Below are 143689 nucleotides of genomic sequence, written 5' to 3' on the forward strand. Positions count from 1 at the left end.
CAGCCTTTGTGCCTTCCTTCTTGGATTCTGTATCCTTCGGGCCCAGCGCCCAGACCTGCCTTCACTGAGCATCCTTTGGGCTCAACCCCTGGGCTTCTGTGCCTTCCTGTCTTTCAGACTCACACTCATTGAGCTCCGTCCTGTCAGCCCTCGTTCTTTCAGTTGCCGAACCACAGAAGAACTTGTGCCAGCAGTGTTGACCCATCTGCCTCACACATGGGAAACAAGCCACCCAAAAAGTCCAAGCCCACCCACTCCTCAGGGATGCCTTCTCCTCACTCATCTCTGTACTAATATCTTCTAGGTAACAACTCAGATTGACTGCCTAACAGCTCTTTAGATCCCAAGATCTTACAGGACCTTTCTAACTTCTGCCAGCGGATGGGTAAATGGAAGGAGTTATAACATGCAGGTAGGCACGGTCTTCGCTAAAGGCAGGTCAGATGATCTAACTGCCATCTTCACTAAGAGCAACCACGTGACCACTGCCATTTTGTTTAAGGTTAGAAGAGATACTTCACCACCATCTTGACTAAGGGCAAGATAGAAAGGTCAAATGACCTAGTCGCTATCTTTACTAAGATTGCTCTTTGCCTAGTCTCTCACCTTTCACTTACATTTTTGTCTCTTAATTCCCTGTTACCCTGACTCTTGTGTGTGGCATGTTTGCACAGTGACATGCCTTTTGGCAGGGTTGGCCAGAGTACCCACTTCACACAGGGACCCCACCCACCTGTTCTACCTGCAGCAGATCTGCTTTTTTCTACCTGCAATAAATCTGCTTTATGACTTTTGATTTAATACATGTGTGTATACATGCATGTGATTTGGGTCTAACTTTGTAAGTGTAAATGTAACTTACATTTAACTCTGTGTGTGTGCATGCACATGTGCGTGTATGTGTGTGTGTGCACGTGTGTGTAGCTGTTATCTAAGAAAAATGCTTTAAATAGTCCTAATGAGCTCTGTTCATTGTATCTCCTTTTAGACTGGAAAACAAGTCTCAAGTACTTTAAATTGGCATGTACTTTTTAATGTACTTATAGATGATGATAAAATATATGATTAGGTCTGTTACAACATACTATATTTAACTCTGTGATTTAACTCTGCTTTAAAATATATTCTATATAGTGATAAAAAAAATTTTAAGGTTAAAAAGATCTATCTCAGATTAGCAAAAGCTAACTTAGAGATTTATGCCGCAGTCCTTCCTGTAAGTTGTTTACAAGAGTGACCTAAAAAGCAAAATTAAATTAAATCAGGTGTAAACTAAACTTAGATTATTCCTTCCCATATTCTGTGGCCTTCACTATTGTCAGGTTTTAATGGTAAACTTCTATTGCAAAAGGGAATTTTTCTTTACTTTTTTGTCCTTTGCAAGCACAAACCTGACCTGCTAAGTTAAAACCAGTTACAGTGAAGCTGGAGGACTCTGGGTAAAACATTTCCCCACAGCCTCTTGCCATGGATCCAGCTCTCCAGGCAGATCCTGTACTATTGTCATTGTAGTCATAACTCAGATGTACCCAATAGACAGCCCTCAAATCCTCAGAGAGCTAGAGAATATGGCATTTAAAATCTTTAATTGGAAAGGCTTTTTTTTTAAAAATATTTATTTTATTTCTTATGTATACAGTATTCTGTCTGTGTGTATGCCTGCACACCAGAAGAGGGCACCAGACCCCATTACAGATGGTTGTGAGCCACCATGTGGTTGCTGGGAATTGAACTCAGCACCTTTGGAAGAACAGGCAATGCTCTTAACCTCTGAGCCATCTCTCCAGCCCTGGGAATGCTTTTTGTAATAGAAAGATAGGTCAGCTCCTGGTACCACCTGTTTCCACCAAAGAAGATAGAAGGGAACAGAAGAACCTTCACCTGGAGCTTACTTCACAAGTGAAACACTAGCCACTGAGCAAAACTACCTTTCAACTCAACTGCTGCAAAGACCCTCTTCAGGCCATGGATGATGGGGCACTGGAAGCAAGTGCCTCATATTACTTAAGCAACAGGTAGGCTGGTCTTCCTGTAAGCTTCTAATCCATAGGATCTGGTGAAGCCTGACAGGCCCTAGCCCTCACAGAAGACTGATGTTGCTCTTAGTGATCATGGAGGACCCTGGGGAGTGAGTGTCCAAGCAGCCATCAAGTAAGTCTCTGTTTTTGTTTGGGTTGGTTTGGTTTGGTTTTTTGGGACAGCATTTCTTTGTAGCTTTAGAGCCTGTCCTGGAACTTGCTCTTGTAGACCAGGCTGGCCTCAAACTCACAGGGATTCGCCTACCTCTGCCCTCCTGAAGGCTAGGATTAAAGGTGTGCACCCCCACCACCCAGCAAGTCTCTGCCATTTTTAATCATTAACTCAGGTAAAATTTACCCTTCTCAAGATCTCTGATGCAGTTTAATAACTGATATCTTTGCCTGCGTAACAGCAGCAACCAAGGCTTCAACTGCGTTGACGTTCTCATTTCTCTGTGTAAAATTCAGGTCACAGGCCTACTAAGTCTAGACACGATTTACCTTGTTACCAGACTCAGAAAGAAAGAAACTCACAAAACAGATTTCAGTATAACTTCTTACATTCCTTTGTTTAAATAAAAGGTGATTTAAGATGCAAAGCCTAAGCTGTGAGGATCTGAGGATGTTTCAGGGTCTAAGAAGGTGTTTTAAGATGTGCAAATGCAAGTTATAAAGGTCCGAGGAAAAGGCTTAAGTGCTGATAATCGTCACATTAATCAATAAAATCCTAATTAGCTTTTAACCCAGCTCTGATAGAGTACTGAACACCACACTATACCAGAGTCATCATAGCCACAGACTCAAGATTTTAAATCCCATTTGGTTGTTTTCTAACTGTTGGACCTCAAAGATACTTTTCATTGTGCGAAAGACATCTGTCACAGTCATTTCTGGCATGAATATACTGCCGTTTCTACAATGTAAATTTCAATACAGACTATAAACAGTGGAAATGTTAATGTATCTAAAATGTATCTTTTTGCAAACTCAAAGAATTCTTCTAAGTACCAGGAAGTGGACTTGGATTAACCTCAAACAGGTCAGATGTATTCCTCCTCCGATTACCAGGACCTAAACGGCCTAAACCTTCCCACCTTTCCCTGGTCTTGACAAACACTGCTTCTAAGACTGGTGTTCTCCAAGGAGAGGATTTGGGATTGCCTGCATAGCTAAAAAACTGTCTCATTTTTGCTCATTTATCCCTCCCAGATCTGTCTAATGGCATTTGACAGTTTAAGATACTGTTAATTTATTGTTTCATCCATGACATTTAATAAAGTTTCCTGCTAAAATACAGACAGGTATGCCTCTTTAACAGGCTTCATAGTCCAGGATTAAGAGATTTCAGGTATATCTTCAGAGGTTCAGCTATGTAAATCTGTTCCAGTTCTCTTACAGGTTCCTAGAAAGTTCTACTGCTGTATCAAAACTCAGGACTGGTAAAAAAAAAAAAAAAACAAAAAACTAACAGTCTCCAGAGACTTTTGCTAACCCCAGCCAGTTTCAAGCATATTTTATAGGTCACTCCTGATGCCTGGGCCAAAACCAACCTACAAAGTGCTCCCCAGACAATGCAAAAGACCTGCACCAGCTCCTGGGACTTCACCATTGGTACCAACTCTTCTGGATCAAGGACACCTGCCAACTACAATCTGGTTTTATTTGCTGTTGTATCCCATTTCATAGGTCCATAATAACAATATTTTTCCTCCTAGCCACCTGCCTTCTCATCTCCCTCAAAAAGCAGCTGCCTGAGGACCCCAGGATGACAGCAAACCAGATGCACCCCCAGACACACCTCTCTCTGAGTGGGAGTGCACCAATTCCCAGCCCCCCCCCCTTCTCCCATGTTGCCTTATGCCCACAGGAAGTAGCTAGACTTGAGCCAATGCCCCTATATCCAAGGACTCTGGGAGTGAGACCCCCAGCCCTCTAACACCCCTATATGCAGAGTCTGGAATGTAATATTAACTTGGGAGCGTCCCCCCAGCCCCTGGGTATCGTTGTCTCTGGATGAGCAAACAGAGTCTAGTGACGAGAGAGGAACTCCCAGGGCCCCGGTAGAATAACTGTGAACAAGGAAATGTCAAGGAACTTATTTTCTCCGGGTAAATGTCCTGCACCAACCTGGTCCTGTTTGATTTAAAGCAGGAAGTGCAGATGACACACCCCCCCCCCCCCCACACACCCCATGAGAACTCATCCTCTCACTGTCTTGGCTGGAGGCCAGGAGGGGAGGCATGGGGTGGGGGCTGCTGGCTTGGCCTTCCCCACGGTGTTAGAACGGGCAGCTCGAGCAAGTCTAAATGAAAATCTGGTGAATTCCAGGCCTGGAGAAACAAACCAGATGCCAGCGAATGCTAGAAATGATTTAATACAAACTCCCTCACTCAAGAGAGGGAACCTGAGCTCAGTGAAAAGACCACTAGCTCCACAGCTGGGAGGAAAGTAAGGCCATGAGACTCCTGGGCACATGCGCGTGGGAGGGGGTAGAGGTGAGGGGGGAGAATGCAGGAGTAGAGGGAGTCAGGGGTCCCTAGCTCTGCATTTCGGCTACAGTCCTGTTTGCTTTGTGCCACATTTACACACCATCTGGTCTGTTATTATCCTGGTTTCCTTAATACTTGCATCAATTCTGTCTTTTATTCCTAAATAAATTAAGTTTGAAAGGCAACTGCCGTAAAGGGAAGGCAGGGATCATTCGCCTCCGCCGCAGGCAACTGCAGAACTAATGCTGTGGAAGGCAGTCAGCTGTGGGCAAGACACCTGTGGGGGCCGAGGGTGTCTCCGGTGGTTGAGGGCCTGCCCGGTGTGCTGGAGGCCTGGGCTTGCTGCCTCGCTGTATAACTTGGGTGCGGTGGTACACACCTGAATCCCTGAACTCAGTAGGTGGAGGCAGGAGAAATAGTGGCTTGAGGTTGTGCTCGGCTATGTAAGACCCTGACTTAAAGGAAAAAACAAACAAATAAACAAAAAAACCGAGATGCTCCCCACCACATGAAGAGATCGCACTCTCACTGCTAAGAGAGTTGTCCCGTTGAACAGAACTTGGGAACAGCTTTCAAAGGAGCCGGCAAGCTGATTAGGAAAAACAAAACAAAACAAACAAACAAAAAACTTCCATGTGAAAATTCCTAGAAGTTTAATCTGAGGCTCAGGAATCTTCCCTATGCCACTTGGCAGTGCTAGTATTGTGTTGTAGGACTCACCCATGATAAGCTTAATAGGAGCAGACCACCCAAAGGAAGTTCTTAACTTCCAACCATTATCACCTGCCAGTACAGGACCCAGTCATGATAAGCCTAATGGAGGCCTGAGTCTCAGTAGTTTTACCCTGAAGCAATACCTGGTTGCAGGAAGGACCACAAACTGAGATTAATCAGGCACCACCCAGGAACAGACCATCCAAAGAAAATTCCTAACGTTCCAACCATTGTAGATAGGATCACCTGCCAGCACACATTCACAAGGACACCCCTAGACAAATGTCAGCCAAGCAGGGGTCCTGAACCTCAGAAATCCCTCATCCCACCTTTACTACTATGAAAAGCTAACTCTAACTGAGCTCGGGGGCTCTCCAATCCTTCCAATACATTAGACACATGGAGAGTCTGAGTTTGCAAACTTGTATAGAATAAAGGCTCTTTGATTTTACATACAGGATTCGATCTCCTTGTTGGTTTTTGGGGAACTTTGCGGTTCTGTCATGGAAGTTGTCACGATCACTAAGTAAGGTGCATGTCCAGAAGCCCTTTGAGCAGCAGATAGCATAGAAGGCACTTAGCAGAATCAGGTATTATAATTATCATTGCTAAAACATAGTGAGCCAGCCAAGGTGGAACAGGACTGTATAATCCCTGCACTCAGGAGGCAGAGGCAGGAGGATGTCTACAAGTTCCGAGTTCCAAGCTAGCCAGGGATGCATAGCAAGGTTCTGCCAGATTAACTCACTGACAAACACATAAAACAGGCTGGGAGATGGCTCAGGGTTAAGAGTACTTGCTGCTCTTGCAGAGGACATAGGTTTGGTCTTGAACATCCAAGTTGAGTGGCTCAAAGCTGCCTGTAGCTACAACTGCAGAGAATCGGATGCCCTCTTCTGGTCCCTGCAGGCATCTATACTCGCCATATGCACGCACAAAGACACACACATATCATTTTTTTGTTTGTTTTTCCGAGATAGGGTTTCTCTGTGTAAGAGCCGTGGCTGCCCTGGAACTTGCTCTATAGATCAGGCTGGCCCTGAATTCAGAGATCCACCTGCCTTTGCCTCCAGAGTACTAAGATTAAACACGTGGGTCACCACAGCCCAGCATATAAACATAATTTTAAACAATGAATAAATACATTAATAAAATAAATAAATAAAAATTCCATCTCTACCACATTACCAAAAACAAGAAATAAATTAGGTCTGGTGGCATATAGCGAGTGGATGTGGTTGAGCTCCAGCGGAACTCTGCTCACACAAACAGCTGCCAGTCTGGCTTTGATTGGCAGGCTGTGGTTTTTGTGTAGTTGAGGAAAACAAAGCAAGCTGAATGCTGAGCAGATACTGTGAATAAAGTCCCCGTCCACGTGACTGATGATTGACAGGAACAGACCTCCTACAGCCAAAACCCAACCTTCTGAATTCAGTTCCGCACACCTGAAATACAGACTTTATCCTTAAAGCTGCAGTTTTGCTAGCTGCTGCCGTCTTAACCGACCCCATTATTGCCTGTGGGAACTGCTTCTGATGGAGGGAAGTTAGAAGATGGGTTGGGGGCTGGGGACCCGGCTCGGGAGCGGGGGGGGGTGTGTGGAGGGGGGGACAAAGTGCTTGTTGTGCAACTTGAGGACCTGCGTTTGATCTCCAAAATCCAACCAGAAAGCCAGCCTGGTGTTCCAAGTTTGTAATCACAGCACTGTGGAGGGGAAGACCATGGGATCCCAGAGGCTTGTTGGTCAGCCAGTCTAACCCAGTCAGTGAGCCCCAGGTCCCAGTGAAAGACCTGTCTCAAAACAAGTAGCCGGCTCCTGAGGACCAACACCCTACGCTATCCTTTGGCTTGTACACGTACACACAGACGCATGCACCTGCACACGTGCGTACACGGACACATGCCCATCTCTCACACGCAAAGATATGTTGAGAGAACAACTTGAGTTGTTATTTTCTCTCTGAAGATAAAGAAATGGCAGCTTAACCGAATGGCGTGAGTTGCTCAGTGTTAGGCAACCAGCAGCTCGACATCAGCCCTAGGAACAAAAGGCCCAGGGCCAGCTGCACGCCATCAGCAGCTTCCCTTTCCAGTTTCTAATTTCCATGATAAAGAAGGAGAGCGCTGGAAAGGGCCTCCGAGTGGAAAATGATGCTGACGGCTCAGGACTCGGTGCCAGCTCAAGAGGGAGAAGGACGGAGTCCTCAGAAGCCATAAAATAGAATGGGATGGGTAAAGAGCCACCTGCTCCTGTCATTACGGTACAGCCTCAGGGAGGGCCTGGCCTGCCTTTCTCTTCTCTGTACCTCAGTGTCCCCAAACGTAATCGGGCAAAGCAGCTGTTGGGCTCCTGCGCATGCCTCTTCAATACCTGCATCTTATTCGCTCCTCACAATGGGGTTGAAGTACTCTACCCACTGTAGGGATGAGCAAGGAAAGCATAGAAAGGTCGCTTCAATCCCTGAAGTGACGGAATTAGTCAGGAGTGAAGCTGGGATTGAATGAGAGTCTGAGGTTTATCCAATAAGAAAACAGCTCTCAAATGCTCTGTGTTCATGCCTCGGTGAGCTCTGAAATATGGATGCCCTGTGGTCTGCAGAGCTCTTGACCTGAGTTCCTTCATGGCTCTTCTTGTCTTCAGGAGGCAAAGAATTGAAACATGGAGAAGAACTTGGTGTGGGCACACTGGTGGGGATGCAGATGTCAGCCTTGGGTGTTATTCCTCGGGAGCTGGACATTTTTGTTCTTGTTGTTGTTTGGGTTCCACCCCCACCCCCATTCAGAAGATTGAACCCAGTCAAACGAATGCCAGCCAAGTACTCTGCCATTGAGCTACATCCTCCATCTGCGGCATCTCTCACGGCCCTAGACTTTGCCTATGTGGCAAGGCTGGCTGCTTTCCCCTCCCCAGAGCTGGGACTACAGTGCTTGCTAACTCTGGTATTTTTACGAGGGTTAGGAGGATCTGCTGTAGGATTATTTCCCTCTCTGAAGAGATGGAAACAACATCTCCCCCTTCCTCATAATGTCTTCATGACAGACGAAAGTTTGATTCCACCAAAATTCACCTGGAGGAACCAGTAAGTGTATTGGGCTTCTGTGGTAGTTTGAAGGAAAATGGCCCCCAAAGGGAGTGGCACTATTAGGTGGTGTGGCTTTGTTGGAGTAGGTGTGACTTGTTAGAGGAAGAGTGTCACTGTGAGAGTGGGCTTTGAGTTCTCCTATGCTCAAGCTACTCCTGGTGTCACAATTGATTTCCTGTTGCCTTCTGATCAAGATATAACCAGCACCGTGTCTGCTTACACTCTGCCATACTACCCCAATTAAATGTTTTCCTTGTAAGGGTTGCCATGGTCATGGTGTCTCTTCACAGCAATCGAACCCCTAACTAAGACAGCTTCCTTACAGAGGGTGGGTGAGGAATAGCCGACTGAAGCATGGGGGGGGGGGGGAGGCAAAGCCACAGTGCTGCAAAGTCCTTGCCTTAAGGAATGAGGACCTCCTCATGGCCACAAAGAAGGAGTTCCCTAGTTAAATGTCCCAACCTACATATTCTAGCTCCTTCCGGGACACCCTGTCCCAGGCTATTTGCAAATACAGCAAAGATGCACACAAATGGCTAGGAGGGGAATCTGAGGGTCCAGGTCTTTTCCTTCTATAGGGAATATCTAGTCCACAGGACTGACAGCAATGGGATCTTGCAAGGAGGCACTGGTGATCTCATGAAGATGGTGGTAGTTCTGCTCAGAGAAGTGTTCTACAAGCTGGAAGGCATCTGATCCTCACGCCTGCAACTGCGGGTACTTCACGGACTGTGCCTTCTCCCCAGCTCTGAAGAGCTCTAACAGGCTGGCAAAGGCACCAATTCCCATTGTGATTAATGCTCGGTGGCAGCGAGGCACCAGGCATTCGGTGCTTGAGGGTTTTCAGAAGGGGTCAATCTAATCACTGGGGCAGGCGGGGGCGGGGGGGGGGGGGGCAGGGAGCAACAGTGAAGGACAGGCAGTCCGGGTCCCTCCTCCCCTTAGACTGCAGGCACTAGAAGGAAAGGGAGATGGATTATAGAGTGCGCTGAGGAAATGGAGATAAATGACTTTAGATTCAACATGATAAGAAGAAAAGGGTTCCTTAGAGCCAGAAGAGACCAAAAGCTGTATCAGGAAATGGCTTGAAATCGCAGAACTTTGAGCTCAGGGCTAGAATCGCAGGTGGGTAATGTTGGCTGTCTTCCTTGTACATTTGGAGCACGCCAGGAGGATTCTGTGCTTCGGAATTCCCAGAATTCAACATCAAGGTCTTTCCTTTCTGAGTAAAGTCCACTCCTCTAAGAAAGCGGTTTAAAAAATAACCCTGAAAACCCGAGTTCCATCTCCAAGAGAATTGGTTCCAAAAAGCTGCCCTCTGCCTAGTGCGCGTAAGATCGTGTATGTGAACGCAAGGAACTGTGGGATCAGTCCAGTCCGCGTCAGCCGTAGACACAGAGGGTGCTGGGAAGGGGAGTCTCCATACAAACATGACAGAGAGAATCTGTAGGATGTGCTTTTCTTTTCTTTTTTTTCTCCTAAAGAAGGTACCACAGTGTGAGGCCTGCTTAAGAGTCACCCAGTAGTTAAAGAGTCCTGGTGGGGCGAAGTGCCCTCACCGCAGCCTTGACTGAGTCACGCTTCAGGTCAACCATGCTGGAAGGAATGGCAAGGTCATCCGAGCCAGAGTGGCAACAGGCAGAGCTGGGGGGTCAGGATATGGGGGTGCTGAGGCTGGCTTGGCCAGTGGGAGTCCATGACATCTGTGATACAATCTTCCAACCAAAAAGCTTTACTGAAATTAGATGCTCATGAAGGCATTCTGCAGCCGGCAAACCAAAAGCCGTTCTACACCGGTGTCACTGAGTGAGTCTTGCTGTGCCCAAGTGGGTAGCTAATAGCTAAGAGGCTCTTGATTGGAGAGCAGGTGCCCCAGCCACGATCTCTCTCTCCACATTCGCCTTTCCTTTCACTTTAATTCTCTCGATGATCAAGGCAGTTTTTAGCCTTTATTAGCCCCCCCTCAAATCTGGGGGTGGGAGTAGAAAAAGGTGAGCTAACAAGAAGGGATGATGGCTGGACAATGGCTGGACGATGACTCTCTTGGGCCGTGGGGAGTGGATCCAACTTTGCCAAGAGAGAGCCGGGGAAATCCAGTTCTCCAGAGGATCAGTCACAGTAAGAGGACATTTCTGTTCAGAGATGGCCTGTGGACTGGCTGCAAAGCGTGAGAAAACCAGTTGGGGGGGAGGTCACCTCTCAGAGCTTTGGGACTCTCTCCTCCTCGTTGTCCTTCTTTTGGAGACAGGGTTTCTCTGTGTAGCTCTGGTTGGTCTGGAACTTACTTTGTAGACCAGGCTAACCTGGAACTCAGAGATCCACCTGCCTCTGCCTCCCAAATGCTGGGATTAAAGGCGAGCGCTACTATTGCCTTATGGGACTCTCTCCTTTTTTTTTCCTGCCTGCCCCTGACTTCCTGGTACTGGGATTGCAGGAGCAGGCAACTATATGGGGGCCAGTCATAGACTCTTTTTTAAAAATTGTTTTTATTGAGCTATGCATTTTCCCCACTCCCCTTCCTTCCACCCCTCTCTCCATCCACCCTGTGCCTGCTTCCCATGCTCCTAATCTACTCACGAGATCTTGTCTTTTTCTCCTTCCTAGGCGATTCCATGCACATCTATCATAGGGTCCTCTTTGTTGTCTAGGTTTTCTGGAGTTGTGGATTGTAGGCTGGTTATCCTTTGCTTTATATCTAATATCCACTTATGAGTGAGTACATATTATATTTGTATTTCTGGATCTGGGATACCTCACTTAGTATAGTTTTTCTAGTTCCATCCATTTATCTGCCAATTCCAAGATGTCATTAATTTTTTTTACCACTGAGTAGTACTCCATTGTATAAATGTACGACATTTTCCGAATTCTTCAGTTAAGGGGCATCTAGGTTATTTCCAGGTTCTACCTATTATGAATAACGCTGCTATGAACATAGTTGAACAAATGGCTTTGTGGTATGATTGAGGATCCTTTGGGTATCTGCCCAAGAGTGGTATTGAGGGTCTTTTTGTTTTGTTTTGTTTTGATTTTTGTTTTTCAAGACAGGGTTTCTCTGTAGCTTTGGAACCTGTCCTGGAACTAGTTCTTGTAGACTAGGCTGGCCTCAAAGTCAGAGATCCATCTGCCTCTGCCTCCCTAGTGCTGGGATTAAAGGCGTGCGCCACCACCGCCTGGCAGTATTGTAGGTCTTGAGGAAGGTTGTTTCCTAATTTTCTAAAAAATCACCATACTGATTTCCAAAGTGGCTGTACAAGTTTGTACTCCCACCAGCAATGGAGGAGTGTTCCCCTTACTCCACATCTTCTCCAACATAAGTTGTCATCAGTGTTTTTGATCTTGGCCATTCTGACAAATGTAAGATGGTATCTCAGAGTTGTTTTTGATTTGCATTTCTCTGATAGCTAAGGATGTTGAACATTTTCTTAAGTGTCTTCCAGCCCTTTGAGATTCATCTGTTGAGAATTCTCTTTTTAGGTCTGTATCCCATTTTGGGACTTTCAGGATATCCCTGCTCAGGATAACCATAGAACTTTTGGTTATCTATCTATCTATCTATCTATCTATCTATCTATCTATCTATCTATCTTCTATCTATCTATCTTTCTATCTATCTATCTATCTATCTATCTATCTATCTATCTACTACCTATCTATCATCTATTTATGCGTATGTGCACCATATGTGTGCAGTGTCCACAAGGGCCAGAAGAGAGCATCAGATCCCCTGAAACAGAAGTTACAGGTGGTTGTAATATGCCCAGAGTGGGTGCTGGAACCAGCTGTGGTCTTCGGCAAATGCACCAGTGCTCCCAACCTACAGCCCATGACAAACTGCTGTTTAATGAGTCCACCAGGCCGAGTGCTTCAGTCTTCACAAACTTCCAAGGGAAAGGCTGAATTCATTTTATAGTAGGAAAATCAACAACTCGCAGAAGACAAGCGTGTGGTAAAGCCAGGCGGCATTTCACTTGTCCTTCCAGCCCACTCCACAGCCTGTGGTGCAGAGGACAGGAGAGGGGGCTGACGGCCTGGGCCTACAACTCCTCGTTTAGAGTTGCTTAATGGAAGTGAGTTTCATTTCTTTTGTTGAGATAATGGGAGAGTAGAACAGGCTTCAGCTCATTGATTTTTCAGGTGGATTAAATGAAATTAAGTTTGCAATGGGTTTCTGAGCCCATGGTGAAGGTTTTGGAATGTTTAGCAAATAGTCTTAAACTATATGCAAATTATGTACAAATGAACCCATGGCCCCCTTGAATTCTGCAGCCAGGAAAATGGTTCAGATAAGATCTAGTCTGGCAGGTGGCAGCAGCAGAGGTGGTGGTGATGGTGGTGGCAGTGGAGGTGGCTGTGGTGCAGCAGGCTCCTTTAATCCTTAATCCAAGCACTTAGGTGGCATAGGCAGGGGCGCATCTCTGTGGGTTCAAGGCCAACCTGGTCTACAGAGTAAGTTCCAGGACAGGCTCCATAGCTACACAGAGAAACCCTGTCTGGAAAAACAAAACAAAACAAAACAAAAAAAAAAAAAACCCAAAAAGACCTAGTAAGTGAAAGCTAAAACATCACTCCCTATATCAGGGCACTTGGATGCCTCCCAGAATGTTATCAGCGTCCCAGTCCCTTGATTAGCATTATATATGAGACACAGGTGTGTGGATCACCCTTTTCAAGCAGTCAAGTCTTGAGTCACAGGCAGCCCACAGTCCCACAGAAGTGGGACAACAGCTTGTCTGCTTGTTTTAAATTCCTAAGCCCAGAACATTTTTGCACCACGTTGTCATAAAGAACAAAGGCAGATGAGCTTCAGGAGAACTGGGGCTGCAGCTGTCTGCATGTATTTGCGCCTGTGCAAGCTAGGAGTCAGGGAAGACAGAGCGCGGAGACATTCCGGGGCATGAAGCCTTCAGGCCGGCGTCCTGCCTGTCTGTGCCCTCTGTAATTCTTGGGAATTTGTTTCCTGGATGTCAGCTTCACATGCTCACTCTAACTCCAGTTCTGGACTGTATTTTCCTGGAGCTGGCCAGATTCCCTCTTTCCCCAGGAGTTGGTCTCTGTCCGCACATTGTGGATTTGTTGAAATGGCCTCACCCTGGTACTTTCCCGGCAAAAAGCGTACTGGATATGGATTGCAGCTGATCTCCAGAAATCTGCACCCCCACCAAGCTCTTGGAGATGATAATAAACATACATCCGTACCCCAGCTGGGCCTGGCTGGTGGCTGTGCCACTGCCTGCTGTTTTCCACCAAGGATTGGGAACAGCTGACTGATTGCTAAGAGCCATGTGCCCCGTGTCCGATCAATGACACCACAGCAGCCTCTGCTGGCTGCCCCCAGAATTACAGGAAGTTTGGTTTGGGTTTTCTTTATTCCATTCGCTGTTGAGACTTGTGGATCAGACATAGTAGTTTGTTTGACATGCTGTGGCTTTATCAGGGAGAACAAAAGTCCTGGCTTTCATTAAGTCTATGCTTTGGCATGTGTGGGGCTGGAAGCCAGATACATATATGTGTCAACACGTGATGGATGGCTGGATCTATGGAAAAAGTGAAGTGGAAGTGAGGGATTCAGAGGGGAGGAGCGGAGTAATTTGTGTGTGTGTGTGTGCGCGCGCGCATGCGTGCGTGTGTGTCCATCCAGGGGATGTCATCAGGAATCCTTCACTACAACTCTCTGCTATATTCCCTTGAGGCATGGTCTTTCTCTGAACCCAGAACTAAAGCTAGTCTGGGAGCCATCGAGCCCAAGTCATCCTGCTATCTCTGCTTCCTACAGTGCTATGTTTGAGCCAGACCAAGCCCAGTTTCCTAAGTGGATGCTAAGGATCTAACTCAGGTCCTCGTGCTTGCCGCAGCCAGGGTTCTCACCACTGAGCCACCTGGACAGGCTGAAAGGTAGTGATTTTAAAAAGGTATCAGAGAAGTGTCACATGAGAAGGTGACTTCAGAGGTGGCAGGTGGGGATCCAAAGGCAGAAGAAACAGCAAAGAAACACTGAGCGTGTCTGGCTTGGTTTAGAGGAAACATTATCGGTGCATCTGGCATAAATCGAGCCAGTGGAGGGAGAAAAAGATGCTGTCAGAGAAGTGGTAGGGCAGGCTGTGCCAGGGAGTGGACCCTGCTATGGTTCCCAGTTCAGGACACCTGACAGAATACAGATGACCAGACCTTGTGTAGACCTAGCGAGTTAGACTAGGGGCAGTGGGGCAGAGCTGAAGTTCAAGAACTGCCAGTTAAGGGAGGTGCCAGAACTGTGGTTTTTATTTAAGGACCAGAAACCACCTAAGTTTCTAGGCAGGGGGAGGTGGTGACTTAACTTGCAGAAGCAGACACACCCATGCCAGCTTTTGATTGGTCTGAGATGATCTGGGCTCTGCAATTTCTACAACTCTCCTCGGGTTTCCAGTGTGTAGCCAGTGGTGAGGTCATGCTGACTTCTGGGTGGGGAGAGACTGATGGGGTCACGGGAAGGAGCAGGGAGCTGAGCTGGAAGACAGTGTTGTCAGATCGGAGAGCGCCGAGGTGGCTTGGTGGCAGCCGTGAGGAGACTAGGGTCTGAGGGGTTCTGGCTCTATTAGGAGACTGAAACAGACTTTCACAGCTGATCTGCCCAAGAGAGACAGGATTCTGAATGGCTCCTATGCTTACCCTGAGCTACTGGAAGGGCTTTTCCCACTCTGGAAGACAGAGGGATACAGGAGAGTCAGGAGTTTGATTTTAAATACGTTATGCTTGTAATGTTTTGTTTTGTTGAGACAGGGTCTCACTATGTGTAGAGGCCTGAAAATGTGAGTCTATTTCCCCATTGACCAAAGGTCAGAGAGTTGGAACTTACCTCTAGTTCCTTCAAGGTTATTACGCCCCTACCTCAAACAAAGGTCCCACCTAGCTGTTGAGCAGAGAGTTCTGCTCTCTCAAGGTGATTGGTACGTTCATTTCCTTGTATCATGTTAATGCAGTCTTTTGTCTTACTCCTACCTTTTGGGAGCAGGGGTATTTTAAGCAGTTGGAAATCAAACACGGGTGAATTACTCACTGGAATTCCCTCCCGATACTCTGCTCTATGTTTCTCTGTCTTATGATTTTCATGCCCATCTTCATATTCTTCACTATATTTCTAATCCCCACGCCCTTACCCTGGTGATCCGCCTGCCTCTGCCTCCCGAGAGATGGGACTAAAGGCGTGTGCCACCATGCCCCAGCCGAAATGCCCTGAGACACAACTGGAGATGTTGTCTGGGCCTCATTCAGGGAAGGTGACCAGGCTGGACTTGGCGGGAACCTTAGGTGACAGATGGTGTTAAATGACTTAAGGTCAGATGAGGTCAGCTAGGAGAGAAGAACAAACAAACAACAAACAGACTCCCCGTATTTCTGAGACAGCCCTTGGGGAACTCTACTATAGGAAGGGGGTAGTTGCCTCAGGGATCCAAGAGAAAACTGTTGTACAGAGAAGAGTGGATCACTGGTCAGAAGTTGATCAGCAAGACAGAGAACAGGCCACAGGGTTCAGTGGCACAGAAGCTCAGCCAACCACAGGGATATAAATGTTAGCCGAGGGATGACGCAAACGGCAGAGGCCCCTCTGGAGTGGGAGGAGGGAAACTGGAGATGAACAGTCATTGGAAAGTTAATTTTTTTTTTTAATATGAAAGAACCTAAGCTTTTCTCTTTGTTGAAAGAGGCTCTGATGCCGGGAAATGAGTTGGTATTTTAATAAGAACAAATGTTTATTAAGCATATTTTTATACTCGGCACTGCATTTAATGCTGCGCATGAATTATGTTCCTCTAAACACTTCTTTCTCTTCATAGAGCTCTGGAAAGTTATACTGCTGTCTGTAATTTACCGACAAAGGAGTCTGAGCTCTGGAGATCGAGTTTTCGTTCCTACAGACACAGAGAGATGGGAGAACAGAAGTCACCCTAGAGCCGAGGACGCCAACCGTGAGATCCCGCCCCCTACCCAAAGAGCCAGAGGCTGTAGTCCTTATGCCAGCCTGGAGACTTTGACAATGGCCCAGAAGGTGAAACGGATTAATTAAAAATGCTGCAGGATCCCCAGCGGCTGCAGTGGCAGAAACACTGCAGGTCCCCGAGTGGGGGCTGACAGTGGGCCCCAGAGGAGACAGTCCCAGGCAGGAACGGCACCAGGCCACACCGCAGGTCTCCTGAAGGCAGCTGGTCCCAGGCTGCGGGGAGTTGGAAAAGGAAGATCTGCCTGCCTCAGTGGACCAGGGGAGGGAATGGGCTTGGCTTGTCTCTTAAAGAGACAGAACAGATCGTTACAGAAGGAACACAATAGTAATCAACAATTAGTTAAAGCAATCATGATCATGGTATGTTGTACAGATCCCCGTGGCTCACACAAGCTTCCCAGGCTACCCTACTCTGCTGTGTTATCCTGGTACTGTGTAGCTGTGTGCAGGCCTGCTTACTACCCGCATCATCCTCTGTGCGCCCATACAGCACTGCAGGGGGCAGATGTTGAATCCTTAAAAAACATGTGGATGCTCAGACACCCTCCTCTACCCCTAACCACGAGTTGTTCCAGGCTGCAGGTCTTTCCAGAATTGCAGACACACTGCTGTGACAGTCTGTATCCTCAGTAGAAGCAAATGGAAATAGTATGTGTATTGAGTTGAATGGTATCCCCCAACTTGGAGGCTCAGCAAGTGACATTTAGAAACAAGGGCTTCACTAGTGTAAATGTGGATAAGGGCAGGCCATATTCCAAGGGCTGGTCCCTTTCCTCCCTCCTTCCCTCCCTCCCTCCCTCCCTCCCTCCCTCCCTCCCTCCCTCCCTCCCTCCCTCCCTCCCTTTCTCCCTCCCTCTCTTTTCTTTCTCCTTTTAATTTGAGTTGGGAACTTGCTCCTTATGTAGCCTAGGCTGATAGTCCTTCCTCTGTTGAGTGCTGGGGTCACCGGTACATGACATCACCTGGTTTTCTTTTTATGGGAAAGTGGAGACCCAAAAGGACAAGGCCGTGTGACAGTGGAGGCAGAATTTACAGTGATGCAGGTATAAGCTGGGACACACAGAGGCTGGCTGTCAAACATCGAATGCTCGGGAAAGCAAGAAGGATCCTTCCCTAGGCCACCTAGATACAGCCTGGCCTCGCCAAGGTCTGGATTTCATACGTCAGACTTCACATTTGTGAGAAAGGTACTGTATTGAGCCACCAAGTTTATGGTGATCTCCCCACCCCACCCACCCCTCACACAGGGTTTCTCTGTGTAGCCCTGGCTACTCTGGAGCTCCATCTGTAGACCAGGCTAGCCTCGAACTCAGAGAGCCTCTTGCCTCTGGGATTAAAATGTGCGCCACCACTGCTGTCAAGGGAATTAGCATCCCCACGAGCTGGCAGTAACCTAAGAAGGGTTTTGTGCCCCTCCACCCCCCAATGTGAGTTAGCAACACACTGGTTTGAGACCTCCATTAAATGTACACACCAAGTAGAGGCCTTGCTGGGTGGCTCTCTGGAGACGCTGTGGTTGGGAGCTGGAGAAGAAGGAGCCAATCCAAGGTCACACTGAAGTGGCCCAGGAGGTCACTGCGGGCCTTGCACCTGCTTTGGTTCCCAGTCCTCTTGGTCTCCGGGAGGTGATCAGCAAATGTTTGCTGAGTGAATAACAATCACAGTGCCAATGTTCAGCTTCTTTCCCAGAGCTCCTGGCTTGCAGGATAAAGGCCACCATGGCTTTGTTGAAGTCAGAACCACTTTCCTTCAGGTTAACACCTCCTGGCTGCAGTGATGTGACATTATACCATCAAAAATGTCCAGGCTTCTTGGAGGCGATGCCAGAGGACATTTCTAATGTCGAAGCTCTGTTGGTTTTCCTTTGCTGTAGAAAGATGGCTGGCAAGATAGCTCAGTGGGTAAAGGTGCTTTTTTATGTACCTTGCAACTTGATTTCCGTCCTAGGATACCACGGGGGAAGGAAAGAACGGACTTCTTTAATTTATCCTGTGACCTCCACATGCACACTGTGGCATGTGTACCCCTCACCCACCCAGTAACACCAAATAAATAATTTAAAAATTAAGCTGGTTGTGGTGGTGCACGACTTTGATTCCAGCACTTGGGAGTCAAAGCAAGAGGACATCTGTAGTAATAGGAGCGGTGGGGCTGCGTCCCTAGCACCCCGGCCGCCTGCTAGCTTATGCCCGAAATAACAACACACAAACTGTATTCATTTAAACATTGCTTGGCCCATTTCTATCTAGCCTCTTCTAGGCTAATTCTCACATATTAATTTAGCCCATTTCGGGCTGGTGAGATGGCTCAGTGGCTAAGAGCACTGACTGCTCTTCCGGAGGACCTGGGTTCAATTCCCAGCAACCACATGGCAGATCGCAGCTGTCTGTAACCCCTGTTCCAGAGAATCTGACATCGTTATATCAATGTGCACGAAATAAGGTTAAATAAAGTTAAAAAAATAATTTAGCCCATTTCTAATCATCTGTGTAGCACTGCTAGGTGCGCTTACCGGGAAGATTCTAGCCTACATCCATCCTGGGTCGGAGCTTCATCGCGTGTGCCTCAGAGAGCAGAGCTATCGCATCTGCCCGGGAGAGGGGAGCATGGCGTCTCTGAGCTCACTTCCTCTTCCTCCCAGCATTCTGTTCTGTTTACTCCTCCCACCTATGTTTTAACCTATCAGGGCCAAGCAGTTTCTTTATTGCTTAACCAATGAAATCAACAGATTGATGTATGACACTCTCACATCAGACATCTGTGGGTTCGAGGTCAGCCTGGTCCACGGAGCAAGTTCTAGGACAGCCAGGGCTATTACACATAGGAACCCTGTCTTGAAAAACAAAATAAAACAACAAAATGTTAAAAGAACAATGACTTTTAAAATAAAAAAGAACATTTGGACAGTCCTACTAAATGCATGATAATGCTCCTACGCCAGAGCTTAGGATTCGTCAACCCATGACTCTAATCGCTAGAGTGCTCCCTAGAACTCTGGTTGTACTAACCCACTGACTGTAATCGCTATAGTACTCCCTAGAGCTCATGATTATACCAACTCACGGACTGTAGTTACCATAGCACCACCTAGAACTTGTGATTGTACTAACCCACTTATGGCCTTGCCGTGCAATTGGCTGCTCTCTTTGGATACAAGCAATACAACCAATAGTTAGCATTTATCAAACAACTATGGGAAGCTACCTAGCCCTTAAAAGTACAATGTTTCATCATCAATTTTCACTATAAAAATTAATGATGCATCCTGAGGTATCAATGCCCCTCTACTGTTCAGAAAGGCAGTCACCAGGCACGGGAAAAGCTCCCTTTGGGGGCCCAGCAGTATCAGTGACATGCTGGTGTTGGGTGAACGTACAGTAGGATGTTTAATCAGGGTTCAAAAGTAAGAACTTACTTTATGGGCCAAGGATGTGTTTTACAGAAGTGCTTGTAAAAGCAAAAGGTAGAAACATCTAGAATACCCATCTATGGGAGCTGGTTAAAGAATGCCAGATAGCCACTCAGAAGAATGAAGTACAGGTATAAAAGATGTCTAAGATACAAGGTCTGGGGAGAATATACAGGAAGGGAGATGGGAAAGAAAGATGGGGTAAGCCAGGTGGTGCATGCCTTTTATCCCACACTCTGGAGGCAGAGGCAGACAGATCTCTGAGTTTGAGGTCAGCCTGGTTTACAGAGCGAGTTCCAGGGCAGCTGGGCCTATGGAGAGAACCCCTGTCTCAGAGAGAGAGAGAGAGAGAGAGAGAGAGAGAGAGAGAGAGAGAGAGAGAGAAAGAGAGATGGGGTAACATTTGTATAAAATAAAGACATATTTCAGGGGAATCTATGTTGAAAGAAAGGAAAGGACAGACAGGAAATTTCTGGGTGTGTAAAATGCTGTTACTATGTAAAGCATAAATGGGGAGCAGGTGGGAAATGAAGAATCGATTGTTTCTTCCTTAACCTGAAATTCTTCTGCACTTTTGATATGTGCTTGCGTTACACTGTTTTACAATTTAAACCCTTTTTAAAAATAATAAGAAAGGAGAGGGTATACGGCTCGTTATTAACACCACTGGAGTCTGGGAAGAGATCACAGAAAAGCTATGCAAGCTTATTTCCGTATGTGTGCTCTGACCTCATGGAAAGCTTGGCTTCTAGCAGAATTGATATGGATACGTGCTAACTCAAGATGTTTGGAATAGACCAGACATAGCAGCACGGACTGTGTTCAAAAGCTGTTAGAGGGCAGCCCGTCCAGGGCCCAAATGTTGGGCAGATGGAGGTGTAAGACACCTCCCAGCATGTTAGAACATGCCAAAGAGCACAAAGAAATGTTCTGTTCTGTGTAGCTTGAGTTCTTCATTTATAAGAGGTTTCTTCTCCTTCCTCCTCTTTCTTCTTCTTCTTCTTCTTCTTCTTCTTCTTCTTCTTCTTCTTCTTCTTCTTCTTCTTCTTCTTCTTCTTCTTCTTCTTCTTCTCCTTTTTGTTCTTTTTAGAGACATTAATTTCTTAATTATTTCTCCTGCTGCAGTGGTCTAATATATATATCATTAGTTCTTAAGCTAAGGATTACCAAAATATCTCTGATACTTGCTGTTGGTTCTCTCTGTGCCAAATGCGCAAACCCTTAACCTGGTGAGGTAGCACTCCCACAAACAGCCAATCTGATCTTCAGAGAAGTGACGGCATCTGCTCTTGGCCCTTGGCCAGTAGGTGGAGGAGCCTCCATTCTGCTTCCGGATGGCTAAAGTTGTACGCCTCGACATTCTGACAGGGTGTCACATAAAGGCCGTGCCAAGTGACTCTGGACCTCAGGAAGTCACGCTGAGTGCTTGTTCTTGCTTAAACAAACTTCTCCATAGTCTTGCAGTAGCTCAAACAGTGGTGACAAGGTCCCCACTAACTACAGGTCCTTCCTGAGACCTGTACTCCCCACACCTGAATGTGTACGGTTTGGTTTTTACCCTTTTCTAATTTCTGAGGGCCATTAGTTCCAGTCTGTGGTCAGTGGGCCAAGTGGGCCACATGGTGTCATTTACCTTCATCTACACAGGGGTACTGGTGACTGTGCTCTCCTCCTTCATGTTCTGAAGAGCCTAACCAGATCAGGTCAATCTCAGAGGGAAGACGCATCCCTAGCGATGGCTGGCAGAGGCATGGATCTGCTGTCTGGTGTTGGCCCATTGGGGAGCACTGTGAGGAGTCATGCTTGGCTGTTTGGTCATTCCACAGGCAGGGACACCCCAACCCATCCCTGATTCCTACCCTCAACTTGTAGGTATGAAGGTATGAATCAGCTGAATAACCATTTCATTTTCTGCAGAGTCCCTGATTGATGTGGGAGTGTCATATATCAATCTGTTGATTTCATTGGCTAAGCAATAAAGAAACTGCTAGGCCCATTGGATAGGCCACCCTTAGGTGGGAGGAGTAAACAGAACAAAACGCTGGGAGGAAGAGGAAGTGAGGTCAGACTCCGCAGCTCTCTTCTCGGGAGCAGACACTTCAGAGAGACGCCATGCTACCTGCTCCAGGGAAGACGCACGCTATGAAGCTCCGACCCAGGATGGACTTAGGCTAGAATCTTCCCGGTAAGCACACCTAGGGGTGCTACACAGATGATTAGAAATGGGCTAAATTAATATGTGAGAATTAGCCTAGAAGAGGCTAGATAGGAATGGGCCAGAGCAGTGTTTAAATGAATACAGTGTCTGTGTAATTATTTCGGGGCAAAAGCTAGCCGGGCAGGCGGCTGGGGTTTTGGGGACGCAGCCCCGCCGCACCCATATTACTACACCTGATGGCTTCTTTTTGGGACAGGGTTGCCTGTAGTTCAGACTAGCCTTGAATTCCCTGCACAGCTGAAGATGACCTTGAACTCCCAATCTTCCCGCCTCCATCTCCAAACTGGGATCACAAGCCTGTGCCGTCAAGTCTAGCTGATATGTGCTGGGACTGAACCAAGGGCCTTGTGCATGCTAATCAGGCTACCTCTGGTCCCTGCTGGTGAACTTTTGAGATGCTGGTCACACATGCACTTACTTGATCATTCTGGGGTTTGGAAGACCAGGGACCACACGTGATCTTGTCTATCACTCTGAGGATGATCATCTTCAGGCACCCTGGCATTTAATGATGTCTTTGGTGGGGCTTGGAGTGTACCCCTTTAGTCCCAGCACTGTGGAGGCAGAGACAGGCAGATCTCTGTGAGGTCCAGGCTAGTCAGGGTGACAGGGACAGACCCTTTCTCAAATAAAATCCTTAAAAGCAAAAGAAAAAAAAATTCTTTCTCCATTTTGCCACTTTGAAGTGGCTCTCTGTCCACACATTCCAGTACTTTCTCCCAATACTTCCTAAGGTCTTCTGCATTTCCATTTATCTCAATTCCACTGTATTCTAGACGCTAAGTAGTATACTACCTTCCTCTTAATCAGGTAAAGGGATAAAGGGAGGCAGAGACGCTAACTAATTTCCTTAAGCCCCATCGACAGTCAGTTTTCACCCATCTGTCTCTGTCCATGAAAGGCTACAGTGAATGATTGCTAGTTTGGTGTCTGGCTGTCTTCCAACTGCTGGAAAAGGAGGTGAGGTGGGTAAGGGCTCTGCCTCCGTGGAGCTGGTGTTCAGGCGAGGGAAGCAGACAGTCCTTGCCTTGCCTTGCCCGATGTGTGCAGCAGGCTAGTGGGACTCTGGGCTCCTGGACAGTCACTGGTTCTTCTGTCTCTGCTGCTCTAGAGTAATGATGCTTCTCTCTCTGCCTCCAACCTTGTCACAGGAACCCTGGAGTTTACAGATTTGGGCTACTGTGCCCAGCTTTGTGTGGCTTCTGAGGACATAAACTCAGGTCTTCATGCTTTCTGCATAGGGGTTTCACCCACTGGAGACCTCCAGGTCCTAGAACTGGATTTGTTTTCCTGCTGGGACAATAGGCCAACGTGGAAGACTTCTGAGTTTTGTGGCGAGGTTGACAATCTTCCTTCCACACCATGGCTTGGTTGAATTTCCAAGTTTAGCTTGAATCTTACTCTGGCCTGGCAGCACTGCCGTTTTCTGTCACACTTGCTTTTTCCCTGTCAGCTCTTGTGCCTGCATCACCCTGTGCTGAGCCATTTAGCACTCAGTATGCAGGTGGCTTATCATATGAATATGGTATTGGGGGCTTACGATTTCAGAGGGCCAGTCCATGACCATCACGGTGGCTGGCAGGCAGGTATGGTGCTGGAGCAGAAGCTGAGGGTTATCCCCAGGCAGCAGAGAGAGAAAGCCTGGGCTTGGCATGGGCTTTTGAAACTTCAAGGTTCACACCCTCAGTAACACACCTCCTCCAACAAGGCCACGCCTCCTAATCTTTCTCTAACAGTTCTACCAGCTAAGGACCAAGAGCATTCAAATATAAGCCTAAGGAGCCATTCTCATTCAGACCCAAGCCCCAAGTTGAAGCACCATTAGTAAAAGCTAGGCTCAGAAATTGGGGTTCAACCTGAAGATCTGAAAAGCAAAGCAGCCAGCCATTGGCTCTTACCTTGACTTCAGAATAAAATGGTGATCTTGCCTCCAAGAATCTCAGAGTGAGACTGTCTGAGAGCTGTCCCCCCCCCCCCCCCCGTTTTATATTCCTTTCTAGGGCTGGGATTAAAGGCATGTACCACCGATTTCTATAGCAACTAGTGTGGCTACTGGGACTAAAGGTGCATGTCATTGTGGTTACTGGGATTAAAGGTGTGTTGTTACCATAACCTGGTCTGTAAGGCTGACCAGTGGGACTGTTTTACTCTCAGATCTTCAGGCAGTCTTTATTTATTAAAATATAATTGAAATGCCACTATACTAAGTGATTCTTTTTTTTTTATAAAGATTTATTTATTTATTATGTATACAACATTCTGCCTCGATGTATGCCTGCACGCCAGAGGAGGGCGCCAGATCTCATGGTTGTGAGCCACCATGTGGTTGCTGGGAATTGAACTCAGGGCCTCTGCTGGGAATTGAACTCAGGACCTCTGGAAGAGCAGTCAGTGCTCTTAACCTTTGAGCCATCTCTCCAGCCCCCCCACTAAGTGATTCTTATTATTTTTTCAGGAAACTCTTTACCTAATGCTAAAGAACTCAGACCCTTTTGATCCAGGTTCTCTCTCCATTTCCTTTCCGACATCTCCATGTTTAACCTAGTCACCCTCTGTGACTGGTTTGTCTCTGTCTTCTTACAGCCTGGAAGAACAGAGACGCCTCTGGTTTTGCTCACGGCCTTGTGCCCAGTGTGTGTGCAAGCATCCATTGGTAAGTGTCAGAAGCCACAACAGAGGGCTGCTCAGGCCACACGGCCAGCAGCTACCCCTCCCCTCTCCCAGCCATACAGGAGAGCACTGTATGTGACCCTCTAGCTAACGGATCTCCAAGTGCCTGCACTTCTCACCTGGGGCAGGAAGTCTGCAGGCTCCGATGCATCGAAGAGCCACTTCAGCTGTTGGTGCCCCACACTTTCCCTGCCACCTGCTGGGGAATCAGAAGGCCTGGTGGCAGGCTTCTGCAGAAAGCGTCCTCTTTCCTCAGAGACCTTTGAGAAGGAACCCCGATTCCTCTGCAGGACCGCTGCCATGCTGTCGGTCTGCAGAACTGAGGCCCGAGATCTCAGAGCCCCTGGCACGTTGTGGGCTCTCTGTCCATTCATAGCATCAGTTACCCTTACAGTAAGCTTATCTCCAGTATTCTGTCTCAGGGGCCTTGAATACTACACCTGAGGTGTTCGAGAGACCCAAAGTATAGCCTCAGATGTTCCAGATGTCAGAGTAGAAGAGCCTTGGGAATGGTTTGCTTGAGGTCTCCGAAACAGCAATGCGTTTCACAGATACCAACCACGCAGGGAGTTCTTCCAGATATTTCCATTCTCTTAGGGACAAACCCTTTCCCAGAGGAGACTCCTAGAGGCTGATTCACTGGTCCTTACCGAACGGCAGAGCTGGAGGCAAAGCAGGCGTCCAACTGTCAGAAATAATAAGCAGCCAGCGGCAACATAGGTTCTCCGGCGTATGGGATGACATATGGATATTTACATATATACATTGCCTGATTGATAGTTCTAGTGAAAGCCTGAGAACCCAAGGACATGGCTGGAATTTAAGGGGCTCTGATGGAGTTTCATTCATTAAAGAAAATCAGTGTGTCTGCAAGCTGCAGACGACTTCAGGAAAACCAAATCTAATAGCGCTATTGAATATCAAACCCCTTGACAAATGCGGAAGCTTCTTTTCCAGACCAGCTGTTTTCAGCAGCTCTTCTGGAAAGAGATTAGAAGAATTTGGGAATCCACTTGCATTCGTGGCCCTTGCTTGTCCGTCTCCTCGTGACCCATGGTCTATTTCTTCTCCACCAGGACACTTTGCTGTGTCTTTCTTCTGCCTTCATGCGCATCTTCAGGAGGCATGGTGAGGGAACTTAGTCCCCTACATGGTTCGCTCCTGTGACTGATGAGGTGACCTTGCTGCACACTACCTGTGGCCTACAGATTTCATTCTTCTTCCCTAAAGAAGTACCTCAGGCTTTGGGTAATGTACCCAGCTCCATGTTCACTAACCTCAGGCTGTGTTTTTCCATTTATTTAGTATGTGCGCAGAAGCAGGCGGATTTCTGTGAATTCGAGGCCAGCCTGGTCTACAAGAGCTAGTTCCAGGACAGGCTCCAAAGCTACACAGAGAAACCCTGTCTTGAAAACAAAACAAACAAAAAACCAAAAACAAAAAAAAAAAAAAAGAGGAAAAAGGAAAAAGCTAGCTTGGCACTACCAATCATGTCTCTGCTTCCACGATCTGTTCAGGCAAGCAAGCTCCTACCTCCATGCCTTCCCCACCATGATGGAATTATACCCTTACAAGAGCCCAAACAACTCCTCCTTCCTTCGGTTGCTTTGCCAGGTGTTTGGTCACAATGATAAGATAGGTGACCTAGTTCTGGGTGCTCCTGGGTAGCACATGGGTACAGCTTCAGGAAGTCTATTGCTTTCTTGAAAAAACAAACAAACAAACAAACAAAAAACCCCACCAGACTCAGCTGCTGTCTTACCCTTTGACTGCCTTCTTTTCTCTCTACCCTGAAAGCAGAGCCATGCTATAAGCAGAAGGGCTGTCCTATGAGCAGGTGCTGTTGGCACCATGCCTATAACTCCCTGCCACTACCATAGACTTTCTACTGACAGACTTGAGTCTCCACCCGGGACATGCTAGAGACCCGAGAACAGCCTGTAACTAATAATAGATTCTCTGGAGGGCAAATAGCCCAGCTTGCTGGCCTTGGATCAGACAACTCTAGATGTGAGTAGTCCCAGGAAGACAAAGCACCAAGTGCCCACAACGGTAATCCACTCCAGAATGTTCTTGTATTGGCTTCCTTCTCCTTCCTGTCTTCCTTGCATTTCTAGAATCATCTCTAAAATTATGTCTTAGGAGCTCCTTCTAGAACCCAAATATGACATCTTGTGACCATAAGAATTAAAGCCGCACACAAAAATGGCAAGGAGTCTACGAGTCAAGAGCTCAATAGCAGGCCCGAGCCCTTGCACCATCCTTGGATGGCCTGTGCTGCAATTATCTGAGAAACAGTCTACTTTTGGTGGCCTACCATCCCCAGGTTGCTTCAGCACACAGCCAGATGCAATTCTGAGGGTGTGAGGAACTCGCAGCTGATGTGTGTATTATTCAGACATGGCTAACAGTGCTGATGCTGCCTTTGCTAAGCAAACCATATTTCCTTATGCTGCTCCAGCTCATCCTCATGTGGATTCTACAACCAATTAGGCATCAACTCATCATCAGGTTCGGCGAATAAATGCTGAAGTGTGTGGTGGAATTCCATGCTGATCTTAAATGTACTCCTCTTTAAACAATTGACATCAAATTCCATACACCCACCTGGATTTCAAAAGTCAGCGGTGGCATCAGGATCATGTCTTTTGCCACTGAAGGTCAGGGCTGGATCTTCACTCCACTTAAGTAATGAGCTGTATGTTCCACCCTTGCCTTTCTCCTTTCTCTGCTGGTTCCATCACTAGCGTGAACACCACACTTCTCCCGGAGCTAATGCTTCCAGTTGCCAACGCTCGTGACCATGGCACACCAGGAACACACGCCAGTCCTCTGACCTCTGACTCATTCATTGGATCGGCTTCCCAGTTATGGAGAGCTTCACTTCAGAAGTGGGAAGCTGTGCTGTTTGGGTCCAGAGTGACAGTTACCTGCTGGTTTGCTGTGGGGAAGGTACCCACCCAAGTGTGGCTCATGGCAGCACACAGACAAGGAGAAGAATGTTGAGTTGAAACAATCAGACTGCATTCAGATACACCCTTGTTTACAATCATCAAGATGGAACTTCAGGGGCTGGAGAGATGGCTAAGCAGTTTAGAGCACTTACTGCTCTTAGAGGGGACCTGGGTTTGGTTATCAGACACCTACATGGTAGCTCACACCGTCCATAGCTCCAGTTCCAGGGGATTTAACACTCTCTTTGGACCTTCTCAGGCACCAGGCATCCCGTGCTGCAGACATACATGCAAGCAAACAGCCCTACACATACACACGAAAAGAGAGCAAACTGGATCATCCATGAGAAGAAACCTCCTCTGTAGACTCAAACATTCCATTTAATGTACTACATTCAACTCTGACTTTTTAATTCAAGTTTTTATTAAAATAACGGCTGAGACACAAGTACTATCAAACAACACTCATTTCCTTGGTGAGACAAATCCATAAGCACCCGAAGTTTTCATGAGGCTGAGTATTGTCACGCTCCTGCCCAGGGGAGAAGATGTGGCTCTGGAAAGAGGGTACACTAGAGTTGCAATCACTGGTGTGGGGATGAAGCCAGCACTGGGCTGAGCTGGGCTCTAGACAGCAAGCATGAAGCCTCCTGGGATGGTCAGGGACCCAGCTTAGTCTGCTGTAGGGTGAAACCACATGCAAGGTATAGAGAAAGAAAGCATTGTTCCAAGCTCTCTCGAGGCTCGGGGACTGAAGAGGAAGTGGCATGTGGATGGGAATTGACCTTAAGCGTATGGAAAGGAGACAAAGTAGCAGAAGGGGCTTCTCACAACTGTCCCTTGGCAGCAGTTCTGATAATGTTTATATCAGTGTGTAGTGGACAGGAAATAGACCTGTGTGTAGTGAACTGGGCCTGACTCAAGAATCAAGCCGAAAAGTCAGGCCCAGTGGCACATAAATTGTAACCGCAGTGTTTGGGAGACAGAAGCAAGAGGATTATTTCAAGTTCAAGTCCAGCTTACTACAAATTGCAACAAAGGCAGATGTGAAGGCCAGCACAGCACAGGAGGCTGGGACTGGAGGATAAAATCTGAAGCCAGGTTGAACAATATGGCAAGATCTGCTTCATAAAAAAATTAAATCATAATAAATACGGCTTTGAGGACTGGGGTTACCAAACTGCTATAGACAACAGGGCATCAACTCAGAGCGCATGTGTGGAAAGACGTGAAGATGATGGAATCACAACTATTAATTCTGTAAGAACATTGAAGTTCATTAAATGACAATACAAAATTCACAATATGGTGACGGACTTATTTTAGACACAGTTTGTGCTCAAAGGCATTAAAAAAAAATCTAACCTATAAAATTCAGCCAGACAGAGAGATACTGACACCAGCTGGTAACAACAGCGAAGGTTTACAGACAGACGAGTCTGTGCTGAGTCCATCTATTTGATTAGACGCAGGACACATTAACAAATGTCCCCTCACTCTGATAACCAGCTTTACTAGTCTGCCACGCCTCCTGGCTTTGACCTACCTTGTGGTGATGGAACTTGGAAGGAAGGCTCAAAGCAGGGCAGTAGCTTTGGCCATCAGGTAGGTTACCACCGCTGGTGGGATCAAGTCCAGGCTTAGTGCATGTAGGGAAATGGACCCCATCCCCAACTGCATGCCCACTGGTTAGTTTATGGTGCCTGGGTCTTGTTAGATAGCTCAGGCTGGCTTAGAATTTGCAATTCTCCTGCCCCTGCCTCCCATGTGCTGGGGTTGCAGGTGCGTCCTACCACACCCAGTGCCTGTTTTATGTTTCCATGACAACTGGCCCAGGCTACAGTAGAGTGGCCTGCATGAAATATGAGAATTTACCCAATCGTTTTGGTATTTTCCATTTTTGCAAAGTACTATTTTCTTAAACTCTGGTCATTAAATTAAAGTTCAAGACATTAATGTCCCTTCTAGGAACATGTGGTGTAGAACCAGTATTTAAGGCAACAAACTTCATTGTAAGAAGAGATTCCAAACCTGCTTTATCAGGTAAGGGACTACAGATCTGAGGGACATTCAGGAGACTGAGACCCCACAGAAGAGATTCTTAAAAATTTTAATTTGTCCAGAGAACGGTGTAAGAAGGGAAAACATGTTCTATAATTTAGGGTATGTTCAAGAGCCCTTGTTCTACAGCCAAATGTACAAAAACAGCTTTCCTTAAAGAAAGACACATCTCTGAGCCAAGGCAAGCTTTTTGGTTAAATGATTGGTAGCTTTTGTTTGGCTCTGGAGGTTTCCATGGAAACAGCCTGAGAGATAGAAAAGGCAGCATTACCATATTATCCATATGCCAGCTGATCACACTGTACACTGATTCGTTCACTCTGTCCAGGGCAGAGGCGTCATATTTGATAAACCTGGACAAAGGCAGGCACTGAGTTCACTGTTACACTGTCAATTTCTGTCATCCTCTGCTTGTTTGACACTTCAAATTCAATTCTGACGAACACCCCCTCTGCACATTCCCTAGGGACCTTCTAACTCAAGCAGTGCTTCCACAACTAGAAGCCAAATGAAGAGAAGCATCTCACTGAGCTCCCCGGCCACGATGTTAAAATTCTACAAGAGCTTCCTGCAGCCGAGGAGATGATTGTGAAGATTACTTATAATCAGTCCTGTCATTCTTGGCCAGGTGGGAAGTGACAGCTTCAGTGCTCACTGTATCCAGATGAGCCGGGTGGCACTATCTGTCATTTCCCACCTTACGGCTGGATTATCTGTTTTAATACAATAACTCACCGAACACAATGATCTCATCTGAGTTCAGGTAAGTGCTTCTAGAAAGGCTGCGATGGCAGCCCTCACTCAAAAGGACGCATTCAAAGAACAAAAACTCCAGCAATGATGAGTTTCAGTGAGACTAGAATAGGTGTATCACCTTTAGCACCAGGTTGAGGACCACAGAGGGCAGGAGTGTTGCCGAGCTTGCTCTAAAGTGGATTCTTCAGTTCTCAACCCAAACAGAGCTTGCTTGGGAATTCAGTACTTTTAAGAAGAGGAAGGAAGCCCGAGACAATATTAAGAAGTATCAAAATTAGTGATTTGAAAGAGATGACTTGACATCATTCTTGCTCACAAAACACTGAAAACATTCTTTCTTGGGGACACTGAGGCCAGCCTCACTGGACTAAAGGTCTTAGTAAGCTAAAGACAGGATGTACTCCCAAGAAGGATACATTTCTCACTGAGAATGTTTTTTTCTTTTCTTCTTGTTTCCTTCTTCTGTTTTTTGGAGACTGGGTATCTCTAAAAACTATTCTGGAACGCACTCCATAGACCAGGCTGGCCTTGAACTCAGGGATCTGCTTGTTTCTGCCTTCCTGAGTGCTGGGATTGAAGGTGTGTGCTACCACACCCAGTGAGAATGGTTTTCTAATGGCAATTTCCTCTCTGGACGTGTGTAACACAGTAGTGCTCACTGAAAAGATCTGGCCCAGCACATGGGGCTGTTCACTCCTCAGGGCAGGGCATCTCCACGTGTGGCACTGGTGTAGACAGCTACAGTGCAGAATAAAGTCTCAAGAGAGGGACCAAGGGTCTAGTGCAAGGCTGACTCACAGGTGCGACAGTTAGGAAGTGTTGGGCCAGACACGACTCGCTGAGAACAAATCCCTCATTTTTTGATGTGTCACACACGAGCCAAAGAAAAACTGTAACCAGAAAAGAAGCCTCCCTGTGTTAACAGCTCAGGAAGTTTTCAGTCTTGGCACACATCACTCCAGCAACCTTAAAGAAAATGACCAAATATCAGAAAAATATTGCCTTTTCACAAGGACTTTGGCAATTCAGTCTGGTGTGCTTAAGGTTAAAGAGAGGACCCTGGCCATCTTATAATAATGCTATTCTTCATAGCAGGCTCCTTTCCTGAGCACTGGGCAAGCTGTCAGTTGTCACTCAGCAGTGAGTGCTGCCCTCAGCAGGTGCAGGCTCATCGGATGTGCTGAAATTGCTGCTGTCTTGAGAATCTGTCCCAATACTTTTGGTCTCTGACTGAGGGTGGACAGACACCTGCACTGCTATCTCCTGGCCTTGCTCACTGAGAGAGCCGTCATCTGAATCCCCACCAGGTGAGTTACTGCGTCCCAGCTCTGGGTTAATCACATAGATGCCACCTTGAGCGTCCAAGGCTGGCCTCTCCTTAATTCTCTCTCCCATGTCATCAGGGTCATCCACTCGCACAGCCTCAAACATTTCCTCAACAAAGGCCCGGCAGTTCAGAATGAGGGGTGGGAGAGGGACACTTCTGGCCAGTTCTTCAATGTAGCGGGCAAACTCCATGGTCTTAAACTGGGTGACCTTGGCAAGCTCCAGGGTTTTGGCTGAGGTGATGATGGGGATGCGCTTTGCTATCTCAAAGGCCTTCTGGAGCTTTTCAGCCCCTTCAGTCCTGAAGAACTCATTGATGGCCTTCTCGGTCTTTCGGAGATGGGTGCTCATCAGGCACAGCCGAGTGACATTCAGGATGAGTGTGATTGTGAAGGCGATCAGGCAGACAACCATGTAGTAGACACTCATGTCCCCAGAGGTGAAGATCACACGGAGGGTGACTGAGTAGGAGGCATGAGTTGGAGAGGTGACGACACATGTATAGAGCCCACGGTCATCAAAGGCTACATTGGTAATATTTAGGAAGTTGTCAGAAACCAACCATTTTCCATCTAATAAATTCAACAGAAACAGAAAAAAAGTTACAGAAAAGATCAACTGCTTTGCCAATATTCACTTTTTCATAAAACTATCGTAGCTTGTCTGTTAGACTCTACTGTTTCAATCATGCTAAAAAATAGAAAGAAAGGAAGAAAGAAAAGCAGACTGTCATGTCTGACTAGGATTCTATCAGCATAAAACAAGTAATGAAGATTGATCTTCCTGACCATCCATCCTAAGGCCAGTATTTCCTTCTCATAATCAGACACCAAGCATCCATATAGACCCAAATGATCAGTCTTTCAAAGACATGCTCATCCATGTGTGTGAGTCTACACCATGCTGTGGCCTATACATTTTCATACATGAGACGGACATGTCTCAGAAGTATAGACATGCTTATTTATGGGTAATGGGCTATGGGCTTCTGTCTTGATTGAAATGCTGCTTATTTTCCATCATGAACTCATATGACAATGTACCAAAGTTATTGTTTAAAAAAACTCCTAGCATAGGGCTGGAGAGAGAGAGTTCACTGGGTAAAGGCACTGCTCACAAAAGCTGATGACCTGTGGCAATGAGCTGAGCAGCGCATGCTTTCACTGCTCCCTGCCTCTTGACTATGGCTGCCATGCAAGCAGCTGTTCTGAGTTACTGCCACCGGCTTCCCTGCAACAACAGACTGTAACCTGGAACTGCGGACTATAACAAACCCTTTCCTCCCAAGCACCTTCTGTCAGGGTTTTTACTATAGCACGGGAAAGAGACTAAGGCAACTATACTTCCAGTGTGTGGTGTTGGAGAGCCAACCTGTGTTTGCTAGGTGAGGACTGAGCACCGAGACACACTCCACTGCTCAGCAAATGGGTACTTGAGATGGAGAGAGCATCTGTCTCCTTCTATGTTTCAAGAGTGTTTCCTGAAAGGTTAGCTAATGGGGCGACTTCTCCATCATTTTGGTTTCATGGTAACTTCCCTTTAAGGTACTTTGTAACTCAAGAATTTATCACAAACATCTGTTTTTTGTTTTTTTTTGTTTTTGTTTTTTTTTTAAAGACAGGGTTTCTTTGTGTAGCCCTGCCTGTCTTGGAACTCATTCTGTAGACCAGACTGGCCTTGAACTCAAAGATCTGCCTGTCTCTGCCTCCTGAATGCTGTGACGTCCCACTATGACCTGGCCTGTTCGTTCGTTCGTTCGTTCGTTCGTTCGTTCCTTCCTTTCTTTCTTTCTTGTTGTTTTAAAGACTTATTTTTATTTTATGTATATACATGTTTTGCCTGCATATATGTCTATGTACATGAGTGCCTCAATGCCTTAGAGGCCAGAAAAGGGCATCTGGTCCCTTGAAATTCAAGTTACAGATAGTTGTGGGTTGCCAAATGGATGCTGAGTCTCTTGGAAGAGCAGCAAGTGCTCTTAACCACTGAGGCACCGCCTCAGGTACTCAAAGATCTAACAGAACACTAGTGAAAGAATTAGTCTAGATTAAAATGTGCACCAAACGAATTCATACAAAGAATAAAAGCCCAAAAAAGGTAAACCTTGACAAAATTATCAGTGTACAATTATTTAAAAAAAATATATGTAGTGTGTGTGTGTGTGTGTGTGATGTACATATGGTCCACACACCGGTATATATGTGTGGACATCAGAAGACAACTTGTGGAAATTGGTTTGCTATCTCTATGATGTGGGTATAAAGTTGCCAGATTTGATGGTAAGTGCCTTACTTACTGAGCTACCTTGACGACTCGTCACTGTGCAATTCTTATAAAATAAATAAAGATTAGAAGACAAACTTTGCTTTCAAGCAAATTAAAGTTAAATTAAAAAAAAAGCTGAAGGTAGGCATGATGGGGCATGATAATAATCCCAGTACTAGGAAGTCAGAGGCAGGATGATATGGAATTCAAGGTCATTCTTGGCTAAGAGCACCTGGTGAACCTGAATTATGAGGCTTTGCCCAAAACAAAACAAATGAACAAAAGAAGTAGAAGGAAAACTCAACAGGATGGAAAGCAGCTTACTGTCATACGACCACCCTATAAACTTATACCTATCCTTTTTTGTTCAAGGATTGTAATTGTTTTGTTCTTTTGATAGGTATAATACTTCAGACCTTATCCCCTCGCCAACCCCAGGATCAAACCCAGAGCTTTGTGCATCTAGGAAAGTGCTCAACCACTTTACTGCATCCCTAACCCCCTCTGAAGCAGTCCCCTTGACATCTTATCTTGGAGAATTCTTACTCAGCATGTCCTAACCCCCAAAGCAAGGTTGAGTCACCTGGCTGACCACAACTTATAGGATTACCTCTGCCATGTAGCCGCCGTCCTTTTGAGTTGTACCAGTGGACATCTCCATACTGATCCATCGTGAGAAGACACTCCAGGGACACGTTTGTTCCCTCTTTGGCTATGATGACATCATCACTAGAGTAGGAACGTGCTGGGAGTTCAAAGCTCGGGAGAAATGATGCATTGTGGGAACTATGATTTGCTCCCACATCTCCCCAAACCATAGCAGCTGGCAGGAGAGTGACCACCACTAAGATGGACAGACAATGATGCAGCTTCATGGGAAAACCAAAAGCAGTCTTCTTTAGACTTGGAAAACTCAAATGTGGCTATGCTGAACAGGATCACAGTGAATGACTTGCTGCCAGTAGAAAAGTTTTCCAAAGAAGTGGTCCAAGAGTGTTCTGAGGCTTTCACAATGAAAAGGAATGTGGAGGCCAGCCTAAAAGAAAGCCACATAGTGTTTAAATCGAGATCCATCATGGAATAAAACTGCATGCCCCAGAAATGAATAGACATGAAACCAATTCAGTAACCAGTGTCGACGTCACCCCACAGAGGTGGAGAAGCAGTGCTGAGCCAGGCACCAGCAGACTTCCATCCCAGTCAAACCTTGTTGCCAGGGCCCCCATCTTGACAAGCAGCTTTCTCTGGGTTTCCACTTTCTCACCTGCCCTCTGAAGGGAAGGATGAGAGACTCTCTAAGGATGCTTCCGGTTGTAAACGCTGAGATTCCCTTTCACTTGGAAAGTTTCTATGCAACAGGGAGTCAATGAGAGCTGAAATATAGTTTAACAATCTTTTATTTCAACCTGCACCACAACCATATGCTATATCAGTATGTAAAGCAACTGATATGTCTGATTCATTACCATGGGGATCAGAGTCCATGTAATCCAACTACATACACGGATTAAACAAATAATTCAGGGACATCTGAGGTAGAATCTGGTTTTGTTAGAAAAAAAACCAAAAAACTGTGTGACCTGACTCTTGAGTCTATACATCTCCCTCTCAGAATGCTGTACAAAAAAACTATCATCTTCTTTACAACTAAGAGACAAAACAGAATATTTAATAGCATGTACAATTAACAAATTTTGAGGATGAAGTGTAACAAAATTGCTATCTTGAGTGTGCAGTTGGTAGAAACAATATACTACTACAAGGAAAGGCTATTAGATTTGGAAGAAGAATAAACTACGACTAAAAAGCAAAGTAAAAGTCTAGCCTGAGTCCAGGTGTTTAGGATTTTCTTCTAGCTAATTTGATTCCCCACTTTAAACCACCAGCTTGCAAGGAAAATGTCAATTTACACTTCTATAAATATGTGGCGAGACTGCTTTATTTCTTGTCAAAGTCCAAGGTAATTAGATTTGGAGATGACGTTCATCTACGTTTATACTTACAGGAAGGCTACTTAATCCAGAACATAAAAACCAATGGGTCATTGTATATTGTCATTAAACCCTTCAAGTCTGAATTACAAGTTTAAAATGTCATTTAATTTTCATTAAGGTCTTGAAAGACTGGATGAATAATGACAATAAAAAAAATCTCAAACTTTAAAATTTAAGGATAGACTATTAAAATCAAACAAAAACTTCAGACTTCGGCTCTACAGGATAGATTAAATGTGTTTACTTCCATTTCCTCCTAAAAAGCCTACTAAAATGACACCGACAGAAACAGCATTGGGCACTTAATAAATGATTTAGCTTAGTTTATAGACTTCACAGTGATGACGTGCTGGGTTGGATTATGCCAGAAGGTAATGGGAGAGTCTGGTCGAATAACTGAGGTGACAGCACAGACACTGATGAGGACCAGGAGCCAGGCTCTGTGCTAGGACAAGCTTCTAACTCTTGGTCACTGAAGATGAGCAATATCTGACAGGCATGACTTTGTCCTCTTTCTACACTAGCAGTTCTCCTGGCAAGAGTCCCAAGCTTTCCCCGGGACTTTGACAGGGAGTCCCCCAGGTTCATCGGAATCAAACTTTGAAATGTCATCACTCCGCTGCCATATTTTTTACTATTTACTAAAGCAAAACCTTTAAATCCACTCATTTTCTTTTTGTGTATTTATTTTAAAGGAAAACTGTATACCAACCACTTCGGTGGACAAAATCACCTGCATGATTGAATATAAAATGACTCACTCCAGAATTATTGCCACCTGCTTCAGGCTCAGAGATGGACACCCACTGTCTCTGTGGTCTTGTGGTGGGGACTGCTGTGGCCGCAATCTCAAGGCCAATCATTGCCCAATGTTGTGTGTCAGAGGAAGGTCTGTTCCCAGGCTGTGTGCTCTCGATGCCCATTCCACAAGTGAGCCATGTGACGACTCTAGTCTTTGACCTCTTCGATTCTTGTTGTTGAACACGTATCTCCTTTACTTACCCTAGTCATTGTAATCCCCAGGTCTATCTGTGATTTCATGTCAGAACCAAGAACCCAACCCAGTCTCCCTGAGAGTGAGGATCCAGCATTCTCTGCCTCCTGAGTTTGGTCATGAGATGTACTTGTCATTATAGCTTGTGGCTCTCTCCTGTACACCCCTTGACCAATAATGCCTCTGCTCTTTGCTTGTGCCCTGGCCTTCTACCTGAGCAGTTGTTTTTGATCTGCCCATCCCTCAGATCTACTGCACTGTTTACTCTCTTGGGGAGGCAGTGAGTATAGCTCCCCATTCTGTGTCCTCCTGCATTTCCCCCTTGGGGAGCACCAAGCACAATGTATGTCCTCAGCAGGAATGTGGCTAGATAAGAAGGGGGTCCCCAAACTGAAACTCGGTGTGGTGAAGGCAGGGAGGAAGGCGGTGCAGGATAGGGTGAAACAGAAGTGGTACAGACTGGAGCTGTGAGGAGCTTCTTGGTTTGGAGTTTGTTTTCCCTACAAACATGGTGGGTGTCCATCTCTGAGCTTGCACCAGGTGGCAGTACCTCTAGAGTGAGCAACACTGCATTGTTGCTCTATTCTCAAGTGTACAGGCATTTTTCTTTTCTTTTCTTTTTTTTTTTGTTTTTTTTTGAGACAGGGTTTCTCTGTGGCTTTGGAGCCTGTCCTGGAACTAGCTCTGTAGACCAGGCTGGTCTCGAACTCACAGAGATCCGCCTGCCTCTGCCTCCCGAGTGCTGGGATTAAAGGCGTGCGCCACCATCGTCTGGCTACAGGCATTTTTCAAAGGGATTTGCAACTTCTTCTTTACCTGGTACTAGAAGAAAAACAAGGAAGTAAAAAAAAAATCACTAAATTCAGGAATTCAAACCCATCTAAGTATTATCATCACCCAGAGAGCTGATCTGGGCTTAGATTGGCATCCTGGTTAATTCTGAGGCAAGGGTCCCTGGACTGACATCAGGCAGCACCAACAGCTCCTCTCCTCTCTGACAGCCCTGCTAATGGTGCTCCAGACTGTTGGAAAACGTCCTTCCACGGAGCTGAGCTGTCACATTCCACCCTGGCTCTGGCTTCCTCTGCACTGGTGCAACTGAATACCTGCAATCTGATAAAGTCAGGGTGGCAGAGGCGCACACTGCAGACTTGAGCCCAATTTCCTGGATGGGCATTCAGGCCTGGATTCTAACCAGCCCTTTAGTTTTTACAAAGGACTTAAAGTCTGTGTCTTTAAAGTAGGAAAAACAGTAGTAGCTATTCTTACAGGAGAGTGGCAACTACAGTAATTCACGTAAAACAGAGTCTGGCAACAACACTCACTAAGTGCACTCTAGTTATTACTGCTGATGGTTCTTTAGATGTGCTTACACGCATACTACCTGACAGCTACTCCATGAAGCACTTTGACTCAGAATACCACACAACTACAGAATAATCTGGTGTGGGGAGGCATGGTTTAAATTTCAACTTTCAATTCAAAATATTGCTTTTCTTACAGTCTCACCACAAACCAGTATCTTGCAATAACGTGAGTCAAAATTACCTATGTCACATTACCTGTGCCCTACATTTGGGGCAAGGAAGCTTCTTTATGATCCACTTATCCTGTGGGTTCTCCTTTTAAGTCCTGCTTCTGTTTGCCTGGGTCAACTGTTGTGGTCTTTATGATCCACTTATCCTGTGGGTCCCCTTTTAAGTCCTGCTTCTGTTTGCCTGGGTCTACTGTTGTGGTCTTTATGATCCACTTATCCTGTGGGTCCCCTTTTAAGTCCTGCTTCTGTTTGCCTGGGTCCACTGTTGTGGTCCAGGGCCAGCCCGGGCCTAAATTATTTCTCAGACCAGTGTGGAGGTGTGGGAATAGAGACACAACTCATATGACTTTATCGGGAGGGAGTTTTTAGGGATCCTTTATGAAATCCTGAGTTTACATCCTGAAAAAATCACCGGCTGAAAAGGTCACTTCCACACCTTTCCATGCCCATTTTGTCACGTCTTCCTATCTATGACTGCTCTGGATGTCTGCTCTGTCATGTAGACTAAATTAACACCTCTTTCTCCGGCGCCCTCCCAACTTACAAAGGAGCAAAACAGCATTAGCATATCCTGACCCTCTGTTTAGGATGTCAGTATGTCTCAAAAGGCTAGGTGACCACCTTCTGTATGGTAGGTATAAATTGTGGCCTAAAATTCTGGCTGCCACACAATGTAAAAATATGGGCCTATATAATATGGCCCCTATAGTCAACCCTTTAGTTAAGTAAGCTAACTGAAACCTTTGTTCTTGGGATTCAGGGTGGAGGCATTGGGGTTATTTGAGAAGAGCAGGCATCCAGGGGTTGAGACAGTTTGGTTCAGTCTTCCTACAATGGAAAGCTGAGGGCAGGACAAGAGGGATGAAGAGAAGATGGAGGAGGAGAAGGAGGAGGAGGAGGAGGAGGAGGAGGAGGAGGAGGAGGAAGAGGAGGAGGAGAAGAGGTTCATACATGCTGCTTTGGTTCTTACAGAACTGCCTGGTACCAATGACTTTTTTTTCTTAAAGCAATAAACATCCTAATTTGATTTTATCCAAAATTAAAACCACAAATCATTAAGGCCAACTTTGCAAACAAGGAAGCAAATAGGGGAAATGGTTAGGGAAAAGGAGGAAGATTAAGCCTTGTAAAACTAACAGGAGCACAGCTGTGATCTTGTTTTCATCCATCTCCAACACCCCCCCCCCCCACCCCGTTCCTTTGAGACAGGGTTTCTCTGTGTAACAGGCCTGGCTGTCCTGGAACTTACTATGTAAAACAGGCTGGCCTTGAACTCACAGAGATCCGCCTGTCTCTGCCTCCTGAATGCTGGGATTAAAGGTGTGTGCCACCACTGCCTGGTCAATTATTCTCTTTACACTACAGCAGCAGTTCGAACACTCCTTTCATAGGGGTTTGCATATCAGATATCCATTATATCAGGTAGTTACATTATAATTCATAACATTAGTAAAACTAGTTATGATGTTGCAATAAAAACAATTTTATGATGGGGGTCACCTGTTTATGCTGCATTTGTTTAATTCTGTGAAGCTGTGATTCTTTTTATTTTTAAAGATTTATTTATTTGTTATGTATGCAACATTTTGCCTCCATGTATGCCCACATGCCAGAAGAGGGCACCAGATCCCATTACAGATGGTTGTGAGCCACCACAAGGTTGCTGGGAATTGAACTCAGGACCTCTAGATGAGCAGCCAGTGCTCTTAACCTCTCCAGCCCCTGAAGCTGTGATTCTTTGCCTGTCTAAAACACCTGATGGCCTAATAAAGAGCTGAATGGCCAATAGCGGGTTAGCAGCAAGGAAAGGCAGGGCTGGCAGGCAGTGAGAATAAATAGAAGGAGAAATGAGGAAGAGAAGGAGTACTGAGAGAACAAGGAGAGAAGAATACTAGGGGTCAGCTACCCAGCCAGCCACAGAGTAAGAGTGGAAAGATATACAGAAGAGAAAGGTAAAAGCCTAGAGGCAGAAGGTAGAGAGGTTAATTTAAGTTAAGAAAAGTTGGCAAGAAACAAGCCAAGCTAAGGCTGGGCATTTATAACTAAGAATAAGCCTCTGTAGCCGGGCGGTGGTGGCGCACGCCTTTAATCCCAGCACTTCGGAGGCAGAGGCAGGCGGATCTCTGTGAGTTCGAGACCAGCCTGGTCTACAAGAGCTAGTTCCAGGACAGGCTTCAAAGCCACAGAGAAACCCTGTCTTGAAAAACCAAAATAAATAAATAAATAAATAAATAAATAAAATAAAAAAATAAAAAAAAGAATAAGCCTCCGTGTGTGATTTATTTGGAAGCTGAGGTGGGCCCCCCAAAATCGAATAAAACAACAATTAAAGGGTCAAAGCATTTGGAGTTTGAGAACCATTGTACCTAGGGATGTTTTGAGAAATTGCCCTGTGGCCCATACCTGTAGTCTTTGTTTTATACTGACACTGCCATTTGCGTGGAGCGGAGGTTCACAAACCCCTTCAAAACAGGCTCTAGAGACACTACAGTCACCCTGAAGTTGGTCCTATGCCAAAGGGATCACAGCAGCCTGAACCTGACTTCATGCCAGGAGAAAACTGGATACGACAACAGTCTCGAGTGTCCAGTCACTTCAGACCAGCCACAGGCATCCTAAGGCCTTCTGATGTCAGCCATCAAGAAACAGAACCCACCTGCAGGTGGGGGATGTTGAGCAGTTGGAGACAACAGTGACAAAAGTCTGAGAGCAGAGGGAGTGAGGGTCAGACACTCATGACTTATTCCTCATATGACACCTTAAGCTAGCTTCGGTGGTTTCTGCTACCTGCAACCAGAACCTCATCCAGTGACCATTCCTTGTCCTCGGCAGTGATAATGGAGGTTAGCAACTGTCGCTGCTCAACTCACAGCCTGACTTTACAGCAGTTAAATTGGGAACCCATCTCATATAGACTGAAGCAGCCAATGCTTCGAGTGCAGCTCAGGTGAGTCAGACTCTATCCCGCACACTAGTTGAGAAGCTGGGGGAGGGGTAGGAATGGCTAACCACACACACACACACACACACACACACACACACGCACGCACGCACGCCATGAGCAGAGCTGAAGGGAGTGCAACTGTGCTGCGAAAGCAAGAGAGCAGAGCGTTCATGAATTTCACGAGTGTGACCCACTTTTAAATTTGGCACTTCCAACACCATGCCTGTTATTCTCAGTGTAGCAGCTGACACGTTAGGATCATGAATAAGCAGAAATGTAAATGATTTTACCCTAGAAAATCATTCTGAATATTGAGTATTATTTTTAAAGTCAGGAAGCGAGCCTTCACTGTCATGGCAGACTGCTTGGCTGCTGTTCCTGCCAACTTTGAGCAAAGAAATATTTCCCTTCGGCTCTGATTTTCAACAGAAGCAAACAAGGAAGCAATGTGGCTGACTTCCGTTCTGGGGGCTCAGTATTAAGTTGGCTGAGGAAGCTGCCGTTTGCAGAAATCATTCTGGGATCAGTCAAGGGGGAGAGCACTGGTGCCCAGATGGCAATGTTTTCCACTCCAATTACAGCAGGATACTAATGTTTTGCTCTCCAGAATTAACCGCTCCTTGCTGTATTTACAGCGCATCCGCTCTGTTCTGCCTTTAGTCACATGTGTAAAGTGGAGGCGCTCCTACAGGCTGCCACACAGTTGACACAGTGGAAGCGCTCCTACAGACCGCCACACAGTTGACACAGTGGCATTCTGAGCTGGCAAGGAGGAAAGCACATGGAGAGCAGCTTGCATGTTCTCCATCCACAGCAAAGAGCAAACACAGTTGTGCTTACTGCCAGTGTTGCCATGGGGATCTGTGATAGCACAAAGTTAGTTCTGGGGCCAAAGAGATGGCCCAGTGGGCACATTGTGCAAGCCCGAAGACCTAAGTTCCACTCCGGGACCCACATAAAGGTGGAATAAAGGTGCAAGGGGAGAAATGACTCTACAAAATTGTCCTCTGACCTCCAAACATGCATCATGGCACACACACTGCCAGCTACATATTAATATGTGTCATGATATACACACATATATATGCATACACACATACATATATGCACACTAACTAAATCTATATATCTATATGTGCATATACATACACACATTTTTAAAGTTATTTTATTTGAAGAGGTCGTTTTGCGGGCCATTTACTTAAACGTTTCTAGTCTGTATTTCCAGTTGTATCCTGGAGCCCACAGCACTACTTTCAGACATATGGGCAATCTCAACTCAAACGTCAACATATTTTCTGGCACAATGAAAATCATCTGTGTTCATCCTTTCTGGAGCTTTGTTTAAGTCCCAGCATCATTCTGACTTTTATCCTTTCTGCCGCAACAGTGACTGTGAGTGGATGGCAGGATATCTGTGAACCAGCTTAGATCCAGGACCTCTCCATCCCATTTTCTTCTCTCTGCCGTCTGAAACTGAGCGAGACCTCACTGGTCTTTAACTCAGTAGACACAACCTCTCCTGGTAACCCCAGACATACTTGTCCAACATACACACAGCTTAGAGGGTATTCACACAATCCTTACAGTTTTGTAATGCCAAATTATAGGATTTTGTAGTTTAGAGGCTAGAAGAATGGGTTCTGGAGTTACAAGTACTTAGTCCTTGCTCTGGGTGAAGCTCAGGCTGGAAATGTCTTAGTTTTCACACCTATTGAAATGAGGTTATTAGCAGTAATCATCTTGGAATGTCTGGAAGCATGAATGTGGGCACATTATAAATACATGCTGTTGTTATTAGTATACTTTTTAAATATTTCCCAGTTAGGTCAACTGTAACTACCCAGATCACAATCCTTTTATCCCATCTGGGTGTAATCCCAGCTTGTCCTCCATCTTTAGAAGCCCCCTTCCCTGAGCCTGTCAAACCTTGACCCCTCCCCAGGAAAGGTCAAGACCACTCCCACAGGTTATTTAAACTGCTCCCCAGAAAATAATCACGTGGTCTTCCCTCTTCCTCGTTGGTGGTCATGTCTGCTTTCCCCCCTCCACATGAGAGTGCATACGTCCAATTAAACCTGTATATCTTTTAATTTGGTTTGCTTTGGTCTGATTAGGATTATTTGCATCGGCGGAGAAGCTCATTTTTAAGAATATTCCTAACACTGGGCACCACACTCTTAAGTCAATTTAACTCCTTGTGATCTACCCAAATACCACCTTTTAAAGAAAGACAAACTCTATTAGGGGACTTTTCACTACCCAAGAGATAAGCTTAAAACTCCAGCTAGCACCTGTAACTCTCTAGAAGTTGAATATGTGGGCGGCAGTGCACACAAGCACAAACTGCTTGAAGCTGTACGATTGTTAGCTGTCCCTCTATCACTCGCTCAGATGTGCTCTGGGACTCTTAGTTTCCGGATCTGGAGGCTGATTCCATCACGATCCCTTTCTTTGCCTAAAACCGTACAATGTTCCCAGTCTGTGAACTTCAATTATGTGTCTCTTACTCTCCACTGTCTCTAACTTCCAACGTAATGTTCTAGTTTTAGTTGCTTTTTGCTTATCATTTCCCTTCCCCAGCGATATCTTCCCATGAGACTCTGCCTGCAATCTCATCTCCTGTTACTCAGGAAACCTACTTACCCAAACTCTCCCCCGACCTCCTTATTTGGGGTTTCTTTAGTCTCTAGCACCCTGAAAGCTAAATTTCAGTAAGACTCCGCAGTTTCCCTTCAGCTGCCTCTCTGCTCAGATGCCCATGATGGTAAGCCCAGTCTGAAAAACCTCAGCCTTTGACAGAGACCACTTTCTGGGGAAGGGTGCAACATACAGAGTTCAGATGAGCTTCAATCTGGGAGGAGCAAAGGTGTCCGTTCAAAAACTTCCAACTAGTTTCCTGTTCTCAGGCTCTGAAAACTGTTCAGGAAGATATCTGAAGAAGAGGAAACAGCCTTTTGTTGTTGGCTTATTTTCTTTAGGAGCGGCACTCCAGAGAATCTGATCTATAAATGGCTTTGCAAACTCAACTTTGAGAAAATACCAAATTAACCTATGGTGCTTGTTAAAGAAGTAGAGTTCTGGCCTCTCTCAGATGCGCATTATAGCTGTACTGATTTACAAATCAAGCTTATGGTTCTGTTAATTGTCATGACAACGCTGTAATTCAGCAATTCCCACCTGTGGAACAGGGAGTCCTGGGTGTCCCTGACAGTTTCATGTCCCTGCTCAGATGTGACAGAATTTTTCTAAAGGCTACACAAAGATGATATTCAAGAGAACATAGGGGAAAACAGACCCTAGCTGTATTCTAGAAAGCCAAGCATTAGAGAAATTGTATTTTTGTTGTTTTTGAGAAAAGGTCTCTTGTAGTCCAGACTGATCTCAAATTTTCACCCCAAGATAAACTTAAACTCCTCCTCTCGCCTGTATTTCCATCTCAAGTGTTGGGATTACAGACACCTGCCAGCACTTCCAACTGGAAAATAGTCTTTATACAAATGTCAGTTATTGTCTAATGAGCTTACTATTTTAAAATAAGCTATTTTTTTGAGAGTGACTTTGATTTCCTAAAAGAAAATTACTGGTAGTTGTAACCTACATAAAAAAAAAACACCCTTTCGAAAATCTTGTTAAGTTTAAGTGCAATGGATTCCCAAAACCAAAAAAATCACAATTGTTGCTCTATTAATGACAATATGAAAAAGATAAGACAGTTACTAGCTGGCCAAGACACACGCCTATTCTGTACATTTTCCTTCACAAAAGAAAACCAGAAGAAATCCACTGATGTGGAGTCCCCTATGTATGCTGTGAATACCATTGCTTAATAAAGAAATGGCTTTGGCCTATACAAGGCAGAACTTAGCTAGGTGGGGGAAACTAAACTGAATGCTGGGAGAAAGAAGGCAGAGTCAGGAGAAGTCATGCAGTCCCCCCCCCCACACCCGGTAGGAATCTTGCGGGTGAGCCATAGCCATGTGGGGATACACTGATTAATGGAGATGGGCTAGTTTAGAATAGAAGAGTTAGCCAGAAATACGTTTAAGCAATTGGGCGAAACAGCATTGCAAATAATATGGTTTCTGTGTGATTATTTCAGGGCTGAGCAGCCGGGAACTAACAAGTGGCCTCCAACAACAATCCATTTTATACTTTTAGTTTATTTGTTGACCAGACACTTTTGTTTGAGACAGGATGTAGTTATTTAGCTCTGGCTAGCCTAGAACTCACAATGTAGCCAAGGCTAGCCTTAACTTACAATTCTACTTCAAAGGAATAGGCATTTAGTAAGATCCCAGGTAACACCAGTGTACCAAAATATAAAGAATTATCATCGAAAGTAAAGGAAAATAGTCGAAGGGTTTCAGGAAGTGGTAATTACATCTGGACACTGATATAAGGGATTGACTAGAAGGAGGAAACCTGGATCCTTTGTTGTTGTTTGTTTTTAGGTGCTAGAGATTAAATCCAGACACATGACAGGCAAACGCACAACCACTGAGCTATACACCACACAAGATCTGGACACTTGAAAGCAAATCTTAGCTTCCTTAGGCTTTAGGTGACCCCAGTTTTACAAAATCGTGTTTAATGCTTTCATGATTCTGTCGGCGACAGCTCAGGGGCAAAGGAAGAAGAGCAACCCTGAAATTATGAGTCAAAAGGACGTCACCCACCTGCTTAGAGACCTTTAATTACTTCCCACCGAGTTCCAAATTAAAAGTCGAACTCCTTGTCACTGACCCAACAAGGACTCAAGTGCCCAGGTCTCTGTTCTACCTCCCTCCCTCTGAGCTGTCCCCCTTTGCTCCTCTCTCTCCTGGCAAAGCTCTGCTCCTTCCTTCTTTCCACTTCCTCACTCAGTTCCGCTCCGTCACCTCATTTAAACTTCGATAACGCACTTAGTTAGCTACCATCTTAGTTGGCGTTGTTTTGACTTGTTTGTGGGCTCCCTTCCCCATCCCCTTAGCAGGGTCCTCACTGGTTTCCCCGGGGCGTCGCTGGCCCTCTCTAGGAGTCCGTAAATACTTCATGGCGAAACCCCACCCCTACCCCAGGCCTTCACGGACGGCGGGCATCCCCGCACCTTCCGCGCCCAGTCCCAAGCATCCCCTATCTCTCAGGGCGCTACCTGAGCAGAATAAACACTCACCTCACCGGAGTCAGCTCCTTCCGCCCCAGCGGATGCCTGACCCGGAAGCACTCCGTGAAGGCGACCCCGCCTCCGTACGGAGTTCAGGACTACTTCCGTGACCGTCGGAGTGGCGAGCTGGCGGCCGTAGCCCCGGTGAGGGGTCGGGAGTGTTGGGTCTGCGGGGCTTCCGGGTGAGGGCGGCGAGGGCTGGGGTCGCTGGGGTCACGGGTTGGAAGGCTGCTGCGCTTCCGGCTGTGTCCGGGGGTTTTCGTCAGCCTTAGGGGCTGAGGAGCTTGTTTACGTCAGGCCTGGGGGTGGGACCTGCGTGCGGGTGTGCGGAGACTGGAGACTGGCCTCGTTAGCCCTGGAGCCCCCGCTGCCCGCTGCCCGCCGCCCGTCGCCCGGCCTCCTCGTCGCGCGGTCTGGCTGCGGCGCTGACCCCGGTCTCAGCCGCGCTGCCTCTGGGTAATGCGGTGGGGACGCGTGTGCATCGAATGTGTTTTGTTGTTCTACTTCTCCCGTCATCTGGGTCTTTCTCCTCCAATCAGGGAAGCACACTGACCACAGACTACCCGGCAAACATTAAATAGTACAAGTCCGTCCTTCTGGTATGTGTTTAATTTTGTTTACAGGGACGGGGAGGCGGGCATCACTACACACAGAATCTCGTCGCCTGACTCAGCCTGAAAGCCTGGCACATCCTCAATGCTTCTTAAAATCTTAGTTGTGCAAGGGAAAGAATAGGGGCAACCGGAGTTTACAAATTTGTAATGTTCTAGTGCCATAAATTAAATGAAATTCACTTATTTTTTTTGCAACGTGTGTATTTGCTTACATATAGCACATCTGTGGACTTACCATATGTTGAAAACTGGAGAAAAGAGAAAAAAGTAGTTTTAAAAGATAATTTTTCCCCCTTAGATAAGGTTTCTCTGTAGCTTTGGTTCCTGTCCTGGAACTAGCTCTTGTAGACCAGGCTGGCCTCGAACTCACAGAGATCCGCCTGCCTCTGCTTCCCGAGGGCTGGGATTAAAGGTGTGTGTCACCACCGCCCTGCCACAGTTTTTTTTTTTTTTAAACTACAGCTGCAAGAACAGCTTCTGAACTTGTGCAGGCATGTCGGTGTCTTGTTATTAGATCAGCCTTTGGACTGAGTGGGGCAGAAGTGGCCTTACATTTCTTCTGTCTGTGTGCTTGAGACAGGGTCTCTCTGTGTAGTTCTGTCTGTCCTAAAACTCACTATGTAGACCAGGCTGGCCTTAAACTCTTAGAGGTCTCCCCACCTCTACCTCCCAAGTGCTGGGATTAAAGACGTGCACCACTGAGTATTTGTGTGTGTGTGTGTGTGTGTGTGTGTATGCTTCAATTATTGTGCCGTATCCCACTTACCTTCCTTGTTAATTTCTTTTTTAGTGCATTAGAAGGATGGCAGCATTGAGTTGGCTTTGTCCTGTACTTAGTACACACCCGAATAAAATGTTAGCATACCTGGTGTGTGTTGTATGTGTGTGATCTTTGGTGATAACTGGCTATTTTGAGAACTAGTATTTCCCTCAGTAGAAGTATCAGTTATATGCTGGCTTTAATTGCCAAAGAGCTGTACTTTCGGAAGGAATTGAATTGGGTAACATTGATATTCCAAAGCTGACCTGAGAGACCGGAGGATGTATTTAGGTGGTAGAGCTCTTCCTTAGCATTTGCGAGGTTCTGAGTTCCATCCAAACACAGCAGAATTAATGAAATAAAAGTGTAATTTAATTATGCTTTGGTTACATCAGATGGCCTAACTATCAAAACAGTGTTTGGAATATTTACAAAGAATCTTAAAAAAAATAGAAAGCTGATTTGACACAGTGTTACTTGATGGCTTAAACAGTCTCAAAAACAAGAATGGATGCTTAATGATAACATTTTTGAAGGACAGACTAGTAAAAGGAAAGACTGATAACGGCCTTCATCAAAATGAAAAAATTTCTTTGTGTAAGACCCCATGAAGGTAATGAAAAAGCCAGGCGTGGTGCCTCTGATCTATAATTCCAACACTTGGAAGTTTGAGGCAGGAGGATTGCCATAGCTAGTGGCCAGCAAAGAGGGAGATCCTGTCTCAAAAGGCGAAACAAAATAAGACAATGAAAATAAACTTTTAGGCTAGGATGATATTGAACATAGATATTATATGCTCTCAAAATTAAACAGAAAACGACAAAGCAATCTAACTGAAAAATGTGCCAAAGACATCTAAATGTTTCTCTGAAGAGACTGTTCAGATGGTAAATCAGCACCTGGAAAGATGTCTGCTGTAGTGACTGGGGGCACATGGAGGCAGGCAACATAGAGGCCACAGTGGGCTGCCACTACCTATAAAAGTGGCTCAAATTACCCGATCAGAATGCAGAAATTCTTGGTTATTTGTACTACTCTGGAAAAGATAGCAATTACATTTGAAATAACTTATCATATAACCTATGTTTCATATAAAATGAAGCATGGACTTGCCATATGACCCATCTTATTAATAAAGTATTTTTGATTATTCCAGAGAAAAAGCTTATGTTCACATAAAAGCCTGTACATGAACTTTGAAAACTGTTTTAGTTGTGTAATAGCCTCATGAAAGGGACTTTGTTTTTTTTTTGGTTTTTCGAGACAGGGTTTCTCTGTGGCTTTGGAGCCTGTCCTGGAACTAGCTCTGTAGACCAGGCTGGTCTCGAACTCACAGAGATCTGCCTGCCTCTGCCTCCCGAGTGCTGGGATTAAAGGCCTGCACCACCATCGCCCGGCATGAAAGGGAATTTTGATGGAACCATAGTGGAATGTAGGGACTGAGGCTGAGTAAAAAGTCACTGCAGTGGCACTCTCTATGCTCCAATGTATACGACTCGAAAATTTCAGCGTCAGAGAACAGAGCAGTAGCTGGTTGCGCTAGGTTGAAAGAAATGCGGGAAGTGTTGGCTACAGAAAGGATGGCACAGGGATCCTTAGTGGATTGTGCCTTACCTGGAGAGCTAAGTGTGGCATGAATTGTAGTTGGGTTTAATTAATTAAAACCCATCATCAGATATAGGGGTTGAAGCTGAAGATCAGAGAAGTAGAGCAGTAAGCCACTAGAGAGACCTTTTACCTCTACCAATGCTTAGACTGAAGGGGCGATCCTCAGACTGCCTAGGCTGCACTGTGACTCCACCAAACCTCAGACTCCAATGAGCTCTTGTCTCCTCCTCCTTATATGCCTTTCTCTGCTTAGCCACTGAGAGTTCTGTTTCTCTTCCTTGAATCCTGGGATTAAAGGTGTGTGCTACCACTCCCTGGCCTCTAGTGGTTTAGCACTGCACTCTGATCTTCAGGCAAGCTTTATAAAACCACAAACAAGCTGGGCGGTGGTGGCGCACGCCTTTAATCCCAGCACTCGGGAGGCAGAGGCAGGCAGATCTCTGTGAGTTCGAGACCAGCCTGGTCTACAAGAGCTAGTTCCAGGACAGGCTCCAAAACCACAGAGAAACCCTGTCTCGAAAAACCAAAAAAAAAAAAAAAAAAAAAAAAAAAAAAAAATAAAACCACAAACAAAATACCAGTCCAGTTAAGCAGTTGGCCTGCTGTATCTGGGACTCAGCATTCATAGACTTAACAAAACCTAAGTGAAAAAAGTTTCATCTGTACTAAACCTATGTGGACTTGGGATTGTTCAGTTTAAAGCCATTTACATAAGGCCTGGCAGTGGTGGCTGGCGGTGCATGACTTTAATTCTAGCAGTTGGGAGGCAGAGACAGGTGGGGGTCTCTGTGAGTTTGAGGCCAGCCTGGTCTAGAGAGCTAGTTCCAGGACAGCCTCCAAAGCTACAGAGAAACCCTGTCTAGAAAAAGTCAAAAAGAAAAAAAAAAGTCATTTACATAGCATCACAGGTGGTGTTAGACATCACAAATGAAGCAGAGGCGACAAGACTGTGAAGATGAGTCTTGGTTATATGCAGATCCTATCCACTTTATAGAAGGGACGTGACCACTGTAGATTGTGTTGTCTGTAGGCTTCAGTTATATACAGATCCTATCCACTTTATAGAAGGGACGTGACCACTGTAGATTGTGTTGTCTGTAGGCTTCTTGCCGCCAGTTCCTTACAGATACCAGAGGACTTTGTATCAGCTCTGTATGTGGTAACATTTTGTATAACTAATGTATACACGGATACATGTAAAATTGGAAGGATACTGGTGAATTGTAACAATGTTAGCTTCTGCTGGGGGGCAGTGGGGGAAGGTATATAGGATCTCTTCATCTTGTACTAGTATATGAATCTGAAAGTCTCAAAAATATTAAGCAGATAGTTTATACTAAAGAAGCTGGTATCAGTAGATTCTTGTGCTTTTGTTTTAGCAGGTGATGTTCTAGTCATGTCAGATAAGGATGCTACAGAGACCCTAACGGTGACTGAAGCAGGCCCGATCCTTCAAGATGGGAACTGTGAGCCAACTGAGAAGCCAGAGAATAAATCTCAGCCTGTAGCATCCACTCGGAAAAGACCAGAACCCATTCTTTCCAGGGACCTTGAGGCTTCTCAGCTTCCTGCCCAGGTGACACAAACTGTAACCAAAGTAGCAATCTGTTGAAATTGTGGGATTTAAAAATAAAAGGCTTAAAAGGGACATGGTAGTACTAATTTACTGTGGCCCTTCCTTTTTTTACAGCCGTAAAGTAACAGCTTTCTGAGTTCTAGAAATACCTCTGTCAGTAATTGTGTTTGCTGCGGGGTATTTATGTGCTGATGGCATTTATCTGCCAATCAGGTGATTTTTACCCAAGTCACGGATTTGCCCGGTTGTGCTTGTCTACTGAGTCGATAGCTTGTCTGTGCTCTTCGGAGTCTCCTCTAATTTTCCTGTTTCCTTTGTCTTGTTTTCTCTCTCACTGGAAAACTAGGAGGCTGTTTGTAAAGATGCACCTCAGACTGGATGGGGCTACTGGGGCAGCTGGGGCAAGTCCCTGCTCTCCTCAGCCTCGGCTACAGTAGCGACAGTAGGTAAGACCCTTGGTCATTTTCTTAGGTTTTGTGTACACTGTGCTCATGCCCTGCTCTGTTAGGAAGCTGAAGCCTAGGGATTAGTTTAAGCCTACGCTTTAGTGATGGTAAGTCAGTGGGATTTTTGTCTTTTGGTAAGGAGATAATGACAAGAATCCATATATTATTAAAATAATGTGCCTTGGGACCATGATTTTAGAAATACTGCAGGCTTGGGTTTTTGTTTTTTTTTATTGATTCTTCAGTTTCAGTAACAACACAGAGCACACAAATGTTAATTGTCTTTCCCATTAGGACAAGGTATTTCAAATGTCATCGAGAAGGCGGAGACTTCTCTTGGAATTCCTAGCCCCACTGAAATTTCAGCTGAAGTCAAGCAAGCAGCAGGTCAGCACATGTGCTCAGGGTTTTGGTGGAAATGGGCATTTCAGTTCATTTTCAACACTAACACTTTGTAATAATACTAATTCAGCACTTGATACTCAGGGCGACTCGGGACTGTGAGGAAGAGGGCGGGAATCTTGAGCGCTGGCCATGTCTCCTGAAACCATTCATATGTCTCTTTATTGCACTTTTGCATGGATTAAGTGATTCAGAGGACTGGTAAACATTTACAATAAGGCCACGAGCATAGAATGTGAGAAGTGTTCTGTGTTCTGTCTGCCATAATTAAGTTTATCATCAGTAAGAATTAGCTAAGTTTGAGTAAGTTGTGGCAAGACAAAAAAGATTTTACTGTGTTAGCTTTTTTGTTCTCACTTGGATTTTTTTTTTTTAAAGTAAAGATGAAACCTTATTCTGGTCTGTCTGGATCAAAGGAAAACCTATAGTCACTCAGACCCAAAGGGCACAGTTATTATCACTATGGATCTAGAGGGTCAGGGGCCAGAACAGAGTTTTAAACCCATGTTTACTTCTTCTGTCTCTTGGGGGCCTTATTGTTTCTCACTGTTGCTTTTCGTTGCTTATTTCTATCATTTTCCCTTGACACCACAGGACTGTTTTCTCCAGCTCCACCTTTATAGAATTCTGGCACACATGACCTCCAGAAACTAGCTGACACCAGTTATTCCACTTAGGAATTTCTTGGAGTAAGGATTAGATTAGCATTAAAATTAGGTCACTTGACGGCATGTAGTTTAATTATGGCCAGAGACAAGCTCATGTTACACAAACATGGCCCCACAGGCTTCTGCCTGTGAATTTGAGGCTTTGTTCAGTGTGTTTGTTTAGACTGAGTCTGGAGTAGCCTTTACTCCAAGGGTTTGTTTCAGGCCCAGCTCTCCTGGGGGCTCAATCCACTTCCCAGGTACTTAGTCTGCTCCATAGGTTGGAAGTCAAGTTTCTTAGCTTCGTGTGAACTATGGGATTGTTTAGCTTACAGCTCCAAGGCAGGTTCTTTTTCCAGCCTTGGGGAGTCTCTTTGTGCCGATGTACTGAAAACTGAGCAGTGCAGTATTCATGGAAAAGCACTCAGACATATGTGTGTAGAAGCTGAGAATTCTGGGATGCCTCCATACTCTCCAGTCTTGCAGATTCCTCTCAACTCTTGCTGTCTCCTGTCTCTCTGTCTTTCCCTCCCTTTTGGTACTTGGAAAGTTCTCCTGGAGAGCAAGCCAGTTCAGCCATGGGAGTCACTTTAGTTCTCTGTTCTGTTGATCCAAAATCTTCTTGCCTGACTTTGAAAGTAGTTTCTAATCTCTTGTGCAGTTTTGTAGCTGCCATGGTAGGAGGGCAAGACCAACATCAGTTAATACATTGTAACTGGAAGCAGAAGCCCGCAAATCAGGTGATAGTTCAGTCTGTAAACTGATTGTTATAGCATGAGGACCTGAGGTCCCACCCCCAGAACCCATGTGAAAAAAACTCTAATACTGCAAACTGTTGGGAAGGCAGAGATAGGAAGCCGCCTGGGGCTTGATGGTCAGCTAGCTTAATCAGTGAGTCCCAGGTCCCAGTGAGGAACTGTCTCACAAAATGCTATCCTAAAGAACAGTCAAGGTTAACCTCTGGCCTCCACATATCTGCAAATGTGTACTACACACACATGAACACATATTCAACACCCTCTTAGCCCCCAAAGTTGATCTCTTACAGGATTTTAAAAGTTAATAAATGGAACAGATTGTTTTTGAGGCACAACCGCCTTTGTAATGCAGTCTGTTTGATGACAGGTGGTGAGCATCGTTTTCTAGGACACGGCGAGTCACAACTTACTTTTAGCTGTATAGCTCTATGTTTGGATCTTTGGAGAGGTAGTTTTGTTTATATTGTGTAATCAAAAGAGCACTGATAGGTACTTCCCTGGATCTATATACTTGGAATATAAGAGTATTTTATTAACCAAGAAGATTCATGTACTCTCATCCCTGGTCAGCCGCTTGCTGACCCAGTGCTGAATGGTTTTCCCTTGTCCAGAAGTTTGTGTTTCTGAGATTATCCAGTAGATAGCCTGAATGCATATCAGTCTTTAGTTTGTTCAAGACTTGACTTTATTTTTGAAATGAAATAAATGGAAAACAACTGCCTACTTTGGCTTTTATTTTAACATAGGCAGATGTTTTAAAATAAATACAGAAAGATCTGAAGCTTTGTGTGGAGAAACAGGGTCCAATTAAAAAAACACACACACACACAAATTTGCTATTAAAGCAATTAATGATCCTTTCTTTCATGTTTACCACCCTCTATTTCAGGAGAAACAAATGGCAGAGAGAACGAAAGCTCACCAGTTGTTGGTCCTTTTGGGGTGTTCTCGACCATCTCAACGGCTGTGCAGAGCACGGTGAGCGAAAAGTGCATGACCTGCCCTGTGTTGGAGTGATGGGCTGTGTGCCTGTCTCCCGTCTTGGGATGCGTGTGTACTGTTGCTCCTAAGGGAGTTCAGAGAAATGCCGTGTGAGCTGGTTATTCCAGGACTGGCAAGTTCTGCTTTGGTGTCCTTAGGGAATGTCTCTGCTTCACAGAGATCTTTTCTTATAACTTCATCTTTTTTTAAAAATTTTTTTGAAGTTTTTCTTAATTGATATTTATTGAACTCTACATTTTTCTCTGCTCCCCTCCCTGCCTCTCCCCTCCTCTCTTGAATCCTCCCCCAAGGTCCCCATGCTCTCAATTTACTCAGGAGATCTTGTCTTTTTCTACTTCCCATGTAGATTAGATCCATGTAAGTCTCTCTTAGTGTCTGCATTGTTGTCTAAGTTCTCTGAGATTGTGGTTTGTAGGCTGACTTTTTTGCTTGATGTTTAAAAACCACCTATGAGTGAGTAAATGTGATAATTGTCGTTCTGTGTCTGGGTTACCTCACTCAAAATAATGTTTTCTAGCTCCATCCATTTTCTTGCAAAATTAAGCTGTCGTTATTTTTTTCTGCTGTGTAGTACTCCATTGTGTAAATGTACCACATTTTCCTTATCCATTCTTCAGTTGAGGGGCATTTAGGTTGCTTCCAGGTTCTGGCTATGACAAACAAAGCTGCTATGAACATAGTTGAGCACATGTCCTTGTGGCATGATTGAACATACTTTGGATATATACCCAAAAGTGGAATTACTGGGTCTTGAGGAAGGTTGTTTCCTAATTTTCTGAGAAATCGCCCCATGACGTCCAAAGGGGTTGTACCAACTTACATTCCCATCAGCAATGCAGAAGTCTTATAACTTCATCTTTTAAGCAGAAGGGACATTTGATCTTTTTGATGGACACTTGCTAAACTGTAGATGATGAGAATGTTTAAAAAAGGATAGCATAGGGCTCTTAATGTCTTTCCTACATTGGGGTAGATGGCTAGTATTTTTCTTTTCTTTCTATTTTTAAGAGACAGGGTCTTGCTTTGTAGCCCAGACAGCCTCCATATGCAGTTACCCTGCCTCTGTTCCCAAGTGTAGGGATTGCAGGCATGTCTTACCATGCTTAACCACATATTAACTTTGAAATATGGTAGCACATAGAATATGACATCATATGTGTTCAGTTTGAATTTTCATAGCATACTACTTTTAACCATAGTAAGAAACCTGTGAGTCCATTGCCTTTCCTTCTTGAGGCATGTGCTCTTCCCCAGCTCAGATAGCCACTGCCAGGACATCTGCTATCATGAGTTAATTTTGACCTCCTCTTGTGCTTTGTATAAATGGAGCCGTAGGTGTCTATATATGTCCATGTTGCAGCTTTGCTGTATTCCTAGTGTGACTCCGTCACATTTTATTGCTCCTACAATTGGTAAACACCAAGCCAGGCTCCAGTGTAAGCTGTTACAGAGTGTTGCATTGCACACCCTTATTCATGTCTTCTAGTACATCTCTGCACACATTCTCTTGGGTGTGTAGCTATGAGTGTGTTGCTAGGTAATGCAGCTGCAGTATATACTGACCCACAGTTTCCCAAAGTGGTTCTTCCTGTGTGTATTTGTGTGAGCGGTGTATGATTTCTTTAGCTGCTTCTCAGCCTGCCCAGTGCTTAGTAGTTTCTGCTTCTTCTTTTTTAATCTCTTGGTACTGGGATTAAGCCTAGGGCCTCACACATGACAGAAAAATACTCCACCCTAGCTGCCTTTTACCTTTTATTCTGAGGAGGGTTCTCATCATTTGCCCAGACTGGCCAGAGTTTACTGGTTGTTCCTTTGCTGTACCTGAATATTCTCCTCTGTCAGCCTCCTGTTTACTGAACAGTCAATCTGTAAACACTCGCAGTGTTGTTATAGTGGAGTTTTACTGCTTTCCTAGGGCAAGAGCGTTATCAGTGGGGGTTTGGATGCCTTGGAATTCATTGGGAAGAAGACAATGGATGTCATAGCAGAAGGGGATCCTGGATTTAAAAGAACCAAAGGCCTGATGAATCGGAATTCTACACTGTCACAGGTACTGTTTCCTTTACCTGTGTGATTCCTGTTTGTGCTTTGATTTGATTTTAGCCGATGTTAACTTGGGAACCTTGTTGATGTTTTTTCTTTTGAATTCTTTGGGGTTGAGGGTGGACAGTGAGAGCGCAGTGCATAGAGGAGTTCCAGCTGTTTGTCCCTCGTCTCTTTGTTGCGGCCGCCTCCTGTCAGCAGAGCGGACTGCTAAACCCTGTCAGAGCTGTTGATTGTTAAACCACCTGCAGAACAGTACCTGGTGTCTTGGGTGTCAGATTCTGTGTGATGACTTTCTTTCGGCCACTCCCCAGCTTCTTGGATGTGAACTGTGAAGCCAGGCTGAAGGGGCCGTGCTCTGAGTGGAGCCCGAGCAGCTGTGCTCCTTTCTGCTCTGTAACCTCACTCTTGAGCTCTCATTATGTGGTGCATTGCAGTGCTTTCTTCTCTTTTTAGGTTTTACGAGAGGTGAAAGACAAAGAAGAGCAGTGCCCCTCCAATGAGGTAACCATGGAAACAGATAAGAAAACTCATTATGGGTTACTCTTTGATGAGTTTCAAGGCCTTTCACATCTAGAAGCTCTGGAGATGCTTTCACGAGAAAGTGAAATAAAGGTAATTCCCAACCCTCCACCCCTCCCGAGAAAGTCTTCACACAAGGATGCTGCAGATGTTTCTCTGTTGTGCATTTGAAAGGCATGATGTTTTGGTGGTGGCTTGAGACTTTGGAAGTGCCCTACACACAGCAAGCGGAGACTGTGCGTGAACTAAGTGCTGGGAAGAGTCAAGGGTGATTGTCCTTATGACACAGAAAGGACAGGATTAAAAAAGAGCTCTTAACATATTTGTCATTTCCATCATCTGATGTTTGTATTTATCTATTTTCTGTAGTCTCTTTGGCTTTAGCTGCCAAAAAACTTACTTAAGCAACCAGTTTGCATGCAGTTAACTATTGGCTTTTAGTTGGTTGAAGTTTGTGTGTGTGTGTGTGTGTGTGTGTGTAGCCCTAACTGGCCTGAATTTGCTGTAGACTAGGCTGGCCTCAAACTCATTGAGATCTGATTGTGCTTCCTGAGTGTTGGGATTAAAGGTGGACATCATCATACCGGGATCAGTATTCACCTTTTTTTATTTGTGTATGTGTATGCCATGTGCGGCAGGTTCCCATGGATGCCAGGAGGGGATACCAGATCCCCAGAGCAGGGATTGTAGGTGATAGTGAGCAGCACGGTTGGGATCTAAACTCAGGTCCTGTGGAAGAGAAGCAAGCACTCTTAGCTGCCGAGCCATCTCAGCCCAACTGAAGACCTTTCATTCCCCTTTGTTTCTAAGCTGTGGTTAAGCACTGATAGTTTTCAGACATCTCTAGCCCATGTGACTTTGGAAAGCACAGATTTTCCCAACTTTCCTTTCTGTAGCAATTAGCTTTTGAATTAAAATTCTTTTTTTTTAATGATTTGTTTATTCTTATTTTATGTGCTTTGGTGTTTTGCCTGCATGTGTTTCTGTGTGAAGGTGTCAGATTCCTTCAGACCAGAGTTACAGAAAACTGTGAGCTGCCATGTGGGTGCTGGGCATTGAATCTGAGTCCTCTAGAAGAGCAGTTGGTGCGCTTAACCACTGAACCATCTCTCCAGCTCCACGTTAAAAGTTTTAAGGACTAGGAGTTGGCTGTGGTGATGCAAGTCTATAGTCCTGATTCTCAGGAGGCTGAGGCAGGAGACTTGAGAGTTCAGGACTAGCCTGGGCCACATAGTGAGGTGGTGCTTCCCCTCCCTCTCCAGAACAGCTGTGCTAACTGGTTAGTTTATCATTCAGATTTCATTTGACCTGTGGACTCATCTCTATTTGAGATTCTTTTAATTTTCATTGTCTCATATCCATTTAGGTGAAATCTATCCTTAGTTCTCTGAGTGGAGAAGAATTACAGACCACAAGACTTGAGCTAGAGCAGCTCAAAGAAGTGTTCTCCCTAGCAGATTTCTGTGAGGAAGAGGAGGAGGAGAGACAAGGTAACCAGGCTTCTGCACTCAAGTGGTGACTCCCTTGTTGGCTGCAGCGATGCCCTTGAAGTCAGTTACTGGCCCGACTGTACTTTCCTTACAGAATCTCCATGCTTTCCCCTCACCAGGGCTTGCCCACCCTCTCCTGCAGGGCCCTGCCACTTCCCTAAGTCTCATCTGCTGCACAGGTCTGCCTGTTGCTCTTTTGGAGAGCTGTACCTGTCAGATCCTTTCCTGTTTGGTCGCCACTGTGAGCCTTCGTGTCTATTCAGACACTTCAGCCGTGCCCTTCCCCTTCTGTAAACCCTGGCCCTTTCCTAAAGCATGCAAGGCAGTTGTCACTCAGACTGCGGGGGGTGATCCTTTGTCTTTGTCATGTTTACAATTTAATATCTGTATGTGTTAGGAAATGTAAATGTTGAAACGACTCAGTTTTGCAAAATTATCAGGAAATACGGTTTACTTATAGTTCCTGGGAAGTGCATCTTAAACTCTGATCAGGACAGTTTTATTTGGATATTTCAGTTGAAAATATTTCCAAAATCAAGAAGCAAGAGTTTAATGATGATTTTGCCCTTTTTTTTGATGAAGCAAGCAGTTAGAAGCATTGGAATTGGGCCAGGCAATGATGGTGCATACTTTAATCCCAGCACTTGGAAGGCAGATGCAGGTGGCTCTCCGTGAGTTCGAGGGCAGCCTGGTCTCTAGTTCCAGGACAGTCTCCAAAGCTACAGAGCAACCCTGTCTTGAAAGAACAAAATAACAAAACAAAAACCCACAAAAAACCTTGAAGTTTAATGTAAAGATTCCTTCAGAGATTATCATGGCATGTGGGGCCTGCCGCCTGTGTATAAGGTTAAGCTGGTGGTTTGTGAGGTGTGGTGATCCTATGTCCCTGTCACCCTTCAGGGAGTCAGACCTGCACAGCACTGTCAGAATGGAACAGAACTTCCTCTACAGAGTTTTAATTCAGCTTTTACTGTTTTAACACCCAGTTGGTGAATAGCCACAGGTGAAACAGGTGCCGCCACAGTGTGTCTCTGTCAAAGTGGTGGCTCTTGCACTGCTGTGTTGAGTCTTTATTGCCATCCACTCAGAGTTACAAGGAAAGGGCTCGTTTCATTGGCCCTTGAATTGGAGAAAGTGGTATAAATTATTAGTGTTATCAGATCTCAGCTCTAAAGTGCACTCCCATATTCTGTGCAGCGGATACTGAAGGATGATCGTTGTCTCAGGAAGAGCATGTGGTGTTGGGTTTGAGCTGAACCCTCTTCTGACACAGAAGACTGTTTTCACAGAAGTATGAACAGCGCACAGGCCATTCAGAAGGGAATAGGTGGAGCATGCCTGTAGCTCCAGTACTTGGGAGGCAAAGGCAAGAGGAATGCAGTGAGTTCCAGGCCAGCCTGTGCTATATAGTGAGATTGTCTCAAAAAACCAAAAACCAACCAAACAAACAAAAAACAAAAAGAATAGTAACAGGGCTGGGGAGATGGCTCAGTAGTTAAGAGCTGCTCTTGCAGAAGACCCAGGCTTGATTGTTAGAATCCAGACCAGGTGACCTACAGCTGCCTGAGACTCCATCTCCAGGGTATCCAATTAGTCAGGATTCTATTGCTGTGAAGAGACATTATAACCACAGCAGCTCTTATCATTGAAAGCATTTAATTGGGGCTTGCTTACAGTTTAGAGGTTTAGTCCATTTTCATCATGGCAGGGAGTATGGCAGCACACAGGCAGACATGGTGCTGGAGAGTTCTACATCCAGATCCTCAGGCAGCTAGAAGAAAGCAAGCCACTGCACCTGGCATGGGCTTTTGAAACCTCAAAGCTCACCTGCTCTAAAGCTCACACACTTCCTCTAAAAAGGCCACATCTACCCAACAAGGCCATACCCATCCAACAAGGCCATATCCCTAATCTTTTCAAATGGTGATACTCCTTAATCTAATAATTCAAACATATGAGCCTCTGGGGGCCATTCTTATTCAAACCATCACACATACCCCCGCCAGCACAAATATAATTAAAATAAAATTCATCTTTAAAAAGCAACAGCAAGGTGAATGAAATGACCCTTGACTTGTTTAAGTCACTGATGAAGAAAATTCAGAATATGTGAAAGTTAGAATTTTGTGAACCATATTTATTGTTTCGATGAACTTGGCAGTTTCCAGGGCTGTTTGTGCACTCCTCTGAGGAGCCCTGTGGTGCTAGTACAGTAGCATTCACATTTGTGTGTTTTACAGTGAAATGTGTCAGCATTTTGGATATCTTCCCAACAGAAATGAATGTTTTTCACTGACTGATACGTGATGTATAAAATTGCACCTGAGCAAGAGATAGTCCAGTGGGTTTTAATTTAAGACACTCATGTACAAGACTGGGTAGTGTGTCTTCAGGTTCATTATAATATAGGTCGTTGCTGCTAACCTTTAAGAAATAAGCACTTCCTGAATTTTCCTGTAGTATTAGAGTATTCAGTGGGGGCTGGAGATATGGCTCGATGGGTAAAATGCAAGTGTAGGAACTGAGTTTGAGTCTCCAGAACTCATGTGACAGCTGGGCATGGTAGAGGGCTTCTGTGATCTTAGCATCCTTACAGGCAGGTGGGAAGTGGAGACTGCAGAATCCTGGGATATTGCAGGCCAGTTAGCCTGAAGGACACTCCAGTGGACATCAAAGAGACCCTGTCTTAAACAAAGAGGAAGGCAAGGACTCACACCCAAGGCTGTTCCTCTGCCCTTTTCCCTTTCTTTCTCCCCCTCCTCTCCTCTTTTCCCCCTCCTCCATCTTCGTCATATACACTCACAAGATTATTCAAGGGTGATTATTACTGTTATCTGGAAAGTCATTAATCTTCCGTTGCTGCAGTGCCTCTCTGTAAGGTTGGATATTTTTCACATACTTAGAACATCCTGTCTCAGCAGTCTAAGTGTGAAACTGCTCAGAGAGTCTAGCTCTCTTCATTAAGTTAGCTGTCAGACGTGGAGCAAAGGTAGACAACAGTGATACTGTTTTCATTAAGTTTTCCTTTTTTTGAAGATATATTTTTGGAAGTATGTTTTATTGGGGCTGGCAGCATAGCTCAGTGGGTAGAATGAATGTTTGTCTGTATACATGAAGCTCTGGGTTCAGTCCCACAACCACATAAAATGGGCCATGGTGACCCATGTCTGTAATCTCTGTACTTGGGAGGTGGAGGCAAGAACTTCTGTTAAAGTTCCTCTTCTACTGTGTAGACCCTGTTTCAAAAAGTTTATTTTATTAACAAGTAGTAGTGCTAGTACCATTTGTGTGTGTGTGCGTGTGTGTGTCGGGGGGTGATTCATGCCCATATATGCATATTCTTGTTGAGGCCAGAGTATGATGTAGGGTGCCTTCCTGTATTGCCACACTCAGCCTCTGTTCTTCTCACACAGAAAGGCCCAAGAGGTGTCTCAGAGGATCTTTGCTTTGCTTTCAGTAGACAAAATTATTTGATTTCCCACTCACAGTAGATTAGAAAGGAAAAAATTAAGTGTGACTGAGAGCCGTCTAAGACAAGCTTCCCACACTCAACGGAAGTAAAAGATGAATCACTGGAGAACAGGGACACACAGTTCTAAAGCAATCACAATCACAGTTTTTATAGGGCTGCAGTTTGGCATAATTAGCCCAGGAATCCTCAAACATTGTAACCCCGTGGCCTCCCATGAACTATTATTTTAAATGCAAAGTATATATATTTTAAATGCGATAAAAATAAAAACTAATGTATTTATTCATTAAAAATAATAAACACTATAATCAGGATATATTGTATGAGGAAAAAAATCTATTTTCAATATAAGAAAAATGCAAACTATTAGGAATAAAATAAAGCCAGGCTGGGCAGACGGCTCCATGAGTAGCGTGCCTGCTGTGCAAGGACGATGACTCGCATTAGAATCTGCAGCACGCACGTGAAACCCAGGCATGACAGCTCATGTCTGTAATATCAATGCTGGAATGCAGAGCAGAGGACACTGGTCAGCCAGCCTAGCAGAAGCTGGAGCTCCAGACTCACTGAGAGATCTTGTCAAAAAAACAAAAACAAACACAAAACCAGGAGGAGACGGTGCAGAGCCCAGCTCTGGATGTTGGTTGTTTTCCTTCCCATGAGCCCCCATGTTTTCTAGACCTCATTTCAGAGTCTTTCTGTATGGGCAGCTCCAGCCTCTCTATTCACAGCCCTCTTAAGCAGAAGTACCTGCCTCCTTTCCATCCATGCTCTAAACTCGGCTATTGAGCCCCACGCCCAGCCCAGCAACTACTTCTGTTCTAATGCATCAGCTGTTTGTGTCCTCAGTTTATGTAGCAGGACTTGACAGCAATTACCACATTTTTTCATCACTGCTTTTAATAGTAACAGCTTTTTGATCACTCGGATAATATAGTTGAATGCTTATAAATTTAATATATGTGCTGTTGTAATGTTCTGTTATGAACAACCTAAAATATACCACAGGGTGGTATTGTTTTGTGGGGTAAATATAGATTTATAATTGGTTATTTTGTGAGCTCCTTGGACCGTTCCAGGTGGTTTCAGAGTCCTCCCTACACCCAGTCACAGTTAGAGCTTAGTTGGGAAAACCAAATGACTATGGGAGCCAGGTGTTGTTTCCTTTCATGGTAGGTTGTGACTAGGAGTTGTTTACATGAGTTATGTGAGCGAGGGCTGTATCAGCGAATAGCTTTTCTCAAAGCCTGTCATCCTGGGATCAGTAAATCGTTTTTATTCCCTGCCTTAGCTGTCAAGAGAGAGGACAGAAGAACAGGTGGAAGAAAAGAACCAAGATGCCCCCACCCCGGAATTTTTCTGGGGATGTTTTTGGGGAAATATTAGGTATAAAGGAGAACTAATTCGGTGTTATGTACCATGGACTTATGATTATGAAATACTCATGTTTGTGCTCAAAAATTTCTGTGTTTTAAGAGTTCTATTCTGCACTACACGGCCTGGGCCTCAGCAGGCGTCAATGGGCAGGGTTAAGATGAGAGAGAAAGGAGGGCATTATTGTTTGTGTAGGTGTCTCTTGTGTTCTCCTTATCCCAGTGAGGGCCTTTAATACTGGGATAACACCATGACCAGAGCAACTGAGGGAAGAAAGGGTTTATTTTGCTTACACTTTTAGGTAACTCAGACAGAGAAGAAATCTGGAGGCAGGGGCTGATGCAGAGGCCATGGAGGGGTGCTGCTTCTTACTGGCTTACTCTTCATGGCTTTCTCAGCCTGTTATCTTGTGGATCCCAGGATCACCAGCCCAGGTGTGACTGCCCACAATCAGCTGGGTCCTCCCGACCAATCACTGCTGAAGACAGTGCTCTACAGGCTTGCCTACAGCCCCATTAGAGGGACATTTTCTCAATCGAGGTTCACTCCTTTCAGATGACTCAGCTTGGATCAAGTTGACTTAAATCTAGACAGCAGAGCATCCTTGGTGGTCTTTCTCAAATGTTTTATGTGGGCCTTGGTTTTTAGGTGATGAAGATTTTACCAAGGAGATAACAGAGCTGTTTGCTCAGCTTCATATCTCTTCTAGACCAGAGAAACTTACCAGGGTAAGTTACTGCATTTTGGGGATCTTAGTTATTTTTCTTATAAGTTTTTAATGGGTAGTACAGTGTGGTGGCACATGCCTGTGATTCCACCACTTGGGAGGCTGATGCAGGGGAATTTGCATGTTCAAAGCCAAGCCAACTTAGGCTACTTAGCAAGACCTTGTCTCTTATCCATTCCCACCCCCACCCCTGCCACCAATATATGGAGGTAATATTGTAATTTTCTGGCCAGTTAGATTGCCAGAATGGAGGGTTTATTCTTGATAGTTCTAGAAAAGGAGCATATTTTCCCTGCCTCCTGCTCTCCAGGTTAGCGTGTGAAGTCCATGTCCACCTCTTCATCACATGTCCCTTTCTGACCTGTTTATATGGAGTGCTTCATTTGCTTGAATGCTTAATCAAGCCTGTAGAGTTGGTCATTTAAAGTTGACAGTGCTGGGCGGGGCAGTGGTGACGCACGCCTTTACTCCCAGCACTTGGGAGGCAGAGGCAGGCGGATCTCTGTGAGTTCGAGGCCAGCCTGGGCTACAAGAGCTAGTTCCAGGACAGGCTCCAAAGCTCCAGAGAAACCAACAAAACAAAACAAAACAAAAGTTGACAGTGCTGACCAAACTTCATGGAATCAAAGGTCAAGTGTCTATTGAGCGAGATCACTGATCAGAGATGATGAGCTGTGGCCCCGTCCAGTTTGGACCTGGAGCTGGACATTGCTGTTGCCACACAATGACTGACAGTGACTCTGCTAGTGACCATTTAGAATGTGGGATGAGGAAGTACCATGACTGAGCCTGGTCTTTGGTGGAGACTCTGCACTGCCATGTGTCTAAGAGTCTTGTCTGAGCTCAGAGAAGGGCACTCCCGTGCATCCCACTGTCTGCTTATGAGATACTGTTGGTTTTCATGCATTGCTTCCAGCCTCTGCATCCACTTCTCCCAACCCTGAACAGCTGCAGCAGAAGTCAGCAGCAGGCATGCATCATTGCTTGGCCACAGAGCTGCTGGCTGTGTGGAGTCAGCACAGCCATCCTTTCTCCCCTCCCAGCAGATGAGAAGTGAGAGACTTTGTGTTGTGTCCCAGTGTGCTGGCCTGGGGAAGATGGTGCATTCCCCAGTGTGTGCTCAGCAGCCACTTAGCACTCGATCTCCTGGCAATTGTTATATCACTGGGACTGAAATTTCTGATGTCAGCAGCTCAAGGGAGGAAAGATTTATTAGTTAGCTCATGTTTTCAGAGGATCTTAGTCTGCCATAGTGGGGAAGGCATGGCTGTTCAGCCCTGACCCCATGGTTCCAGGAGTGTGAGGTACTGGCTGTTCCTATGGTAGCAGAGAGTGGCCTGGGCCATACCCTTCAGAGTCCTGCCCCTAAGAACCTTCTCATCCCCACCTCCGAAAGAGTTCACAGCCCTCCAGCATATTCCACCAGCTGGGAACTGTTCCAAATGTGAGCCCTTAGGGGACATTTCAGAGTCAAAGCATGACATTGCTTATAGTCTATTGGAAGCAACATCAAAAAGAAAGAAAATTTGACAAAAAACAGTACAAAAAAAATCTTGTACGGTCACTAGTGTTGACATGCTACTTCTATTGCTAACCGCATGTGCTTTCTCTGTCTTCACATGCATCTTATTGTTCTTGTAGCTGTTTGAGAATAAGTGGGACGATGTGCCTGTCCCTTTGCATAACCGCAGTACGGTTGTCACTTCCGCATATTTAACATGAATGCAAGACTTGGATTTCATCTGTTCTCCATATTTGTCAGCTGACTATCCTAGTCATGGTCCTGTTGCTGTGAAGAGACAACATAGCCATGGCAGAACTTATAAAAGAACCCATTTAATTGGGGGCTTGCTTACATTTTAGAGGCCATTATCATCATGGCAGGAGCATGGCACACATGGTGCTGGAGCAGTAGCTGAGAGCTACATCCTGATTCAAAGACAACATGGAGAAACTGGGCCTAACATGGACTTTGAGTCATCAGAGCCCACCCCAGTGACACACCTTCTCCAACAAGGCCATCCCCAGTGACTAAACATTTAAATATATGAGCCCATGGGAGGCATTCTTTGATGTTTGTTTGTTTTGCCCAGACAGGATTTCTCTGTGTAGCCTTGACTGTCCTGGAACTCTCTCTCTGAAGACCAGGCTGCCTTCGAACTCGCAGAGATTTGCCTGCCTCTTCCTTCTAAGTGCTGGGATTAAAGGTGTGTGCCACTACTGCCGTCAAAGAATCCCATAATCTGGGATATAAGGCTTGCCCCACCATCACCACCTAGACTTTAGGGGTCATTCGGGTTCAAACCACAACACTGTCTTAATGACTTAATGGTGTTCTTCCTAGCAGGTGTTTTCTTCTCACCGCCAGCCAACCTGAGACTGAACTAGTTTTAGTTGTCCTGTGTTTAGACTCCTTTAATATGTAGTAGTTCCTCAGCCCTTGTCTTTCATGATGTATATCTTTTTGAAAAACACAACTTCCCCGTTCTAAAAGTAGAACATTCCTGTTTGCTACCTGCCTTGAATGTTTGCCTGCTGTTTTCTCTTTTTTGTTAGTCTGTACATTCCTAGGTCAGAACCTTGTGTGATGACTTGTCACATTTGCAGGTGTGGGATGTTTATCTGTTCCTTATTGGTGATGTGTTGTGCAAGTCTCTATAGTTACGATTTATTTCCCTTTGCTGTGGGTAAGCTACTGTGAAGAGATAGGTAAACACCATACCACTGCTCTCTTATTCCGACTCCTCATATTTTCTTCATATATATATACACATAGATAGGTATGTCTGGTGCTGGGGATTCTTCCTCAATTCAGCTTCTGTTATGATTCTTTTGAGACTGTAGCTCAGGCTGACCTTGAACTCACCCTGTAGCTGAGGAAGACCCTGAACTCCTGATCCTCCTGCCTCCACCTCCCCAGTGCTAGGAATAGGGGCATATGTTACTATCCCTGGTTTATGTAGTGCTAGGGATTGAACCTAGGACCTCTGCATGCTAACTACTCCTATCAACTGAGCCCTATTCCCAACTGCTACGTTCTTGATTCCTGCACACTGGTTCTTACTGTGAAAATGATAAAACAATTATTTTCTAGCTTGTCTAGAAAAAATTCTTCTATTTTTATTTTATTGGTCTTTTGCTCATATATATTTCTGTATCAGGGTGTTGGATCCTGGAGTTACTTACAGTTTTGAGCTGCTGTGTGGGTGCTGGGAATTGAACCTGGGTCCCCTGGAAGAGCAAACAGTGTTCTTAACCACTGATCCATCTCCAGTTCCAACTTGTCTGTATTCTATACTCTGGTCTTGATATATATATATATATATATATCTGTTTGCCTAACACACTGACTATTCCTGCTTCTGTGCTTTGATATAATTCATCTGTTTTTTTTTAATACGTGTGCATACCCTTGTGGTCATGTGTTTGTGCATATGGAGGTTAGAGGTCGCTGTCAGATGTCTTCCTCAGTCATTTCTCCATTTTTCTTTTTGAGATAAGGTCTTTCACTGAGGCTTACTGATTTTCCTAGTCTAGCTGGATAGAAGGCACCAGTGATACTCTAGTCTCTGGCCCCTTAACGCTGGGATTACAGGCATGGATCACTGTGCCTGGCTTTTGCCAACTTAATCATCTCCCTAGTGTGTGCCCTCTCCCCATATTTTTTTTTTCAGAAACAGAGAAGTTAATATTTAAGTAATGAGAAGGGAAGGTTTATTTAGAACTAGATTGGATTGTTCTGGCAGGTTCTTTGGGAGCCGTCCTCTATGAAGAGGGAGGAAAGGACCCTGAAACAAATGGATACCAGGTTCTTTTCAGCTCGTTCTTGTAGCCTTGGGTGCGGCACCAACCAAGGGCCTTAAAGGCTTACGTGCAGTGGCACATCTGTGATTTAGTTGGAATGACCAAGGTCATTTGTAGTCTTCTTGCCTGGCTCAACTTTCAATGTGTTCTTATGTTTGTATAAAATTAATTAAGTGGATGCCTTCACTCAAGAGCAGTTGCCTTTCTGTCACTGCGATAAACACCATGACCAAAAGTAACTTAGGAAAGAAAGGGCTTGTTTCTTCTTATAACTCTTCTGTTACAATCCTTTACTGAGGGACGTCATGGCTTTAATTTCTCAGAGAAAGAAGTTAAGATTGGAAGTAATGATCTAGGCAGAAATAGTAGTAGGGTGAGCAGGGTGAGATCTGTAGAGAGTGTAGGCAGGCCAGCAAGGTCAGCATTACACTGAGCTGTAGACGGAGAAACAGTGACTGAGAGGTATGTGAACATAAGACCATGTTAAAACCAACCAACAAAACAAACCAGGGAAACTTGAGAAAGGCTCATTGCTAGGAGGAAGGAGAATTGTGGAGTTTGTATGGAGTGGCAGTCTTCACGCGGTAAGTCAGTGGATTAGTACATGTGTCTGTGGGCATGTCTGATGCTGGCTGTGCTTTAAACATGCAGGTACAGATGAGAGTGATTGTAGGATCCATTTTTATGAATTTTAAGGATGGTTCAGGTTGTGGATGGTAAGTAGAAGTCTTTGGTGTGGGCAGGATTGAGTGAGGGATGTGGAGGACTCTGGGCTGGGGAGTGCTCCGCAGCTTGACCTGGCTTCCAGTTTCAGGAGCACATGTACATGTCTCATCTGTGCTCCAGATGCCTGCACTCTACCTAACATAAGCCACAGAGCCAGTGGGGTTCACAAGGAGCCACTGGACAAGGTTCAGTTTATGACTTTGTATCTAGTAAGACAAGGACTTAAAAGTCACATGGTCTTTTCTGATGAGAAGAGCTTGTCCTCCAGAGTGCTGATATATTCCTGGTAAGAACTACATTGAATTGTTGGATGATCTTCCTTTATTTAGGCAAGAAATACAGCCTATGAATGGATTAGAACATCTCTGGCTAAACCAGCAGCAGAGAAAGAAGGAGGAGAAAAACAGTTGGAGACAGAAAATGTTGAAGAAGCCAAAAAGAATTCAATAGAGGTAACCAAAGCAACTAAGTTCTTAAAAAAAAAAAAGATAAAATTGAGGGGGTGCAGATAGATGGCTTAGTGGTAAAGTGCTTGCTGCCCATGCATTAGGACCTAAACTTGGGTTCCCAGCATCCACATAAAAGGCTGGGTGTAGTATTACACAGTTGTAACCCCAGCATGGGAGGGTGTGGGAGTGTGAAGGCAAAAGGATTCTTCCAGGTCTCACTGGCCAGCCAGTTCACCTCTATCCATAAACTCCAAGTACAGTGAGAGACCCTATCACAAAAAATAAAGTGAAGCCAGGCAATGTTCTACAGAGCTAGTTCCAGGGCAGCTAGGGCTGTTAAATAGAGAAGCCCTGTCTCGAAAACAAAAAACAAAAAAAACAAAAGTGGATAGTGATATAGGAAAGCATTGGACATGGGCCTCTGGATTCCACGTGCACACGCACAGGTGAATACCTCCCCTCTCCCCCCACCCCCCCACTAAAATAGAGATTGCAGTTGAGATGAGGGTCCTTTTATTTTGTTAAGCTTGTATCAGTAATTTCAATGCTATGATTCAGGGTGGCATCATAAAATAGTTTCAGACTGTAGGCGAGGAATGAAGAAAAATAGTGAAGGGTGGAAGGAAGGAGGGAAGTTGGATGTTACCTCAGAGTAAGTTGTGAGACACTTACCTCAGACCTTTGGCCAGAGTTAGTTCCATGGTCACAGCCAGTCTTCTGTAGTTGTAAGCCGCACTGTGGAAGAAGAGCGGGTCTAGTAAACAGTGGCCTTCGTCTTTCCTGCATGGGGGCACTGCATTCTTCAGTGTGGGAAGCAAGGGACCATCATTTCCACTTGCAGCAATAAACACCAACAGTAATATTCTGTTTCTTTGTTTGCTTTGATTTTTAGGATATCCATGCATTTGCAATCCGGAGCTTAGCAGAATTGACTGCCTGCTCAATTGAACTGTTCCACAAAACAGCGGCACTAGTCCTGCATGGCCAGAAGCAGGAAGTGACAGCCTTAGAGAGGAGCCAGACACTTTCTCAGTAAGTATGATGCAGCCTGCATCTCTTAAAGGGAAACTGCGGAGAGGGTTTTCTTGCTTCTTCCAGGTTTGTTTGTTTGTTTGTTTGTTTTTTTTTTTTTGAGACAGGGTTTCTCTTAGCTTTCGAGCCTGTCCTGTAGACCAGGCTGGCCTTGAACTCACAGAGATCCGCCCACCTCTGCCTCCTGAGTGCTGGGATCAAAGGCGTGTGCTACCACTGCCCGATTACTTCCAGGTTTTAGAAAGTTGCTTTTTAACAAGGTTCTGTTCACATTGCACATGGGTATGTGTTTAGGGTATTGTTAGTGAGCAGGAAGAAAATCTACATATAAACCTGCCCATTTCATTAAAGGATTTGTTCTCTGAAAACTATTTCTTTGCAGATTGTTAGTCTCAGTAGGAGGGGAACTTGGAACAAGTAACTACAGAAAGTAGTCCTAAATACTTCAGCTCTTAATTACAGTTATTAGTTACCACTGTTCGCTGTATGCCAGGCGCCATGCTAAGGGATGAATGTGTATTAGTTCTGACTTTTACAGCAGCTTTACAAACGGAGGAGCTACGGACCCCAGGCTGTTAAGGGAGGCTGCCCAAGCCCAGCATAAATTTTCTTTTTTAAAATTTTTTTGCTGATTTTGAACAAACATTTCAAAGTAGTAAAATGTGAATAATTCAGTAGGAAGGGTAAACCTAAGCCTAGTAGTTCTAAATCGAAATAGACAGTTTTATGTATGTGTGCATACGTGTGTGTGTGTGTGTGTGTGTGTGTGTGTGTGTAATCTTGCCCTTGATTGGCCTGTGAGAGCTAGAGCTCTGCTCACTGTTGCCGCCCACAAATGCTTTTCCACAGGTATTTTTTGAGTGAGTGCATGCTGAACTATATTTCTTTTCTTCTGGTGGGAATTAGGTTGGTGTTTGATGCTGAGCTTAGCGGCACTGCTGCCGTTCTCTTGGGTTTCTCATGGGGAAGTGAGCAGGCTTCTTAGGGAAAGCTCTCCTAGTCAGTATGGTCTTCTTTAGGAAGAAATGATTGTATTTACTTACTGAAACATGCCTTTGGGAGTCAAAAAGGGGCACCCATGAATGGTCAGTTAGGATAAAACTGATAGACAACCAAAAATGCGAGGGTTCTAAGCAGACTAGGATGTCCTCTAACTAACAAATCTTTTGACTTAGTTATTAGCTGAGTGACAGTAGTCAGGTTGTTTAACTTCCTTTAGTTTCATTGTTTTCCCAGCATTTTGGGGGCAGAGGCAAATGGTTCTCTGAGTTTGAGACCACCCTGGTCTCCATAGTTCCTGGACATCCAGAGTTACATAGAGAGACCCTTTCTCCAAAACAGAACAAAACAAAAAACAAAAAACCCAGCCTGTCTAGCTCATAGTAGTGTTGAGAGAGTAAAGGAGTCAACACATGATACGGAGAGTATGCCAGTGTTTGAGCCTTGGGAATTTATCACGAGGTACAGAAGAGCTGAGAAAACAACTGCAGGTTAGAGATGAGCAAGGGCAGGGAGCGTTTTCACTGTTCAGGCTGGAGAGACTTGGGCAAGAAGGAAGGGTGCTAGGAAATGGAGGGCTGCCCTTCAGGGACCGGAGCCTGGGAGAGGATGATTGGTTGACAAGTCATGATGCGGAAGAACAGCATGGTGTCCAGTGCAGAGTCAGAGAGCCCATCCACCCAAGAAGCATCCCTTGTAGGAAAAGGCAGCAGGTAAGGGTCTGTCTGTAGCAGGAAGAAATGGGCACTCTTCAGCACTTACCCCTCCCAAGTACTGATGGTGGCCCCTGGAACCCAAGATGGAGTACAGAACAAGTGGCAGGGTCACTCTGTCTCTTAAGTGTGTCTTAGAATGTGTATTCCATACTGAAACACTAGGAGAGAAAGGTGTGTCTGCACCTTTAAAGGCTTCTTTCTTCACTGTTATTAGGAGTGGCCTGTTTAGGTTATTAAAGGAGTAGAAAGAGAAAAAAGGACTCCTCTGACGTGTTCTTCTCTGCAGGGTGACAGTCGTGCTGTGTAAAGATCTGGGCTCCCTGTCTAAAGAGTTTACCACCTGCCTCACCATTGCTGGGGTAAGAGTTCCTGCCTTGTGGGGCTAATGGCTGAATACTTGATACAATTTACACACCGTAAAATTCACATGTTTCAGGGTACAAGGTGATGGTTGTTAGTGCATCTATTTACAGAGATGTACAATTGTTACTAGAATTGGATTTTAGGATATTTCATCACTGCCCCCTAAGTTTTCCACACAGTAGTGATTCCCTATTCCTTTTCCATATTCCCCTAATCCTAGGCAATGATGGTGCATTTTCTGTCTCCACAAAGCTTTCCTATTCTGAATTTTATTTCAGTGGGATCATAGGTGTATGTTTTGTTAGATTAGCATGGTAGTTTTGAACTTAGTCCTGTTTTAGCATGTGCTGGTACTTCCTGTTTTTTTTTATCAACACTTTATTTTATGGCTGAGTATACCACGTTTTATCTTTTTCAGTTGATAGGCCTTTGGACTGTTCCTGTTTATGATTGTTGTGAATGGTGCTGTCACGAGCTTGGTGTGAGCTGTTGTGTTCATGGTTTCACTTCTCTCGGGTAGAGTACGAGATGCAGACTTGCTGGGCTTTCTAGGTGAGATGGTAAATGTCAGATTACTTCCAAATGGCTCCATAGTTTTGTACTCTTATTAGCGGTGCATGAAATGCCGGTTTCCCTGCATCTTCACCAGTGTTAGCGGTGGTTCCTTTGTGGTTTTCGATGTGTTGGTGAGTGTGAAGTGGTGCCTCTCTGCTGACTAGATTTGCATTCCTCTGTGTCTAATGATTCTGAGTGCCTTTCCATACACTTCATGGCCACTTGTCTGATGTAGTGCCTTTAATTGGGTTGTTTGTTTTTCATTACTGGATTTTAGGACATTTAGGAGCTTCTTGTGTCTTATGGGATCAGCTTCTTGTCAGGTATGTGCTAGGCACAGACTCTCCCTCTGTACATGGGTTGTTTATATTTTTTACTTGTCTGCTTTTGCAGTGCTGGCAATCAAATCCAGGGACTTATATGTGCACAGCAAATACTCCACTGAGTTGTAGGTCCATCTTTTGGGTTTTTGAGACAGGGTTTGTGTAGTCCAGACTGGCCTTGAACTTGCTGTCCTCCTGCCTTTGCTTCCTAACTGTTGGAATTACAGATGTACGCCACCACATCGGTGTTCCTGTTTTCTTTTCTTTTCTTTTTTTTTTTTTTGGTTTTTCGAGACAGGGTTTCTCTGTGGTTTTGGAGCCTGTCCTGGAACTAGCTCTTGTAGACCAGGCTGGTCTCGAACTCACAGAGATCCGCCTGCCTCTGCCTCCCAAGTGCTGGGATTAAAGGCCTGTGCCACCACCGCCCGGCCTGTTTTATTTTCTTGATGGTATCCTGTGCACAGTTTAAAAATTTCATCAAAATTCTACTCTCAATAGTTTTCATCATCACATACAATTTTGGTGTTTTACCTGAGAAGTTGTCAGCTAGCCCAGATCAACTTTGAGTTTTCTTTTCTTTTTTTTTTTTAAAGATTTATTTACTTCTTTTATGTATACGAGTGCTCTATCCTCATACACCTGCACACCAGAAGAGGGTATCTGATCTCACTACAGATGGTTGTGAGCCACCATGTGGTCGCTGGGAGTTGAACTCAGGACCTCTGGAAGAACTGCCAGTGCCCTTAACCTCTGAGCCATCTCTCCAGCCCAACTTTGAGTTTTCTTTGATGAGTGTTGAGCTCTTATGTCTGTGATGAATATTGAGTTAATTTGTGTGTTGGTGGGAGGGGCAGGGTACAGCTTCATGGGTTTGCATTCTTTGGTCTCATGCAACACTGTAGAGGTCACCCCTTCCCCACTGAAGTCTCTATTCCCTTGCCAGAGGTCATGACACCCTAGACACACGCTTTATTTCTTATGTCTTTATTTGAGTCCCATGTATTATACCATGGTGGTTTACATGAGGAATGACTGCCATAGATTCAGGTGTTTGACTGTTTGGTCCCTGGTGCTGTTTGGGAAGGTCATGGAATTTATAGGATGTTGAGCCTTGCTGGAGAACTTATGTCATTGGAAGTGGGCTTTTAGAGTTTGTAGCCTTGCTGTTCACATTCTGTTTCCTTGTTTGGCTGAAAGTGTTTTCAGCCAGTTTCCTGCTCTGGCTGTCTGCTGCTCTGCCTGTTCCATTGTTACAGTCTCTGGTTACTGAAGGTCGGTGAGTGATGTGGAAGGTGACCAGGAAACCAATGGTCACAGTGAGATAAACCAAGGGCACGGAGCAGAAAACGGCTTCACAGTGTGCACATCAGTGTTGTGGAAGAGTTGCTGTGGGGCCCTAAATATAGCAAAACCGTGGCCTGATGAAATTCTAGAGCTGGAATTTGGACTTTCTCTTTGGAGTAATCCTAGGCCGCAGCTTCTCTTCCCTCCTAGTAATTTCTTTAAACAAGCTCCTGGATTTCCTGAATGGAGCGGTTTTGTGGGTTTTAAGATGGCTAGTCAACTACAGAGTGCTGGCGTGTTCAGTTGAAATTCATGCTGTGTTTACATGAAAGGAGACTCGCAAGTGCCTCTCTTCACAACAGTTGAGGTGTTCTGAAGTCAGATTTCCAACTGCCCTTCTAAAATGAAGATTACTTTTCTCCTTATGGTTTATCTGCATGTGTATTTCATTGTTTTAATTTCTTTGAGTGTACTGTCTTGTTTTCTTTTCCTGCTGCTATGATAGAACATTGTGACCAATACATTTGAAGGGGGAAAGTTTCAGGATGAAGTCCACCATGGTGGGGAGGTCAGGCAGCAGGAGCTTGAGCAACTGGTCACATCGTCTGCAATCAGGAGAAGAGAGCAGCGGATGCATGTGTGCTGGTGTTCACTCCTTAAGCAGCGCAGGAGCCCCTGCTTAGGGGGTGCTCCTACCAGCAGGCACTTAACCCAGTCAAGATAACCCCTTAGAGGTGTGCTCAGAGGCCCGTCTCCCAGCTGATTCTGGGGTCTGTCAGGTTGACAACACTAGCCATCATGTGTACATATTCACCCCCATTTTTCTCTCTTGTCCCTCCTAGTGCTGTCTCTTGAATAGTCCTGCTTATACTGCCGTACCTCCATCCTGTTCTCCACACGCCCAGAGATAGGTCACTCTAGATTCCATCTGAGGGTGGGACGGAGACTGTCATCTCTCCTGCTAGTGGCATTCCTTCATTTCTCTTTTTGCCTGAACAGAACTCCATTTTGTATCTATACCATACAGAATGAAGATGTTTAAAATGTTGGTAAATGACTACAGGGGTGGTGAGATGACTCAGGGTACAGACACTGCTGAGCAAACCTGATAACCCGAGTTCAGTGTCCTGAAGTCATGGCAGAAGGAGGGAACTGACTTCTGAACTGTTGTTCTCTGCCCTCCACACTCATGTGTACTTGAGAATATGCACACAGGCGTGCACACACCAAGAAACATTAGCATCAGCACCCTCCCCCAAACTATAAAGCAGTGCATTCTCAGTTTGGTAGCATAGAAAGACACAAAAAGGAAGTTTACAGCACTTAAAAAGTTTCTTTCCAGAAATGACACTTTGCCCTTCCTTGGTTGAGATGTTTTGTGCCTTTGTTTACCTATGTATGTTTCAAGGTGGGAATCTGTTCTGCCTGTTGTTTTCTTAAGGTGCACTGTGACAAAACTCTCTCCTTTGTTCCAGGTCAGAGAAAAGGCAGATGTTCTAAATCCAATAATCACTGCAGTGTTTCTAGAGGTTAGTAGTAATGATTTTTGCATCTCTAAGGCATTATGCATTAATTTATTACATCCTTAGTTTCTGCTTTTTAAAAACCAGATTGCATTTTAGCCCTGCTGATACAAATATGACTATTGCTGTTTATTTGATGTTCGTTATATTCATTCCCTACTCTGTATTTATAAGGTGTAACAAAGCTACAGGGTAAACTTGGATGGAAGAAGCCACCAGCTGTCATTCCCTAGTCCCTGCCCCTTGACAGCTGAATGCACAATTCTCAGTAAAGAAACACCTCCTAGAGACCAGCTGCTAAACACGAAGGGCTGACACTCCCCAGACAAGCTCTTCCTGAAGGGCTGGGTCTTGTGCACAGGTATTAGAAAACAAGGCATGTGACCATTTCCAAGGAAAAGTCCTCTTTTTGACAGAGTAGCACTGAGCTTACATATCCTTGTCAGTCCATGAGCATTAGGACCATAGGGTTTAAGTCTCCAGAAGAGGGGGATGGAGAGATGGCTCAGTGGTTACTTGGGGCCCTGGGGTTGAATTCCCGGCACCTATTTGGCAGCTCACAGCTGTCTGTAAGTCCAGGTCCATGGATATGACGCCTTCTCACATACATCCATGCAAGTAATATACCAATGCACATAACAAAAATGTCTCCAGAGGAGGTGTGAGAGCATGCCATAGTTGATCATTTGCCACCAGGGTGGGGTGGTTTCTGGAGTCCATGCTTTCAGACTCTGACAACCGAGACTGATGGCCTGTCTAGAACACACAAAAAGCTCGTGAGAGGAATGTGTTGATAATTGGCTAGTGTTGAGGGTCAGTGAGATGGCTCAGTAGGTCTGGGTGCTTGTTACCGAGCTGGACGACATTAGTGTGAGCCCCAGGATCTCCATGGAGGAAGGAGAGAGTGGACTCATGAAAGTTGTTCTCTGAACTCCACGTGTGTAGCACACACATGCCCACCTGTGCATACACCAGCCAGGCTGTTTAGTTTAAAATTATTTTAAGTTACTGTTAAGGAAATGCACTTAACTCTCCAGCTACACAGCTCTGAGTAGCTCAGAACTCTTGTGGTCAGTTAAGTTATTTTAAAAGTGAGTCTGTAGTCCATTAGTTGGCAGAGCTGGAAGCACTTAGCAGCAAGGGGCCTCCCTGGACTTCCCTCAAGTTCTCTTGTGTTGGAATCTTGTTTTCAGTGCAAGGAGCTGTAACTAGATGATTTCTGAGGTCTCTTTTGGCTGGAAGCTGTGTTATCAAGTGTCCCACTGAAGTTCTGATAGGGGTGCCAGCCATTGATAAGTGCACAAAAGGTGGGCTGTCTTGGTGTGCACTCCCTGTTGCCAGTTTGAACGGGATATTTGTACATACAAATTTGAAGTGCTCTTGTCCTTGAAAATGTACATTTTTTAAAAAAGATTTATTTATTTTTATTTTATTGGTGTTTTGCCTGTGTGTAAGTCTGTGTGAGGGTATTGAATCCCTTGGAACTGGAGTTACAGACAGTTGTGAGCTGTCATGTGCTGGGAATTGCACCTAGGTCCTATGGAAGAGCAGCCAGTGCTCTTAACCACTGAGCCATCTCTCCAGCAAAAATGTACGTTTTTGCTTTAGTGTGATGAACTGTTGTTATTCTGGAAGGGGAGACCTTGTCCGATACACATCAGATCTGCTCACTTGGGCCTGACTTCTCTAAGGCTTCTCGTCTCATGTCCACTGACCAGGTAGACCTGTCTGTAACTGTTCTTATCTGACTGCGGTGCTTTGTCGTGGCACCGAATCCATGGGAGGAGCAGTGATGGTTCAGAGCCTCCTGAGAGCATGTCAGTATTTGACTCCAGTGCAGGAACAGAAACCCATTCAGTCCTGGGCTAGAGAATCCTCGAATGTCAAGTGTGAGCAGCCATCTAGTGGGCCATGTCTACTGGGCAAGTTGGGGTGCTGGCACTCTTTTTGATGCTGCTGATTATCTCCCAGGTCTGTCTTGTCCTGTATCAAACTTGAGTGCGGTAGTCAAGCCTTTCCTTTCTTTACTTCACAAGCTGTGGCTTCTGCTGGACTGCAGACACAGGTCTGTCCTTTTGTTGTCTTTCAGTGCTTTCTCTTTCAGGTGTTGTAACCTTTTCTTGTTGATGACTTTTCAATCCTCCAGGCCTCAAACAGTGCCTCCTACATTCAAGATGCCTTCCAGCTTCTCCTGCCTGTGCTGCAGATCTCGCTCATCGAGAGCAAGACAGAGTCACCCAGGGGTGAGCAGCCAGCCCAGAGCCCCCTGACAGAGCACTGAAGGACAGAGAGGAGTTGACCTGAGATCATGAAGGCCGAAAAACCCGACTTTCTTCAGGGAAGCCTTGCAGTCAGAACAAGACATCACCAAGTGTGTGAAACCCAGGCAGGAGCGCAGTTCACAGGACTGTAGGCTCACAGGGTGAAGGCTCCCAGGACTGTAGGCTCCCAGGGCTGCAGGCTCACAGGGGTGCTTGCTTCTCTCCATGGCCAAGGCACCCAGATCGGCATACTGCTCTTCCCAGTTTTAGAAGTAATACAGTATTTGAAAAGACAGTATTTCAGGAAAGTCACTGGGACGTTCTGTCAAAAATGCTCGACTTTCTTGGAAATATCAGAAAACACTAACAAGTTTGACATGGATGTAATTTGTTGCCAGTGGGTTGTTATACAAAAAAGAAGAAAACTTCAATTTAGTATCCTGGGTTTAAGACATTCTTTTCACCATGGGCTTTCTCTTTACTGGAATAAAGTCTGTGGCTTTTGCAGAACTGAGACTACATAAGCCCCAAGTGAGATGGTCCGACAGGTCCTCTACCCTCTCACCTTGGTAGATGTTTGGCATGGAGGAGAAACTTGTAGCTATATTTATATGAACTGCAGCAAAGTGCCCTTTGGCTTCAAATGATTCCTTTCCCAGCGAGACCCCTGCTCAACTTGATTCAAGACCATGCTATTGCATGTCTGCAGATGCTCTGAGTCTCTTCAGACTGTATTGTGCACACCCTGCCTGAGGCTGCATTCATGCAGGGTGCATTCTTCAGCTGCCTACTCCAGAGGGGGAGGAGGCTCTTTTGGTGGTGGGGTTTTGTTGGTCCTGTGAATGCTTGCTTATAACAGGATTTAGCCTCAGACATAACACATCTCTGCCTCATTGTTCCTTTGTCTTAATGCATTTGTTAGTGCACTCTGAAAACAGTTCAAAGGCCATCCTATACTTTTCAGCCTTCATTGCAGTTTTCAACAATTAAGAGCTATTTTGGTATCCAGCTATTTTTAAAAATGTTTGTTACCTTAGTGGTTTTTAGTGGCTCTGGTAACTTGAGAGCCCTGGCCTTCATCTTTGAACAACTTTACAATAAAATATGATTATGCCTACTGATAGGTGTGATATTTAAAAAAACGTAAAGAATTAAAATATTTTACTTTAATGTTGTCTATTTTCATAAAAGGCTTAAAAATGAAGCATCTGAGAAACAAGGATATTCTGAGAAAGACAAGCCTCTTAGGTAACATGTCGTTAAGGGCCCTGTTGAATCTATGAGGGGAACTTTGGAAATCCACACACTGGTGTGGCTCCAGCTGCTGTCTGCTTCTCGGACACCAGTCTGCTCATTTCTCAGCAGAACCCTTGCTGGTTATCGTATTGTCTGGAGAAAACCCGTGTCCCTACGTGTTTGTGTCAGTCACTGTCCCAGAGTTAAAGGGACGCCCAGCTGCTCTCTCGGCTCTTGTTAGCTTAAAGGAGAAGGAGAGTGACGGGTGCTTCATTCACAGACAGACAGCTCGTTTCTGAGTGGCCTCACCTTGTGTGAAGACCTGAGCAGAGGGCCCCACACTGTGTTTTCTGTACACATTGTTGCTGCTGTGTGTGCCCGCTGGTTCTGAAGTGGAGGTCGTGACTCTGCCTGCATTGGTGTTCTTAAAGGAGTTCTGTTGTCAGTTTCATTCCTGTGAATAACACATTTGGATTCTATATACCGCCAGCCCCATTTCCAAATCTCCTAGACCACTACAACATCCTCTCACAACTTCATGTCCTTTAAAAAGACTTTTTTAATAACCCGCAGAGTCCCATTAATGCTGCTCACATGTGCATTTGTGTGGGGCCATCCACTGAAGCGTGAGCAACCTACCAGGGGCCTCACCCTGAAGAAAATGAATTCATCCCTTCCACAGCAGCCGTCGTGAACCCTCCCATCCATGTCAGATCTTTTATCTTGTGCGCAGGCATCTGGAGCTGCTGTAAGCTCATGAGTGTCGTGTCCCTGCCACGTCTGGAACACCCTTTCTCAGCAGTCCACCACAAACTCCACTCTCACAGTCTGTGCTCCTGCATGCTGTTTGTCCTCCCAGCCGTGTGGGGACGGGGTGCCACGCAGTTGTCACATCTGTCTGAACGGTCCACTATCACCTATTTTCTGCACGTTGACTTAGATATGCTTAATTGTTTTTCTTTTTTGAGACAGAGTCTCCCACTCTATCTCTGGCTAGTCTAGAGTTTGCTATGTAGACCAGGCTGGCCTCAAACTCACAGAGATCCGCCTGCTTCTGCCTCCCAACCGATGGGATTAAAGATGTGCCAAGTTTGCATAACTTTGAAGGCACATTTATGAGCTGGAATGGGCAGTCTTAGCTGAGTAACTCAGAGTGAGTGGGAATCTCAACTGCGGCTTTAAGCCCTAAGGGCTTAGGTTTTTCTTGCAGCTGAAACCTCTTTCCTCTCCTGTGGCACGGATTAATACAGGCCGCACAGCTCAGCTGCGTGGTACAGGAGGCGTTTCAGAAATTGAACATTATGAGTATGTTGTCTTCAGTAAATCAGGAGGTGCTTCTGTAGCTGCCCAACTGTATTAGTAAGGCTTCCAGAACTTACTAAGAGTATTAGAGCTTATAGAATAAATCTCTTTTTATAGAAAGGGGCTTTATTAGGATGACATACAGGCTGTGGTCCAGCTGATCCAGCAGTGCCTGGCTAGGAATCCAGTAGATGCTCAGTCCTTGAGGCTGGATGTCTCAGCTGGTCTTCAGTGTATACTGAAATACCAGAGAAGTAGACCCTAATGCCAGTGAAGAAATGACCTTGTTAGGAAGGCAAGGGTAAGCAGGCCAAAGAACGAAAGCGCCCTTCTTTCCTGTGTGCTGAGGGTGGGCCGGGACACGTTCCAAAAAGAGTAGGCGAGGAAAGGAGCAAGCCAGGCCATGGTGGCAAGAATCTTGCAGCCTGACTGACTAGCAGAATGGTTTTTTTTTTTGTTGTTGTTTTAATTTATACAGGATTCAGTAAACAGGGATAGATTAATGTTGCAAAATGCAGATCATATCATTTTTGTTTCTGGACACGTGTTTAACTTTTTCTCTTGCACATCTGGGGTCATAGTTTAGTCATCACTGATGAACCGTGACAGAAAAGTCATCTTTTACAATCATTTCTTTCTCATTTGGTCATTGATAAACAGTTACCTTTTGTAATAATTTTTGCCCATCAACCTCATATGAGAATCTAGAGACATATGATAGCCTTTTCTCAGGCTGGTAGCTTTTGTGGTATGCTAGACAGAAAGAAAATCTCCAAGCCAGTCCCAGCAGATAGCCATGTCTCCAGCAGTTATTAACTTTTTTTTTTTTTAATTTATCCCTATCCCATTCGAGTGGCACCCTTAGGGTTTTTTTTTTTTAATTTTATTTACTTTTTTAAAAACAATCTTTTCTCCAACCTTCCTTAAGATCCCATAATACCACTTTTGGGTATATATCCAAAAAATGCTCAATGGTGCCACAAGGACATGTGCTCAACTATGTTCATAGCAGCATTGTTTGTCATAGCCAGAACCTGGAAACAACCTAAATGCCCCTCGACCAAAGAATGGATAAGGAAAATGCAGTACATTTACACAATGGAGTACTAACAGCAGAAAGAAAAAAAAATCGACATCTTGAATTTTGCAGGAAAATGGATGGAGCTAGAAAACATCATTTTGAGTGAAGTAACCCAGACCCAGAAAGACAGTTAATTACATGTACTCACTCATAGGTGGTTTTTAAACATAAAGCAAAGAAAACCAGTCCACATAGCTACTTGGGGGGCAGGGTAATGGCACCCCCAGTTTGGGGACTGCAAAACTCATGTAGACAGACTCGTAAGTGAACCTCTGCACCCTCATTTTCCAGCTGTGACAATGACTTCACTCCTATCTGTAAAACCAGTCACAATGACACTGAGCATCAGTCATCGGTAGGTGACTGTGTAAAGCATCTACAGCGGGCCTGCCATGTGACAGTGCCCCAGACACTGTCCCGAATATGTATCGTGTGCTGTTCACACCATTTCATCCTCACCACCACCCTGCTATTGACATGCCCATTTATAGATGAAGAAACTGAGCCATGGGAGAGGTCAGTCATTTATCTGAGGTCACCAACGTGTCAGTGATGGGGCTCAAACCCAGACACCAGAGTTCCCATTTGCCATGCCATGACACCGTCACCGTGAGCCATCCTGGTTATGATGATGACCATGGGGCAGACTAAGAGGACTGGCTGGCTTTTAGATGTCACAGCTCCAAGCACGGCATCTCTGCAGCAAGTCTGTTGTATGGTTTTAACCTCAGGATTATTCTGTTTCCTGAAGGGAACCGCACGGAGATGCCTATCTTAGGAGAAAACCTATTTGGAAGCATCTGGTCAGGGCTTTCTAGAGCCACTAGGACTTGGCATAGAAAGGAGGTTGTGGTTACAGAACATGTTTGCCACAGCGGGAACAAAGACCTCAGTGAGGTAGGGGCATCTGTATTAATTAGTGGTCAGAAAGGGGAACACAGTATGTCTAGCAACTACACTGGCAACACCCCCCCAAACTGGAAAGTCCCAGGCTCTGCTACAGCCGTGCTACGTGGATTGCTCAGCAATGAAAGAAAGGAACCCATAATAGATCTTTGCAAGAGCTTGGGTCAATCCCAGAGGAATTAATTATGTGGATTGGAAAAAAAAACCTTAAAGGCTTTATGCCGCGTAATTCTATTTATGTAGCATTAAAACGACAGGCAATTCAGTCATAGGACCTGACTTGTCTGATTTCTGTATATAGTCCATAACCAGCTGAGTCTAAAGATAGGCCAGTCTCCACTACTGTGGGGGCTCTAGAGACTGGGGTGCCTGTGCCATCTCGGCCCTGACTGGGGGGGGCAGAGTAGCAGTAAAAAGCCCTGACTGGGGAGGTCTGGGGGGGCATAGTAACAGTAGAGTCTGTGGCATGCTGGCAAGAGGCCTCAGCTGTGGATCACCACCCGGAAGGCACTCAGGCGTACTGAGTCTTGGCCAAGGTCACGTGGAGTCAGAGTTGGTTTGGCCACGTTGCATGGGACCTCTAGTTGGCTAAGGAGTGCCCTGTGCCGCAGGCTCAGGCTTGAACTGGATTTGTGGACTCCACAGTGCTTGTCCTAGTAGCCCAGAATCACATGAGAAAAAGTCTCAATTGAGTAATTGTCTTTATTAGGTTGGTCTGTGGGCATGTCTGTGGGGGAGTGTCTTGTTATTTGACACAGGAGGGCCTCCTAGTCCTTTGTGGGTGGCGCCATCCTCTGGTCAAGTGGTTATGGGCTATATAAGAAGGCCAGGTAAGCATAGCCTGTGAAGAGCAAGTAAGCATCCTCCATGGTTCCCGATTGAGTTCCTGGTCTGACTTCCCTCTGTGCTGGACTGTGTCCGTCCTGGAAGTATAAGTTGAAATAAACCATTTCTTTCCCTCAGTTGCCTTTGGTCAAGGATATTTTTCACAGCAGTAGATATCAAACTAGAACAGTGTCCCTTCCACTGTCCCAAACAGTGTGGGTCCTCTCCTTGAGACAGGATTCTCTGCTTCCAGAAGATTTCGCCAGAGAAACACATGTTCCTGGACACAGAGGGTCTGGTTGGGAAGGGAGGGATTAGCATGGGCTGCTGGCAGATGGAATCGTTCACAGCCGGCAAGAGACTGGCTCCTGTTTCTGTAGAAGGAGGTTGGAGACATGATACGAGGGGATGGAGCTAGCTCAGGAGTGGACACAGAGTTCTAGAAGGTTAGATTGTGAAGCAGCTGACAGAAGGGAAGGTGTGGGATTCCCATCACCTCCGTGCTTTCTCGAGCCTTGGCCAACCAGCCTCTGCCATGTCCCTCTGCCTCATCATCTGGTAGTATCTGATTGCTTATCACACAGAATCAGGAAGTGCTGCCCAAGAAACAGAAAAAAATTGTGCCAGGCCTCAGGACCCAGCCGACAGGTATTCACAGCCCAGGGAGAGGGTGAGGACAGAAGGAAGTTGGGGAAAAGGGGCTGCACAGGCGTGAGAACCCAGGAGAGGGGCAATAGTAAGGGAGAAGGGCGCACAATGAAACAGTCCAATACACTAAGACTTCGTGTTCTTCTTTAGCCTTCATTTTTGACATGTGCTACGTGCATATGTGAACCGAGGTGTTCTGATTGGCTAGCCTGAATTCCTCTGACTGGTGACCCCCATCCTTATTAATATATCACAAGCAAGCTATAATTATATCAGGGCATCTCGAGATATATTCTGCTTGACTAGAGTCCTGCTGACTGCAGAGGAGACTAGGGGAGAAAAGATATTGGCTGGCCACAGAGTCTTCTGTCTAGCGTTGTAGCTAGCAGGTGGGAAGCCTCACACACATCTCTTATATGGGATTTGGTTTTGCCCCTATAGCTTTGGGGAAAAAAAAAACTGCAAGTAGGGACTGGTGGGATGGCCCAGCAGTTAAAGGTGTCCGATGTCAAGCCTGAAGTCCTGAGTTCAACCTGTGGGATCTACATGAAGAACTAACTCCTGAAAGTTGTCTTCTGACCATCACACCATCGTGGTGGTGGCCCTTGAAAACAAATAAATGAATAAACAAATAAACACATAAAAACACCCTCTCCCCACCACCAAACCCAAACGAGAAATCTGTTTAGGATTCCAGGATGTTTGGCTCCATCTGCTGGCCAGTTTTGGTCACTGAACCTATTTTGCAATAATGCCTCCCTTCAGGAAGGCTAAGATGTCTACAAAATTTGTTTTCTGTAGGGCTCTGGGGGAGGGCTGGACACGTCACAGTTGTCCAGAGAGTTGCTGTCATCCCTAGGTCATATTGGTGCTATTTTCAGCCTTCCGCAAACTCTCAGCTTGATTCACCGTAGAGAAGTCCCAAGCGTCAGGATCATAGGGTGCTGGAGACCACAGGGCCTGATGCCTCTGTGCTAACAGAGGTTTATGGGAAAGCAGGACTCACTCCAGGTCACACATGCAGGTACAGTTTTGCAACACCAAGTTTACAGCTCACCCCTTACCTGCTTCCTCCTCCGTCTCCAGACCTTCTGTCCAGACTAACCCCTTATTTCTCCCTGAAGCAGGGAGAGCCAAGTAATACTCACTGTGCTCTATCCACTTGTTACCATGACGACCACCTCCTCCTTCTCCTAGCCACAGTCTGACTTGGTGGGGTGCTCTTCCTTCTCTCCAAGTCAGAGCATTCCTGGAGGAACGGAACGTGGAGGGAGAAAGGAGGAGGGTCCTGCATTTGCCTACAGCTCTGGTACTCTTCCATTTGGCCTCTCTGAGCCTCAGTTTCCCTGGCCACCCAGCTCTGTGAGATGGCTGAGAAGGGTGAATGAATGGGTGGTTGGATGTAAAGTGCTTTAAGAGTTAGCGGGCCTTCTGCCGAAGCATTAAATTTCCACGTCTGTCTTTTCCCAAGCCACCCAGAGCACTTGGAGCGAACTGCTGTCTGTTAGCACAGGTTCTGTGGAGCCTCAGAGCGGAGAGGTGTGTGGGGAGCTGGATTCCAAAAGCAGCAGCGAGAAGAAGAGAATGTGACAGAAGATGGAAACATTTCCCGTGTTCCTGGATTGGCAGAATTGACATTGTGAAAATGGATGTACATGATATACAGATTCAATGCAGACCCCATAAAAAGTCCAACAACCTTGTTCACAGAGCTAAGAAAACCAGCCCTAGAACCCACAGGGAAGCCCAAACACCCTGCACTGCCGAAACGGTCTTGAGCAAAGAGCAATGCAGGAAAGATGGCAACATGGGAAATTCAGGCTGTGTGACTCTTAAACAATGGAAGACAACCAGGTGTTGGCACAAACCTGGGCACACAGACAAGCAGGAGGACCCAGAAATAACCCCCAAAGCTGCTGTTACCTGACTTCTGACAGATGCCGAAACACATTAGAGAGAAGACAGCCTCGGACATCTGAGAAGACTGAACTGGACCTCTGACTCATGTAAGTAAGGATTAAAACCCTGATGTGAACAGAGGAGGACTCTTCAGTCCACAGGCATGGGTGAGAGGTTTCTGGAAGGCTCCAGCCACAGAGGGTGGCAAGGATAGACAAATGGGCTGGGACGGAGTGAAGGGGCACACGGCTGTGGAAATCCTCAGTGAAGTGAAGAGACGGTGAGAAGCCCTCTTGTGACTTGCCATCCAACATGGGATTGCTGTCCCGAACACACAGAGAACTAGGAAATTAACCCACACCCTCCAATCAGCCAGTGGGTACTCAGATCCCGTCCTTGAGAGAACAAAGATGAGATGCTTACAAGGCATAACCAGCACTCGGGAGGTGGAAGCAAAAGATCAAGAATCTAAGGTTGTCCCCAGCGACACCCAGTTTAAGTCTAGCCTGTGTTACTATGAGGCCTTTAGTGGCTTGAAAGTCCAGCTCCCAAGGTGCTACCCAGGGTAACTCAGAGAAGACTTCTCAGGAGCGAGATTAGGAGATTTCTATAACAACTTCACACACGATCTGAGGGTCATTCTCTTTATTATTCTCTAATTCTCTTTAGTCCCAAGTCTCTGTTTCAATTCTACCCTGCTTCTTTGTTTTACTATTTTTTTTTTTTACAGGAGGCTTGAGGCAATAAGAAGAAAGTTACAAGAGTCGTATCTCATTGGTTAAGGCACATTCCTTGTGTACACGATAAGGAACTGAGCCATTTACCATGGCAACACAAAATTTCAAGGTTTCTGGTGTAATTCTGTGACCAGAGAGAGGCCAGGGGCGCAGTGCCTGGTGAGACAAGCTGCGAGACTTGGCAAGCAAAGAATTGGCATGATTTTTTTTAGGTTGCCTTGTGTTAATAACCTTGGCTAGACAGCTGCAGCTCTCTCTTGTGCGTATCTGTAAAGGTTTTAACTTACGATCCACTTACAGAAATATTCAGTCTAGTTTGAACTTCCTCTGAGGTAAAAATGAGCTGATTGTGTGTAACTCGTCTCAGACTGGGGAGAAATTGTTGTTTTCTTGTGTTAGTCTGAGTGAAAGGAACAAAGCAGGCTTGTAAGCGTCTTACAGACCTCGTGGGACAATAGATCTAGTTAGGAAGCATCTTCTAGTATATTTTCTACATACAAAATTATACAGGTAAATGAGAAGCCAGGTTGTCCTCTTTTTTAATGGCCTGCCTTTCCAACTCCAGCTGTCCCAGTCAGCAACTGCAACTCCCCTGCTACCAGCAGAGGTTCGCCTGCAAGAGCCACGGGCTGAAGAAATTCTGTTCCCTCAGGCACTGCACTGACTTTCAAAACTACTAAGAGAACTTATTTAAATCTCTTCCCACTAAAGACTGAGGTAGAACACTTCTTCCCAGAGAGGCTGAATAGCAAGCAGCTCACCTAGTTTACCTCCTCGTGTCTCCCACAAAGTTCTCATGCATACCCTCTCACACCCCTGCCCCCACCCCTGCCTCTCTTTAACAAACCCTTCTCCTCCTGGCTCCTCCCTACTTCCTCCCTGTCAGCTAGTTGCTGACGCAGCTTCTGGACAACAGGTGGATTTTATTTAATCAAACACATCTTTGCATCATTAAATAGTCCAGAGCATAAACAAAAATAACAAAATATTTAAATAATATTCTACAACAAAGTCATCTTCCTGACCTCCCACGGATATATGTGCCCATATGACTGAGGTGCAGTCACGAGATTACACATACATATCATATGAAATTACACACTACAGTACAGGTGTTGGGGAGACACCATAGCTGCTTTTGCACAGGTGGAATTACAACAGGACAGGAGCAACCGTTTCCAGAGCCAGTGTCCCCACAGGCCTTTCCCAGATGGAATTCTTTTCCTTCCTTCCCACGCCTCTGGTGGGTTGATATTTGAACTCTAGTTGTCACCTGATGCAACTCCCATGGTCTCCGACAGAGACCCAGTAATACCAATAAAATTTAAAAAAAGTTATTTTTTAACATGAAAATAATGTTTAGCATGTTTAGCCACTAGAGAAATGGAAATCAAAACGACTTTGAAACTCCACCTTAATCAATCAGAATGGATGTTTAAGGAAACAGTCAAGGCATGGAGGCTCACACCTGTAGCTCCAGAACCCTAGGGGATCACCAGGAGTTTGAGGCTAGACTAGGCCATGGTGTGAGACCCTATCTAAAAATGACAAAACCGACCAAAAAACGAACTTCAAACAAAAGCCAATGACATCAAATACTGGGGAGGAAGGGACAGAGGAGGGGCTGGGAGTCTGGGAGATGGGGAGGAAGAGGTGGGACAGATGAATCTGCGGTGCCAGCACTGAGCATTTTCCCAGTTCCTGCTTCACCTGCCCATCCTGCCTCGCTGCCTCTGAGAGGCCCCAAATCCTTCCGGCAACCACAGGACACAGTTTGTCACTCTGAAACGCGCTCTTCCAGGCTTGGTGGCGGCTTTGGGGAGGGAGCTCTGAGTTCTTCAGGGAACGTGTTGCAGACTGTGGCAAATGCTGCTGTTGTGTTCTGCTCAGCAGACTGGCTGTCGCTCTGGGTTTCCTCCAGGACCCGTTGATGACTCTATCCTCTACAAACCGTCCACAAGGCTGCCAAACTCCCAGTGGTTGGTTGGTCTCCTTGAAGCAAATGACCTGCCCACACGGAGCCCAGACTGTTGGTACCCAGAGGCCTTTGCTGACCGATGCTAGTCCTTCCCAGGGCTCCAGCTGTCCGTGCTGTTTATGCCGGGTCCAGCTCACCTTTCCTTTCCATTGTGAAACCTTCCTGGGTGATGGGCAGTACAGGAACCCGTCCTTTCCAGTGGTGGGCTGCAGACCCGTGGCCCCTTGACTTTCTTTGCCTGCCTCAACCCTTTGCCTGCTGGAGTGAACCGAGCAAAACAACTCGTTTACCTCTGCCTGCAGCCGCTCTGAGCACGAGACCCTCATGGGTTCCTGATGGCAGGGGAGTGAATTCTGGTGGGTTTTACAGCTGGAAATCCCAAGAGTTGGGGCGTGGCTATCAGTTAAGGATCCCTATATAATCTTCCCTGGAGCACAATAAAGTTGGCATTCTTGTATCAAGGATGACCCGTGTCCCGGTGTCTCTGTCTGTGCGCATGTGTTTTTAAATCTCCAGCCTAGTTCCTGGCTTGCATACCGTCCTGTAGTGCAGGCGCTATACCTTCCAAACGTCTCAGGACCTTTGGGCCCAGTGTTCCAGAATTATGTCACATCAAGGCCTCCTTTACCAGGGTTATAAGCCCATTAAGTTTCCCGTGAGAGTGGAACAGGAAACCGCTAAATATAGAGGCTGGTGCTGGGGAGATGGCTCAGCAGGTAAGGTGCCATTCAGGCAAGCACGGGGGTCTGTGTTCGATCCCCAAACCCACATTTGAGTAGCCAGTGTTTTCTTGTATAAGACTTGCACTTTCTTGGTAAAGTTTATTGCAGGCTGTTTTATTGTTTTTGAGGGCATCGTGAATGGGAGCGCGTCACTGATTTCTTTCTTGGTACACTTGTTGGAGCTAGGAAAGCTACTGACTTTGGTGTACTGGCCTTGCACCCTGCTATTCTGCTGAATGTGCTTATCAGCGGTGAGAGTTTTCTGGAGGAGTTTTTAGGGCCTTTTATGCATAAAATCATATCCCTGAAAGTAAGGATACTTTGAGCTCTTCATGCCCTGTTTGTGCCCCCTTTATCTCTTTCACTTACTGTTCTAGCTGAGGCTTCAGCTATGGCTTTGAAGAGGAACAGAGAGAGTGGGCACCCTTGTCTTGTGCCCGCTCTTTTGAAAACACTTTTGAGTTTTTCTTCTGTTTACCTTGATAGTGGCTGTGGGCTTGCTGTAAATTGTCTTTATTATGTTGAGGTTCATCCCTAATTTCTCTGTCTCTAGTTTCTTTAGGGCTTTTATCGTGAAGAGATGTTGATTTTGTCCAAGGTCTTTTTGCAGCTAATGAAGTTTTAGTCCTTAAATCTGTGGATGTGGTAGATAACATTTATTGATTTACCAATATTGAACTATCCGTGTATGTGATGAAGCCAGCCTGATCATGGTGGATAATAGATAATATTTTAAAATGTGGTCTTGAGTTTGGTTTGAGGTATTTTATTTGAGAGTTTTTGTATCTATGTTTATCAGAGATATTGTCCTATGATTTTTTTTGTTGGTATGAGGGTAATACTGGCCCCATAAGAAGAGCTGGAAACTCCTTCTTTTATTTTGTGGACTAATCTGAGGTGTATTAGTGTTAGTTCCCTTCTGAAGTCCTTTTGAGTAGAATTCTGCTCTGAATCCATCTGGCCCTGGGCTTTTTTGACTTGGGAGGCACCGTGTGGATGCTGGGAACCAAACCTGGGTCCTCTGCAAGAGCAGCAAGTATTCTCAGCTGCTGAGCCGCCTCTCCAGCCCCATTCTCCTCTCCTCATTTTAGGTGTTGTTTGTCCTTCCAGTTGCATCCTTCAGTTATTCATTTGAGATTTAATGTTTTTGATGTAGACACTCTCCTGTCTGGATTCTCCTCACCTTGGCACAGATTTTATATACTGTACCTTCATTTTCAGTCCCTTGAGGAATTCTAAAATTTCTTTCCCGTCCCAATTATCTTTCACTAGTGTGTTGTTTCCATGACTCCATATGGTTTCTATTATTGATGCTATCCAGCTTTATCCTATTGTGGTCAGCTAGAACACAGGATATTATTTTAATTATAGTTGCTGAGACCTGTTTTGTATCCTATTCTGTGGTCTATTTTGGAGGAAGTTCTATAGGCTGCCAAGAAGAACATGAGTTCTTCTGTGTTTGAGTGAAGTGCTTTGTCTGTCTCTTAGCTCCATTTAATTGATGACATTATTTATCCCCCACGTTTTTATGTTCAGTTTTTGTTCCATATCTTATCTATTGGTAAGAGTGGGGTATTGAAGTCCCCAACTGTCACTGTGGTGTGGCTGATCTGTGGTTTTATTTCTAACAGTGTTTCTCTTATGACATTTGGAACAACACCTGCGGGTGACTTCTGGCATCCATAATGGATGCATGCATACCTACATGTGTACCTGCACATGTAGCACACACACACACACACACACACACACACACACACACACACACACACACGGCTATATGGAGACTGTGAGTCTTTTGGGATCTGACCTGAACACTTGTTAACTTGTGACTCATCCATCCTCACCGTGCTGACAGTACAGGAGGGGGGCCCAGAGAAATAAAGGAGTTTACAGATGCCCACACCTTTAGTGAATGATGTTCTTATGCCTACCTTCCCAGGCACTGGCTGTGGCATTAAATTCTACCAGGGGACTCCATTCCTTTATCTTAACCGCACTTCCTATAAAATGCAGGCATTTTTGACAGGGGTGGAGCTGAGGGCGGGTGGAAGGGATGGCCTCCTGACCGTCACATCTACTGCCCAGACAGCCAGCTCCTCTCATTTCCTTAGGGTGGTTCACTGAGCACCAGTTTTGGGGATGTTAAATAGATTTTACTAAAAAAATAAAACATCCCCCACATTTCTTGTAAGCGTGGGAAGTCCCGGTGCAGCTCCTTTCCTGCTGCCATGGCCACACCTGATGAGAAGCAGCAGAAGGGGGGAAAGGCTTACTCTGGCCCACAGGTTTAGAGTCCACTCCATCAAGGCAAGAAGGCATGGTGGCAGGAGTGTGATGCTGCTCGGCCACGTCTGGGAGGATCAGGAAGCAGAAGGAGACCAATTAGGTGCTCAGCTGGCTTCCTCCTTTTCCCCATTTTATTCACATCACCGTACCAGTCCATGGAGCAGAGCCACAGCTTTCAGGATGGGTCTTCCTGCTGCCAAGTTAAACTCTGGAAACTCCCTCACAGACAGACATGTCCAAAGGTGTCTGTTGTCGGGGTTCAAGGTATTTCTTAATATGATCATGGTCATAGTAAAATTAGCCCGGCATGGCTAGGCTGAGCTAGGAGCTTTCAGACATGGCTGCTCAGGCTTTAACTCTGGACACTGTGACCACATATCAAAGTCCATTCCTCTAGGAGGGAATTTTCCTTGAGCAAACAGCATCTGAGCTGATAGAGCACAGCACTGACACCAGTTAGGAATACAGGGTTCGTGTGTGGGGTGGGGCGGGCCTTCCTGAAGAAGTTGAGAACAGAGCTGAGCTGCCCAGAACTGGAGAATATTAGCAAATATCCAAGAGAAGAGGTGAGAATTGGTGTGGTGGGAGAGATAATGAACACATGAGAATCATTAGGGTATGTCAAGGTGTGCTCAGGGACCCAGAGGAGGGAGGGAGGGAGAGAGAGAAGGAAGGAGGGAGAGGGAGAGAGGGAGAGAGAGAGAGAGAGAAGGAAGGAGGGAGAGGGAGGGAGAGAGAGAGTCCTAATAGGATAGAGTTGGAAGAGGCTTGTCTTACCTTTTTTTTTAAATAAAGGTTTTTTTTTAGATCTTATTTATTATGTGAGCAGTATTCTGCCTGCATATACGCCTGCAGGCCAGAAGAGGGCACCAGATTTCGTTATAGATAGTTGTGAGCCACCATGTGGTTGTCTGGGAATTGAACTCAGGACCTCTGGAAGAGCAGTAAGTGCTCTTAACCTCTGAGCCATCTCTCCAGCCCCTGTCTTAGTTACTTTTATATTGTGATAAGACACCATGACCAGGGGAACTTATGGAAGAGTTTATAGGGGGCTTATGGTTTCATAGGGTGAGTCCACGACCATCATGTCAGGGGGCTTGGCAACAGACAGGCAGCTTTGGTACTGGATCAGTAGCTGAAAACTTATTTCAAGAGATAAACATTCTGGGGACGAGAGAGAGAGAGAGAGAGAGAGAGAGAGAGAGAGAGAGAGAGAGAGAGAGAACACCTGAGAGCATTAACTGGGAAAGGCACAGACTTTTGAAACATCAAAGCCTGCCTCCAGTGGTGCATCCCCTCCAACAAGGCCACACCTCCTAATCCTTCCCAAACAGTTTCATCAACTGGGGACCAAGTATTCAAATGAGCCTGTGGAAGTCAATCTCATTTGAAACGTTCGCCACATGGCCCAACCTTTTACTTGCAGAATGTATGAAAATATGCAGTGTGGTAGTAACAAGGGTCTCCCCCTACATGCCATTTCTGGTTTGGATTTCTTTTCTGTGTGATAGAAATGAGACCTTTACCCCAGGCTCCTCTGTTGTTGCTGCTCAGGAGGGAGAGTACAACTGTGAAGGCTCCTGTATGCAACACCACAGCCTTTAGGACTGTTTGGCCCCACCCACCAAGTTCCCTGTGTACCGGCCCCTCTAGAAGTAGCCTGAGATAACTACTAACCCCTACACCTCTTTGCCCATTATCCTTCCACCCACCTGACTCCAGCGACTTCATGTCTCCCAAGCCTCTTGTTCTCAAGAGGCCAGCCCCTGATGAGCAGGTACTTGTAACTGGCCACTGCACGTCCTTTCCCGTCCACCCAGACCTGAATAATCACACAGAAACTATATTAATCACAACACAGTTTGGCCTACTAGCTCAGGCTTCTTACTAACTCTTTTTTTTTCGAGACAGGGTTTCTCTGTGGCTTTGGAGCCTGTCCTGGAACTAGCTCTGTAGACCAGGCTGGTCTCGAACTCACAGAGATCCGCCTGCCTCTGCCTCCCGAGTGCTGGGATTAAAGGCATGCACCACCATTGCCTGGCCTTACTAACTCTTATATCTTAAATTAACCCATTTCTATTAATCCATGGATCAACACAAGGGTGTGGCCTACCAGTAAGGTTCTAGAGTTTTACTCCTTCAGCAGCTGCATGGCATCTCTCTGACTCTGCCTTCTTTCCACCTCTACCTCTGCTTAGAATTCCCACCTTGTTATATTCTTCCCTGCCATAGGCCAAAATTGCATTTTTATTAACCATTGGTAAAATAGCACATTCACAGCATACAGAGGGGAATCCCACATCTGGTACCGTATTCATCTGGTCAGCATTGACATTATTTCACCAAATCATAATCTCTCGGGGCTCACCAGACAGGACTCTCGACCTCTTGCATGGAAAGGAAAAAGGAGACTTGGAGAGATTCCAAGAGAATGCCGTTCTGGGGGAGTCTGGCAAAAGCGTCTAGCCTGGTGCCCTGGCCTTGTTGTGGGAACTCTTGAACCTTGATGGGTATGAGGAATCACAGAGGAGTGGGGTTCTTGCCACTGTGCAGATTCTAAGGCCATCAGCCCAGGCAGCAGATTCAGAGGGGCCTAAGCACCTGCTTTTGTGGTAAGCACCCAGGGGTAATGACATAGCACGGTGTGGAGGACTCTGTGCTGCAGATTTACCTTGAAGTTCCAGTGGATGTGAAGGGGGCACTTCCACTGACCCCTCAACTTACCCAGGTGTTTAATATTCATTTTCATCCACAAATGCAGCAGTATTACTTGTTTTTGATTTTTTTAAAAAAGATATTGTTTGGGACTGGAGAGATGGCTCTGCTCTTCCAAAGGTCCTGAGTTCAATTCCCAGCAACCATCTGTAACGGAGTCTGGTGCCCTCTTCTGGCCTGCAGGCATACACACAGACAGAATATTATATACATAATAAATAAATAAATATATATATATATTTTTTGGTTTTTCGAGACAGGGTTTCTCTGTGGCTTTGGAGCCTGTCCTGGAACTAGCTCTGTAGACCAGGCTGGTCTCGAACTCACAGAGATCCGCCTGCCTCTGCCTCCCGAGTGCTGGGATTAAAGGCGTGCAAATATTTTTTTTTAAAAAGATATTGTTTTATGTTTGTGTAAATGCACTTGTATAATGGGTGGCATGCACATATTGAATGCAGTACTGGTGGAGGCCATCAGAGGGCACCAGATTCCTTGGGGATGGAGTTATAGGTAGAGATAGAGGCCTGGTTGGGTGATGGGATCTGAACCAGGGTCTTCTGCAAAGGCAGTAGACACTCGTAATTCTTCACACACCCTTAACATCTCCCCAGTCCCTTGTTTTTTATTTTATATGATTCCACAACTAAGACGTTGGAGATTTAAATAGACTTTGGACTTTTGAAATACTGGAAGTTTTAAAGACTTGGGGGACTCTTTGGAGTTGAATTGTATTTTATATTATTATTTTAGCATGCTACTTTGGGGACAAGAGATAGAAAGTTATGGCTTAAAGTGACATGTCTGTGTCAAGTTGACAGAAGGGTGGATCGTGCTGGTTAGATTTCATTGCCAACTTGACACAAGGTGGAATCACCTGGGAAAAGTCCTAATGAGGCACTCACTATCTAGATGTTGGGCTGTGGGCATGTCTCTGGGGGGATGGTCTTGAATACTAACTGGTGTAGGGAGACACAGTCCATTGTGGGTGTCACCATGCCCTAAGCTGGGAGCCATGAACAGTGTAGGAGAGAAAGCTAGCTGAGCACAGTTGAGCAAGGACCCGTGTGTTTAGCCTCTCCTGCTCTTAACTGTGGATACAGCGCTAAGTTCCTGCTTTGAACTCCCGTCAGTCATGTAACCTGGACTCTTAAACCAAATGAGTTTTTTTCCTTCCTACGTTGCTTTTTGTTGAGTGCTTTTCTTATAGCAGAAACAAGACTGGACTAGAAGTTTCCTGGACCAGGGAATGGCAGCCTGGGAAGTTATCAGTGGGCCGCTGCTACGTTTAAAAGCAGGAATCTGGAACAGGGCTTCATAACTCTAGAATCCCAGTACCAGCCCCCAGTCCTTTCCATTGATTACACCCCCTGTGTCCAATCTCCTGGGATTAGAGGTTTAGTCTCATCCGGGCCAGCTGGGAAAGCGCTTTCTTGCAAAGCTCCTCTCTCGCCAGCAGGTGGCAGTGCCGGCTCTAGTATATGGGCTAGGGAGCAGCTGTGGCTGGAATCTTTTTGTCTGCTCAGGGTCCGCTCCAGAGCCTTCCTTTGCGTGCTGAACCGGGGCTGCTCATTTCTCCTCTGTTCCGGCTTGTGATGCCTCATAACGCCAGATACCTAGAGCGGTTCGCGATAAATTCAGATGCAGGCTGCACCTCGAGTTTTCATTCCCCAAACCAAAAATGCGGTGGACGCCTTTTTAGGAGCCTCTCGGGAATTGCTTTGTGGAATCCTAAACACAGGGCCTCTCTGAGTTAGGTGAGGTCCTCTTTTGCTCTGAAGAGGATCTGGGGGCTTCCGTAGGCTCAAGTGGTTGGCCAATGTTAAGGAGCAGGGTAAGAGGCAGAGGCAGGCTGGAGCCTAGAAGTTGTGGAGCTGGCTTCCAGAGAAGGGGGGTAGGATCCACTCAGGAGGGAGTGGCAGAGCAGGAGCGGGGTCAGGGATGGTAACTCTGGGCCTTCTCTAATTCGCCATCCCTGTCAATGGACCAGGTCTGTGTGGCAGTAAGTGCCGCTCCCTACTCTCCCCGGGCACAGACCTCACAGCTAACTGTTGTGCTCAGTTCAGATATGGCTGTGCAAACCCTGCCCAGCCTGATACTCTGCAGGGCCCAGAAACTTCCTCCTTTGTCATAGAGCAGTAACCACACACCGTGTGGTTACTTAGGGAAAGGGGGAAAGTGGGATGTCTTTGAGTCACACAGAGGCTTCCTTTATTGGCTCATGGGGACTTTAACCTGGGAGTTAGGGTTCTAGATGTTCACAGTCACACAAAATCTCCACGGAGTCCGTTCTCTCTCAGATTCAAAGAATGAACTTCATGGACAAAAACTGAGTTTGAAAAGAAGTTTTATTATAGATGCATGGGTAGGAACTTAGGAAAGGAGACGGACCTCCTGAACCTAGGAGGAGGACACTAGCCAGCCGCTGTACACGGGACACTAGCCAACCGACAATCGTTTAAAAACGATTTTTCATAGGATTTATGCCAGAGACTAGGGTGAGTCATGAAGAGGAAGGAGACCTGGTCACTTCAAGGTATCCAAGTTGTCTGTTCTCTGCTTGGGTCACCTCCTCCGGTATCGCTTCCAGGCAGAGGTGGTCACTTAGGAGAAGAAAGACACAACAAGACCAAGCAAGCACCCTCCCTTCCTGCATTCCAGGCCTCCAGCCAGGGCAGGGCCAAGGATGTTTGTGACTTCTGCCCAAAGACATGAATTAGAATTGTTTGCTTTGGGTCTTCTGTGCCCCTAAAAACCGGCTTCCACCGCCCCCCCAATCCCTAGGAGGGACGGTCCAGATGGCATTCTGCTCATCTTTGTGAGAAGCATGACCCCTCTGCCTTGCCTCGCTGCTGCAGGGCACAGCTAGCAGGCTCCTCCTCCTTGGGGTCCTCTAGCCCCATGGGGCAATGCATTTGTTCCAGGCTTGTTCTTCATCTCTGTCTATTATGCCTCATTCCACGGGGAAAGAGCCCAGGGAACAAGCTCTCCGGCGTCGTGTCTACCCCAAGGTTGAATACAAAGTACGTTGCTTATGAAAACAGCTCTCTGCTATGTTAGCCAAGTAGTGTGTGTTCATTGCTACGAAATTGAGAGTAAGTGGAAGGCAGAAAATTAACACCACCTCCACAACAATAGGATCTTTTTCTACACTGATATTTTAATGGAATTGAATTTTTCTCGTTCTCTTTTTATTGTACAAGAAATACATATTTCTCAGCAGGGTTATGAAGTGGTATTTCCAGGGGATTAATTTTTTTGGTCTTACGAGATTTCTTTTTGTATTTGTACAATAAGGAACTTTTACGGGGACTACTACTTCATAAACCTGTCGATAGTTCTGCGAGAGGTGGTAATAGCTACTTACCTCTCTCTGTTGAGGACCTACTATGTGCGAGCAGTGTCTACACAGCTGTAGCTTTCTGGAGGGTTGGTTTCCATCTCATAGGAGCAACTTGTTTAAGCCCATCAATCATTTCAATTTGAGGGTTGCTAGGTGACCGCAAAGACGGCGCAGTGGCTCCAGGCACATGCTGCTCATGGCCAAGTGAGTGACACATGACCCCAAGACCTAAGGTACAAGACTAGACCCTCACAGTCATCAGAGATCAAAGGGACAGTGGCTCCGAGCTCGCTGAGGACTTCGTATGTGCCAAGTGGAAAGCAGGCTTCCTTCGCAATTATTATAGAAAAGTGAGACATTGAGGGAAGGTTAAGAGAGTTGGGAGGGGTTCCCAAGAGAGAAAAGAACTGTTGACTTTCCTTCTCCAGGGTTTTTATAGGGCTATAGCAGAAGCTGGACAAAGGCTGGTGATCTCCACTGAGACTGGGCAGCAATGGAGGGCCCACACACTCCACGTGCGCCCCCTAGCCCACGTGCTGCCCACCCAACTCCGGGTAGTTGAAGCTCCTGCCTCTGACTGTAGCTTTGATACCACGCCAGCCCCACCTGTCAGCCTGCAACAAGTAAACCACTGGCTCACATGCCAGCGCCCAGATTGTGGGTGGGAGGACAGGATGTGGTGGGAACATCTCACCCACATGAGGGTGGTGGTGGGGCTGGTGGCTGGTGACTGACTGGTGACAGGCTCATAGGGTCTACAGGTTTTCACTCTCTTGCTGGGTCCTGGTTCTCTCCTGTTTGCTTAGGGGAGGAGCCACCACTGTTGCCCTTAGCACAGCAAGGGTCCACAAGGCCAGAGCCAAAAGGCCAGCTGTGAGTCCCCAGACCTTGGGCCTGGGGAGAAGTGTGAGAGTCCAGGAGGGAAGTACAGGCAAGAGGAGACTCAGTGGCCCTGGGAGTTGATGTGAACAATGGTGTCTATATCAGAAGGATCACCAGGTCATCACCTGGCCGGATACAGTGCCCTTCACGTCCCCATTGCCATACCATCCCAGGAACTAGTTCCATTGGCTGCCCACCATCAACACTGGGCCACTCCCATCGTTTTGGGTCTGAGACTTTGGGCCTGGGGAGGCTGTACTTTATGACCTGATCTCCTTAGCATAGAGCCGGTGACTCCAGGCTGGGTCCTTTGGGTCTATCCTAGGAAGAGTGTCCCAAACAGAGGGCACAGCTTGTACAATGAATGACCCTGAGGAAGGGAAAGACTTTCTAGGACTTGGAACTCTGGGTATGGATTGCTCAGGGAAGACACCACCATGGGCGGCAGAAAGCTCTGAGGATCCATTGGAAAGATTTCCCAGCTAGGACAGGCAGGAGCTACTGGGGTTGTGAGCCAGAAGGATGAGTTGTCAAGGGTGCATTGTCGTTCTTTCTCAGGCTTCTCTGCCCTAAGGCTGATGTGGCTCCTCAGAGACAGGAAGTCGCTGGGCACTGCCTCTACCTGTTATGAGCAGTGAACATTATTGTCCTGTGTTCTCTTGGAATTGCTCCCCAGACAGCGCATACACAGAATTGGAGGCATTTTTCCAGCTCTGGTCAGGGAGGGCAGGCATCTGACTTCTGGCATGGGATGTTCTGGCCAGGATGAGCTGCCCCTCAGCCTTGGGCCTGAAAGGAAATTTCTGCATAGCCCGTTAGCCCCTAGGACTCTGGGAGTGATTGTATGGGGGGAAGAAAAGTGCCCCTCAAGAACTCTGCTAGGGGCTGCCTTCAAAGCCTGCCACAGACAGAGTAGGAAGTTCAAGGTTCTGTCTACGATGCTCCTTCCCCTGCGCCCCTTCTAGGGAGCTGGTCAGGGTATTGGTGAAGACCCAGTTGGGAGCGAGACGGCTGCAGGAGGACATCCCACCCTGGGGGCCCATCTGGAATTTGGAAGCATGTTGTAATGTAATCTTCCTGTGTTGTTTTAGCAACCGATTTTTTCCTCTGACAGTGAAAGTATTGCATGAACACATGGACAAGAAACCAAAGAAAAATTAATATGATGTACGGTGGTAAATGTATGATTTACCCCCAAGACTGGACTATGACACCTTCAGTCGTATGATACTGAGCATGTGTTCAGCATTATTACACCCCCTGGGTAATAATGACTTGGGTAGTGGGGTGGAGATGAGAGTCATCCTAGAGTCAGAGGACTTGAGTTCAAGACCTTGTTTCTATGCCTGTGGGCTACACAGACTTGAGTGAGCTGTGCAGTGTCTAGGGGCCTCGTCGGCTTCCCAACCTTCAGTATGAGGTTGGACTATCCTGTGCCTAACGCGGCCATTGGAGAGGCAGAGCAGCAGAGGTGAATGTGTGTAGGACCATGGGGACACTTTAGGGAGTGGATGCTGTTTGTGCAACCCTGCAGGAGCTACCTGGTGTGGAGAGAGGGCTCTGAAGGGTACAGGACTCGGTACCCTACAGGTCCATGTGCTGACGCTGACAACTGAGGCTGAGCGCTCACACACACACTGAAGGAGCAAAGGCCTCTGGGAAAGTGTATGTATATCATGGTGGGAGCGGCCATGTGTGAGAGGCAGAGATGCAGACCAAGGGTGAGTTGGTGATGGAGTGTGAAGAAGGCAGGGGGGAGTGATAGAATTGGCCATCCAATATCAACTGGTCCAACCCGCAACCCTGGAGGGCTGCAGTGGGCGTCGCAGGATGATGTCTTGGGTACGTGGTGAAGGAGTCTCTCCCAGTTGGATGCTCATTCTCTCATTCCTAGGCTCAAGTGGTTTTCCTCTTCCAATTCTCTTTCTTTACAGTTGCACCAGAATGGCTGTCCGCAAGCTGTGCTGGGTCTGTCGCGGGATCTTCATTTGTGGCAAAGTGACAGGAAAAGAGGACCGCAGGGTGAGAGTTTAGCTCACTTTAACTCTCAGCGCTGAACTCTCCCCAGAAGGAAAATTCTTCCTGCAGCTAACATCTCCCTTTCTCTTAGGAAAAGGTCAAGACTGGGAGCGGCATTTTCTCTCGCTCTCTTCACTGGGAAATTTCTAAAGCTGGGCGTTCTCAGCTGAGGTCTTCCTATTCGTGTCTGTCCATCTCCCAAGCTGTGTGTGTGTGTGTGTGTTGAGGTTTGCATGAGAACTGTCCTCCACAGGTTCATATATTTGGATGCTTGGCTCCCCATTGGTGGCGCTGTTTGGGGGAGGTTATGGAACCTCTAGGAAGTGGAGCCTAGAGTGGACAGATGGTTCTCAACCTGTGGGTCGCAACCCTCACAGTGTGTCAGATAGCCTTCATGCCAAATATTTACATTATGGAGCCTAACAGTAGCAAAATTACAAATATGAAGTAGCAACAAAATTATTTTATGTTTGGGGGGGTCACCACAACATGAGGAACTGTATTTAAGGGTTGTAGTATTAGGAACATTGAGAACCACCATCCTAAGAGAAGGCAGAGAGTCAGGCAGGCCGAAGAGGAGGCTGGGATTCCGGTGATGCAGCCTCAAGCCAAGGAATACTGGTAGCCCTCAGAAGCTGCAAGAAGCAAAGAGCCGGCCTCTCCCCCAGAGCCTCCTAGGAAGCGTGGCTCTGCTGGTGCCTTGATTTTGAACTTGTCACTCCCAGATCAGGGCAGAGCCAGAGTGAGTTAGCAGGCACCAGCTGTCTTGAAGGTGTCAGGCCTGACTCATGGACTGCATTGCTCATGAACACAGGCTCTGAGTGACTTTGAGCTTGGGATGTCCTTGCGATGTGAGGGGCCCTTTCCATCAGGAGCCTGATGTTGATTGTAGCCTCGCCTCTCAACCTGCTCAGTGTGGATTCGTCCTCAGCCCATAGCGTGTAGCAGCAGAATGCCAGCTGAGCGATTTCCGGTGATGTGGACTATGTCTGTCATATTTATCTATTGCAGGGCTAAAGATGGAACCCAGGATTTCCCCTATGCTAGGCAAGGGCTCTGCCACTGAGTTGTACCCCACATACCCAGCTATATTTTTATTAGTGTTTTAAAAAACTACCGTTACAAAGTAATAGGTTTTACAATTATAAAAATATTTGCTTTTATTTGTGTGTGCATGCATGTCTGTGTGCTATGAGAGTGCAGGTGCTTGTAGAGGTCAGCATAGAGTGTTGAAGCCCCTGGAGCTGGAATTGCAGGTAGTCGTGAATCACCTGAAGTGGGTGTTGAGAATCAAATTTTTTCTTTCTCTCTCTTTCCCTCCTTCCCCTCCCTCTTTCTCTCTCTCTCCCCCCTCTCTTTCTCTCTCTCTCTTTTTTTCTTTTTTTGGTTTTTTTGAGGCAGGGTTTCTCTGTCTAGCCCTGGCTGCCCTGGAACTCCCTGTGTAGACCAGGCTGTCCTCGAACTCTCAGAGACAGGCTACTTCTGCCTCCCAAGTGCTAGGGTTAAAGGTGTGTGCTATGACCTCCTGGCTCTAGGAACCAAACTCTTAACTGCTGAGATTTTCTCAAGCCCTATGTACTTTGGTTTTGTTGATCCTCCTTGCCCATCCCCTGCTCTCTCTGTTGACCTCCTCCTTCCCCCAGTAACTCCACTTTTATTCATTATTACTCTCGTTCATGTTCTCCTCTGTAACACCCCCTAGTACCTCTTCTGTCCTTGGGTGTGGCAATTCAGACCTTTACTCTCAGCACTCAGGAGGCAGAAGCAGGCGGATCTGAGTTCAAGATCAGCCTGGTTCACAGAGTGAGTTACAGAATAGCCAAAGCTACACAGAGAAACTCTGTCTTAAAAAACAAAATAAACTAACCAAATAAAAAAGATTTCTTCGCTCTTTCCAAAGCCCTGTGTTTAGTGTCCTCTTCTTCATCCTTCCCACTGTTTATATATCATATATATATATGATTATTTATATATATGATCTCAGAGTCTGAGATTCTCAACATTAAAAATATCAAGTTTTATCCATTTTTCTGCAAATGCCATCATTTTTTATGGCTGAATAAAATTTCATGACATATATTACCACATTTCTCTTGTCTAGTCATCTACTGATGGGCGTTTATGCAGGGTCCACTTCTCAATTCTTGTGAATAGAGATGCAGGGACCGTAGATGAGTGAGTGTCTCTATGTAGACTTAGCTCCTTTGGGTATAGACCCAGGAGTGATGTAGAGCCCCAGCTATTTTTGTTTCCTAAATTTAATATGCTGTAAGATTTCATTGTTCTGTGTGGCAGAAAAAAACAATTTTCCATCAGCCCGGAGGCTCTTCCTTGTCCCAGAGCATGAAGCCATGTCCCCAGTTCCTGTACACTTGCTGGGTAGGTCAGACACAAATTGCTGCAGGTGACCTGATTGCTCAAGACAGTTTGACCTTGGAGGCAGTGGCTCTGGACCTTCTGAGCCAAACTGGCCTGTAGGGCCTGTACATGGTGATGGCCTTTCAAGGTGTATCACAAGACAACCTTCTCCACATCCTATCTCTTCTCAGGGCACTGGATGGGGGCAGTAGGTGCTGGGACCACTCATCCTCCGCCATTCCTGCAGTGTTGTTTCTTTTTGATCTTCCTACCTTTTTTCTGGCTTTTCAAGACAGGGTTTCTCAGTGTAGCCTTGGTTGTCTTGGAACTCTGTAGACCAGGCTGGCTTTGAAATCACAGAGATCCACTTGCCTCTGCCTCCTGAGTGCTGGGATTAAAGGCATGTGCCATCACCACCCAGCTGGTCTTTCTACTTCTTAAGATTGCCAACTCTGCCCATTTCTTCTTTCTCAAGAAAGATCTTGAGGAATCACCATTATGCACCAAATCGATCCTCCATCAATGTGTTGAGCTCACAACCTCCCAGAGTGACTGTATGAAATAGGGTCTTTCCAGGGATCGTTAAGGTTAGATGAGGTCATAGGGGTCTCATCCAATGGTGTTAGTGTTTTTGCAAGGGGAGGAGGTGACACTAGGGTCTTCCTTTTCTCTGTTGTCCAGCAGAGGAAAGGATATGTGAGGGTGTAGCTCTCTGCAAGCCAGGAAGAGAATCCCCACCGAAGCCACCCCTGTGGGACCTTGGTCTTGAACTTCTAATCTCCAGAACTGAGAAAGCTCGGTTTTGCTGGACATGTTATTTTGTTGCGCAGCAGGGTAGACTAAGATAGAGAGCTTCTCAGTGAGGCGACACCTTGCCAAAAGCAGCAAGTAGAGTTACCCTGGTGGCCCTCACGTTGCGTCTGTGTGTCCAGAACCAGTGTTGGAAAGCAGGCGCTGTGGGTTCTGTGTTGTGATAGTCAGGGATCAGGCATGGGCGTTCCCTGCTGACAGCCATGCTCTGGTTTTGTTTCTGTTGCTGTGATATAAAACCCTGATGGAAAGCACCTTACGGGAGAAAGGGTTTATTTCAGCTCGCAGTCTCGGGCGATAGTCCATCCCCAAAGGAAGTCAGGACAGGGATTTTAAATAGCTCATTCCATCACATTCACGGCCGAAAGCAGAGAGGCGTGGACACAGGTCTACTCCTTTGCTTGCTTGCCTGTGCTTAGATCTGTTTCTTCACTTTTGTACAGTACAGGAGTCCCAGTCTAGGGGTTGATGCTGCCCACGCTAGACTGCCTCCCACATCAGGTAACTTAAGGTATTTTCCCACAGACATCCCCACAGGCCACTATCACCACTATTACCACAAACACACTTCTATAGTTCAGGAACCCTGCCTAGGGAGTGGTATGCCCAGAGTGGTTTAGGTCTTCCCACTTCAGTTAATTAGGACAGCCTCCCACAGAGCTGCCCCCAGGGTAGACATGCATTGAGACTTTCTGCCCAGGTGTTTCTAGGTTGTGCCAAATTGACAACTATAGCTACCTATCACAGCTGGAAAGGACAAAACACTCACTGACACCTAACTTGACTTTGAGTGGAATTTCTAGATCCTGACCTGACTTGGGGAGGATACAAAATGGGAATAAAACGAGGCAAGAAGAAAGATGTTAACTCTACTACCAGTGTGTCCTAAAATGCATTCCATACAGTAACAATTACAACTACCACCACCACCTCCACAACAACAATAACAACAGAAGTATAAAGTATTCTGTAGAATAAATTAAGGTCATATTGGATTATATTGATTCAAGCTGTTTTGAACCTTATGTAAAATGATTCATAAGGTCTTTTGTTGGTGGTTGCTTTCGTTTCGTTTTGATTTTTGGAGACAGGGTCTCATGGGGCCCAGATGGCCATAAATTCACTATTCATAGGCTGATTTTGAACCACTGATCTTCCTGTCTCTGCCTCCCAAGTGCTGGGATCACAGACACAAGCCACAAAACCTGGTGTCCCTTGATGTCCGCGTTCACAGAATTGTCTTAGTGGGGAGGTCACACGCACAATATCTCACACAATGTGGTACCAAGGAAATGCCTTTTTGCTAAGTATCTGGTAGGATTGGCCTTTGGTAGATATCATTTTCATATTCACTAGACAAAAATTACAAAATCTGAGACCCAGAAGGTCCCCTACTCTGGGTCATGTCGGAGGGGAAAGCCTTGGGCTAGAGGTGATTGAGCCCTTGTCTGCAATGGGCAAGGCTCCGGGCTCCTCCCACAGCACTGCAGAAGTGTGCCCTTATGTTTGAGGAAACAGAAGTCCAGGGAGGTAAGGATATTGGTCAAAGCTGTTTGGTTTGGTAGGAAAGCCAAACTGGGGTCCAGGCCTTTGATTTTCAGCTTTCTGGAAGCTACCTTGCCATGCAATACTAGCCCCTGCGGTGGGACGCTCAAGCAGACATGGGATGCTCCTCGCTCTCTGTGGTGGGTATCTGTGGTGATGGTTAGTTCTTCTGCTTAGAGGGCAGGGGCTGCCCAGCATCTGACCTATTTACTTACTTTAAGAAAAGACATTTTGCATTTTAAATCAAACCCACACATCAAATCCAGGTTGTTTCCTGCCACACATGTCCCCCAGGGAGGTTTATACATGTGTCTGACCCATCCTCATTTGAGCTGCTCCACTCTTGGTCTCTTAAGTTACCTCCCTGGTCCACACCCTCTGAGTCTCCATCAAATCTCTCCTCCCTAGGGAACAAGGTGTGTGGATGAATGGGATGTCTCCCTTTCCCCAACCATTACACCTCTCCCAGCTTACTCTAAAGAATTTCCCACGGGCCTACTCTGGAAATTCATAAACACCTTTCATAATGGAGAGTACGTGTTGGTGAGCCGCAGAGAGAGGAAGCGGAAATGGTGTAAGGAATCAGGCCCAGGGGAAACCTGGGATGATTCATCCTGGAAGGTGGCCAAGGGGCAACTTAACAGCCTTAGAAAATGAATGAGAGCTTCAAAGCCTGGGGACCAGTTCCTGAAAGAGAAAGGGCTTGAAACTGCGGCTGCAGGAGTTGAATTAGACAGAAGAAAGGCTGGGAGTGGTCCTTAAGACAGTAGAGAGGTTTGGAGATGTATAAAAAGGTCCCTGGCTGGTGGGAAGGCTTTGTTTTCATTCGTGTGTGTGTGTGTGCTGCATACACATGTGGAAGCCAGAAGTCAGCGTTAGATGTCTTTCCTCAGGAGCTTTCCACATTAGCTTTTGAGACAGGTTCTCTCAATGGGACCTGGGGCTGATGGGCAGATTAAGTCAAGCTGGTGGCCAGTGTGCTCAGGGTATCACCTGCCTCTACTTCTCCAGTGCTGGAATTACTGTGCCTAGATTTAAAACAAAATAAAACGAAACAAAACAAAAAATAACAATAACAAAACAAAATGAAACAAAAAAACCCAAAAGCGAACTATTTCTCTCTCTCTCTGTGCCATTGTATATGTGGAAGTCTGAGAGCAGTTTTCAAGAACTGGTTCCTCCTTCTTCTATGTGGATCTTTGGGCTCTAACTCAGGTCATCCAGGCTTGGTGACAAGTGCCTTTACCTGCTGTGCCCGCCCACTGGTCCTCTGTGCCTGGCTTTCCACATGGGTGCTGGGAAGGAACTCAAGTCCTCGGTCTCCCAGCAAGGCCTTAACTGACTGAGGCATCTCCACAGCAGACTCGGGAGGCACAGTGTTGTGTTTGCTGTTACTATTTCTGAGGCACACAAGCTCTGGTGAGATACAGCTCTGGAGACCTGTGTTGCTGAGAGAGGAGATGACCCCCAACCCCAGCACCATCCAGAGGACTGGGCACAGTGTGCCACGATCCTGGGTGACTTAAGGGCTCAAAACTGGTGGTGCTTCCTATGGTGAAGTGACGATGAACTAATCCTGACGGCCACACATTAGCCACTAAGAGGTCCCTGTCCCTCATCCTTATAGTCTCACTTGAGTGAAGCCCTGTGTCTGTCCTTGACTCCAGTAGTCAAGGGAGGGACCAGGTTTTCAGATGTGCTTGAAAGAGCAGTGTGCCTTGGAAATCTCTAGTGTCTCCATCCCAGAACAGAAGACGTCACTGACCCTAGGGTTATTTCAAGGACCAAGACTTCCTAACATAGGGAAATAATCTTTCACCTGAGAACACTGAAGGCACAGGGAAGTCATGCCCTCCCCTGCCAAGGGTGATGTGGTACTCTCCCACAGAGGGAGCTTCCTACCACTGGACTCAGTGGCTCTTGGATCAGAGAAGATCCTATCCCTTGGGTAGGAAGGTCACACAGAAGAGGAGGACACTTCCAGGGGACTGAAGAACCTCTGAAAGATGCTCCCTTGATTTCCTGCGGCATGGCCACTTGGCTGTGGCATATGTTTTCTAATTTATTTTAGAGACTATCCGGAAATGTAGAGTGGGTGTCAGTGTGTGGAGTCTTGTTTTGCCAATACACAGCCCACCTGCAAAATGCCATGTCCATTACTCAGGGAAGACAGTGTGGGGTTGGGTCAAAGCAAGTGGCATAGACCGCATTAGGGAAGAGTGAGGACAGGGTAACTGGTCAGGGTGGGGTGGGCAGGGCCTTCTGAAACAGTGGGGACTGTCTTCATCTCATAAGGAGAGGTAGTCATTGGAGAAGACAAAAGTGACCACAAGAGGTCAATGGTGTAGGGGAAGGGACAGCTTGGAGCAAGGCTCAAGGTTAGGACTGAATTATTAGGGCAAACACACAACACCACTGTACGGGCAGTAGGGAATGAGGTTGACCAGGAGGCTGAGAGCCGCTTACTGGATTTTTGATCATCACGCAAATACAACCTTTGACCTTCCATATCCTAGGCAACGGGAAACTGGGGGAGTTTTGACAAGGGAATAATATGAACAAATGAGCTATTCAGAAAGACTCCGTATTCCAAATGGGATGTTTAATTGCTGTAACTACCTGGAGAAGAAAAATCTAACACATCCAGGGAAGAAAGTTGGTAAAAAAGCTCAATTACAGCAACATTCTGTATTCGTGGTTTAGCACTTGGAAAATAGAGGAAAGCACATAAAAAGAGAAATTACCCCAGCCCTAGTACTGACAGATACTTTAAAGAGTTCGTTACAGCTTTTCTTTTTCTCATTTATTTTCTTTGACTAGGTTTTTACATACACATGGATAATTTACATATTTTCAAAGTGAGTGCAGCTGTGGTTGCCAGCACAAGACACGAACAAGATCAAGCCAGTGGCGAGTGGCTCACCAGCACCCACCCCAGCTGAGGAGCTGGTTACTGGCAGTTGATGGCTACTTGGGAAGGGAGAGAAGGTCAGTTTTCCTCAGGGTTGTGGCCCTGGAGGGCTGCCCATGCCCCAGTGGATAGTCTCATACCCATGAATATATGCCAAGACAAGTTGGATGGGTTATAAAAAGAAGAGAAGTAGAGGGTATGAAGTTGGGAGGGGATCATGAGGGAATCTGGAAAAAATTGAGGGGTCAACATGATCAAAATACATTATATACAAATACAAAATTCTCAAAGAATAAATGAAACTAGATTTAAAAGAATTTGTGATGATCTTTTCCTCATTTATATTCTTTGACTTAGTCTTCATATATACATGTACAGTTTGTATAATTTACAGATGTATATACACATACATGTTGTAGGAGGCTGCATGTTTGTTTCCTGGCTGCTCAGACTTCTGAAATAACCACACAGAAACTGTATGAATTAAATCACTGCTTGGCTCATTAGCTCTAGCTTCTTATTAGCTAACTCTTACATCTTAATTTAACCTATTTCTATTGATCTGTGTATCGCCGTGAGACTGTGGCTTACTGGGTAAAGTTTCGGCGTCTGTTTCCAGCATCATGGGCATCTGTTTTCTGTCTCTGGCGGGGCTACATGCTTCTCTCAGACTCTGCCTTCTTTCTCCCAGCATTCAGTTTAGTTTTCCCCACCTAATTATTCTGCTGAGCCACTGGCTGAAACAGCGTCTTTATTCATTAACCAATAAAAGTAACACATACAGAAGGACTTCCCATACGACACACATGTATATATATTCAGTGTTACATATTTTAAAGATTAAGTGACTTTGTGTTATAGTCTTTTCATAAGCACTACACTTTGTCTAGTGTCTCATGACAATCTGTCCTGGGATAAACAAACCCATCCTCACCCAGTGATACTTACTTGTTTCCAAGTTTCTATTCACAATACACATGGCTTGACTACTTCTGCCTCTGCACTCACGTCTGCCTTAAAACACTCTGCAAAGAACAAATGTTGCACTCAAGTATGGAAATTATCCAAAGAATGAAGGGTTTCTGAGCAATACTGCAGTGTTGTTTTGCAAAGGATGTCACCATTTTATTTGTGGGCTGACAGTGTTGGATCACGTTGTTTAACGACCTGTACTGTGTGCTCCAGCTTCAAAAAGAAAACCTTCACTAAATTGAAATGTATATTTCAGTCTTCACTTCTTTGACAGCTTATAAAGCTGAATATCTAGATATTTTAAACCCACAAGGTAAACTCCTGAGAGTGTTTTTACTCGTAGCTTTAGACCATTAGAATATTATGGTATTTAATTTCTATCAAGTGAGTTTTTACAAAATGGCATTTTTATTAGCTATTTTTTTTCTGATTGGAAGATTTCTCTCTGGAAAAATCAGAAAGACGGTGGGTAGGAAGATATCTCAGCAAAGTGCTTGCCTGGCAGGTATGAGGACTTGGGCTTGATCCCTAGAACCCACATACAGAAGTCGAATGAGAGGCTGTGTCTGCAATCCCAGCTGTGAGGAGCAGGAGATAGGCAGATGTTTGGGTCTCAGCTATCTCTCATCATAGGCTAATGGGCAGGTTCCAGAGGAGAGTTTGTCTGCACAAATGAGCTGATGTCTTCTGGGAAGCGACACAGTGTGATTGTTCACTGTGTCCAACGACTTTGCTTCGATGATTAGGTCTCATGTTCACTGCCATATGGACATTTCCCATTTCTCTCTCTCTCTCTCTCTCTCTCTCTCTCTCTCTCTCTCTCTCTCTCTCTCGTGCGCATGCCCATTGTGAATGCACTGTAGCTATAACCACATGTCATTGTCCCTTTTCCACAGGGAGGTGCCTGAGAGGTGAACTCCTGGGTTTGAGGGAAAACACATTTAATGCTTTGCTAAGCATTACCAGACTGCTGTGTTGTGTGTTCTGATCGCTTGTTCTCATCTCTCACGGTGTGCTCCCTGTGCTGTCCCCTGTCCCTGGGACTGGGGCTGTTGTCCCTTTTTGTCACGCTGTTCTGATGGTGTGTGTGTGTGTATGTGTTTGTGTATGACCATTTCTTCTTTTGGGTAAGGCTTGTGCGATTGTTGCAGAGATCTAGAGCGTTTCTTCTGCCGTAGAGCACTCTGCATCTTGTGTGTGTGCTCCGGTTTCTCCCTGGGGCATGTGCACTGAGATAGCCATCCTTCAGATGATCTGTTTAACAGACAGCGTCACCAGTCTGTATGAACGTTACTTTTTCTGATGTTCAGGCTGGAAGACCCCAGCAGACATTCTGAACACCTTTCTGAAATATGGCAAGAACACTTGCCTGGTTGGGGGGGGCAGGCTGATCACTGGGAGAAAAGGAAACACCCAGGGGGCACACGCAAGTGGAAGATGTGTTTCAACCCACCTTGGCTTCCAGAGGGCACAAAGGCTATCTTCCTCTAGCCCATGTGTTTCTTGTGTCAGTAATTCTGTTTCTTCCTTTGAGACATATCTTGGATTTGAAATTTCTTCTCTATTTCTGAGCATTATCTGGATCTGTGTGTGCTTGTGTGTACCTATGCACATATGTGTGTGATCATGTGTATGCGTGTATATGCATGTACCTATGTTCATGTGCACGCTTGCCTTTATGCACATGTGTGTGGGCATGTGGGCTTGTGTTCACATGTACACACATGGGTTCTTGTGTGTATGTGTGTGCATATGTGTATGCTTTTGTGTGTATGTACCCACATCTCAAGTTTCTTTACATATGTATGTGTGGACACGTGTGTGCTTGTATGTGCACATACCTATGTAAACTTGATTACATGTGCTTGTATGAATATATGTGTGTATGTTTTTCTGTGCCTATGTGGGTGCTGTAGAAGGGTGTCCTCCAGGCATGTCTTACCTGTTGCCCTCTTGAGCTGCTGGCAGCAGTGATTATCCACAGGACACCTGCGCTGGATTGGGTCCCTTAACTTCCTTCATGGAAGTGGGGGAGGGACCGATAGGGCCCTGCCTCCTACCCAATGATGTATCAACAGTTAATGGTTGTTTGGAGTGGGAAATACAGTGCAGCTGTCTGTAGGCTGCTTCTGCTTCTTGGTTCACTCGTTGCCCTGGCTTTGAATCAGTTTGTTTCTGTGACTGATGCCTGGCTTCAGGGAAGAGACTTTGTTCATGTTTCCTGAGAGCAGTTCATACCTGATTGTATGTCTCTCTCTGTGTGTGTGTATGTGTGTGTTGTTTATTTATGTGCACATGCATTTGTGTGTTTATGTCCCTCTGTGTGTGTATGAGTGTGCCTATGTGTCTGAGTGTGCACACATCCACAGCTCTGGGAAGGCGACAGCACTGCTCACCTCGCCAGCTGTGCATTTCGGCCCCGGAGCAGAGCAGGTGCGTATGTGCACACTTCAGATGACTGGATGGATGACTAGGAAAGGACGGGAGCTTGGCTGCTCTGCCTGAGAGTACACTCTGAGAAGTCAGTTGACCCATCCTCCGCTCCCTAGCCTTCCATCCTTTATTCAGGGGTACCTGAAATCCATTGTGTGAAGAGGCAAGTTAAAAAGTGAATTATTTGTGATAATAGCGGGGGCTGTGTCGAAGTCACAGAAGCTGGCTTTCATTAGACTGAGTCAGAGGGAAGCTGGTTGGAAGAGAATGGTTTGTTTTCATGGAAACCACAGGCAGAGCTGCAGCTGAGCCCCAGGCAGGGACTGGAATGAAGACCATATGATTTTGGTACCTCTCTGTCTTCTCTCTTTCTGAATGTCTGCCTTTGTTAATTATTTTTATTTGCTTCGACAATGTGTTTTTGCGGACAAAGGGATGCTGGCCTGTAGATATGTTATAGATCTTGAAATTAAACCATTTTATCAGTGAGACTAGCCTGGCTGGATGAGGCCCTCCCATGAGCAGCTTACCGACAGAAATGGGCCAGATGATGCGGCTCGAGCGAGGACACGCTGATTAAAATGCATGCTGGGAGCTGGTGGACTGAGGAGTCAAGGGGACCTTGGGGAGCTTTGTGGCATGTCAAACAGGGTCCACAGTTACTATCAGTAGCTTGGCCTGGGCCTGGAGGAAGAGCTGAGTTCATCATCTCAGCTCTCCCAAGCTTTTGCCCTTGAGTTATCTCATTTTTTTAAAAATATTTATTTATTTATTATGTATACAATATTCTTTCTACATGTATGCCTGCAGGCCGGAAGAGGGCACCAGACCTCATTACAGATGGTTGTGAGCCACCATGTGGTTGCCGGGAATTGAACTCAGGACCTTTGGAAGAGCAGGCAATGCTCTTAACCGCTGAGCCATCTCTCCAGCCCCTCATTTTTTTTTTTAAGGCACAAGTTGGCCAAAGACCTCACAAGAATATTCTAAGAGGGTGCTTGCTCCAGGTACTGCCACTAGAAAATGCATCCAGGGGCATAGGAGAGCCTTTGGCAAGTTTCATTCACGTGCTTTGGAGTGAGCAGTGACTTTTCCTAGGAGCACGGATCTCCACACTGTTTACCATAGCTGCTTTCTTCCCAATGGGTTGCTGATGTTAACATGTGTCTGGGGCTAAATATGTCTCATTTGAAAGGACATACTTACCCAGTTTGTCTTAAATTACAGTCCTATGTTCAGAGTTTTATCTGGCAGTCTGATCCTCGACACTATGTTGTGACTAGAAGGGAAGGTTTGAGGGAGTGGAAGCATGTTAGCTGTATTTTCTGAAGGCTCTAACACTTTGGTTCTTCTGACACAGGTAGACAAGCCCTCAACCACTGGGCTATATTCCCAGCTTATATTTTGGTGCATCTAGATTGACCCTTGGCCACCACTTTATAGCTCATTTCTGGTGTACTGGTGTAGCCCGCAGTCTCAGCTACTTGGGAAGCTGAAGCGGGATGATCTAAAGTTCAAATCCAGCCTCGGCAACTAGATTCTGCCTCCCTAAATACAACTTAAAATAAGGGTTGAAGATATATTTTGGTAGTGGGGTCCTTGTTTGGCATGCACAAGGCCTGGGTTCAACCCCCAGCACTACAAATGTAAATAAGTAAATGAATAAAAACTAAAATTCCCCTGGGGTGGTGGTGGCGGCACACGCCTTTAATCCTAGCACTCGGGAGGTGGAGGCAGGCGGATCTCTGTGAGTTCGAGGCCAACCTGGTCTACAGAGTGAGCTCCAGGACAGCCAGGACTACACAGAGAAACCCCGTCTCAAGAAACCAAAAAGCCAAAACCAAACCAAACCAAAATAAAAATCCCTCTATTGTCTTGGACATGTTTCTGGATGAGGGGCAAGGAGTTAGTGGCTGAGAAGAAGGAGATAATTAGGGCGGAGACTTGACATTGCAGTGGTCTCCTTCTGCCTAGAAAGTAAACAGCTGACCACTGATGTCCTTGGTTGTGTCCAGAGTTTTAGAATCCTAAGAAATTAGGATTTCTTTGGCTGAAAATTTCCCATAAGCTTCCTCAGGATTTTCACACCTTATCTGAATCTTCTAGAATGAGCTTCATGGCTGCAATTGTGTCCCCAGACCCCCAACCCAGTCAAATCAAATCTGTGTCTCCACAGGTTCATTTTATTCATCCATTGAGCACCCAGAGCTTAATATTCACGATCTCCACCCTCCTCAGCCCAGCTCTCAGCAGCACACATCACTAACGTACACTCTGCCTTCCCTTAGGACCTAGAGGAGGAGACCCATAGTCTCGGGTCATGAGGATTGAGTCAGGCTCTACTGGGCAACAGCCCTCAGTCGTGAAGAAAGTTTAGCCTCAGTCCGGTCATTCTGCTCCATTTGCAGAAACAGTATGCCCTGGTCTCCAAAACCACCCACCCTGCTTCCAACCAATCGATCAAACAAACGAAATGGTTGTAACTTCCTGTCTGTGTATATGTCCGCCCAGCCTCTCTGAATGTGCTCAGCTTTCATCCCTTGCAAAGATTGTTTTTCACTAAGGCAGCCGTTCTCAGTCCGCTGAGGGCTCTCTTTGCTTCTCTGCCTTGTTTTCCTGACACCACACTCTACTTACCTCACGCTCTTGGCGTCTCACAGCATCTCACAGGTGTGTACCCTGGATCCTCATACCGGAAGAGTTTCAAAGATAGGACTCCTGTAAAGCGTGCTCTGAGGGACTGCAGACCCCTAATGATGACCTTTGTGATTCTTGTTTTTAAGGAGCCCCCTGGAAGACTGATGCTGGGGGTGAGGTGGGAGGGGCACAGTATGCGTGTGGGAGGGAGGGTAGAGAGCTACATGGATGTGAAGAGTCTCCCGGGAAGAAAGTCGTAACTGTTACTGCAGTCTTGGGGACTGCTGGCTTCTTTAGAGGAGAAACTGTTTCAGAACGTGTCTGGGGACTCATCCGCGGTTTGGCATGGCATTTTCCTAAGCATTACATTTGATGTGACACAGCAAGAGGTAATCCACTTTCCCGGAGGTTGTTGCTGGCCTCTGCTCTCCAAGGAGAGCCCCGCCCACTTTGGCTTTGACTTGATATTTTGAGACAGCATCTGATGAGTTACTCTCTTGTCCAGCTCATCAGAGGGAAAGGAGTTAAGGAGGCAAAGCTTCTTCACTGAGGTGGGTGGTGGGTGGTGAGGGCAGGAATACGACTATATCTAAGAAACACGACCCAAGATACCCCTGGCTACAGCAGGCTCTAGCTTTTCCCTTTCTTTAGCGTGAGATTTGGGAGAAAATCTAGTTCCTTGGAGTCTATTGTTTCAATAGTCTGAAAACCAGAGAGGCAGGGTGTCTCTTTAGAATATCCTTGTTTCTGAATGCTCACTCTGACCCTGAAAAGAGTTGTGTTTTTTACATTATTTATTTATTTATTTACACACAAACTCTGATACCAAGCTGTCATAATTCCAAAACAGACCGTGTGCCTGGCTCTCTCTATTTTGTTCCTGACATAACTCAGAAATCTGATTCCAGGAGATGGGTTACAGAGAGCTGGGAAGACAGTATACTTTGGGAACCAAGAGGGTGTGTGTGTGTGTGTGGGGGGGGGGGGGGAATCATCCTCTGAAACAAGAAGACATTCCACCATTCTCTCATCCACCTGCTGTTTTCCAGAGGGCTAAGTCTCCTCCTTCTTCCCGGTCTGGCATTTTGACATCCGAATTAATGAGGGCTAGACTCTCCAAGTTTAATTAACATGAAGAAAATATTTTTTTTGCCCAAAGGTAAATACCACACAAAATGACTTTTGATCCTTGAGAGTGACAGGGAGGATGGAGGAAGGCACCAGACAGATACGCCCCATCCGTGCCAACACAGCTTATGCATTGGTTTCTCCATCTCTGGACAGACCCCTTTGTCTTCCCCAGAGAGGAGGAGAAATTTCATCTCTTCTCAGTCCCTGAGATCCTGGCTAGGGAAAAGCAAAGGAGCTGCCTTTGACCTTAGATCCTCGATGCTGAAGCCTTTTAGAAAGTGAATTACTAATAGATGCTTATCAGTCTAATAGAGTTGGAGAAGGAGGGAGACATTGCCTGTGTCCTCTGGGGGCTTCCTGCTTCCCATATCAGCCAACAGATGGGCTCATCTTGGTTTGCAGTCTTCCCCTGGGGATGGTATCAGGAGGCTTTCATGACTGTAAAAACTATTTACACGTTTATAAGGGAACATCCCGGTAGCTACACTGTTAGAACGCTGGGGTGTGTGCAGCAAGACCTTAGTCTCCTGTGGAGAGCTGCCAACCCTTCAAGTTCAAGGCAGCTTGCATGACATTTTCTTTGTCCTTATTCTTTTTTTTCTCTCTCAAAGGGTGCCAGGAATTTCTAGGCAATCACTTTAAAAAATAAAGAGCCATCATTCTTAAGTGCGAACCAGCCTAGTCTTGAGGCCAGAGCAATGTCGCGCTACCAGAAGAGATCCCAACTCTGCTTTACAGGACCCTGAGTCTGGTGGATTGAAGAGCAGTTTTCTCCAAACACAAGATGCACAGCCGTAGTCTGAACATCAAGACCAAAGTGAAAATATTTTTGCCAGCGGTCTTTAACTTCATGAGTGTGTTGCTTTCTCATATTTGTCTCCGTGTGAGCAGGCAAAGCAGTATGCTTGTGATGGTCAACATTATGTCTGAAAGTTTAAAATTGCTGTGCTTAAGAGAACTGTAAAACAGAAATGCCCCTAACCTGTAAGTCCTACCTGCCCAAGGACAGATAACTTCCTGGAATTCTGGGGGTTGTGTGAGAGCCAAAGTTACATTTTAAGTTTTAATTAGTATGCCTTAGAGATCCATGAAACAAAATGCCTCTGATCTGCAAGCTCTCCCTTTTTCTAGATTCTCCAGGGCGTTGATCAGTAAGAGCTGCTGAACTTCACCAAAGGCCTTTTCTTTTGTAATGACCATATAATGTCTGTGCTTGGTTCTGTGAGTTTCTTTACATTTAAAGGTCTGTGTGTGTCGAACCAACAACCTTGCATTGTGAGGAAACCATGTCCTTTGTCACATAATCTTCTCAATGTGTTCTTGAACACAATTTGCAGCAATTTTATTAGGAGCTGTGTGTCTTTGTTCATCCGGGAGACTGACCAATAGCTTTCTTTTGTTGTTTTGTTGCTGTTTCATCCTGGTCTGGTTTTGACATCACTGTCCTTAGTAGAATACTGTGAGAAGTGCTGGTGTTAGCGCTTCCTTAGAGAGCTGGGAAAACCCAACCTGAGTCTGGCCAGCCATGGCCTTCGCTTTTGGGGAGACACTCAGTTTAGGCTTGCTGCCTTTTATAGGTCTGTTGAAGTTGTTCATTTTGTTTTAAATTTAATTTTAGTAGGTCATGCTTGTCTAGGAATTGGTTTATTTCTTCCAGAGTTTTCCAGACATTTTTTTTGACTGTGAGTTTTAGAGGTATTTGGGTTCCACTGGAATTTGGGTCACACTCATATATGTATCCTTAGTGTTATCAGTTTGTGTCCTCCCTCCCTTCCCTTTGGCTGGTTTGGCGAGGGCTCTGTCACCTTTCTCATCTCATTTCAAAGACACCTCCTTTTGTTTTGTTGGTTTCTATGTGCTGTTTGTGTGGTCTTTGACTCACCTCTGATCTGATCTTTGCTACGATCGTAATCTGTCCTCTCAGAACTGGCTTTGCAGCCTCCTGAGTGTTCTGGAAAGTTCTGCTTTCATTTTCATTCAATTTTAGTCACTGCCATGATTTTTTCAACAACATCCTGGTAATTCAAGAATTTCTTGTTCAAGAATGGGCATGGTGGTGCACGTCTTAATCTCAGCAGAGGCAGGTAGATCTCTGTGAGTTTGATGTTTGCCTGGTCTTCGGAGTGAGTTCCAGTACAGCAAGAGCTACACAGTGAGACCCTGTTTCAAACAAACAAACAAACAAACAAACAAACAAACAAACAAACACTCAAACAAGAATTCGTTGTTCAATCCCTAACTATTTGTGCAATTTCCGTGATATTTCTTACTATTGATTTCTAATCTTATTCCACCATAATCTGTTGGGACCATTTGGAGTCCTGGCCTCTAGCTGCTCTTTCCTGCTGGAGTTCTTTACTTTACTTCTAACTTGAGTTACTGAAAGCTGTGTCAAAATTGTTTACCAGCTCTGCTTCACGAGCACGTGTTGCCTTGCCTTGAGGATTAGCGGATAAGGTTTTCACCTGTTAGCCCACCTGACTGTGTTGGGTAGGTATATAAGCCTCCGTGGTGCTACTGAATAAAGAACTTCTTACCAGTGACTAGAGGTCCATGTCTCTGTCTCTCTCTCTGTGAGTCTTTGTGTGTTTCAACCTCCAGCCCCTTACCCAAAGCTCGCTAATTATATGGTAGCACATAGAGTGCAGACAGGCATTGTGTGCTCCAATAATCCAATAAAATAATTAAATAATTTAGATTCTTCTTTATTCATCAAGACACACTTTCAGACCTAGGATGTGGCCTGCTTAGGGACAGTTCTGTGGGCAGCTGAGAAGAGTGTGTAGTCTGCTTTTGTTGGACAGAATATTCTGTACTTATGTCCTTTTGAGCTTTGTCATAGTTTAACTCTGAAGGTTTTATTTAATTGATTGTAATTTGGATCTAAAGATGACGGTGGAGTATTAGAGTCACCCACATGATTGTAATATTACCTGTCCATACTCTGTGCCCTGTTGGAGGCACAGAAGCCCTCATGGCCACCAATAAGCACTAGGGAACCTAGAAATGTTAAACATGCAAGATTTCTCTTCAAAGGGAGGTATTTATAACCTGTTTTCCACCCAGAAGGCTGGAAGTGGAGGTGGTTAATAGCCTGGTGACATTTGCACTGTCTTTGTGGCCAAGCCCACACCAGATTCTCTCTTTCCTCCTTATGAAGCTTGTGTTTCTCAGTTGACCTACAGAACCTATCTTTATGGAAGACGTCACTAGGAGCCCTGTTGCTTTGTGTAGCTATATTTATAATTGTCATGTCCCTTTGATGAGCTGCTGCTTTTACTGATATGCAATAGCCTTCTTTTCTTCTCTGATTATTTTGTGTTTGCAGTCTGCAAACACTACAGCGTGTTTGTGGCTTCCATTCACTACATAGACCCTCTGTCTTTTGACTTTTGGTGAAGTGTGTTTCTTGGAGGTAACAGTCCATTGGCTCTAGTTTCTGAATCCAGACAGCCTACTGCATGTTTCTTTGCTGGTGTGTTGGGGCCATTTACATGTAAGGCTGCAATAGAGAAAGGCTTTTTTCATTGATTGTCTAGATTGTTTCCCTGGACTCTCATGTATGAGACTGTCTTTTTCTCTTTCTTTGTTTAGAGTCCAGTTCTTCGTGTATTTGTGTATGTGAGTGTTCATATGTGTAAGGTGCATGAGTGTGCCCACAAGCGTGTGAAGGCTGGGGTTCAACGTCAGTTTCATGTTTTAGTTATCATCCACATCGAATTTTGAGACACATGTCTCTCATTAGCCTGGGGTTCTCTGAAGCAGCTGGTGCTGGCTGTCCAGCATGTGGCATGGACTCCTGTGTTTCTTCCTCTGTGTTGAAGCACAGGGTGCTTTTTTTGGTGTATCAAATGCAGGCCCTCCCACTTGCAAGGTAAGTGCTGGAGTTACTAAGCTGTTACCATAGCCTGGGAGCCAAGGTTTTGGTCCAACTTTTGGTCACTATCCCAATCTTTACACCTCCTTCTCCAGTGTGAGGCTTTTCTTCTCAAATCTAGACCAGTGTCTGCAGGAAGGAAATCTCTTAACATGGCAGGTCGACATTTGCATTGGTGTCAGAGTAAAACATATTGCCTTCCTTAAAGTGAGTGCTCATCCATCTGAGTGAGAGGCTGGCTAGAACCAGCGTACTCGCTGAAGTGGGCACGAGGGAACCCAGTTCACCCTACTGCTCCAAGCAGGGAGGAAGTCTTCTGCCCTGGGGCTGGAACTGAGACAATGAGCCAGTGGTCTTGAGCCTGCTGGTGTTTGGACTAGGCTGTCATTTCTACTGGTTCTCTGGGCTTTGGTTTGAATGAGAACAACACCATCAGTTCCTGAGTCTTCATCTTTCGAGTTGGAAACCTTGGATTCTCATTCTTTACAGTACCTGGAGACACATTTAGGGAGTGATCACCTCACAGGATGTGTGATTGTTGTCTTTGCAATGTTAAGAGGAAGCCAATGCCCAAGCAACCAGTGTCTAAGAATTAAACCCTCCAGGTCTGTAGACTCTTAGCCACAGCCAGCGTTTTCTCCTGTCTGCAGGGGAAACATGGGAGAGTTTACTCTGAGCCAAATATGAGTGACCATGGCCTGGAAGCACAGATTCAGGTTGCCCCAAATGACACATTCCACTGTGGAAAAGGTTCCATGAGCTTTGATGCTTACAGAATGGAATACAGTCTTAAATCAAACACATTGGTGGGAACATCAGATAGACAAGGAAAAGCAAAACCAGGACATCTCCACTGTAGGTCTAGATTTTTATCTGTTGACATCATTAACTTCTGAGTTGATGGAGGCTAGGGGTCTCTAAGAGTGTAGTTAATGAAGGCATCCAAAGACTTCACCTGACAGTGAATGGGCGTCAGGTTGATAAAGAGGCAAGTGAGAAATGCCTACGGAGGGAACAGGGACCATCCAAGATAATTTTGGAAGGTCGAGTCAGTCTGTAGAGTCTTTACCTTGGATGTGGTCATCAGGTCCACCTTCCATTTTCTGTTTGAGACATCATCTCTTGTGGCCTAGAACAGTACCAAATAGGCCAGGCTAGCTGGGCCTAGCTTCTAGGGTCTGCCCGTCTCCGACTCTCATCTTGTCCCTGCTGGAATATACACACCACTCTGTCTGGGTTTTGCTTGGGTTCTGTGGATGGGAGTCAGAACTTCATGCTTTTGAGGCAAGGACTTCACTGACTGGGCCATCTCCCCAGTATGGTCTTTTCCTTGAACAAAGAACCCATAGCTCCTGCCTCAACTATTGTCCATAAATACTGGCACAGTGTTTCAGTGCTGCTGGTGAAGACACCTGGGGCCACAATACCACCTGCATGCCATATCAGGTGTCCTAAAGAAAAATGTTAGGGCTGGGAAATTCACACAGGAAAGAGGAGATGGGAGTTCTGCTCAAATATCAGAATGACAACATTTTCCGGGAGGCCAAGGGCTTGCCTTTCCAGCAGCCTCTCCCTTCATCACCTCCAGACGTACTCCCTTCCACACATTGGTTTCATTCTCTCTGGATCTCAAACCCCAAGACCTGTGTAAACAGCAAGCTTGATGAGATGTAGGGCTCCACCCAAAGAAATTCCTAATCATGGCTGTAAGATGGGGCTAGATGGGCATTGTCAATACCCCCAAATGATTCCCGAGGGCCTGGTCTGAGGACGTTATCTGATGGCCTTCCTATAAACAAATCCAGCCAGTTGTATTTGACTTGGCGCGAGAAGGCAGGAAAATGTTGGCATATGTAAGAGTTCCAAAATAGCCCATAATGGAGTATAACAAAGGTTTATTTATTGGGGAATAAACTCACAGAAATAGTAATGATCTGCAGTCCTCCATGTGCACTGGGAACTGGAATGGAATCCAGCAGCCAAGAGGCCTGGGCATGGTTTTCGTCTGCATATATAGTACATGAGACCACGTCCAAAGTGTGCTGGTATCTTAAAGGCTATTGGCTGAAGGGGTTACCACAACAGCTCCCCCTTTTGTCTAAATAAGAGAGTTCTAAGCGTAATACAAAACTATATACAATAAGAACAAATATCAAGTATTGTCTAGGAAAAAGAAGAGGCAAAAACATACATAAAAATTAGGATTACAATCAGCATGAACAACATAAAAACAAGAAACATATGCAAAATGTTTCAGTAGTTATCCTATCCCAAGGAGTCTAAGTCTTATATTAAAAATGGCTTGGCTAAGTCATGAGAGGAAAGTTACTATGACTATCTAGTCTTCAATCCCATTAAAGACCTGAGAAGGTCCCCAAAAAGCCAGTACATGCAGTAGAAACAAGTCCCAGTGCCTTTATCAATGGCTTCTCAGTGAGCCCCCATTTACAGCCACATTCAGAGAGTCTGGCTTGATAGCATGCTCATTCAGTCTTGGTCCAGATGGATTTGGTGAGCTCCCATTAGAACAGGCACCCTGTCTCAGTGGGACCCTAGTCTATTTGTCTATTTGGATGCAAAGCTTCCTAGGATTGGATGTGGGGGGTTGGACTTCCCACAGGGCAGGGTTCCCTGCCCTCTCTTAAGGAGGGAGGAGGAGGGATGAGGGTGAGGGAGGGAGTGGGAGGGAAATGGGAGGAGGGGAGGAAGTATAAATTTTTTGAATGGAAAAATAAATTAAAAAAAGGAAAAAGATAGAAAAAAAGACCTGAGAAGGGAAATAATATTACTTGATTAAATAGAAAGTACAATGTAAGCAACTTCTAAAAGGTGCAAGAAATGACAGAGACAACCGGCTACTTGGGCAATCATCCAAAGTCTCATTTGCAATGTTGAAGCAACCAACTTTGGCTGAAGTCTAGAGTAACTGACAGACCATTTTCAGAGGTAGGAAAATTTGAAAAATCATCTTACCCTGTGTTGGCAAGGCTTGGCAGTATTTTTGCTTGTATCCTACTTGTCCAGTCTGGATACCATGCATTTTGACAGTGGTTGAGGCAGGGGTAGTTCTTTGACCAAAGGCCTGTTTTGCCAAGGAGAAAACAAGCACCAAGTGAAGTGTCTTCAGTGTCTAACATTCTCTTGCGAATAGATTGGTGCTGCTGTGTCTCATGTCAATGGAACCCTAAGTTATTCAAATGCCATATTCTACAGTTCTTTGAAGTGTTTGAAGATTACCTATCTATGTGGAATACAATCTATGCAGCCAAATAACTTGAATAGTCCAAGTATAAGTGTGATAAATATGGATGACTATTGACCTGTAATTCTTAATACCTATATAGCTTAAAGACTAAGGCTTCATAATAAAAAATAAACAATCTTTAAACAAATGTGCAACAAATGAGGGCAACACCTCAAAATGTAAGCAATATGTAAATATCTTGATCAAAGGTGGAAATGTATAGTGCAATATGATAAATATATCTTAAAATTGCATCAATATACAAAATGTCTTAAGCAGAGCTAGAAACATTCATGCATACAATATGACAAAATAACTTTGCATAAGTGCACAAATATTGTAAACAGAAATAGAAGCATATTCAATATAACAAATATAATTTGAATTTGTATCAATATATAAGAATCTACACCAATGTAAATTGTCTATAAATAATAGTTCACAAGTAATAACCTAATCTACCTATTATCCCATCCTGTTCTTTTTTTTTAATCTAAAGAGATCCCTGAGATGGCTTCATTCCCACCCCCAACCCTATATCACTTATAACCAACCCCTAATAGATGTCCCTAACCATGAGGACAAACTTTGTTGGGAGAGGGGATGTCATTTTCTAGAATTACTTCCAGTTGTCATGGGAGTGATGTTCTTTCTATGGGATCCTGTAAAAACTAAAATGATGGTTAAGTTTCAAGATTACTGCCTGGTATAATTGTAGATAGTCTCTGAGTTGTCGGTAGAGTTTTTCTGAAGTTCTTATGTGAAGTTCAGAATTGGCTCCATGTTGGGCATCAATTTGTTGGCATAAAAAGGAGTTCCAAAATAGGCTGGAATGGAGTACAGCAAAGGCTTATTTGTTAGGGTATAAACTCACAGAAATAGTGGCTATCCACAGTCTTCTGTGTGTGCTGGGAACTGGAACTGAATTCAGCAGCCAAGAGGCCCACATATGCTATTTTGTCTGCATTTATAGTACATGAGACCTTGCCCAGAGTGGGCCAGTATCTTAAAGACTATTGGCTGAAGGAGTTCCCACAGCAGGAAAACACTCATGGGAAGTCAGAGTGGTTTATTTTGGGAAACTGGCTGAATGATGTAGTCATATTCCTGGGGCTCAGTGGACACACCCATCATTCTGACTACTGTCTCCTGAGAGCTCAGGCAGAAACAAAGAATTAGAGGGCCTCTTGTTGCGGCGGGGAGAAGGGTAATGCAAACCTGATTTGATCTTGCTTTGGGTGATGTAAAGTGAAATAAATAGACACCAAAAGTCATTATGATCTAATTCAAGAGGCTCTGTTAATGTGATCAGATGGGAAACCACTTGAAAGTGATAAAAGACCCAGAGAAACATCCCCTGGAGGGAGTGTGCTATGAGCCCCAGGCAGTGGGGAGCTGGGATCCAGGAAACTCATTCTTTCCAATGGTGCTGATTTAATATGAGAGCTTTAGAAGCAAAGACAGGTCCACCTGTCTCTGGCATGAAAATGAACAAGTCAGAAAATTTGTGGGTCAGAGTCCTTTGTGGGGCTTGCTTTGTTACAGGGCTGGAAATTCTGGGCAAAAACCAGTCACAAGATCTGTACCAGGTTTGGATCTATTGACAGGGGAGGGTGTGGCTCCAGTAGGTCGCTCATGTCCCAGTGGATAGCTCCACACCCTTGTGTATATGGGCAGCACAAATTGGACACAGTGGGTTAAAAAAATGAAGGACATGAAGGTGTGAGGAAGAAACATAGGGGGAAGATCTGGAAGGAGTTGAAGCTGTGAGTTGTAGGGGTATATGTGATTGAAATAATAGATGAAAATTCTCAAAGAATAAATACAACTTATTATAAGTATATTTAAGAGGTGTCATTTTGTGAAGGACCCAAACAGTTGGCCCAAGAGAAGAACAATGTGGATTCGGTTATAATATTGATTCTTGTTGCTTCTTGGGTGATCAAGCTGGAGCCAGAATGATTGGCAGGTATCTAGCATTCTTTCATGCTTGAGTTTGCAAATCCAGCATTCTATGATGATCGGACCAATAGAAGTAGTTGGTGAAGTAACAAACTAAAAACACATGCTAAAGTTTAAAAATTACTTATATTCAAGAACAGAAAAATAAACAGAAGAAATTAATTAAAACTAATTTTATTTAACCTAATATATCAGATATTTAAAAATATGTAATCAAAGCAAAACTATTAATGCAATCATATTCTTTTTATACTAGAACTCTGAAATTGGGCTGGGGAGATAGCTCTGTGGGTAAAGTGCCTGCCATGTAAGCAAGAAGACCCGAGTTCAGATCTGCACACATCTGTAACCCTAATTCTAAGGGGATGGAGACAGGAAGGTGTCCAGATCTGTATACATCTGAAGGGATGGAGACAGGAAGGTATCCAGAGTGTTCTGGGCCCATCTGTGAGCTTTGAGTTCAGTGACAGCCTATCTAAAAAGACGAGATTAGAGAACAACAGTGGGAGACATCTATGTCAACCTCTGGTCTTCCCATACACATACTACACACATAAAGTTACACATGAAAGTCTTGTGTGTCTTTCTCTGTAGATGACCCATTCTCACTACCTTGACCTGTTTGTGTGTCTCCTTTCCTTCAGCCTCCCCCATCTGGATCTGTGTGTATCTATCTGTGTTAAAACATCTTAATATCAAACTTCCTACATCTCAGCGCTCAGTGGTCACATGTGGCTGGTGGTTAGTTTATTAAGCACATATCTCTGTATCTATTTGCTTCTACTGAGGAATTTTATCTAAAAAGAGGAGGCCTTCATGTTTTGTGATTCAGTCATCCACTTCCAGTTAGCATGGTCAATGTAGATGAAGAAATGGCTTGTAGCTCATATTTCTGTGGTTTGTATAATTACAGAACCCAAACTAAATAGTGGAACATTGCTGTAGTAGGGAGCTGCAGGCTGCGTTCCTGCCACCCAGCTCCCGGCCGCCTGGCTAGCTTATGCCCCGAAATAACAACACACAAACTGTATTCTTTTAAACACTGCTTGGCCCATTAGCTCTAGCCCTTACTGGCTAATTCTCATATCCCGATAAACCCATCTCTAATAATCTGTGTAGCACCAGTCTTACGGGGAAAGATTCAGCATGTCTGACCTGGCGGCTTGCTTCATCGCGTCTGCCCTGGAGAGCAGAAGCATAGCATCTTAGCTCACTTCCTCTTCCTCCCAGCATTCTGTTCTGTTTACTCCACCCACCTAAAGGCTGGCCTATCAAATGGGCCAAGGCAGTTTCTTTATTAGCCAATGACCTTCCTCCATCACATTGCAATCCACAGATACTTTTGTAATATTAACTTTTCTTGTTTTGTATAATGATGATATTTATTTTTGAATGTAACAACACAAATACATACCTCTGAAATGTGGAGTTATTCTTTATTAGTATCTATTGTATATCAGCTGATTCTAGAAGTTGGGGCTACAGTAATTAAAAAACAGATATGACCATTGCCCACATATACCCCATCTTCTTAGGGGGAGGGAAGTATGTATTAAACAAGTAAATATCTTATGTGCTCAATGATAAGTGGTATGGAGTAAAATGGAGGGGGATGGAGAACAGGGATGAAATGTATTTGTCCACTCTGACGTTTCCAGTATTGATCTAAAGTCTTTCCTTTCTCTGGAGATGCCTCTATCCTTACCTTTGGTCTCCACTTTAGTATTGAGCCCTCCCGCCCAGGGGAGGTTAATAGACTAAAGCTCACAGAATCAGAGGTCCCGTGTTTTATTCTTTCTACTTTAGTATTAACACCCCTTTAATAGACTAAAGCCTACTGAATCAGAGACCCCCTATTTTATTCTTTCTGAGGTAACTCTTAGAGTGTCCAGAGACAAATCATTCAACTGACTTTTTGAAGCTAAAGGAAAAATGCCTTTGAGTATTTCTTTTTTCTTTTTTTTTTTCAGTTCAGTTCTCTGCTTCTTGGTAGAAGGCAGGGGTGGGGGATGGGAGTACAAAAAATGGCGAGGCCCTTGGTTTTCTTTTTTTAAATTTATTGATTTTTTTATTGTGCTCTACATTTTTCTCTGCTCTCCTTCCTGCCTCTCTGCTACCCTTCAACCCTCTCCCATGATCTCCATGCTCCCAATTTACTCAGGAGATCTTTTCTTTTTCTACTTCCCATGTAGATTAGATCTTTGGGTCCTCATTGTTGTCTAGCTTCTCAGGGATTGTGATTTGTAGGCTGCTTTTCTTTGCTTTATGTTTAAAAACCACTTATGAGTGAGTACATGTAATAATTGTCTTTCTGGGTATGGGTTGCCTCACTCAAAATAATGTTTACTAGCTCCATCCATTTTCCTGCAAAATTCAAGATGTCATTAATTTTTTTCTACTGTGTAGTACTCCATTGTGTAAATGTACCACATTTTCCTTATCCATTCTTTGGTTGAGGGGCATTTAGGTTGTTTCCACATTCTGGCTATGACAAACAATACTGCTATGAACAAAGTTGAGCACATGTCCTTGTGGTATGATTGAGCATCCTTTGGATATATACCCAAAAGTGATATTGCTGGATCTTGAGGAGGATTGTTTCCTAATTTTCTAAGAAATAGCCACACAGACATCCACAGGGGTTGTACCAGCTTGCACTCCCACCAGCAATGCAGGAGTGTACCCTGTACCCCACATCCTCTCCAGAATAAGTTGTCACCAGTGTTTTTGATCTTGGCCATTCTTACAGGTATAAAATGGAATCTCAGAGTTGTTTTGATTTGCATTTCTCTGATGACTAAGGATGTTGAACATTTCCTTAAGTCTTTCAGCCATTTTAGATTCCTCTGTTGAGAGTTCTCTGTTTAGGTCTGTACTCCATTTTTTTTTATTGGATTATTTGTTCTTTTGAGGACCAATTTCTTGAGCTCTTTGTATATTTTGGAGATCAGCCCTCTGTCTGATGTGGGGTTGGTGAAGACCTTTTCCCATTCTGTAGGCTGTCGTTTTGTCTTGTTGACTGTGTTCTTTGCTTTACAGAAGCTTTTCAGTTTCAGGGGTCCCATTTATTAATTGTTTCTCTCAGTATCTGTGCTGCTGGGGTTATATTTAGGAAGTGGTCTCCTGTGCCAATGCGTACATGTGTACTTCCCACTTTCTCTTCTATGAGGTTCAGTGTGGCTGGCTTTATGTTGAGGGTTTTTTAATTCATTTGGACTTGAGTTTTGTGCATGATGATAGATATGGATCTATTTTCATTTTTCTACATGTTGATGTCTAGTTATGCCTGCACCATTTGTTAAATATGCTTTTTTCCATTTGATATTTTTTGCTTCTTTGTCAAAAGTCAGGTGTTTGTAGGTGTGTGGATTAATATCTGCATCTTTGATTCTGTTCCATTGGTCCTCCTGTCTGTTTTTATGCCAATACCAGGTTGTTTTCAGTACTGTAGCTCTGTAGTAAAGTTTGAAGTCAGGGATTGTGATGCCCCCAGAAGCTTTATTGTACAGGATTGTTTTGACTAATCTTGGGTGGCTCTTGGTTTTCACAAAGCCATATGAAGTCCTTTTTGTTTATCTAAGGTAGGATCTCATGTAGCCCAGGCTGGCCTCAGACTGAATACACAGCTGAGGGTGACCTCCTGCCTCTGCCTCCCAAGTGCTTAGATTACAGGTGCATGTCAACATGGCTGGTCCCTCATAAAATTCTTTTTTTTTTAATTTTTTTTATTGAGAAAAAGAAGAAAAAAAAAGTTTCTGCCTCCTCCCAGCCTCCCATTTCCTTCCCCCTCCTCCCACCTTTCTCCCCCTCCCCCCACTCCTCTCCCCCTCCCTCTCCAGTCCAAAGAGCAGTCAGGGTTCCCTGCCCTGTGGAAAGTCCAAGGTCCTCCGCCCTCCATCCAGGTCTAGGAAGGTGAACATCAAAACTGGCTAGGCTCCCACAAAGCCAGAACATGAAGTAGGATCAAAACCCCATGCCATTGTCCTTGGCTTCTCATCAGCCCTCATTGTTCGCCATGTTCAGAGAGTCCGGTTTTATCCCATGCTTTTTCAGTCATAGTCCAGCTGGCCTTGGTGAGCTCCCAATAGATCAGCTCCACTGTCTCAGTGGGTGGGTGCACCCCTCGTGGTCCCGACTTCTTTGCTCATGTTCTCCCTCCTTCTGCTCCTCATAGGGACCTTGGGAGCTCAGTCCGGTGCTCCAGTGTGGGTCTCTGTCTCTATCTCCATCCATCACCAGATGAAGGTTCTATGATGATATGCAAGATATTCGTCAGTATTGCTATAGGATAGGGTCATTTCAGGTTCCCTATCCTCAGCGCTGCCCGAGGAACTAACTGCGGACATCGCCTTGGGCTCCTGGGAGCCACTCTAGGTTCAAGTCTCTTGCCAACCCTAAGGTGGCTCCCTTAACTAAGATTTGTGCTCCCCTGCTCCCATATCCAACCTTCCTTTATCCCAATCATCCTGTTTCCCCAAGTTCCCCCCATCCTCCCCTTCTCACTTTTCTCTCCCCATCTCCCCTTCCTCATGAAATTCTTAACCTAAATAATAATAATTACTCTAGTTTCTTCCTTTTCTTTTGATTCTACCACTATTTGTATAATATCATTTGTTTTAGAACTTTTTACAGCTGACTGAAGCCCAAGTTGCCTAAGTTTTTTTTAAGGGAGCTATCAGTTCTCATGTCATCAAGTCTGGGAAGCAGCAGCAGGCATAGCTGGCCAGGTGCTCCAATGATGTTCTAGTGTGCCTCCGTGAGTTCTTCCTGCAAGCAGTCATGCCCAGGCAGGGATCAGCCAGCACTGTATTTGCCAGTTGACCAGTTTAGCAACTTGTAATGATTAATTCCAAGGAGCTCCATAACCAATTTGTAGATGGCCTTCTGGGCATGGCTGTTGCCTGGGGTGGGGTGAGTTTATCTTGGTTAGGTTAACTATGGGTGGCGCCATTCCCTGGATTGGGATCCTGGGTTGTATAAAAAGGAGAAAACTGACCCCAGTGTACTGGTTAGTTTTATACCAACTTTGCACATGCTAGAGTCATCTGTGAGAAGGGAACCCAAATTGAGAAAATTTCTCTGTAAGAATGGGCTACAGGAAGCTTGCAAGGGATTTCCTTAGTCAGTGATTGATGTGGGCAGGCCCAGTCCATTGTGAGTGGTGCTGTCTTAGGGATGGTGGTCTTGGGTGGTATAAGAAAATAGCTGGAGCAAGCCATGAGGAGCAAGACAGTAGGCAGCACTATTCCGTGTCCTCTAAAGTTACCTCTTGCCCTGCTTGAGTTCCTTGGGGCCCTGACTTCATTCTGTGATAACAATGTTGTGGAGGGAGGTGTTAGCTAAGCCTTTTCCTCCCTGAATCACTTTGGGTTATGCGGTTTCACCACAGCCATGGTAACCCTAACTAAGACAGCCGTGTTCATCACTCTCTGCTTCCTGACTGTGATGTGATCTACCAACAGCCTCAGGCTTCTCCCACTGTGCCTTCTAGATCAGGATAGATTGTGCCCTTGAACTGCAAACCAAAATAAATGCTTTTCCCTGAGGTGCCTTTTTTTTTCAGGGTGTTTTATCACAGGGACAGGAGAAGTACCTAAGACACAACCACAGCGTAAAAATATCCTTCCCCTGAGAGGTTTATCAGTGATCTCAGGTAGTGCTTGGTGCCCTGTTGGGTTATGTGCCTGTCTCTCAGAGACTTTAGGCTGTGACTGGCCCACCTTTCATCACTGTGCAGATGCCATAGAGTTATCCCCATAATCATCACACAATCTGAAAGCAACGTTGCATCCAAAAAGGGCAAGATGAATTCAGGAAAGGCAGAAAATATGGCAGAAAAAATTTCTTTCACAGCCCTGACTATAGCAGATGTCACATGTGACTGGAGAGACTTACCCTCCATGTCTGGAGACCTGGTCCAGTAGTCTGGAAATTTCTTTTCTTTGCCTTTGACTTTTTTTTTTTCCGAGACAGGGAACCTGTGTAGCTTTGGAGACTGTCCTGGTATTTACTCTGTAGACCAGGCTGGCCTCAAACTCACATAGATCTGCCTGTCTCTGCCTTCTAAGTGCTGGTATTTAAGGTGTGCTCCACCACGACCCAGCTCATCTGTAAGTTTCTAAGAAGTTGCTTAAATTCTTCAATGCCTGTTCCCTCATGTGGAAAGCACATGCCATTTAATTTATACAGACATGGTAGAATAAGTTCTTATTAAGGATTTGTGAAAACTGAGGATGCAGAGCAAGCAACAGAGTGCCCACTAATATGAAGTAGGCCCTGGCTCCAATTCCCAGAACTACATAAAGTGGGCATGCCCATGATCTCAGTACTTACGGGGTGGAGCAGGAGGAGCAGAAGTTCAAGGCCATTCTCAGTTACACATTATATATTTATAAATTTATCTATTTATACCCGTGTGTGCATGTGTGTATGTGTGTATGTGTGCACATGCACATTAGGCTGCACACACAGCAGAAGTATTTTCAATCCACACCACTACTTCCTCTTCTCAAAGGATATGAGGAATTGCTGCATGACCAAAGACTAAATTATGGAAATGATAGCTATGAGAAACCCAACTTCTAGAGGCACCAAAATAGATTTACAAGGGCTTTAAACTAGAGCTACAAGACAGTCCTATACGGTAAGAAATAGGAGGAACTAGGAAAGGCGTTTCCAGGATCTTCCTGCAATTTCTCGTTCACATACCCTTTGCTATAGTAGCAGCTACAGGTGTCCTCTGGCTTCCATGTGACCCGATGCTTGCATTGGGAAGAAACATGCAGTGCAGTAGTGGCAAGAGGCTTTGCTGACTCAGCATCTTCTGTGTCAGTCTAGGTGCTCCGAGCAGCAAAAGTAAGGCTTCGTATTAGAGAGAGGAAGAAGCAAAGATTGGAGTGGGAGAGCTATTGGACTGTAAATCAGGCTCCTGGTGAATGGAAGAGGGGAGGAGGGCTTGGTGGGAAAATTGTGGACCACTGGGGTGCTCAAGAAAGCTCAGTAGGGCTAGGGAGCACTTGTCTCCAGAAGCGAGGCTGCTGCAGTGTCCCTGCCTCACCTGGGCCTCTGAGCAAAACATGCCGCAGAAACTGGTAAATTTATTCAATCAGAAGATCCTGGCACACTCCACTCTGTGCTTAGAGGTGCAGCTGCATGGATTCCACATCTCTTCTTCATTCTTTTGCTCATTTATCCAGTAGGTTTATACCGAGTTTCTAATTCCTGTCTGTCACAGGTTTTACGTAATTTGGTTTTGGAGCTGAAGATCAAAAATCACAAAGTTGGCTCCTCCCAAGGACTGAAGTTCAAGGTCAGACCAGTAGAAGCTAAGAACACTTATCCACTTGCAGGTCCTGCCTGGGACACTCTTATTAGTAACACTGATATTCTCTCCACTAGCAACCTAATACACAGCCTTTGCGTCTCCTTACCCTCGACCCCTCACAAAACACACCATGTTGTCGTTGCCTTGGTTCTGCCCTTTACGTGGATGGAAATCACTGTCTACTCAGGGTTCGTGATCTGTCTAAAATGTTCTTGGATTGGTTGATGGATTCGTGTTTCCAGCATTACTGTCTCAAAGAGGTCTTCCTTTGCCACCCAATTCAAAATACCTACTGTGCATGTGTGCATATATTTTTCCTTTGCTTCATGTCTTTGCTCATAAATAGAGTGTATTTTGTAAACAAACAGCAGATCTATACTCCAGTCTGGAGCCTGGAACTGCCCTGTCACATAGTCTCACCTGCAGCTTGTACTCAAGGAATGAACAGAAATGGAGTTATGGTCAAGGGCTTCAGGACCACGGAGAGCTCCCAGCGAGCCTCAAGTCCAAACTTTTCTGAAAGCATCCAATGTCTTGAAGTCCTGTTGAGATCAGTGTGTGCGCCTGAGAGTGCATGTCAGTGTGCACACGCATATGGAAGCAAAAGGACACCACCGGTGTCTTCCTTAATTTCTCTACGTTTTATTTTTGGAGGCAATGTCACTTATTGAGCCTGGAGCCCAGGGAGCCAATTGTCTCTGTCTCTATTGTTGGGATACAAGTACGCACCAAACTAGCTTTTACAAGGATATGGAGGATCTGCATTTGGTTCTCACATTCGTGTGGTTAGCGCTTTATTCATGGGTCCATCTCCGCAGCCCTCACCTCTGTTTTGTAGAAAGCCCCCCTTTTTTTCCTTAAGGTGGACGATCGCTGTTGGGCACCACCAGAGGACTAGAGTTCCTCCTGATGTTAATTCACGATGGAAAGGATTTGCTGTCCCCTGAGGGAGCAGGTTACAAAAGAAAAATGAAAGATGATCCGTGAGGGCTGAGGGAGTGTGATGCTGGAAGAATGATGCTTTCTTTCTTTTTTTTTTTATTGAGAAAAGGAGAAAAAAAAACAAGTTTCCACCTCCTCCCAGCCTCCCATTTCCCTCCCCCTCCTCCCACCTTTCTCCCCCTCCTCCCACCCTTCTCCCTCTCCCCCCACTCCTTTCCCCCTCCCTCTCCAGTCCAAAGAGCAGTCAGGGTTTTCTGCCCTGTGGTAAGTGCTAGGTCCTCCCCCCTCTGTCCATATCTAGGAAGGTGAACATCCAAACTGGCTAGGCTCCCACAAAGCCAGCACATTACGTAGGATCAAAACCCCGTGCCATTGTCCTTTGCGTCTCATCAGCCCTCATTGTTCGCCATGTTCAGAGAGTCCAGTTTTATCCGATGCTTTTTCAGTCATAGTCCAGCTGGCCTTGGTGAGCTCCCAATAGATCAGCTCCACTGTCTCAGTGGGTGGGTGCACCCCTCGTGGTCCCGACTTCTTTGCTCATGTTCTCCCTCCTTCTGCTCGTCATTGGGACCTTGGGAGCTCAGTCCGGTGCTCCAGTGTGGGTCTCTGTCTCTATCTCCATCCATCACCAGATGAAGGTTCTATGATGATATGCAAGATATTCGTCAGTATTGCTCTAGGATAGGGTCATTTCAGGTTCCCTATCCTCATCTGCCCAAGGAACTAACTGGGGACCTCGGCTTGGGCACCTGGGAGCCCCTCTAGGGTCAGGTCTCTTGCCAACCCTAAAGTGGCTCCCTTAACTAAGAATTGTGGTTCCGTGCTCCCCTGTCCAACCTTCCTTTATCCCAATCCTCCTGTTTCCCCAAGGCCCCCCTCCTTCCCTTCTAACTTTTCTCTCCCCATCTCTCCTTACCCCCACCCCACCCCACCCTGGCAATTTTGTCTACTTCCCTTAGCCAAGAGGATAACTATATGTTTTTCCTTGGGTTCACCTTCTTACTTAGCTTCTTTAGATTCACCTATTGTAGACTCCGTGACCCTTATTTATGGCTAGAAACCAATTATGAGTGAGTACATCCCATGTTCATCTTTTTGGGTCTGGGATACCTCACTCAGGATAGTGTTTTCTATTTCCATCCATTTGCATGCAAAATTCGAGAAGTCATTGTTTTTTACCGCAGCGTAGTACTCTAATGTGTATATATTCCACACTTTCTTCATCCATTCTTCTATTGAAGGGCATCTAGGTTGTTTCCAGGTTCTGGCTATTACAAATAATACTGCTATGAACATAGTTGAACAAATGCTTTTGTCATATGATAGGGCATCTCTTGGGTAAGGCATTGAAGAAAGAATGATGCTTTCTTAACACAGAGGCATTTGACCTGGGTGCTCAGGAATCAGCAGGAGCTTGAAAAGGGCAATGTAGAGGGCTGGAGGGAGTGGTCTGCTGTGAGGCAAGGCAGCAAGAATACAAGAGGAAGCTGGGAACTGAGCGGCACAGATCTGAGTAGTGCAAGCAGCAGGGTGGGGGTGGGGGATGGGGTGGGGGTGGGGAGTAGTTCAGATGACAGAGATGACTCCAGGCAATATGCTGCAGTGTGGGCAGATCAGACTCAGGAGGTTCAGCCAGGAGGAGAGGTAGTTTTAGGTGTGATGTTTTGGGAAAATTTTTGTGCTGCCTGGATGGACCAAAAGTTTATTTTGTTTTTCAACAATCCATTGTTTTCCAGCAGAGGTGGTCGCTCTCATTGTAAGTCCCTGTTTGTTCAGTGGAAACACATGTTTGGATTAGTTCAGTTAAAAAACTGTTTTATGCTGGGTATGGTGGCACCTGCTGGCAATCTCAGATACTTGGGGGGCTGAGGCAGGAGGGCTGGGGGTTCAAGGCCAGCCTGAGTAACTCAGTGACACTTTGTCTCATGCAAAAAAAAAAATTGTGTGTTGTGACTCTGTGCTAAAGTACGTGCCTAGCAGGAGTCTCAGTCTTTAGATCTATCCTCAGCATGTCAAAAGATAAACAAACGAGCAAACAAATAAAACCTAAACAGAGCCCCTTCTTGTAGATACAAGTTTGTAATAGGAGCAAATGTGGGTGAGCAATAAAGAGAAAAATGATGCTGATGCCATCACTCAAAGATAAACAGAAGGGGATCCCCCCCGTGTGTGCATGTGTGTGTGTGTGTGTGTGTGTGCATGTGTGTGCTGCAGGGAGCTGCTTCACAGACTTTGTATATATCTTCTGCCTATACTTTTGTCCTTCATCATAGAGAGAACATAAACATTCTAAATCATGTTGCTGAACATAGATGTGTCTTATTGTAATGGTGGCCTTTGCTACCATTGGCTTAGTGTACCCCAGGCCTTTGATGTAAGGATAAAATAAATTCTTCCCTTGGTAAGAGAAACATGGTGGAAACTGAAGAAAGGCCTACAGCCTGTAATCATTGACCAAGGGGAATGTTTTGAGGCTTTTGAAGGAGATGGTTAACATGGTTGGATCCAGCTTGGCACGCAGTCCCAAACCCTGCGAAGCTTTCAATGAATTGCTGGCCTGCTTGGCTGGACATACAGTTTCAGGGTGACCCTCGGGGAAACTACACAGATTAGTGGTTCTTATCTGTCTGCTGCCATGACTGGAGCTTGGCATCTGAGGCTGAGCTGTCCCAAGTCTGGCAGGCGAGAGTGGTTTCTAGTCCCTCAGCTGTGAACCTTCAGCCCACAGCCCGCTAAGCTTCCTTTACCAGATCCCCTCTCAGTCAGTGCAACTGAGCATGCTTCTCAAATTTATGTACACACTTTAAAATTATGTTTGCGTTCTGCTGGACTAGAAATTTGGTACATTACAAACACAGGGCAGCTAGAAAATATAAAAGCAAAGAGCCAGAATTAGATATTTCAAGATAAAAGCATTTAAAATGTCATCAAGAGCATGTTATTAATATTTAGGGGTGCCCAATAGGATTAAACTGTGATTGCTGCTTTTCATTTTTCAAAAGGGTTTCATATGTTAGTTACGTGCTTATGTGTATCCCTATGTGGGTTTGTGCATATGCATGCAGTTCCCACAGATGCCAGCAGAGGGTGTTGGGTCCTCAGGAACTGGAGTTAACCGGCTCTGGGGAGCTGCCTGTAAACAGGTCCTTTGCAAGGGCCGCAGGAGCCAGCAGTTAACCCCCATCCCCACCTTGGAGCAAATCTCTCCAGATCTCATTATTTTTTTTGTAATCTTTAAGACTTTGAGATTTAGGAATTTTTGTCCAGGCTCAGCTTATTTTGATACTTCCTTTTAAATGACTGCCACATCAGAAAGATACATGCACCAGGGTACACCCATCCTCCCGAAAAAGAAAGTATAGTTGGGGTGGGGTGGAGAGGGGCTTTGTAAATTATGATGCTCACTTTAAATACCCCTGACACTTTCTGTAAAGATTTGGGTTAAGATTTAGCAAGTGAATTTCTTTCTCACTGGTTGCTAACTTGTGAATTTTTTTTCTTTTTTAATTTAAAACTAGGTTAAACCCACTGAAATGCTTCAATGGGGAGATTTTCTTATGCATGACAGGGATGGAGTTTTTATTCAGGACTTAGCTTAGGCAATAGGCAAGGAGAAAATGCTTCTAATGGTTGTTTTCAAAATGCTCTCTCTGTAGAATTTTTTTATCTTTTGAAAATTTACTAATTAAGATAATTAAAAAATGCACTTTCACCTTGAAGGGTGAATTTAAAAATAACTGTTATAGTTCCTGTTTAGGGGACCAGGAAGATGTCTCAGTCAATAAAATGCCTGCCTTGTGAGAGGAGGGTCCAAGTAGAATAGGTCCCTCCTTGGGACCTATGTAAAATAGGCCAGGCACAGTGTCATGCTCTCCCTCCCTCCCTCCCTCCCTCCCTCCCTCCCTCCCTCCCTCCCTCCCTCCCTCCCTCCCTCCCTCTTCCTTCATTCCTTCTTTCCTTCCTTCCTTCCTCCCTTCTTTCCACTCCTTTTTCCTTGACTCCTTTTTTTTTTTCTTTCCTTTCTTTCTGAGACAGAGTCTCACTGTGTACTCCTGGTAGAACTCACTAGGTAGACAAGGCTGGTCTAGATCTCAGTGATCCTTCTGCCTCTGCCCACTTCCTGAGTGCTGAGACTGAATGTGTGTGCTGCCACACTGAACCAGGTGGTGTTTTTGTAATCCTGGCTCTAGGGAGGCGGAGACTGGAGACCAGTGGGTCCCTGGGGCTTGGTGACTGCCCTGTCTCCTCTAATTGGTAAGCTTCAGGCCAATTAAAGATCTATGGGCTTCTTCCTCCTTCTCCTCCTCTTCCTCCTCTTGTTCAAATAATTTGAAATACCAGTCTGGGGCTTAAAATTTACAAGTGTAAATCTCTTCCACAGCCAGGTGCATGAGTCCAAAAATCGGTGAGTGTGCTCGGAGGTAGGGCCTGTGCTGGAAAGAGCCCAGGTTAATTCAAAGCCCCCTGTTGACAGTGCGCTGTTTCTTCACTCTCAGGAATAGGATTTTTGCTCCACTGGCCAACCTGGTGTTTTTAAATCAGCTTTGATTTAAAAATTGGGGAAGAGATTAAGTCCAAACAGTACTAAATCACCCCAGAGCTCACAGGACACCTTTGATTGCCAAGTTTTCAGGTGATGAAAGTGTTTTGGAGGAAGAGAGTGTGAACAGAGGAGGCCCGCTAGGAGGTGGCTCCCACAGTGGGGACAGCCAGGCACTGGCCACTGAGGCCAAGCGGCTGTCTAAGGCCACACAGACCTAGGGAGCTGTCAAGCTTGGAGCGTACACTACAAAGCGTTTCCCAGAAGATGGCAGAATAACCTCTTATGACGTTTCACGGACTGGTGCACTCTCTGCTTCTCAAACGGACAAAGCATTTTCTTTGAGGCTTTGGGGCTGTGCTTGGGAGGGATCTGAGGTCACAGGACACCACACACACCCTGTGGTGATAACTTGTCTCTGATGTACCATCTCTCAAAGATTAAAAACAAGAGCCAGGAAGATAGCTCAGCTGGTAATGGCATTAACCTGACAAGTCTGGAGAGCTAAGTTCGATCCCCAGAAGACGTGTAAAAAGCCAGCTGTGATGTCATGCATCTGAAATCACAGCACTCCGGGGGTGAGATGGGAGGCAGACACAGACAATCAGCTGAGAAGCTCAGGGGCCAGGAAGCTCCAGGCAAGCTGCGCAGCCGCAGAACAAGAGAGTCCCTACGGCAGCACGGTGGAAAGATAGAAGAATTGAGCTGTCCTATGACCTCCACACTCATGGCAGCTGTCCACCCCCACTCTCATACACAAAACAAGTAAGTAAATAGTTATTCAAAAGATCAAAATGAGTTGGGATGTAATTTGGAAGCTATGCTGAAAATACTGAGTTAAGGGTTTATAGTGGCCATCTATCTGGTTCTGGCACCACCAAGCTTGAGTATGGGATATAGCCTCGTGGAATCTCAGTTTCCCTATGTGTGGAGTGGGGGCAAGAATGCATCCTTCATAGGATCATTGTGGGAACCAAATGAAACGAAGTTCAGTCCTTTATCAAATCTCTGAGACCCGAGACTCTATGGTGAGTGGGCCAGTCAAAAGTTCTCGGGACAGAACAAATTTGGTTGTGGGCATGAGCAGGCAGCTCCATCATAGTGATAAGGAGTCTAGTCGACTGTCACAGGGTGGGGATGGAAGAAGGAAAGGGTGCCTGCTGTTTTCCTGATTTGGGAATTTCAGAGCGTCCTGCCCTCCTGCTCTGCTTTCCTCCCCGCTCCCATTCCCTCTGACTCCTGGGGCATGAGAGTTAACGCCCCTTCACTGCACCGTTGCTCTGTTGGAAAAGTTTGGGTGCACTTTGGCTGAGTGTGCCGTGGGGACAGAGAGCAGACGCTCCTGTTTTTCTCGTCCCTGGGATGCCCACGGCAGATGTCACCAGTCAGTCTCAACAATTCTTCATTCTAGTTTTAGGGTTGGCTCCCTAATCCTTCCCAGCATCATGCCTTCCCAACAGTCACTACCCAACAAACGGAAAAGCTTTATGAGGTAAAGCTGATGTGCTCTGTCCACCGGTGCCATGGATGCAGAACAGCAGTTCAGCTAGGAGCTCTGCAATGGCTGGGCGAGCCAGAGGCGAGCATTCTGTGGGATACTGTCCCACAGGAGAACCAGAATGAATTAAGAGTCAACCTGTGGAAAATGGACTATTATGGAAGGCCTTATTAAAAACAAGATCTTATGTAGCCCAGGCTATCCTCAAATTTACTATGTAGCTAAGGCTAACCTCTAGCTCCTGGTCCTTATGCCTCTATATCTCAAGAGCTGAGATAACAGCCATGTGCCACCATGGCCAGACTGGGAGGGGTTTTATAGCTGGGACTGGAGCTACCTGGGCTTGAGAGAAGCTGTGGAGAGAGAGAGAGAGAGAGAGAGAGAGAGAGAGAGAGAGAGAGAGAGAGGAGAGAGAGAGCTGTGTTCATGAAGGGACTGGGGAACCTTTGAAGCATGATTATTGTGTGAGAACTGGCTCACACAGCTCTCTTGCCATGGGCTCCCCCTTCTCCTGTTAGGTCAGCCTCTGCAGTGCTGAGATTGTTCCTACAGCTTGAAGCAAACATTTTCCACGAGTTTCCAGAGTTGAGTGTCTGCGCAGCTGCCGCCCCACCATGGCTCTGCCACAGCAATCTGCCTCATGCCTGTCTTCATTCCTGCCCAGCACGGGGACAGAAAGGTCTATAAAGGGTCGTCCTAAGAGAGGGAGTCCCCCACTGTCTGATAACTGACAGGGCAATGACATCACACAGGAGGTAGTATTAAAGACAGTGCCCTCCCCTTACCAGTGTGAAGACACATTCCTTTTCCCTTTTGCTAGGACCAAGCTGAATGGAGTTCAGGGTCCTAACAAAGGTGCCATCTGCTTGAAGACTTTGTAAACAGAGCCAGTGACAATTTCTGATGTTAGTTGGACATGAGCAACATCTCTGAGAGAAGGTGTTTGGAAAAAAGCTGGGTCATGAAGGTTTTGAACATTGACATTGTGACATTAAAAAGGTCACTTAATTGCTTTGCTTCAGTTTCTTCCTCTGCACACTGTGGATAACCTGAGCTCTGGTTTCCAGCTTTCTTTTTTTCTTTCTTTCTTTCTTTCTTTCTTTCTTTCTTTCTTTTTTTTTTCTTTCTTCCTTTTCTTTCTTTCTTCATTTCTTCCTTCTTTCTTTTTCTCTAGGTTATAGATAAACATATGGACACCTAGTTAAATTCCTGATACTGTGGCCTCTCAATAAAAAAGCTATTATATTTTATTTGTTTATTTTAGAAAGGATAGAATCTATTGTAACCCAAGCTAGCCTTGAACTCACTATGTAGCTGAGGTTGACTTTGAATTCCTGATTCTTCTGCCTCTCCCTCCTCAGGGCAATTACTACAGGCACGAATCATCACACCCATCTTATAACCAATTTCCTCCTCTTCTTCTTGTTCCCCTTCACCCCTCTCTCCTCCTTCTGTGCAGGAGATTGAGTTCAGAGTCTTGCACATGGTGGGTAACACTCTACTATCAAGCTATGGTCCCAGTTTATTTTGTTTTCGTGAGACTGGGTCTTGTGTAGCCCAGGCTGGCTTTAGACTTGCTATGCAAGTATCAACTGTTGAGATACTGGTGAAGGAATTAGGATGTCCCCAGAAGTCTCATGCTGGGAAAATGAAAAGGCCCAGGATTGGTGCTTCTCATGGAAGAGCTTGCTTTTCAGGAAGAAATCTTCCCACAGTTTTGACAACTTGTCAGACCACCTTGGCCAGGCGACGGGAGCTGAGAAGATGATGACGGGCAGGGACCACACCGTGACCAGGACTGCTTGGCTATGAGCACTCTTTGCTTTCTAGTTCAACCTAAACTTCATGTCAAGACATCAGAGATGGACTTGGAGGCTCACTTGGCCTCTTTGTTCTTCTTCCCTGGATGGCCACATTTAATAAATCTCCTTTTCTTGCTTTTTGCTTTACTACTGCCTGTTTAGTTAGTCTAGTGAGGACAGGAGACTGACCTTGACTGTTAGGGCTCCAGTAACAATGCTATCTAGAAAATCAGATCTGGAGGTTGTAAGAACTTAGGGGTCCAGTAGCAAGTCCTCATCACAGCCTTGCTACCTCATTGACATGGTGTTCGCAGCAGGTAGCTTTGGCAGAAAAGGTGATGCTTGTCTCCCAAAGGCCATGCTGCTTCCAGCCTAGATGGAAGGGCAGAGAGGCTGGGAGCCCGGGCTGGCCTGGTTGGTCAGGTTTATGATTCTGTTGCTGGGGACTCCAGTGGTGGCACCTGGCTGGTGTGGCATGCAGAGTGTAGTGGGGGCAGGGGGAGTGTACTGAGGACCAAGAGTTCCAATCCCCAGACAGCTTCCTTCTGGTCCAGCCCTTTGCTCATGCTGTGACAAGCCTGCGCATAGGGTTAATTTGCATATTCAGACTGTGGTACCTGCTCCTTGTGGGCCCCTGGGCTATGCATTGGGATGACCCTGTGGACATCTCGGTTCTCCCCAATGTCCCAAAGAACAGTCTCTCATGACAGCACCAGGAACCCTAAGGATTAGCAGTTTAAATTATAATTACAAATTTAAGCATAATTTTAAATTCTGTCCTACACAACAAAATAGCACCAGAACAAAGGTTTATCCTGGCGGAGGATACACAACTAACCCACCCTTCTTAGACAGCTGAGCAAGAATGTGACTATAGCCTAAGGACTGGACATGTGAGTAGTTCTTGGAAGGGCTCTGACTACCGGTACCAGGATGGCGCCCCCTGGGGGAAAGAAGCTGCAAAGCAGGGGAGGGGTTACAGCTACTTTTAGAAGGGCAGAGAGAATCTAGATTAATTCTCCTTCTTTCGCCTGCTTGTTCTGGGCCATGTCAGTCCCTGTGAAGTACATATTATTTTCCAATTTCACAGACCATCATTCTTCCCTTCTTCTTCTTTTTTTTTTCTCTCAGCTTCTCACTCTTCTGTGTTTAGCCAGACCCTCTGGCGCTTGTTCTCAGGGGAGCGCTGGCTGTTAGTCAAATCCTTCTCCCCTCAGGGAGGCACACGCAAATCAATACCTGCTATTAAAGAACCCGGAAGACTCCAGTGATTTAACACTTCCCATAAACCTCAGCTCGCCCCGCAGCTGTGGACGGCCTCACGCTGCGCATCTGTCATTTCTCCTCTCTTCTAGCAAAGGTCCCTTGATGCCTCCCTCCCTGGCAGTTGCCTCAGAGAGGCAAGGACAAAAGAAGCCTGGGAGAAATAGTGAGAGGCAGAGCTGTCCCTGTCGCTGAAGGTGTTTGATGACTTTTCACGCAGGTTCGGGGGCTCATTCAGGACTCGGAAAAGTCAGACTAACAATGACACACACTTGGAATCCAGGGCTGGGCTGAGGCTAGAGCTGGCAAGACGCTGTGGGAACGGCTCGGTTTTGCTCATCTCTTGGCTTTACTGCCTGTTGCAGGAGCTTGTTCTCCGAGATGAGAGAGACACTCAGTACCTGTCATCTTCTGTGTGTGTGTGTGCACATGTATGTGTGCATGGTCCTGTGTGTGTGAGCCACACGCACAGATGTCTGTGGAGCTCAGAGGTCAGCCTGGGCTGTCCTTTCTCAGAGGCTGTTCTAGTTTCATTTCTTAGGGAAGGAAATGGTTTATTTGAGTTTCAGATTACAGCTCATCACTGCCAGAGGAAGTCAACTTCAAACTGCTGGTCACATGACATCCACAGTCAAAAGCAGAGAACGAATGGACGCATGCCCACTTGCTTGCTTTTGCTCAGCTCCATCACGCTACTGCTGCAGATACTGCGGTCTGAGCCAAGACAGAGTTCTAACATTACCTTCTCCCATTGGACCTCAGAGACACATCATTTGTATCAATGTCCCCTGTTCCACTGGGAGTGATCACCCATGTGACCAGAACCTAGGGATGCGGGGCTGCAAAGCACAATGGGAGCTGGCACCCTACAGCCTTAACACTTGGTCGGTGTATTAGCCGCTTGTCTCGCCATCCATCATGGCGGGAAAGGCATGGCTGCAGAAACAGGCAGCTGGTCACCATCCTCCCCAGCAGGGGTTTGGGCTCATTAGCTCATTTTCTCTTTCTGAAACGTAGTGCCGGACCCCCCGCCCATTAGATGGTTTGTCCACATTTAGGGTGAGTCTGCCTTCCCCAGTTAAATCTTCCTGGAGACGCCCACCCTTGCAGACACATCCAGTGGTTTGTCTCACAGGGGATTCTAAACCTGATCTAGTAGACAAGTCCAACCATGACAGCAACTGCCCAGCAAGGAAGTACTTGTAGCCTGGGTGCCGGCACGACCATGTGAGAATCCTTCCACCAGGAGAACATCACTTCTTTTATTTTAATTGATTTTATTGAGTTATACATTTTTCTCTGCTCCCTTCCCTGTCTCCCCCTCCACCCCCTTACAACCCTCTCCTATGGTCCCCATGCTCCAAATTTACTCCAAGGAGATCTTGTCTTTTACTACTTCCCATGGAGACTAGATCCATGTATGTCTCTCTTAGGGTCTCATTGTTGTCTAGGTTCTCTGGGATTATGATTTGTAGGCTGGTTTTCTTTGCTTTTTGTTTAAAAAGCACCTATGAATGAGTACATATGATAATTGTCTGGGTTACCTCACTCAATATGGTGTTTTCTAGCTGTATCCATTTGCCTGCAAATTTCAAGATGTCGTTATTTTTTCTGCAGTGTACGTAACATTCTTGCATTGCTGTTGGGAGTGCAAGCTGGTACAGCCCCTTTGGATATCTGCATGGTGATTTCTCAGAAAATTGGGAAACAGCCTTCCTTAAGACCCAACAATACCACTTTTGGATATATATCCAAAGGATGCTCAATCGTACCACAATGATGTGTGCTCAGCTATGTTCATAGCAGCTTTGTTTGTCATAGCCAGAACC

At 45.6% G+C, this 143689-nt stretch overlaps 2 protein-coding genes across 6 annotated transcripts; one reads left to right on the forward strand and one right to left on the reverse strand.

Moving 5' to 3' along the window:
• Positions 1-27927: 27927 nt before the first annotated feature.
• Positions 27928-46817, reverse strand: Mfap3 (microfibril associated protein 3). The gene is made up of 3 exons (XM_075992546.1): positions 46566-46817; positions 34552-34977; positions 27928-32248 (listed from the first exon to the last, which is right to left on the reverse strand). The coding sequence occupies exons 2-3, from the start codon at positions 34814-34816 to the stop codon at positions 31485-31487; spliced, it is 1029 nt and encodes a 342-aa protein (XP_075848661.1). The 5' UTR covers positions 34817-34977; positions 46566-46817; the 3' UTR covers positions 27928-31484.
• On the forward strand, positions 46624-79202 carry Fam114a2 (family with sequence similarity 114 member A2). 5 transcript variants are annotated; one of them, XM_075992541.1, is made up of 15 exons: positions 46624-46700; positions 47096-47155; positions 50918-51114; positions 51461-51560; positions 51855-51947; positions 54257-54345; positions 56285-56419; positions 56869-57027; positions 58301-58424; positions 63919-63998; positions 68857-68979; positions 69869-70008; positions 72010-72082; positions 75724-75777; positions 77918-79202. In XM_075992541.1, the coding sequence occupies exons 3-15, from the start codon at positions 50935-50937 to the stop codon at positions 78050-78052; spliced, it is 1485 nt and encodes a 494-aa protein (XP_075848656.1). In that variant the 5' UTR covers positions 46624-46700; positions 47096-47155; positions 50918-50934; the 3' UTR covers positions 78053-79202. The 5 variants fall into 5 exon arrangements, with proteins under 5 accessions (XP_075848656.1, XP_075848658.1, XP_075848657.1 ...); XM_075992543.1 differs by having other exon boundaries at positions 50921-51114; XM_075992542.1 differs by lacking the exon at positions 47096-47155 and having other exon boundaries at positions 46640-46700.
• Positions 79203-143689: the final 64487 nt, after the last annotated feature.

The sequence above is a fragment of the Microtus pennsylvanicus genome, chromosome 11 (genome assembly GCF_037038515.1).
Source record: "Microtus pennsylvanicus isolate mMicPen1 chromosome 11, mMicPen1.hap1, whole genome shotgun sequence".
In the NCBI taxonomy this organism is placed as follows: Eukaryota; Metazoa; Chordata; class Mammalia; order Rodentia; family Cricetidae; genus Microtus; species Microtus pennsylvanicus.

Excerpts from the sequence above, each read along its gene's own strand:
- Mfap3 (XM_075992546.1), bottom strand. The coding sequence starts at position 34,816 with ATGAAGCTGCATCATTGTCTGTCCATCTTAGTGGTGGTCACTCTCCTG. Across the intron at positions 32,249-34,551 it reads ACGGCGGCTACATGGCAGAG|ATGGAAAATGGTTGGTTTCT; the intron begins GTAATCCTATAA and ends TGAATTTATTAG.
- Fam114a2 (XM_075992541.1), top strand. The coding sequence starts at position 50,935 with ATGTCAGATAAGGATGCTACAGAGACCCTAACGGTGACTGAAGCAGGC. Across the intron at positions 56,420-56,868 it reads GGAATTCTACACTGTCACAG|GTTTTACGAGAGGTGAAAGA; the intron begins GTACTGTTTCCT and ends TTCTCTTTTTAG. Across the intron at positions 63,999-68,856 it reads GACCAGAGAAACTTACCAGG|GCAAGAAATACAGCCTATGA; the intron begins GTAAGTTACTGC and ends TCCTTTATTTAG.